This window comes from Odontesthes bonariensis, chromosome 8 (genome assembly GCF_027942865.1).
Source record: "Odontesthes bonariensis isolate fOdoBon6 chromosome 8, fOdoBon6.hap1, whole genome shotgun sequence".
Taxonomy (NCBI): domain Eukaryota; kingdom Metazoa; phylum Chordata; class Actinopteri; order Atheriniformes; family Atherinopsidae; genus Odontesthes; species Odontesthes bonariensis.
The window spans coordinates 27,375,989-27,500,032 of record NC_134513.1 but is presented as its reverse complement, the minus strand read 5'-3'; the positions used below and the strand labels follow the sequence as shown (position 1 = coordinate 27,500,032).

General features: G+C 41.7%; 1 protein-coding gene, 19 non-coding genes and 1 pseudogene across 20 annotated transcripts; 6 read left to right on the top strand and 15 right to left on the bottom strand.

Moving 5' to 3' along the window:
- Window positions 1–21,937: 21,937 nt before the first annotated feature.
- Window positions 21,938–22,011, top strand: trnan-guu (transfer RNA asparagine (anticodon GUU)). Its single transcript has one exon. It is a non-coding gene; the product is annotated as a tRNA-Asn (tRNA).
- Window positions 22,012–24,653: 2,642 nt separating this feature from the next.
- trnal-caa (transfer RNA leucine (anticodon CAA)) lies at window positions 24,654–24,764 on the top strand. The gene is made up of 2 exons: window positions 24,654–24,691; window positions 24,719–24,764. It is a non-coding gene; the product is annotated as a tRNA-Leu (tRNA).
- A 716-nt stretch (window positions 24,765–25,480) lies between these two features.
- trnak-cuu (transfer RNA lysine (anticodon CUU)) lies at window positions 25,481–25,553 on the top strand. The gene has a single exon. It is a non-coding gene; the product is annotated as a tRNA-Lys (tRNA).
- A 3,557-nt stretch (window positions 25,554–29,110) lies between these two features.
- Window positions 29,111–29,183, bottom strand: trnam-cau (transfer RNA methionine (anticodon CAU)). Its single transcript has one exon. It is a non-coding gene; the product is annotated as a tRNA-Met (tRNA).
- A 571-nt stretch (window positions 29,184–29,754) lies between these two features.
- On the bottom strand, window positions 29,755–29,827 carry trnam-cau (transfer RNA methionine (anticodon CAU)). Its single transcript has one exon. It is a non-coding gene; the product is annotated as a tRNA-Met (tRNA).
- Window positions 29,828–32,638: 2,811 nt separating this feature from the next.
- trnae-uuc (transfer RNA glutamic acid (anticodon UUC)) lies at window positions 32,639–32,710 on the bottom strand. The gene has a single exon. It is a non-coding gene; the product is annotated as a tRNA-Glu (tRNA).
- A 7,591-nt stretch (window positions 32,711–40,301) lies between these two features.
- LOC142385521 (uncharacterized) lies at window positions 40,302–56,554 on the bottom strand (annotated as a pseudogene).
- A 2,989-nt stretch (window positions 56,555–59,543) lies between these two features.
- Window positions 59,544–76,330, bottom strand: LOC142385702 (uncharacterized). The gene is made up of 5 exons (XM_075472423.1): window positions 76,325–76,330; window positions 76,094–76,222; window positions 64,548–64,910; window positions 63,375–63,707; window positions 59,544–60,647 (listed from the first exon to the last, which is right to left on the bottom strand). Exons 1-5 carry the CDS (start codon window positions 76,328–76,330, stop codon window positions 60,276–60,278), a joined length of 1,203 nt encoding a protein of 400 aa, XP_075328538.1. The 3' UTR covers window positions 59,544–60,275.
- Window positions 76,331–82,969: 6,639 nt separating this feature from the next.
- trnan-guu (transfer RNA asparagine (anticodon GUU)) lies at window positions 82,970–83,043 on the top strand. Its single transcript has one exon. It is a non-coding gene; the product is annotated as a tRNA-Asn (tRNA).
- A 2,641-nt stretch (window positions 83,044–85,684) lies between these two features.
- trnay-gua (transfer RNA tyrosine (anticodon GUA)) lies at window positions 85,685–85,773 on the bottom strand. Its single transcript is given in 2 exon segments — window positions 85,685–85,720; window positions 85,737–85,773. It is a non-coding gene; the product is annotated as a tRNA-Tyr (tRNA).
- A 716-nt stretch (window positions 85,774–86,489) lies between these two features.
- trnah-gug (transfer RNA histidin (anticodon GUG)) lies at window positions 86,490–86,561 on the bottom strand. The gene has a single exon. It is a non-coding gene; the product is annotated as a tRNA-His (tRNA).
- A 307-nt stretch (window positions 86,562–86,868) lies between these two features.
- Window positions 86,869–86,941, bottom strand: trnar-acg (transfer RNA arginine (anticodon ACG)). Its single transcript has one exon. It is a non-coding gene; the product is annotated as a tRNA-Arg (tRNA).
- A 114-nt stretch (window positions 86,942–87,055) lies between these two features.
- Window positions 87,056–87,144, bottom strand: trnay-gua (transfer RNA tyrosine (anticodon GUA)). The gene is given in 2 exon segments: window positions 87,056–87,091; window positions 87,108–87,144. It is a non-coding gene; the product is annotated as a tRNA-Tyr (tRNA).
- Window positions 87,145–88,632: 1,488 nt separating this feature from the next.
- Window positions 88,633–88,706, bottom strand: trnai-aau (transfer RNA isoleucine (anticodon AAU)). The gene has a single exon. It is a non-coding gene; the product is annotated as a tRNA-Ile (tRNA).
- A 5,817-nt stretch (window positions 88,707–94,523) lies between these two features.
- On the bottom strand, window positions 94,524–94,596 carry trnar-ucg (transfer RNA arginine (anticodon UCG)). The gene has a single exon. It is a non-coding gene; the product is annotated as a tRNA-Arg (tRNA).
- A 738-nt stretch (window positions 94,597–95,334) lies between these two features.
- On the bottom strand, window positions 95,335–95,408 carry trnai-aau (transfer RNA isoleucine (anticodon AAU)). Its single transcript has one exon. It is a non-coding gene; the product is annotated as a tRNA-Ile (tRNA).
- Window positions 95,409–96,207: 799 nt separating this feature from the next.
- trnas-gcu (transfer RNA serine (anticodon GCU)) lies at window positions 96,208–96,289 on the top strand. The gene has a single exon. It is a non-coding gene; the product is annotated as a tRNA-Ser (tRNA).
- Window positions 96,290–99,568: 3,279 nt separating this feature from the next.
- Window positions 99,569–99,641, bottom strand: trnar-ccu (transfer RNA arginine (anticodon CCU)). The gene has a single exon. It is a non-coding gene; the product is annotated as a tRNA-Arg (tRNA).
- A 10,394-nt stretch (window positions 99,642–110,035) lies between these two features.
- Window positions 110,036–110,108, top strand: trnam-cau (transfer RNA methionine (anticodon CAU)). The gene has a single exon. It is a non-coding gene; the product is annotated as a tRNA-Met (tRNA).
- A 4,234-nt stretch (window positions 110,109–114,342) lies between these two features.
- On the bottom strand, window positions 114,343–114,453 carry trnal-caa (transfer RNA leucine (anticodon CAA)). The gene is made up of 2 exons: window positions 114,416–114,453; window positions 114,343–114,388 (listed from the first exon to the last, which is right to left on the bottom strand). It is a non-coding gene; the product is annotated as a tRNA-Leu (tRNA).
- Window positions 114,454–117,072: 2,619 nt separating this feature from the next.
- Window positions 117,073–117,146, bottom strand: trnan-guu (transfer RNA asparagine (anticodon GUU)). The gene has a single exon. It is a non-coding gene; the product is annotated as a tRNA-Asn (tRNA).
- Between the last annotated feature and the right edge of the window lie 6,898 nt (window positions 117,147–124,044).

Sequence of the window (124,044 nt, the reverse complement as noted above, 5' to 3'; positions counted from 1 at the left end):
ATTTAAAAAGGACTTCTGGCATAATATTTTACTTTCAGATGACTCCACAAGCCAAACTAAAAATTCAGAGACAGCTGTACACAGTTTTAGCTTCAACAGTCACTGCTCCTCCATTTACAAACATCACAAGATGTTTCTCCCTGGTTCCCTTCCTTAGGAAGGCCTTGGACAGCCACCCTTCCATCGAAAAATAAATAAATTATTCAGAGCCAAGGAATTGGTTTCAGCAGCACACATTGTACAATACCACTGTTTTATTTAAAAAGAGGTTCAGGCTGGCAAGTTAGACAGCTTCATGACGCCGCCTTAGACGACAGCTTCTTCCGTCGGATTGGCGGCGGCAACCGCCACTGCTTCTGTCGGATTGGCGGCGGCTTCTTCCGTGGGACTGGCGGCGACAACCACCACTGCAGCTTCTTCCGTGGGATTGGCGGCAGCAGCTTCTGTCGGATTGGCGGCGGCGACCGCCACTGCTGCGGCAGCTTCTTCCGTGGGATTGGCGGCAGCAACCGCCACTGCAGCTTCTTCCGTGGGATTGGCTGCGGCAGCTTCTTCCGTGGGATTGGCGGCAGCAACCGCCACTGCAGCTTCTTCCGTGGGATTGGCAGCGGCAGCTTCTGTCGGATTGGCGGCGGCAGCTTCTTCCGTGGGATTGGCGGCGGCGACCGCCACTGCTGCGGCAGGTTCTGTCGGATTGGCGGCCGCCACTGCTGCGGCAGGTTCTGTCGGGGCGGCGGCAGCTTCTTCCGTGGGATTGGCAGCGGCAGCTTCTGTGGGATTGGCGGCGGCGGCCGCCACTGCTGCGGCAGGTTCTGTCGGGGCGGCGGCCGCCACTGCTGCGGCAGGTTCTGTCGGGGCGGCGGCCGCCACTGCTGCGGCAGGTTCTGTCGGGGCGGCGGCCGCCACTGCTGCGGCAGGTTCTGTCGGGGCGGCGGCCGCCACTGCTGCGGCAGGTTCTGTCGGGGCGGCGGCCGCCACTGCTGCGGCAGGTTCTGTCGGGGCGGCGGCCGCCACTGCTGCGGCAGGTTCTGTCGGGGCGGCGGCCGCCACTGCTGCGGCAGGTTCTGTCGGGGCGGCGGCCGCCACTGCTGCGGCAGGTTCTGTCGGGGCGGCGGCCGCCACTGCTGCGGCAGGTTCTGTCGGGGCGGCGGCCGCCACTGCTGCGGCAGGTTCTGTCGGGGCGGCGGCCGCCACTGCTGCGGCAGGTTCTGTCGGGGCGGCGGCCGCCACTGCTGCGGCAGGTTCTGTCGGGGCGGCGGCCGCCACTGCTGCGGCAGGTTCTGTCGGGGCGGCGGCCGCCACTGCTGCGGCAGGTTCTGTCGGGGCGGCGGCCGCCACTGCTGCGGCAGGTTCTGTCGGGGCGGCGGCCGCCACTGCTGCGGCAGGTTCTGTCGGATTGGCGTCGGCGACCGCCAGAGAAACATTCACTTCTCTTTTAGCCTTCAGATTTACTTGTGAGATGTCAGCTTGCTTATATTTCATGTTGCCAATGGATGCAGCAGCTTTAACTGCTTTGCTTTCCATTAAGACTGCAAAGAAGTTCAAAAGTGGATTAAGAAATATAGACAAGTTAGTCATAAACAGAAAATGCAAATACTTCAGACCTGCCCCAATATATGGCATTAAACTCAGTTTAGTTGCTTTCCTTGCAGTGTGACAAAGCTTTAAAGGGCTTTACCATATCCTGACACGTACTATACAACTATGCAGAAGTCAAGTAAACAGCAGCAGATTGAAACGGGTCACTGTTCAAACAGAAGTCTTCTGAAAACCATTTTCCAGTCAATGCTCAAACGCAGTTTATAAAGATTCACCATCCAAGGAAGACTCAAACTCTTTATGCATACCTTCTTTTGAGTTCTTCCCCAACATGGAATCCATTGGCTGGACAAGTTCAAGGGGTTTCCTTGAAGACAAGTCTATGACACAAAAGGCATTGAGTTACTATGAAAACCTACAGCTTTAAAACATTTTACAGCTGTCCTTACCGCTTTGCTTTTTCTGAACCTCATTGGCAGCTCCATGATTCATCCCAACTATTGGCCAACATGATCCTATGGGGAGAGCATATTTTGCACAAATGCTAATCGTGAGACAGAACAACAGACACAATCCAGTTTTAGGACTTAACACCAATAAGAGCAGACAAAATGCAAAACCTTTGGCCAGCCAAGCCGTCAGCACAGAAATCAGCAGGACTCCAACAGCTCCCATTGTTCCAGTCAGCAAACAACATCCCAACCCACCTGTGAGGTTTAAATCAGCTCCTCGTGGAGGTGACACAGCTGTTGCTCATCAGGTATAATTAGATTTAGAAGATTCAGGGCTCATTCAGATAATAGTGAATTAAAAATACCAAAAGTGGATTTAAATAGTAGTATTGAGGATTTTAATCTTTATATATGTAATGCTATTGTAGAAGTGGCTAGTCAAACTATAAGGATAAAAGGTGGGAAAAAGGAAAGGAAGTTGGTACCATGGTGGACAATAGAATGTACTGCAGCTATTGAAGAAACAAAATAAAGCCTTTAAAGTATTAAAAAGAAATCATAGCCCTCAGAATTTGAATGAATACAAAAAATTGCAAGCAAAGGTAAGAAGAACTGTTAAAAGTGATTAAAAGAATGAAAGGAATTAAAAGAGTGAATGGATGTCCAATATTAAATAATGGAGAAACAACAGCAGTGAAAAATAAAGATAAGGCAGAGATGTTGAGAAAAGTGTTTGTTAGAATTCATAGTTCTGAAAATATCAGTGTAGTAGGGCGAGAAAAGACAATTCTGGAAAATAAGGAGTTATTGGAGAAAATGGTCTAATCAAAAGATTTATTGAATATGTCATTTACAATAATGGAATTGAATAGGGCAGTTTAAAAATATAAATGATCAGCTCCAGGAAAGATCAGATTTGTTATGTAATGGTAAGTCATTTAAGTGAATTTTCTAAAAATATTTGATTAGAATTGAATTTGGGAGGAGGGAGAATTACCAAAAAGTTGGAAAGAAGCTGTGGTTATACCAATTAGAAAGCCAGGAAAAGATGAATCAAAACCAAAAATCAAAAATTATAGACCAAGAGCTTTAACATCCAATATATGTAAAATAATGGAGAGAATGATAAATGAAAGATTGTTATATTATATAGAAAGTAAAGGACTTATATCAAAGTATCAAAGTGGATTTAGGAGAGGGAGGAGTACAATGGATCCAGTAATATGTCTAGAGAATGAAATAAGAAAGGCTCAAGTAAATAAAGAGAGTGTTGTAGCAGTATATTTTTATATTGAAAGAGCGTATGATATGATTTGGAGAGAAGGGTTATTAGTTCAAATTAGAAGAATGGGTATAAATGGTTGTATGTTTAAATGGATTAAAAAAAATTTAGAAGGAAGAAAAATACAAGTGAGAATAGGGAAGGAATATTCTGAGAATTTTAACATAGAAAGCACAGTTAGTCCATTATTATTTTCTGTGATATGTTTAAGGCCTCTCACCAGAAGAGCACCTAAAAGATTTCTGAGGAGTGGGGACATAAATCCCGCCACATTTTACCTGGAAAGCAAGCCCTTTATAATTTGACCTAATTTGCCTTCCACATTTGGGTATATACTGAAGAGATTGTAATAACCCCAACCCTAAATTTGACTTGTCCTAAGTGCAATTGCTTTTGTTTCGCCCAATTTTAAATCAAACAACCTCAAACATCCCTACATGAAACCACATTTAGATAATGATTCTATTTTTGTGAAAGGGGGATGAATTCATACCCTCTGTACACATAGCCTAGCTTTACATTAACCTGTTTAATTAATGTTTGCAGATGACTAAGACAGGGAAACCTGATGCTTACTGGAGGGACATCTGTGTAAAATATGCCCAGGGCCAATACCACTTCTCTACTGGCAAACGTCCAGGGGCCAAGAAGTGGAAAAGGGCCCTGGAGAAAATTGATGCTTGTCCCCTGCAGAACCACACAAAGGATCTGTTCGGGGGATGCCTTCTGTGGTCCTGTGGGTTCCACAAGGTAGGTGAAATGATTTACTAAGTCCTGATAAGCCACTGCAGCATGTGGATTTATTTATTGAACAATATATATCTGCACAATTCTGGAGAAAACTGTGAGTGTAGGATTCTGAGTTGCATGTAGCACAGCCTTGTCAGCCAAGGAGGAGGAGGAAATAGTCCACCGCTACACAGCTCTCCATGCCATGGACAAGAAGCCTTCAAGGTACAAAATAGTAATTATTTTGTGCACCAGAATTAAACATACATTCCATGGGCTGAATGAAGAATATGGATGGCTCTTTCACCATTTAGCTACACCCAGAAGGCTAGGAAGAAAGCGCGGGCATCAGGAGGACCGTGGAGAGCACCGAGGAAGCCGAGTGGCTCTGCTCCTGGACAGCAGGCGGCAGAGAGGTGCTTTCTATCATTTTGGTTCAATGCAAATCATTGACTAAGAGACAGCACATGTTATTAAGTGTAAATTACTTTATTGCAATCCCTACTGACATTGTCACGTGGTTCTTCGTGGCTTTAAAACCTTGTTCACGGTCCAGATCATATCACACTTCTCTCCCACAGACTGTACATGACTCACGGCCAAGCAGCCCGGGACCCCGAAGTCCACAGGGTCAGTGAGTGTGTCTGCCTCAGACTAGTGATGTGTCGGTCGCGAACGATCCGGCTCTAAGAGCCGGCTCTTTGAAGTGAACGACAGGAACTGGCTCCACAATGGGAGCCGTTTTGGGATCCTATTTGGGAGCCGTTTTTTTTTTTCTTTCAGTATCTCGCTGTCTCGCTTGTGCTCTGCAACTGCCACAGAGCCGACAGTTTTGTCCCCACGTCGTTTTTTTTGTCCTTCATACCTCGCTGTCTCTCCCCCTCCCCCTCCCCCTCCCCCTCACTCTGCTCTGCTTCTGCCAGTGCTAGACGGAGAGTTTTTTTTCCTCGGTCTCCACTGCCCTCATGGAAGCGTGTGCTCCACACATCTGACTAATCACACGCAGCTTTCAATTAATAAGGTGACGGGGCTGCTTTTATACTTTTTCGTACTGTGGTGGGTATTTGTATTTAATACAGTGAGTTCTTCATCTCTAGTGGTTCAAAACTTGTGTTGTTCACATGTTTTTTATCCTTCATAGTTTTATACTTTAATTTAATAGCACTGAAAGTGATACTTGTATTATGGTGCCTTTTTGTTATGAAGCTGCTTTAATACTTTTTCGTACTGTGGTGAGAATTTGTAATACAGTGAGTTCTCCATTTCTAGGCCTAGTAGTTCAAAACTGGTGTTGTTCACATAGTCTTTTTTATCCTTCATAGTTTTATACTTTAATTTAATAGAACTGTATTTGATATTTGTATTGTGGCACCTTTTTTGTTATGAAGCTGCTTTGATACGTTTTTGTATTGTGGTGGGTGTTTGTATTTATAACTGTTTAATTTATTTTAAGTTATTTTTGTGGAAGTGGTGCTATTTTGTGATAATTTAATTGGTTCTAATAAAAAATGTATTTATAAAGCACTGTTATGCAGCATTTTTACTCATCATAAGTGCTTGACAATGTCAATAATGAAACAAAATGTTATAAAATTAGGTTTAAGCTATTAATAATTAATAATGTAAAAATATATATATGGGGAGCCGTTTGGGAGCCGAAAGAGCCGGCTCTCCACAGTAAGAAGAGCCATTAGAGCCGCATTTCGAAAAAGAGCCGAAAATCCCATCAGAAGTGTGTAGCAGAGTGGCGCAGCGGAAGCGTGCTGGCCCATAACCCAGAGGTCAATAGACCAAAACCATCCTCTGCTATGTATACATTTTCAAATCAAACTCGACATCTCTCATTAAAAAACCTGGAAAAGATGATGTAACACTCATAGCATCACAGTTGACACTTGACCAACTCTGAAAACCTTTCTACACACTCTTAATTAAAACTAGTTTTGTGTGCTCACGAGTGTTCTCCAAAGTACACTTTTCTGATATAAGTAAAAAATAAGAATTATTGTTGTCAAAAGACTGAAATCTTTCACTTTTGTTAAATGGATAAGAGGATCGTTTACCCCATTTCTTTAAGTTGTGTTTTTTATTTTGAATAGTCACGTGGATAAGGCACTGGCCTCCTAAAGCTGGGCATGCACTGTGCTATTTTTGGCCCGATGTAGACAAGACTTTCACTCGTGCGACTATTTTGGAGATCGGGCCAGGTTTTGGCTCAATCGTGCGTCTCGCATCGTGTAGTATACATGGGGTAACGACAAACGATTAACCTTCTAACCTCTAAACACATAGGAATAAAATGTTTACATGAGATTCAAGTGATTTAACAATAATAATTAATAGTTAATAATAATAATGATAATAATTTAATAATTTAAATACACTGTGTTAAGTGGCCAGATTTTTCTTTACCATTACTACAGCTCATATAGTGGAAAAATTTACCTTTTTGATTTCTGGTAGCAGTCCCCTCAGATTGGACATCTGCGTCTGAGTCGCTGGACTCCTCTTCAGCTGCAACAAAATGTTAAGTAAGAGGCTCTGCGCGCGTTGTCGTGCACCTCAGAAAAATCCTGACTACGCGACAGACGCACGCAGACCACCAACGGAAGTGCGCAGACAAAAGCGGCTGTGATTGGTCCTCGGTGTGCCTTTCCGGTTGTCTGTGTGGCTTCCTCCTTTGCATTTTCGCCAACTCCAATAAAAGAAGCTGTTCTTCTTCGATGTCGAGCAACTCCAGATCCATATCTTGCATACACTTTTTTTTTTTTTTGAAAGATAAACACTTCCGCCGGCGCCGCCGAAGTTCTCGTCACCGCCCACCGAAATTCTCGCGAGGGGAAACTGCTGTGCGTCCCCAGAAATTCCAGACTGAGGTTGCAGAACCATAACATGAAAAGTGGTTCGCGACCAGAGCAAAGCAACACGTCAAGACGATAGACGCAGAACTATAATCCGCCCTTAAGTCAACTTGGGGGCAGAGTCTGACTGTTACTGAAACCTGACTGGCTCTAAACAAAAGTTATAAGAAATAATAACGACTGTCTAGATATACCAATGCAGTAAAATGAAACAAATAAGAACAATCAGAAGGATAGAAATAAGAGGCTTCCTGCCTGGAAGAAAATATGCATACTCCTGTGAGGGGAAATCTGTATCTGAAGTGGCACACAAAACTAAAAAACTAAAAAAATTCTGAAGCGGCCCACAAAACTCTTCTTATGTCACACACTTGCATCCAAAACTTTTTTTTTTATGACATACCCTGAGACTGTACAGTCATGGTCAAAATTCTTGGCACACCTGATTTTCAAGTGTGTAATTCAGACGTTCTTTAGAAATAGATGTAAACATTTCCCAGTTTTGTGTAATCAGAATAGTCTACTTATAGGGCCAAGTTTGTTAAAATAAGGAAAAAAGTACCTGCATGAAATATACCTCCGAAACAATTACACACGCTGCTCATTAATATTTATTGGCTGAACTTTCTTTTCTTTTCTTTTTTTCTTCAATCATTTATCTTTGAATATAAAATACTGTTGGATGGAAACACTGATAATTCAGTACTAAAACGTGTTTAGTTGAAGGGGAAAACAGTCTGTGGAAAAAAGGTGAATATGATAAAATGCAATTGAAATATCAAATCAAATGACCTACATATACACAAACAATGTTACATAAAACTCTTTCAAGAGCTCATATTTGTGTTATTAATTGACCAAAGATGACTGTAAAGCTGTCATCAGGTATTCCATCATGTCAGTTTCATTTCTATTAATTTCTTGTTATGTCATTGGCTTATTCCATTCACTCTAAGGAAGCCAATGATGTGGACACAAAACTTTCCTCTACATTGAAGTAGTGAAGTCACTTGTATTTAACAGATCCTAATTTTAAGGCAGAATTGTGGAAGTGGCTTCTGAGAAGTGAGTGAACTGAGGAATGTTAATCTGTGCCAGGTTACCTGTGTCAGTCCTTGACTGTCAGCAGTGTGGGGGATGGTTTCACACAGTTGACGATGGTCGTTAGGCCTTTCCAGGTTGTGCGTCAGAGTTCAGCCAACATTACCCAAATAAGACTGACTGAGAGACAAAACTACTGTAGTGTGTTGGAAAATATATTTTGGAGTACAAGCAATAATCCACTTTTAAAAAAAAAGAATGGTCAAGTGTTTGATGATTTTTTTCTTAAGTTGTTTAATGCCCTGTGTATCTGGAGAGGGAAACCATATTTTGTCATAGGGCATTTACATGAGCTACCATTGTCCAAACAAAATTCTACACATAAAACTCTCTTTAAAACTCTGCTTCCTGTTTTGCTGGTTACAAGAGAGGCTGCAGGTAACTATCAAGGACAAGTCATTGGAGGTTGTAAGGATGCTCAAGTGCAGGAAAGTCATAATCATTTGCAAAGCCAGATTTAACCATTAGATGCATAAGTGGGGTCAAAAATGACCCCAAGGGTTGTTATTCTTCAAAATCTCTGAAATTAAAAGTTTTTACAATTCCATATTCCAGGTATTCCTCATAAAACATGTTTGTGACTTGAGGCCATTTGATTTATTTTAAATGTTTTTATACATTTTAAGAAATTGCAGTTTTTGTATCACTACCCCAGTTTTTCACAAGCGGGGTCAAAAATGACCCCAAGCCTTTCCTATAGAATCTCAAGGGTTTGCTTTGGGGACCTTTGATTCCTACCAACTGTGAAAGGAAGATGCAAGAGTTTCTATGCTCTCTTTGTTACGTGGGGTAGAGGTCAAAGAGGAAAGATAAAGAAAGCATAGAAATAATATCCTCAAGTTAAAAGTCAGGGTCTGCATGTAAAAAAGAAGACAACCTGAGAGCAAGCAAGGAAACAATATGGCATTCAGATAAACTGACGTGGCGTCAAAGAGGAAGGAAACAAGTCCTGCTGATATCTGACTGGATCAGTCAACTTGGGGGCAGAGTCTGACTGTTACTGAAACCTGACTGGCTCTAAACAAAAGTTATAAGAAATAATAACGACTGTCTAGATATAACAATGCAGTAAAATGAAACAAATAAGAACAATCAGAAGGATAGAAATAAGAGGCTTCCTGCCTGGAAGAAAATATGCATACTCCTGTGAGGGGAAATCTGTATCTGAAGTGGCACACAAAACTAAAAAACTAAAAGAATTCTGAAGCGGCCCACAAAACACTTCTTATGTCACAAACAACAGTGTTGTTTATAATATAAAAATAATATACTTAGTTCTTCATCATCACATCCAAATACATGTAACTGGTGATCAAAAACAACAACTACAATATCTACAAGTGTCCTGGTCATGAGGGAAGCAACGGGCCCTCCTGTACTGTACCTCATAAATAAAATTTTATGTACCTCTTTTGGCAGGTATGGGCAACAGGAAGGATTATCCAGTTTTTGATGTTCTTAGTAAATGTGTCTTGTAATCCCATATGAGGTGGGCCACAATAGTGGCACGACATGAAAATAAAATATTCATTCATTCATTCATACATTTTTTGTACCCATTTTAGAAAAGATCATCTAAGCCATTCTGCAAATTCACCCTAACATTAAGATCATTTCTTTTGATTTGATGAAATGCTAAAAAAAATTTAAAACAGGGTTTCAATCAAATTTACAATAAACCTTGTTGCTAATCTGTAATTCTAGGAATTATTTGTTGATTTGCATTGCATAAAAAAGGTCCACACTTCGTTTGAATGGAATGACAGGGGTCCACTGTTGGCTGGTACATAATGACACAAGTTCCCACTGAGACAGGATGGAGCGACATGCACACTCCAGCATCAGTGTATAAAGAAGACATTAGCAAAACTGGTAATTCTAATAAGCAGATATTCATCTAAACTTAATACAAACATTTGTTATAAAGTAGCACCGGTAATGTCATTATTGTAGATACAGTGTGTCAACCATCAAAAAGTTACTGACATCAAGGTATTGGCACAGCAATTTAACATGTGTAGGAAAATATAGGAGGAACAGAGGGTCATCAGTTTGTCTGAGATACAGATTATTCATCTGGAGGGTGAATTAAGATCACAAAGACCTATGTTAAACCACTGCAACACACATTTCTACAGTCCATTCATTTTTCACACTACTGGAGTTTTATACTCCAGACTGCATTGTTGTCATGAGAAAAAAACAAAAACTCAGAACTAAACTCACTAAACTCAGGGTTTGACATGGCCTGGAGCCACACAAATTTATTTTTGTATTAAATTTAAATTCTAAATCTATCTTTAAAATGATCAATTTAGTTAATTTCATCTTTATTCACCCATGCTGGAGTGTGTATGTCGCTCCATGCTATCTCAATGGGAACTTGTGTCATTATGTACCAGCCAACAGTGGACCCCTGTCATTCCATATAAACCAAGTGTGGACCTTTTTTCTGTAATGCAGAACAGTAGATAAAATGCATTCCTATACATATAGATTTAGGATGTAAGTACATTAAAATTGATTGTCCCACAGGGGTTCATATGGAATATTATGTGGCCACAGAGTAGCTTTTTGTCCTGCTGTCCCTGATAAAGTTACCTACAGCCTCTGTCAAAACCAGCACAATCTCTAAAGAGGGCTTTATATGTCAAATTTTGTTTTGAACTTTGTGCTCTAAAACAGAAAAGTTGATTTCCACTTGCATTGTACAGAATGACTCAAGTCCCCTCTTTGCTGGTATAGAGTGACACATTGGTGGTAATAGAATAGAAAACATGTAAATAGATGTATAAATTGACAGTAGTTCTCAAGGTCTAACAGAAAGGTATTACTTAGTGTTTGGTCATTTTTATCATTTGTATGTTTCTTTCTCTGTGTCTCTGCAGAGGAAAATAAACAAGTCGTACCAGTAGAAATGTAGATGGAGATTTTGTCATTGGGGGAAAGATGGAATAACATTTAATTCATGTTTTTTCTCTTTTCTTTTTTCTTTTTTTTTTTTTTTTTTTTTTTTTTTTTTTTTTTTTTTTTTGATCGCTTTAGTCACATCAAGATTTAAATGAGTGGGTGAACTGATAAGATGGAGCTTTAAATATCCTTTTATGCTAGATCTGACAAAGGCTGCAGGTCACTCCACCATTAAAATATCAGTGCATGACTCCTGGTGGTGACATGTAGGGAGAGGACGCACATGTGAAGGCTCCTGGTTAACCTTTCATTACCCACCCTTTTGAACGAACTATCTCCACGAATTTCGACACAATTTTTACTCGTTACGGTTAATTTAACTAATTGCTTAAAATGAGCACGTCTAAACACGGGAAATCGGCTAATCTTCAAACTCCGGCCACACGTGCAGCGGGTAAGCTAGCATCATTCGCAGCTAGCAATCCTCCGACATCAGCGGGAGCTCCTGATACACCCGAAAAACCTACAGCCGCGGTGGTGGCTATGGACCAATTGTCTGCTGAATTCGCTAAACAGAGAGCCTCTCTTAAGGAGGATGTTTCCACACTGATCCAGGACGCCATTAGGCCAATACAAGATTCACTGGATTCGTTGCAGACAACCATGACCTCATTCCAGAAGCGCCTCGTCGCCGTGGAGTCCGTGGCAGGTGACAACTTTGAACGGCTAACAGCGGCGGAGGCTACTATCAAGACCCTCCAGAGCCAGAACCAGACGCTGCTGGACCGGTGCGATGACCTCGAGAATCGCTCGCGGAGATCTAATCTCCGTATATTGAACATCCCCGAAGGCAGTGAAGATGGAAAGGACCACTTAAAATTTATGTCGGATGTTTTGATGGAAACGATGGGCCCCGATGTCTTTCCCACACCGCCTGAACTGGAGAGAGCGCACCGCACCCCGACCTCCCGAGTCGGCCAGAGATCATCCCCTCGCACGTTCCTGGTCTGCTTCTCCAGGTTTCAACAGAAAGAAGCTGCGCTGCGCTGGGCCAGGAACCACGAGCTCAAATACCAAGGTGCCACCATAAGGATCTATCAGGATGTCAGCGCAGCGCTCGCCAAAAAGAGAGCTGCGTTTAACGGCATCAAACAAGCCCTATATCAGAAGAATGTCAGATTCCGCATGCTCTACCCGGCTCGGCTACGAGTGATGTACGGGGACGACACGTTCACCTTCGACACGCCAGACGAAGCCCAGAAGTTTCTCAACCAGAGGCCCGACGAGGACTAGGACTACGTGCCGCGGTCAAGGCTGCACAGCCTGGCGATGATTAATCACCTGAGCTTGACACCTCGTCGGCATAAGATTTTAGCCTGGTGGCCCGCAGGTCTGAGGTATGGACACCCAGTGATGTTATTACCGGACTTATCCACATTATGTAGTACTGTATCTTAAATTCCTCCTTTATTCAAACCATGTTTGTTGCCTTTAAATAGGGAGGTTTTATATATGTTCCCTTATATCTGTACGCCCGCATTAACAGGTATTACGCTGCTCAGCTGTTTTGTTTTTGTTTGTTTATTTGTTTTTTTTTTCTCACCTTGCTGTTAAGAGGTTTTATTATGTTTTATCATAAGAACTGGGAGCCTCCATGTGTAGAAATGTTGAGAAAATGCTCTACCAGAAGTTTTTTGGAATAGTGTTTAGCCTGCAGCTTGCCTCAGAGAGAGTGACAGGTATAGGCTTAGTTTTAGTTCTTGATTTGTTTTTGTTCTTGGACAAGGTTAGGGGAAGGGACACCACCATATCTTTGCAATTTGTCTTTATTTACGTAAGAGGAGGATTGAACCAAATTGTGCACTCTAACATGATCACTGTTTTACTTTTTCATCTGTTGTTATTCAGTTCTCATTTCACTCTCTTTAGTTAATCATGGTGAATGGTACTGATTCAGGAATGGCTGCTATACGATTCATTAGTTGGAATGTGAAGGGGTTAAATGGACCTGTGAAAAGAGCCAGGATATTTAATCATCTAAAATACCTAAAATGTGATATCGCGTTTCTCCAGGAAACTCATCTGTTGGTTAAGGACCACGTCAGACTCAAAAAAGGATGGGTGGGGAATGTATTCCATTCCAACCTTAATTCAAAAACCTGCGGAACAGCCATATTGATGCATAAAAGAATCCAGTTCAATGCAACCACCATTATCTCGGATCCACAAGGAAGATTTGTGATGGTTTCAGGGCTACTCTACCACAAGCCCGTGGTTCTGGTTAATATCTATGCCCCAAATTGGGATGATGATAAGTTTATTGGCAAAATTATGTCACTAATCCCAGATCTGAATTCACAACAATTGATTTTCGGTGGAGACTTGAACTGCGTGATGAACCCAGCGCTTGATCGCTCCAATCCCAAGCATACAAATCTTTCGAAAAAAGCTAAATTATTATCGGTTCTTATGAACCAGATAGGAAGTATTGACCCTTGGCGTTTTTTGTTTCCGCATAGTAAATCCTTCTCTTTTTTTTCTAATGTACACCACTCATACAGTCGGATAGACTATTTTTTCATTGACCAGAATTTTCTCCCCTTTGTCAAAAAAGTTGAGTATGCATCTATTATAGAGTCAGATCACGCCCCTGTAGTTCTGGATCTTGCGTTCCCTCTATATCAACTAGAGCGTCCCTCTTGGAAATTAGACAGGAACCTCCTGGCCGATGAGAACTTCTGTGGAATTATATCACAAAAAATAGATGATTTTTTGAATTCCAACCAAAAAGAGGGCATCTCTCCTTCTCTCCTGTGGGAAACATTAAAAGTTGTAATCAGGGGTGAGATTATATCATACTCAGCTAGAATGAATAGAATGAAAAGAATTAAGCAGGAGGAGCTCATTAAAGCTACAGCTGCAGTGGATGCTCAGTACTCTGTTTGTCCCTCCCCTGAACTCTATAAAAGGAAGCTAGACCTCCAAACACAGTATAATTTGCTATCAACCGAGAAAACAGAACGGCTTCTATTAAAATCGCGAGGATACTTTTATGAGCATGGCGACAAAGCCGGGCGTTTATTATCACACCAACTTAAATGTCACTCAGCCTCTCAACAAATCCCACAAATTCGAAGGGATGATGGTGAACTAACTATTGACCCAGAAGAAATTAAAGAAACATTCGCCGCATTTTATTCAAAGTTGTATGCATCAGAAATGTCAAATGATCACTCGGACATGGAACATTTCTTCAATAACCTCCAGGGTCCTTCTATAACAGCAGATCATAGGACTGAGACTGAGCTTCCACTAAATCGCTTGGAAATCAGTAATGCAATAAAAACAATGCAAAATGGCAAGGCGCCAGGCCCTGATGGGTACCCCATAGAATTTTATAAAAAGTTCTCTGATAAACTATTACCGATTTTACTTGATATGTTTAATGACTCTTTGTCCAGAGGATTACTCCCACAGACATTGACTGAAGCATCAATTACGCTCCTGCTGAAGCCAGGTAAAGATAGCACAGAATGTGGCTCGTATCGTCCCATCTCCCTTCTAAACTGTGATGTGAAGATCTTGGCCAAAGCCCTTGCTCTACGCTTGGGAACCACAATGTGTGACGTGATATCCACTGACCAAACGGGCTTCATTGCTGGCCGCTACTCATTTACTAATGTCCGTCGGCTTCTAAATGTCATCTATTCTTCTGCGTCTGGTGCTTTACCTGAGGTGGTTATCGCGCTGGACGCAGAGAAGGCATTTGATAGGGTGGAATGGGGATACTTATTTGCTTGTTTGAAGAAATTTGGTTATGGCCCCAATTTTATTTCATGGATCAAACTCTTGTATACGTCACCCAAAGCCTCTGTAATCACGAATGGTAAACGCTCACAATACTTCCAACTGTCAAGGGGCACCCGCCAGGGCTGTCCAATCAGTCCTTTGCTATTCGCCTTGGCCATAGAGCCCTTGTCCATTACACTTAAAACTTTGCCAACAATTACTGGGATTCATAGGGGGGGGAGGGAGCACAGAGTGTCCCTTTACGCAGACGATTTATTAATGTATGTATCTGACCCTGTCTCATGTGCTCCACATATTATCCACGCGCTGAGGAGCTTTGGTGTTTTTTCCGGGTACAAATTGAACTTCAGTAAAAGTGAATGTTATCCTGTTAATGATCTGGCTCTTCAAATACAGGATGGTGCTCTACCGTTTAGAATGTCTAAAAATGGCTTTAAATATTTGGGCATTAACGTTACCAGGGGCATGCAAAATCTTTACCAAGAAAACTTTTGCTTACTATTGGAGAAGGTCCGATTAGACTTGAAGAGGTGGAGATCTCTTCATCTATCCTTAGCAGGGAAAGTGAACTGTGTTAAAATGAATGTGCTTCCCAAGTTTCTTTACTTATTCCAATGCATTCCACTCTATCTTCCTAAATCTTATTTTAAATCTATTGATAAGTCTTTACTTTCATTTATATGGGAAGGGAAGAGGCCTAGAATACGGTTAGAGCTATTACAGAGGCCTAAAAATCAAGGTGGTCTAGCTCTTCCGAATTTCTGTCATTATTATTGGGCCTCTAATGTACAAAAAATCATGTTTTGGCTCCATACTCCTGACGCAGACTGGTGTCTCCTTGAGGCTGCGTCCTGTACCTCCACCTCTCTTAGAGCCCTGATCACCTCCTGCCTTCCCCTCTCTGTTTCACAACACACTAATAATCCTATAGTCATAAACACCCTTAAAATATGGGTTCAACTTAGACGTCACTTTGGGTTCAAGCACCTTCTTCATCTAAGTCCCATCCACAATAATCACCTCTTCCCTCCAGCCAGGTTAGACTCTGAATTTAGTCTTTGGAAGAGACGAGGCATTTATAATTTTAAGGATATGTACATAGACTCTACTTTTGCAAGCTTTGATGATCTGATGCGTAAATTTGACCTTCCTCGGTCTAGCCTGTTTCGATATTTCCAAGTCCGCCACTTCATTCAACGTCACGATCCCGATTTTCCATGCATAACACCATCTTCTGGTCTAGATGATCTGTTGGAATCTCCCTTTAGCCCTAAAGGATTCATCTCAAGAATTAATGATTGTATAGCTTCCTTTAAAAAAATAACACTGGCAAAAATTAAAGCAGACTGGGTGGATGAGCTGGGGGAGGACTTCGGAGAGGAGGTGTGGGAGAGCGCCCTTTTAAGAGTGAACGATAGTTCTTCCTGTGCTAAACTAAACATCATACAGTTCAAGGTTCTACATCGTATCCACTACTCCAAGGCAAGACTGGCCAAAATATTTCCAAACACTGATGCAGGTTGTGACTGGTGTCGGAACACTCCTGCTGATTTAACGCACATGTTTTGGTCCTGTCCAGCCTTGGCAAACTATTGGTCTACTATTTTTAAAACGTTGTCAGAAGCACTGAATATTGACATTCAACCCAACGCAGCTATGGTCATATTTGGTATCACGGATAGAAGGTATGCATCATTAAAGAAATGTTATAAAAATATAATTGCTTTCACAACGTTGCTTGCACGTAGAAGAATATTATTGCACTGGAAGGCGAAAAATCCACCCAAAGTGTCCTTATGGTTTAGTGACCTAGCACAATTTATACAATTGGAAAAAATAAAATATGCTCTCAGAGGGTCCAGGGGCAAATTCTTTTCTGTTTGGGATCCGGTATTAAAGTATCTTGGTAAACTTAAAACTCTGCCCACTTGTTAAACACTTAGCGGCCACCAGGCATTTGTGTTGTGATTGTGATTAATTTCATATGGATCAGATCGTGTTTGGTGCACAGCTCTTATTGTAATATTGTATACATATGGATGTATGCATACTTTTTTTTTTTTTTTTTTTTTCTTCTCTCTCGACTGTGATTAGTTTTAATTATTATTATCTCCTTTTCTTATTCTTTTAAAATTAAATTGGAGTGGTGTCCAACATGTTCCGGGGGGGGGGGGGGGGGTGTTAGTCAATGTAAGTATATATATAAGTATAAAAATGAGCATTGTATGTGTACTTATATATTGTGTCCTTGAAGCTCAATAAAAAATATATTTCAAAAAAAAAAAAAAAAAAAAAATATCAGTGCATATGCCATTTAGACTGTCCATGTTGAGGAAACATTTTTGACAACAGTATCTGTGATCTGTAATTCATGTCAAAATAAAATAATTCAACTCTTAGATAGATTCCAGCTATGCAAGATTATATCCACCTACAGTGTGTTGTCTAGAGCATTTATCTTTTCCACAGTTTAGACTGCAGAAGGTCCCCTCTTGTACTGCTAAGAATGACAGAGGCAATGCAATCATGGATGAGTAAAGACATGAGCAACTTATCTTTATTAAGAAAGAAGAATTTATCTACATTTAAGTCTATATAAAGTAAATTGTGTTGCTAATTCTGCAGACCTTGATTATTGCATGCTGCCATGTTACTTCTGAATTGCATGCAAAGCATTATTTATTCTCAGATGTGGCCATAATTTTTTTTCTTAATATTTGTATTGCAGAGACTTGTTTAAATATTGATAATACTAAAATTAAACTATTCAATTTTGAAAGAAACTCAAGAAAGTCATTGTTGTAAACAAACTACTCATTAGGTGAAAGAATGGGCACAGACAGCTCCACTGCAGCATGTGGAGGTCCACTCTTTGATAGGTAGACATCGCTCAGTGATCCAAGTCCCCTCTTGGCAGTCCCTTTAAAACTAATTAAAAGTCATATTTTCAGTAACATTATGGTTAAACACCTTAAAAGAAAATTTTGTATTGCATTTTGGTTTTTTCAAAATGAGCAGAAACATAAGCCCACTCTTGGCAGGGTACAATGATAGACCCCTGTTCACACTGTTCGTGTGTATGTGTGTGTGTGTGTGTGTGTGTGTGTGTGTGTGTGTGTGTGTGTGTGTTGAATTCAAGATATATAGTTTGACGGTTGGAGTGGAGGAATGTTAACATGTCAACATGATCCGGCGTCAGACTTGCCCTTTTTTTGGTTACAATATGTCCAGCATCTGAAAAGAGACGGTCTGATGGAGTGGAGGTTGCAGGCACAGACAAGTAGGATTTGGCTAGAACTGCCAGGTTGGGGAACCTTCCTGCATTTTCCTTCCACCATTGAAGTGGGCTAGTATCCCTTGGAATGCAATTCTCCCCAAAATACAAAAGAACCTCATTTCTCACAGATTCACCCTCACCACTGTCCTCCTGGCCAATATCCTCAGTGCTGCCCTCCCCCTCAGAGTCCGAGCCAAGCAGAATGTCCAGCAAAGAGGTGTTCTTTTGCTGGGGACTGGCCGAGTGCTCCTGCTCTATCGTTTCCAGTTGTTGCTTGGCTCTTCTGATATAAATTATCAGAGCCTGAATTTGTACTTGTACCTTCAAAGCATCCTCGGGTGACAGGAACTTCATCCTACGAAAGCGGGGGTCAAGGGCAGCCGCAATGATGGCCACATTTTGTCCATTCTCTTTGAAAGCAGACTCAGACTCCCACCTTGCCTTCATCTCTTGGTCTGCAGCAATCTGAAAAGAGTTCACAGAAGCAGACTTGTATGTGGTTTTCTTTGTAGACTTATGGAGACCCTTCAGCAGTGGAGGTAAAACAGATATTGTGACATAGGACTCTCCACTGAGAAAAACAGTGGCCTGTTCGAAAGGCTTGAGGACCTGCTCCAGTTCCTCTAGTAAGATCCACTGATCATTCCTCAAATCCATGTATTGCTTCCCACGCTGTGTAACGTCTGGGTCAGAAAGTGTTGCGACCACCGGCCACCGTTGTTCCAAAAGGCGACTCACCATGTAGTATGAGCTGTTCCATCTTACAGACACATCCTGGAGCAGGGTATGCTCAGCTGTACCCCACTGTTTTTGTTTCTGTTTCAGCTTGCTGCTAGCCGGCTCACTTTTCTTGAAATGCTTCACAAGAGACCATGCAGCCCCGAGTGTCCTGTCGATCATGGGGTTGTTCTTCAAGGCATGATTTACCACCAACTGAAGCGTATGGCCGGCACAACGATGTGATGCTACCCCATGTTTCTCCTCTAGGATGCGAAGAGCTGCAACAACATTTGCTGCGTTATCATGTACAATCGCCAGTACATCATCTCAAAGGGAGAAATCAAATTTATCTGCCACCATCTCAACCCAAGAGGCAATATTTTCAGCAGTGTGGCGCTCCTCAAGCGGCATTGTAGTTAAGCTAAACGAGGTCAGCTCCTAATTTTCATTAATGAAATGACAGGTGACACCTAAATATGCCTCAGTGGCCAGACTGGTCCAAGCATCAGTTGTTAGGGATAGTTTGGAAATGCTTTTTTTTAGTTCACTTTTGACTTTGTCCATGGTAACCATATACTTCTTCTCCATTAAGTCAGTGAAGTGGCGCCTGGATGGAAGGGTGTATCCTGAGTGGAAAGTGTTTATCATTTCACGGAAGCCTTCACCTTCAACAATCGCAAGGGGCCTCATGTCCTTCACAATCATAGAGACGATCCTGTTTGTGTACACACTAGCCTCCTGGGGTGTACAAGGTGCCTGGTTCTTTTTATGAAAAAGGTCCGCCACACTGCTTTCCTTACTCCTGTAAACGCAAAAAACATAAAGTACATGAATATTCACAGCAGCAAATCAAAAATATAGCATCGTCCACATCAGTGCTGTTATTATGATACATTTAGCTAACAGTAGGCTATACTACAGCCATCTCAGAGGCTCAACTTAAAAAATGATTTATGTAATTTAAATTGTCAACTTGTAATGCGTGTTTACTACTTGGATCTGGTTGCTACTAGATCGTGGAATTTCGACAGTCAACAGGTAGACTAGAACTACATAATGGCAGAGTATAAAATCCACCGTCCGGTGTTAGCAAATAGATAACACAGAAGAAACATGTCGGGACTGGTAGCGCTAACAGCTTTAAAATAGGCAAACATGGGACCTGTTCTAGTCGTAATTAAAAGACGTAAATTTTACGCCGGGAATATAACTGGACAACAACTCAACAGTCTAACGTAGCGTTTATTCAGAGAGGATCTTGAAATTAACAGGACTTACGGTGTTTTGCTGCCATCCTGACGAGCTCCAGGGTGCTTTCGTTTTAAGTGTTCGTGCATCGCTGATGTACTGCTGTGGTACGCCAAATTAAATTTGCATAGTCTGCAAACAACCACATTGTTAGCAGCATTAAGGGTGAAAAATTCCCAGACTTTGGAAGACCGTGTGCGTGATTTTTTAGCTATATGCTCTTCAGTGCTCCAACTACTGCTTGCCGCCGCCATCGTTATGAATTCTTCTTCTTCCGTTTTAAACTAAGGCGTCTACACCGATTGGCGACTCTGGTGCATATTTGCTGCCACCACTGGACTGGAGTGAGAGTTCATCTAGTAGGTCGTTTGGAACGGGGACTTCAACCAAAACAAAATAAAAATTAGCGACGCATAAAACGCAAATTATTCATGTCGACGAATTTATGACGTCGAATAAGTCGAATACGTCGACTATTTGACCCAGCTCTAGTGCCAAAGCATGCTGAGCTGTTTGATGAGAGATATTACAATTGTATTGTAACTGGTAATCTTGCTGTATAGCACCTCCTACTTTTCGGTTCAAGTTTGACATAGATTTAGTCAGCAGTCAAATGTTCACTCAAGTCTCATCACGCAAAAATACAGAACTCTTGCATCTACCGCCATGAGGGGGCAGCTCGAAGCCACGCTTACTGCCAACAAAAGACAGGCAGAGTGTCTGTGGCGCAATCATTTAGCGTGTGTGGCTGTTAACCGAAGGGTTGGTGGTTCAAGCCCACCCAGCGACAATTTTTTATACCAACAAATCCACTGGCCAGCAACCAGTTGTATGTTTGGTAGCAAATCAAAAGATTCACGGGGTAACTTGTCCCACTGAACCCACAAGTTATCCTTTAAGTCATTTGGATGACATGCTTGCAAAATTCAAAAAGGCTGAGAGACCAAATGAGGGCAGTTGGGAAAAAATTGGACATTAAATCTCTTTCTTTAAAGCTGCAGTTGGCAGGTTTTCAAAATTAAGAGTCTAAAGTCGGAAAATTCGAACTGATACAACTTTCAAGGCCCTCCCCGAACCTCTAACAAGCTCCGAATCGCCCCCCAAACCCCTCCCCCTCTGTGGACGAGGTTGTGCACGATAGTTCACACCAGTGTGAGCGCACACAAGCTGTGTGCAGACTCACGCTCAGCAGCGTGTGCACAAGCTGTGATTGACAGGTAGGATTCCTCCACCCTAACTTGATTGGTTAAAAACAGTCGGGAGCGCTCGGTTTTTGCAAGCATGATTACAGGCTTCAGAGGGAGCTACAGATTTCGTTATTTTTCCTAAACAGACTATTTAATATTCTACTTCCAGAATCCGATGACAGTTCAAGCTAATATGACTAAAAAAAAGTTGCAGACCGCAGCTTTAACAAGTCAGAGCAGGAAGTTATTGACTACTTGTTGTGTGCTACTTTACTTGTTACCTACACAGCAGATATCAACCTTATGACAAACATAAATAAATCGAACACATACTCTAATGAAGGGATGAGAGGTGGTAATGATTGAGGCCACGCCCACAGACAACTACAGCAAGTCTCTGTGGCGCAATCGGCCAGCGCGTTCGGCTGTTAACCGAAAGGTTGGAGGTTCGAGCCCACCCAGGGAAGAGTTTGTGTACCAACAAATCTACCGGTCAGCAACCAGTTGTAGGTTTGGTAGCAAATCGATAGCTGTAATGGGTGACTTGTCCCACTGAACTCACAAGTTATCCTTTAAGTCATTTGGTTGACAAGAGTTAAGGTGCCAAAGCATGCTGAGCTGTTTGATGAGAGACATTACAATTGTATTGTAACTGGTAATCTTGCTGTATAGCACCTCCTACTTTTCGGTTCAAGTTTGACATAGATCAGCAGCAGTTCACTCGAGTCTCATCACGTAAAAATACAGAACGCTTGCATCTACTGCCATGAGGGGGCAGTCAAGTTCGAAGCCACACCCATTGCCAACAAAAGCCAGGCAGAGTCTCTGTGGCGCAATAGGTTAGCGCGTTCGGCTGTTAACCGAAAGGTTGGTGGTTCAAGCCCACCCAGGGACGTTCTGACTTATGCGTATTATGTGAGTTAAAGTAAACATTCTGCTGCCAAAACGCTCTCCTTACGCATTATACACGCTCCTTGGCAAAATATTTCTCCAAGGGTGACCTGTTAAGTGCATTGTAATTCATGACTCAACCTGGAGGCTCCTCTGTCTTTTGTCAAAATTGCACATGCAAAGTGAAAAAACAACCTTTTTGTCATATTGCCATGAAAGTCACACACAAACAAGAACAAATTCAAAAAGGCTGAGAGACCAAATGAGGGCACTTGGGAAAAAATTTGACATTAAATCTCTTTCTTTAACAAGTCAGACCAGGAAGTTATTGACTACTTGTTGTGTGCTACTTTACTTGTTACCTACACAGCAGATATCAACCTTATGAAAAACATAAAGAAATCGAACACATACTCTAATGAAGGGATGAGAGGTGGTAATGATCGAGGCCACGCCCACTGACAACTACAGCAAGTCTCTGTGGCGCAATCGGCCAGCGCGTTCGGCTGTTAACAGAAAGGTTTGTGGTTCAAGCCCACCCAGGGACGAGTGTGTATACCAACAAATCCACTGGTCAACAACCAAGGGGGTATTCCTCGAAAGTAGCTAAAGAAAGCCAGGCTATAGCCAGAAATTGTCGCTTGAACTAGCACCATCTCCCAATTAAGCCTCAAGTTGCTCCACAAAGACATTTCAGCTGCATCTCAGCGAGGCTAATCCAAGCGAGGCTTACACAGCCTGGCTAAGTGTGAGTGCACGAGGAATGTAAGAAGCCCTGATGAGTGGATGGTGGAAAAATGGAGATGGCAGAAAAGGAGAGCAAGACAACAGCTCTAATTTTTTCGGCAGCTGAATAAATAATGCTGATGGAGCTGTATGAGGATTTTAAAAGTGTCATCACCAGAAATGGTAATACAGCTGCGATCAAAAAAGCGAAGAAACGGCATGACTAACAACTGCAGACAGACTAAACGCCTAAGTTCTGAAAGTTTCAATTGTTAGACATTTATTTTACTGTACTCATGTATTTATGCTCTCCTCTTTGTGTTATAATGTGTTTACATAAAGCATGTTGAATTGTCTCTGTATGAGATGTACAGCACAAATATACTGGCCCTGCTCACTTTATTAATAACTCAATAATCGACACGCATCATCATACTTTGTGACTATATTGTCGTGAGTGTGTGACCCACATATTATTTTTTCACTGTTACATCTCAACAGGAGCTATCTTAACAGCCAAAAGCGTACCTGGCAGCAAGTGAAGGTAAAGTACAGGAAAATATTTCAGAGTGGTAAGTAGCCTTTGAAGAAATGTGTTTGTCCAATAAAGAGAGCAGCAAACTAGATATGGAAGAAACTGAAAATAAAAGAGATCAAGAAACTGGAGAGGGATGTTAGTATAAATTCAGATAAAGGAGAATTTCGTGTTGTGAACTGTATTTAATTCTGTTTTCTCTCCACAGCTTGAGAAACATGTAATAATAATTAAACAATTCAACACAACTTGAACTCAAACTTGTCATTATTGTACGATTCATGCAAAGTGTTAGAAATGTGTTTTTTACATTTATATTCACAGTGGGGTGCAATGAGCTAAACGTGTGGAAAGTTATAAATCATCTCTGTCCATTTAGCCTTCTTACACTTGCTCTGACTTAAACTGCTACTGTGTCAATGCTAAATTATGAAAAGAAGTTCTAACTCAAAAGTCACAACAATAAGGATCAAAGGAAATATGTGTCCCTGTACAGGTCCCTCACTGTGTCAGGAGAAACTGAGTCCTTTCAGGCACTAGAACCTGCAGGGACTCAGACTTCAGCCTGAAAAGTTGTCCACAAGACAAAATGTATAAAATATGAAGTATACTATTAATTTAAGATGGCTCTGTCAGAAGTCAGCTATGGTGCTTGAGAATTTTAAGCAATGAACCTGTATTTAATTTGGCCAAAGGTCATTTCTATCCGTGCCCTTGTTTTAGCATGTGCATGTGCATGTGCATGTGCATGTGCATGTGCATGTGCATGTGCATGTGCATGTGCATGTGCATGTGCATGTGCATGTGCATGTGCATGTGCATGTGCACATGCCCTTGTTCCTGGATCAGGATATGGCGTGAGGAGGTACGGCCAACAGATGTTTGATCCAGCACTTAAAGTCAAAGTTCAGCTCTGTTACCACCATCACAGCGTCCTCAGTGGTGCCTCTTTGAATGATCACAAACCTCCTGAAATGCACAATATGAATAAAAAACATTCAAACTTGTGCAAGAGCATTACTTTGACCTTTCTTTGGGCTCATGTCATTTCTGTATTCCCCGTTTGCTCAAGTATGATCATTCACTTTAAAACAAAAGAAGGAAAATCTGAATAACGACCCATGGCCTCTGGCCCTCTCTGGCTTTCATTACTCATCCAGTGACATCACTCCCTGGCCAATCAGTGGCCTGCAGTCTGTAGACGTCACATTTTCGGCTGGAGTCAACTCGAATCCCTGCCGTGTAGGTGCTAAAAATGTAGCTGCTACCAGCTGTTACTACCTCATGAAAAACCCTAAAACCCGAGTCGAATATAGTCAAGTGGAGTAGCGTTTTGCATTTTGGTTCACGTTTGTCATATTTTACACAGGCAGGGAAGTAATGGTGTCAAGATGGCTGAGCGGTCTAAGGCGCCAGACTCAAGGCTTCTTTCCTTCCTTGGGACAGTGACTTCTGGTCTCCAAAAGGAGGCGTGGGTTCAAATCCCACACCTGACACTAATTTATTGCTTAAATCTTACTTTCTTATTAGAAGACCGTGAAGAAAGCCATGTCAGGCCATGGTGAAAAAGGGAATTTATCTCTGAAGACGGGCCTTCAGTTCCTCCCATCAACATACACAATTCTGATGTGCGATGAGGCAGTTCTCCTGCTACATTAAGCTCTTTTCCACTCGTACTTACTCACAACCACCTCAATGTGGGTGGGGTCGTTATAGCAAGGAGGTCCAAAAGTCCTGTGATGTCACTTTTATTGGACAAAACATGACACAACAATTTAGGACATCAAGGTGAAGGTATACATGCTACTTGGTCTGTGTCTTTGCGTCTAGTAATCCACCTCGTTGATGATCACAGAATACATCAAATCCAACTGTTGCTGTTGCCGGGTTCTTGTTAAGGAGTGGCTTTCATGACTCATCCAGTGACATCACTCCCTGGCCAATCAGTTGCCTGCAGTCTGCAAATGTCACATTTTCGGCTGGACTCAACTCGACCCCGACCGAGTAGGTGCTAAAGATGTTCCACCTTGTGCCAGGTGGTATTACCTCTTGGAAAACCCTAACAGCTGAGTGGGATCCAGTCGAGTGGAGTAGGTAGAGGTTGAAAAGGGAGGAATGTGTTCCGATGTCATTCGAAATCTCTGAAAGTTGACTTTGGCTTGTTTTATCTCTTCTTTTTTTTTCGGAAGGCATGTTTTATAACATGTGAATAGCCCGGCTAGCTCAGTCGGTAGAGCATGAGACTCTTAATCTCAGGGTCGTGGGTTCGAGCCCCACGTTGGACGTCGCAGTTTTAATAATCAACAGAAGTTTGATCCAGCACTTAAAGTCAAAGTTCAGCCCTGTTACCACCATCACAGCGTCCTCAGTGGTGCCTCTTTGAATGATCACAAACCTCCTGAAATGCACAATATGAATAAAAAACATTCTTTCCCTGCCATTTGCTGCCTTTGTGTACCTCAAGTACTCTGGAAAAGATTTCCCTTCAGAATTGCTTTGACTCTGTAGTAGCCAATTTCCTGACAATACCAGTTATGTCACTGTCCATGAGCTTTACTGGCCACAACCCTGGATCATTTGAAAGTAGATCCTCACTTTCAGACTGGCAAATGTCCATTAACCCTGCCCCCTCCTGCTCTTGCTCCTTACTCTGTGCTGCGCTGTCATCTGCACTGCTGGCACTGGCCCTGTTGTCGTCACCATGGCCTGATGAGGGGCTTGGTTCTGTATCATGGATTCAAATGGAGTTTAGTTAAAGCATGCAGGTTAGTGATGCACGGACGTTAATGCATAGAAAAGTTAAATGCATGCAAGTTACAGTTATGCATGCAATCAAATTGACTCCATACTTAGCTGTAAAAGTGTAACCCTTAAAAGAAGGGAAACATCTTATTGTGAATCAATTTGAAAGTGACATGGTACTCTTTGCTACTTTCTCACCATCTTCACTGCTGGTCCTCCTCCTGTCCTCCTGCACTTCAGCAGTGGTGGTGTCACTGGCCGCTGCAACATTGTCTGATGTGGAGCCTGGCTCTGTATCAGTGATGAATGCAAGATAAGTTAATACAGGAAAAGGTTAAAGCATGCAGGTTTCAGTTATACATCCAAGTTAGATGTATATTAATATGTTAGCCTACCATTCGCTAACATCTAGTGTTTGAAAGCTCAAAGTCAGTGAGTGAACTTACCTTTCTTTGAGAAAAACTGAGTGATCAGTTGCCTGCCTCTACTGGCCCTCTCGTCTTTCTCCCGTCTTTCCTTCCGCTTCTGATAACCCGACTTCATTCTAGATTATTTCAGTCAGCTCACCGTCCATCATGTGTTTCAGACAGCCGCTCCATACACCTGCCTGCATTTCGGATGCGTTCAACTACAATTCGATCAGAACTGGACCGCACCATTTTGCAAGAGGGGGAGGGCCGAGTAAATGTCAATATGCCAAAGAACTAAAGAAAAGTTATTGAAATCGAAAACTGTGTTTGATTAGTTTATTTTCCATTAAAAATGTTGTAATTCATTAGAAAATTCTAAGAATGGGCAACAATATTAATATTATACTATCACTACCTCTTAGGGCCCCCCAGGCCGCTGGGCCCTTAGAAACGTTATCACCTTTCCCCGCCTGGCGGCGCCCCTGGTGATGCCCGCCTCCACCAGGCTGTGCACCTGCTCCACCTTCGCTAGAAATAAAACCACCGCACTGTTCATGCGGGCAGCGGACTTTACCGAACCGTGCCCGATAACCTGCCCCACGGCCAGCGCCACTTCCTCCACGCTGCACGGAGAGCCGGCACCGACTCTGATGCCGCGCTTCCGGGACAGCATGGAGAAGCCGCCAGACGCCATTGCGGCCGGGAAGCGCACCAAACAAATGCGAAAAATACCTCGAAATTAACCTCATAAGACTACACAAAGTACACAGAACTAACACAACTAATGAAACATTTAACAGAGAAAACAAGGATAGCGAATAAAGGGTAGAAAAACCACCTTTACACTTAGCCTTTCTCTCAGCTCTTCCGCTCACACTCCTCTCACCAGCAGAAGAAGAAGAAGAAGAAAAGGAGGAGTGAGGATGCGCAGTGGTGGAATAGGGGGAAGAGGCCGAGGAGCACGAAGACACCGTGCCGTCCCAGATGAAATTCGGGCGACAATTATAGATCATGTCATCATTCATAGCCACATAATTTTGCTTGTTTTCTTTGTTTGTGTTTATATTACAGTATATGTGTGCTATGTATATTTTTCTTTTCCTTCTACAATACTATACTGTATGGAAGTTACGTACTTCACAGTATTTGTGTGAATAAAAATGGTTGGTATGAGTGTATTGTGTGTGCTTTGAGGCTACTCTTACTGTGAAACTTTTTTCCTTCAGTTTTATACACTATTGTATTCTGTTAGGTAGTCCTATGCCATAGTGACAAAACATCTAAACAGTTTGACTTGTAGTGCTCACACAATGCGAAAAGGACAATGCATTTTGGGGCACTGACTATTTGAATGAGAAAGAAACTTCATTTTGACACATGGCTGAACTGTTTAGGGGGAGATATGAGCTTTTGCTAGTGAACCATGGTGTTTTGCTTAACCATTCAGTTTAGTTTTGCAAAAAGTACTAAAGAGTGTTTAAAACGTCCGGTCTGTTTCAAGAAATGAGCCTCGGCAACTGAGAAAGATCTTTGCAATTTGGGTGGCACTGACTCTTTTCATGGGAAAGAAATTAGGTCTGAAGCATGGGTGAACAGTTTTGGGAGAGATATGTGCTTTTGCAGGTTAGCTATGGTGTTGTGCTGAACTATAAGAGTGTTATGCCAAATGATCTTAGAGTTTTGAGAATGTAATTTCTGTTTCAAGAAATGAGCCAAACCAATAGAGAAAAACTGTAATAGGACGTTTGTTTGAATGGAGGGATATATAAGAAACAATATAACTTGATACTTACTGTAAGACTGTTTTTTTAAGTCGGCAGAGACAACGGCTCGATGAAAAATCCCTCTTCTGTAACGGCTAACTTTTATAATCCTCTAACCTAACGAAAACAAAATCTTAAATTTGTTTTTTTGTTGGTTTTGTTGGAGGAGGGGGAGCGGGAGGGGAAGGGAGGTTAACTCCAAGTTAGGGCTTCACCTTGATTGGCCGAGTTCCATTGTGAGCTCGGGCGTTGATAGGCTCGGTTCATTGTGAGTCGGTGCGACATTGGCTAAACCGTTCAATGTGAGAATGGAGAAGTGCGAAGCCTATTGGAGGGGAGATGCAGGCTAACGTGAGCGAGGTAGCGCCAACGAGGCTTAAAAATCATAAACATGCATGTATTGTCAGCCTAGGCTCACTTTCCCACACCCATTCATTGGTCCTGCAGACTTTGCTAAAGGTATGTGATAGCCACTTGCCCAGCTCACATGGATTGCATGGCAATCAAATAAGTGGATGGTAGGAAATAAGATATTCTAATCTGTAGCCCCCTGTGACACCTATGGGGGGCGAGAACGGCAAAACCGAAGAAAAATGTGTCTGACATGACAAGTTTAAGTAGATAATAAAGGAAGGAGAAACTGAAAGGCGACAAATATCTGATTGCAAGGCATCTCTAAAAGAGCGATGGTTCGAATCCCCATAACTTGGGTTTGACACAAGGCGAGAAAGATCTGATTGCAATGCTTTTAAAAAAGAGAGATGGTTCGAAACCCCATAACTTGTGTTTGACACCTTCCACACTTTGGAGTGACTGAGCTTCCGAGTGGGCTTTCTGCAGCTCCAACAGAGAGCAATCGGAGCCACCTGTGCCCAGCAAGTTTCCAGCTGTAACTGAGGTGAAGTGCTATAAACACATCAAAACACCTGCCCCGTGTGAGGGTCGAACTCACGACCTTCAGATAATGAGACTGACGCGCTGCCTACTGCGCCAACGAGGCCTGCAAATCATAAATATGCATGTATTGTCAGCCTAGGCTCACTTTCCCACACCCATTCATTGGTCCTGCAGACTTTGCTAAAATATGTGATGACATGGCTTGTTGAGCACGTAGCTACTTGTTCAAAAGACCTGTTGTCTGGACTAGAGGTTAAACAATCAACTCACAAGTTTCTTTATCTGGCTTTCATTCTCATTTTGAAAGTTTATGGAAAGTTGCAAAAGAGGTAGTCTCACGTGGGATAAACTTGACTGAATTGTCCCATGTCAGTCTATGTCAAGAGAAGGAGAGTCTGCAAAGGTGCTTTTGTCACACAGCGTATTCTATTATGTTAGCGTGATGAACTTCCTATCCTTTGTCATGGGTCTTGGCCAGGGTGCAACTTGCTTTTCTAAAAGAGAGATGGTTCGAATGCCCATAAGTTGCGTTTGACACTTTCCACACCTTGTAGTGAGTGAGCTTCCGAGTGGGCTTTCTGCAGCCCCAACAGAGAATAATCGGAGCCACTTGTGCCCAGCAAATTTCCAGCTGTAACTGAGGTGAAGTGCTATAAACACCACATCAAAAAGATTGCCCCGTGTGAGGGTCGAACTCACGACCTTCAGATTATGAGACTGACGCACTGCCTACTGCGCCAACGAGGCCTGCAAAATATAAATATGCATGTATTGTCAGCCTAGGCTCACTTTCACACACCCATTCATTGGTCCTGCAGACTTTGCTAAAGGTATGTGATGCCCACTTGCCCAGCTCACATGGATTGCATGGCAATCAAATAAGTGGATGGTAGGATATAAGATCTTCTAATCTGCAGCCCCCTGTGACATCTATGGGGGGCGAGAACGGCAAAACCGAAGAAAAATGTGTCTGACATGACAAGTTTAAGTAGATAATAAAGGAAGCAGAAACTGAAAGGCGACAAATATCTGATTGCAAGGCATCTCTAACGCTAGTCGTCCATTGTTCCGTCACGTCAACTTAACTCGCCGGATTGGATGCCTAGTGTCGCCGTGTTGCTACTACAGTGGGCGTGTATACGAAGTTGTAGATAGAACATACGGTAGAACGGCTCCGGGGTAAAGTAAATAACTTGTGATTTTAATCAACCGAAGTTTCGGAGTTTCGGGGGGAAATTAATGTGTATAAATCGTCAGCAATGGAACATTATTTCATATTGCACCATGGATGTGGATCTGCGAGCGAGGAGAGTTGCTATTGTGCTGCTGATGCGACACAGGAGATCTCCTTCTCGCTGCATCTCCTGTCCCTGCACCTTTTCTCTGATTTGAAAATGAAACATGAACAAGACATGTTGTGAAAACATGGCCATGGGTGTGATTTGGTTCTTTTGTTGAAATGAATGCCTATCACAATTATTGATAACGTTTAATCCACTACTCCACCTCTGCCCATGAAAGAATTTGATGCACTGGATTGAACCTCTATTCCTTGATGGTCATTACTTTACTGCAAAAGTGGAGATGCTCACAATTGCCTGATGTTTTAGGTGTGTTTATTCGCCTACAATCGTTTTAGCACAGCCATTCTGGCCACTGCTGCTGTTCATTTTGCCCGCAATAGCAATGACATGAGCAATACCCGAAATGTTCAGTGGTGAATAAACAAAGGGAAAAAAAATACATGATCTACTGTCATTGGGTAACGCACTACGTCTGCCGTGGCAAATTTGCATAAACTTCGAGCGAGCCCAACTTTTTGACGTGCCGCAGGTCCCCAGCTCGCTGTGTCAGAATCCCAGCATGCTTTGCGAGCACGGCGACAACGATCGGCCGGATTTCATTGAAAATTAACTGAATGCGTTGGATACGGCTTGCGTTGACGGAACAATGGACGACTAGCGTAAAAGAGCCATGGTATTAACCAGTACATCTTTTGATTTGCTACCCAACCTACAACCTATAGCTCTCCGGTAGATTTGTTGGTGCACACACTCGCCCCTGGGTGGGCTCGAACCACCAACCTTTCAGTTAACAGCCGAACCCGCTGGCCGATTGCGCCACAGAGACTTGCTGTAGCTGTCTGTGGGCGTGGCCTCGATCATTACCACCTCTCACCCCATCATCAGAGTGTGTGTTCGATTTCTTTATGTTTGTCATAAGGTTGATATCTGCTGAGTAGGTAACAAGTAAAGTAGCACACAACAAGTAGTCAATAACTTCCTGGTCTGACTTGTTAAAGAAAGAGGTTTGATGTCAATTTTTTCCCAGGTTCCCTCATTAGGTCCCTCAGGCTTTTTGAAATTTTTTTGTTTTGTGTGTGACTTTCATAGCAATATGACAAAAAGGTTCTTTTTTAACTTTGCTTGTGCAATTTTGACAAAAGACAGAGGAGCCTCCAGGTTGAGTCATGCATTACACTGCACTTAAAGGGGAACTCCGGGGCATTAGAAGCGCGTTTCCATTGCTAGAGGTTGTCAAATACTGATAGTAGGACACAGACAGGTGCAAATCTGCGCTCCCTGTGCGGATATTGCGCTGTTTGCGCAGCCTGTCATGCGAGGCTAATACGTGGTGGCTAAGGGGCAAGTGCTAACCCTTCCATGTAAAACAACAACTTGCACACTGCAGAAACGTCACACCACTTTATAAACGATCCGACAATAAAGTCACAAGCCTTACCATCAAAACCATATGCATGGTTCTCACATTACTGGTATGGGGACGTTACAAAACAACTTTATAAACAGCATGTCACTTACCTGTTGTTTGTATGCTCGCGCATGTGAAAGCCCAAAAGAGTCAATGGACGATACTCCCAAATACAAAGCAATTATCTTCTCTAGAAAAACTGCGTTCAAGTATTTAAAACATTACAACAATACATGCCCAGTAATATTGTTGTCACCCTTGGAGAAATATTTTGCCAAGGAGCGTGTATAATGCGTAAGGAAAGATTTTTTTATATTTATATTAATTATATATACATTTCTAAATTCGTTCATATTTATATACATTTTTTTTACCCAAAATTTCCCCCATGCCAGATCGCCAAATGCTCCAAGTCCGCGGACAAAAACATTTTGTCCGACAATAGACCATGAAATTTCTCTTTTTCCGTATCATTTGTGGATGCTCATGTCATTTAATGACAAATAGCATTTGTCTTTGCTGCTCAAAATGTTATTAAGCACCGTGTTACACATCAAAGTATCAGAAAAACTTGATCATTCTTTTAGTTTTTAAAAGCCACAATGGTCCTAGAGCTGCTGGAAAGAGTTAAGCGAGCCCTTCTCTAAAGAGAAGTAGTAAATCTGCTGGCTGTAAAGTGTTATTTCAAATCAAGTGGTGCGCATAGGATGACTCCTTACAAACCAACGTCCTATTGAATTTGTCACAGGGCTAGATTAAATTGACATTCTAGTCATGTCATTGGAAAACAAAAGCAGAAATGTCTTTGGTTTACGCTACTAACAGTGCCAAAACCTAGTTCCCTCATTCCCTGACCGGGAATCGAACCCGGGCCGCGGCAGTGAAAGCGCCTAATCCTAGCCACTAGACCATCAGGGACCCGAAAGCAGTGCACACGGTACAGGTTGCAAGACTGTGGTAAACTCTTCCTCACTGGCAAATTAATTGGCATAGTGCATTGTACTGAAGTTGTGAACATTTTAGCCTTAGATGAAAGCAATTGTGCGCATCTGGAGAATGAATCCAAGCAAGCATAAGTTTCACGCTTTAGACTTCTCTCTTATTTCAGGGAGAAATAGAAAGATTCCTGAGTAAGAGTGAGTGTGTCATAGCCCAGCAAGAAAAACAGTTGATAGATGACTAAATAAGGGTCTGTCAGGGCATTGGTGGTATAGTGGAGAGAATAGCTGCTTGCCAAGCAGTTGACCGGGGTTCGATTCCCAGCCAATGCATTCTCTGCTCCTTGTATAATTAGCTTTCAAATGTACCTTGCTACCTCTACCTCTGTTCAGACAATGGGTGGCTTGTAGGGAAAACACAGTCTCAAGCTAATGCACTCTAGCAACTCTTCAACCAAGGAAGCATTTTTTGTTATGACTCTTCAGTTAAAGTGATGGTCTGTTTTCTCATGTGCATTCTAAGTTCCTCCTCTACAAAGCAAGTGGGGAAGATTAGATTCCACAGCGCCGTACGACACAAAAAACGGGCCTCCCTCAAACTCAATCCAAGACGGACGGACGGATGTACGGCCAGCACCTGCCAGATCACCAAATGGTCCAAGTCCGTGGACAAAAACATTTTGTCCGACAATAGACCATGAAATTTCTCTTTTTCCGTATCATTCGTGGATGCCCATGTCATTTAATGACAAATGGCATTTCTCTTTGCTGCTCAAGATGTTATTAAGCACCGTGTTACACATCAAAGTATCAGAAAAACTTGATCATTCTTTTAGTTTTTAAAAGCCACAATGGTCCTAGAGCTGCTGGAAAGAGTTAAGCGAGCCCTTCTCTAAAGAGAAGTAGTAAATCTGCTGGCTGTGAAGCGTTATTTCAAATCAAGTGGTGCGCAAAGGATGACTCCTTACAAACCAACGTCCTATTGAATTTGTGACAGGGCTCGATTAAATTGACATTCTATTCATGTCATTGGAAAACAACAGCAGAAATGTCTTTGGTTTACGCTACACACAGTGCCAAAACCTGGTTCCCTCATTCCCTGACCGGGAATTGAACCCCCGCCGCGGCTGAGAGAGCGCCGAATCCTAGCCGCTAGACCATCAGGGACCCGAAAGCAGTGCACACGGTACAGGTTGCAAGACTGTGGTAAACTCATTCCTAACTGGCAAATTAATTGGCATAGTGCATTGTACTGAAGTTGTGAACATTTTAGCCTTAGATGAAAGCAATTGTGCGCATCTGGAAAATGAATCCAAGCAAGCACAAGTTTCACGCTTTAGACTTCTCTCTTATTTCAGGGAGAAATAGAAAGATTCCTGAGTAAGAGTGAGTGTGTCATAGCCCTGCAAGAAAAACAGTTGATAGATGACTAAATAAGGGTCTGTCAGGGCATCGGTGGTATAGTGGAGAGAATAGCTGCTTGCCAAGCTGGGTTCGATTCCCAGCCAATGCATACTCTTCCCCTTGTATAATTAGCTTTCAAATGTACGTTGCTACCTCTACCTCTGTTCAGACAATGGCTGGCTTGTAGGGAAAACACAGTCTAATGCACTCTAGCAACACTTCAACCAAGGAAGCATTTTTTGCTATGACTCTTCAGTTAAAGTGATGGTCTGTTTTCTCATGTGCATTCTAAGTTCCTCCTCTACAAAGCAAGTGGGGAAGATTAGATTCCACAGCGCCGTACGACACAAAAAACGGGCCTCCCTCAAACTCGATCCAAGACGGACGGACGGATGGACGGCCAGCACCTGCCAGATCACCAAATGGTCCAAGTCCGCAGACAAAAACATTTTGTCCGACAATAGACCATGAAATTTCTCTTTTTCCGTATCATTCGTGGATGCCCATGTCATTTAATGACAAATAGCATTTGTCTTTGCTGCTCAAAATGTTTTTAAGCACCGTGTTACATATCAATGTATCAGAAAAACTTGATCATTCTTTTAGTTTTTAAAAGCCACAATGGTCCTAGAGCTGCTGGAAAGAATTAAGCAAGCCCTTCTCTAAAGAGAAGTAGTAAATCTGCTGGCTGTAAAGTGTTATTTCAAATCAAGTGGTGCGCATAGGATGACTCCTTACAAACCAACGTCCTATTGAATTTGTGACAGGGCTCGATTAAATTGACATTCTTGTCATGTCATTGGAAAACAACAGAAGAAATGTCTTTGGTTTACGCTACTCACAGTGCCAAAACCTGGTTCCCTCATTCCCTGACCGGGAATCGAACCCGGGCCGCGGCGGTGAGAGCACCTAATCCTAGCCACTAGACCGTCAGGGACCCGAAAGCAGTGCACACGGTACAGGTTGCAAGACTGTGGTAAACTCATTCCTAACTGGCAAATTAATTGGCATAGTGCATTGTACTGAAGTTGTGAACATTTTAGCCTTAGATGAAAGCAATTGTGCGCATCTGGAGAATGAATCCAAGCAAGCACAAGTTTCACGCTTTAGACTTCTCTCTTATTTCAGGGAGAAATAGAAAGATTCCTGAGTAAGAGTGAGTGTGTCATAGCCCAGCAAGAAAAACAGTTGATAGATGACTAAATAAAGATCTGTCAGGGCATTGGTGGTATAGTGGAGAGAATAGCTGCTTGCCAAGCAGTTGACCGGGGTTCGATTCCCGGCCAATGCAGTCTCTGCTCCTTGAATAATCAGCTTTCAAATGTACCTTGCTATCTCTACCTCTGTTCAGACAATGGCTGGCTTGTAGGGAAAACACAGTCTAAAGCTAATGCACTCTAGCAACACTTCAACCAAGGAAGCATTTTTTGCTATGACTCTTCAGTTAAAGTGATGGTCTGTTTTCTCATGTGCATTCTAAGTTCCTCCTCTACGAAGCAAGTGGGGAAGATTAGATTCCACAGCGCCGTACGACACAAAAAACGGGCCTCCCTCAAACTCGATCCAAGATGGACGGACGGATGGACGGCCAGCACCTGCCAGATCACCAAATGGTCCAAGTCCGGGGACAAAAACATTTTGTCCGACAATAGACCATGAAATTTCTCTTTTTCCGTATCATTCGTGGATGCCCATGTCATTTAATGACAAATAGTATTTGTCTTTGCTGCTCAAAATGTTATTAAGCACCGTGTTACACATCAAAGTAGCAGAAAAACTTGATCATTCTTTTAGTTTTTAAAAGCCACAATGGTCCTAGAGCTGCTGGAAAGAGTTAAGCGAGCCCTTCTCTAAAGAGAAGTAGTAAATCTGCTGGCTGTAAAGTGTTATTTCACATCAAGTGGTGCGCATAGGATGACTCGTTACAAACCAACGTCCTATTGAATTTGTCACAGGGCTAGATTAAATTGACATTCTAGTCATGTCATTGGAAAACACAGCAGAAATGTCGTTGCTTTACGCTACTCACAGTGCCAAATCCTGGTTCCCTCATTTTTTTCAGTCCTGCATATAATTAATGTCATTATGTCGTTCATAACCCTGCAGGTTCGAATCCCGTCAGGAGCACTCTGAAATAAAGAAAATAATAGAGGAAGGTGTTGGAAAATCACTGTTTTATTGCAACTGCCACTTACATGGTTGTACCCACTGTCATATTCATGTTATGAGGGTCAAGAACCCTTTTGGGCTTCATTTATTGAGACGGTGCTTGATTTATTTTTTCATTTGTTCATTCCTATCTATACTTGTTTTTTTTCCCTTTTACAAAACCACTTGGCTCGTAGGAGTATCAACATGAAGGAGACCACACACAGTTGTGCAAATGAACCAGTACATGTTTATTTAAAGAATAAAAGACAAATCAGTAATGTGACAGTGTACTGTATATCACTAATGCAAAGATGTGGTGCAAGCAGCAACGCAGGGAGCACAGAGCTGGCCAGGTCACACCTCCTCCTGTAGGTTTAAAGATGAACACACAACAAACACAGGGAGAACAAAGCTGGCCAGGGGTCCGTTTCACGTAGCAGGTTCAACCAACTCTGAGTCTATTGCTGATCTCTGAGTTGATCTACTCTGAGAAAGAAAACCCTGAGTTTTCGGTTCCACATACGCTGATTTGAGTGAGGTTAATCAACTCTGAGTAAGTTCACCTTGAGTTTAGCGCGTGCACCACAACTTTAAAAAGCCAGCATCAATGGAGCCCCGATTTGACGAGTCACCTTGGCAACGGGGAAGAGGAGGGGCTACGTTTTTCACCAACCTCGAATTGGAAATCTTAATGCGCTCATACGGCGAGTTTCAATACGTTTTTAGAAATAAGTGCAACACCGCTGCAGCAGCAAAAGTGTAAGTTTAAATGTAGTCCTTTGCAATCACAATAATATTACAGGGAAACTGCTTGAATGGTAGCCCATTCATTTATTTCATTTAGGTGCAATCCCGCGGGGGAGAAGCGCACTTGGCAGCAGTTTAAGATGAAATATAAAAACATTGTTCAAACAGGTGAGACCTCGGCATGGAGGTACCTCATTTTGATCATGTTTTACACTGTAAAATAAATATTAAGTGGCTATTTGACTGTGCAGTTATTTTATTCCCAACATAATGCTGTTTTCACACACATAAACTATGTCTTCTCATCTATACCATCCATTCATCCATTATCTATACACCGCTGAATCCGTCATTCGGGTCGCGGGGGGGCTGGAGCCTATCCCAGCGGTCAATGGGCAAGAGGCGGGGTACACCCTGGACAGGCCGCCAGTCCATCACAGGGCCACATAGAGACAAACGAGACAAACAACCATACACACTCACAGTCACTTAGAAGGACAATTTAGTCACCATCTATATCATGTTCTGTTAAATAATTAATCCTATTTAAACTAACACAGACTTCTACTGAGCCAACAGAAAGAAGGCAGATGCCCGTAAAACGGGTGGTGCCCAGCACCGCCACCTCTAACGGAAGGCCAGTGGCTGAGGGAGTCCACCCCCAAGACACGAGTGTCTTTATAAAATATAATAGACCTATATATGTCTTTTTTAAGCCTATTCATACAAATATTTGTCTTTTATGTCTTTTCTTTCTTTTGTCCCAACACATTCTGATGGTCCCGCTCAAAAAGATAATTGTCTTTAAATGCAAAAATCTGTGCGCGGCCTGATAACCATCTCCGACGAATATTTATTTCTCTGTGCAGTAATGCTGCACCTTCATCCACGGGATCGTTGTCAAAAGGACATGTTCGTGAAAAAAGTTGCCTCCTACTGTGCCTAATGGACTTCTAGAAGTAGAAGAACTCGCTCTGCTGACTGAATGAATGAGGAAATCAAATGGCGTGTGTGGCTGAAAGAGGGCGGAGACAGAAAGAAACTCAAGGTTTCTTGAATAAAACCTGGTCCCGACCAGGTTAGGTTCAGAGAGTCTGTTACTCCGGTAACTGACCGAGAGGTTAAGTTACCTCTCTTTGTGAAACAGGCTAGAGCTACCCCTCTTTCTCGGGGTTGAGTTACCTCCCTCTGTGAAACGGAAAACTCAGGGTTTCAACTCATTTCAGGGTTAATAAACTCAGAGTTTTCACTAAACCTGCTACGTGAAACGGACCTCTGGTCACACCTCCTCCTGTAGGTTTAAAAATGAACACACAACAAACACAGGGAGAACAAAGCTGGACAGGTTATACCTCAACCTGTCACTTTAGAAATAGACAGTGTTATATTTTTCCATTCTACCTTTATCTTAAAGCTTTCTATGATTTTGCCGAAAATCCTGTGTGTTCTTTTATGAATGAGAGTCTGGGAGTGTGACATCCATTTCTGGCATCTAATAAGCGAATTTACCTAATAATATATTAGTGTCTTACAGTAAATATAGCATGCAGAGCTCTGTGTTTGATCATCTTGCCTTCACCAACAAAAAGGCTGTCAATTTGGAGGATCAGAACTGTACTACTCTTCCACAAAACAGGTGTTTATACTAACACAGTTTTCATATCTAATCAAAAGTCATTGTGCGTGCGCTCGTCCAGGCCCTCCATCTTGTCCTTGACTCTCCATAGCTCCCCCTCGCCTCGGCTTTGGTTCTCATATCAGCCACCTACAGAAAACATAAACTCACATATACCCACACACATAAAAAAGAAAAAGAGACAAAGAGCATATACAACACGCATCCTTCCAGTGATCTGAGACAGCGACACACTTTAACACACTTTAACACTGACATTCAAGTTTGTACAATCAGGGTCATATTAACAACACACAGGGTCATATTAACAACTCCTTCCCACCATCCACCTGTAGATATACAGTAGGTATCTATTATTCTTATGATCCCAAGACTGTGTTTCCTTTACCTAAAGGAAATAGTTACATCATTTGAATCAACACAGGGAACACAGAGCTGGGCAGGTCACACTCCTACCTGTAGGTTTAGAAATGGACAGACAATAAACAACACAGGGAGCACAGAGCTGGCCAGGTCACACTCCTACCTGTAGGTTTAGAAAATGGACAGACAATAAACAACACAGGGAACACAGAGCTGGGAGTAGGTTTAGAAAGAGAGAGACAACAAACAAACATAGCCCTTGTAACGTCACCGTGGGAATATATGACCAAGGACGATCCACACAACAATAACAACAAACGATGTCCGCCTTTTATACACTACTTTTACGACTAATATTTACAGCCAAAGGCAGACAAAATATGCTCATGTATACCAAAGCTACGGCAAGATCAAAGTACCACATGTATTAAAATCATCATCTACTGCACATAAATTGTCATTTCAATGCAGTTGTTTTAGGGCAGCCAAAGACACAGCTAGTGATGAACTTTAAGATAGCCTCTACATTACAGTCGTCTTTGATATAATAGTTTGACACACAACACGCCGAATGGAAACGGTACTTGCATGTACCGGACAGCTTTGTAAAGTTATACCATCATAAAACACACATTTTGACTTGTTGACGTTATTTACTTACCTCAGTAATTAATCAGATGATGAATGATGATGAACAGTGCTAGTGGCAGCAGCAGCCTGGCGACCCGGTTATCTATGGCCGTTTCTCAACTAATACTTTGTAATAAGAGATGTATAACAGACATACAACACATACATATATAACATTTGTAGAAATGAAATACTGTTATGACTAGCAATACCGTGTAACAAATTGGTCTGGTCTGCCTCTTTCTGGCTAGCAACTGCCGTACTCTATTCTGATTGGCTAACCAAACGAGTCTACCTGTAAATGCGCCAAAATATCCCCCAGAGGCCAAAGAGTGCAATGCATCCGTGGTGTAAGAACTCCCATTGAAAATGAATGGGAAAAGTTAAGAGAGTTAATCTTAACGCTCGATGATGTTGTTTTCATGAATCAGGCGTTTCTGAGTGATGAAGAGGTCTCACTCTGAGTTATTTTCACGATCCGAGGAACGGAAGCTTGTTGGAACCAGGTGGAACCGTCAATATAAAGACATCCTTCTACAAATACACGATCTTTGCTGCAAGACGGTGCCTTACGAGGGTCAAAAGTCACTCATTGAAAAGAGATATGGCAAAGAGGAGGAAAGAATGACATGAAATAATGTAAAATTTAAAATATTCATGAATATAAAAAGACAGTTATTCAAAGATTATGAAATAAAAAGAAAATTGAAAAATGGTGCCATCCAGTAAAAAACTTCTACTATCATTGTATGGATGTATTTACAGTAGATTTTTATCATTAATATTGTTTCTAAATGTCATGGTGAGACTGTTTGGACTTTTAAGACAAAAAGGTTTTTTCCAGCCAGCACACACGCCCATGATGCACAGCTGTGGGTATTTAAAGCAAAAACTATTTAATTAGTATACTATGACAAAATGAATAAGAAATAAAAACAGAAAACAAACTCTTTGCCACTATCCTGGTGAAGTTATTTCATGTTAAATCCTGTCAACTTCTTTAGGTTTCTGCTCCATCTCATCTGTGGACCTCTGCTCTGATCCATGCAGTCGAGTTTTTACCTGGTCCACCATCACAGTCTCACTGCAGCACCCCAAGACTTACGGGGACCTCATCAGACCAAAGAATACAAAGACCATCAAAGACAGCACTTCAAATGTAACCATGTGAGCTGAGAAACCTTCAGGTAACATTGTTGAACTACTGACACCTAGTGGTCAGAGCTGGAGATAGCAGTCATCTCACTGGAACTCCAAACTGCATCTGTATACATTGTGTAATACGAGCGTTCTGCTGGGAAGAAGTCAGAAATGCTTCTTCCTGCAGTAATAACACAATTTCTGTCCATCCAGCTTTGCTTCCACATACTAATAGAAACAGTTTTTAATCATTTTTTCTCACAGATTCTTGTTATTGTGGCACATTACAACTTTCAGAGGAAATGAATTCTGAACTGTGGCTTTTAAAGTTTGAAGTTTGGACCAGAAGAGGCTCTCTCTGTCCGTCAGACGCAGCGAGTGCGTTGCAGCCATTTCATGTTGGGAATTATTCCTGCTCTTGGTGATCCTGCTGATGTTTAGACAGAGCAGATGCTGAGACGAACACTGCAGCACACCGGTAACAGTGGAACAGTTCATATTCAGGGTGGGAGGGCTTATGAGCAGCGGACCGACTGGTGTCGCGGCCGAGCTGCTCCTCAGTGTGAACACGCTCATGAAGCGTGCGCTGACCTGCTGATGGGAAGCTTTTCTCACAGTGTCCACAGCTGAAGGATTTCTGTCTGCGCTGGATTGTTTGGTGTCTTCTGAGGTCCGCTACAGTGGTGAATGATGAGCCACCCTGTTGACAGCAGTTCTGTTCACCACTGGGACGGTGCACACAGGGCTCAGAACTGGGTCCATCTGAGCCGCTCTGCTTCTGAAACAACAAAGACACAAAGACAGGGAAGGTCAGGGTTTCCTGCTGCTTTTTACAATGAACACACCGGCTCTGAACTCAACCAATACCACCAAAGAAGAAGATAGAAATCTGCCAATGTTGTAGGAAACTGAAAGCTAGGAGTTTCATTTCAGTCTAATATCTGGAGGTTAAAACTAGAAGTTGGGAGCATTCAGTTAGAAAACAGATCACAGTTTGATGCCTGATGAAGTCAAATTCCTTCTTAGCACAAAGAACAAATACTTTCCACAATTTTTCTGAGGAAATGTCCTGATTTCTGCACTTTGGGCTGTGTTTACTTTACTGATTTAGCTAAATGAAAACAAACTGTGGTGCTTCTGCTCTGTTAGTGCCAATAATCTGGCATCGAAATCCTAAACCAAACCAAACAAGCAAACAGAGACCGTTTGAAGAGGTGTTTTAGTCGAGATCGAGATATGAAAGCAGCACGGTCCAAAGATGTCCAGGAATTTAGATACATCTCTAGGATGCGCTGGAATGCATCATCAGTGATCTTCCTGGGGTCACAGTTAGCTCCGACATGATCACCCGCTTGGTGGCGTCTGAGTGAAAAAGCAAGTCTGTCTGTCTTGTCTTGTCGGGGTGATGTGTTTAGGAACCTTTAACTGTTTTCCAAGGTCCACTTTCAGCTGCCAATCTAAAGCTGTGGACAGCCAACATGCATTTGTTTGCGGGCAGGATGGGGGCTTCTCTCCAGCCCTAAAAAAGGGGATGGGATTCTTCCTGGGGCGGTGTCTGCTTGAGAAAATAGCTAAGGTGACGGCTTCTGCAACTGCCTTCAACACCTGGGGCATTTGTTTGTGGGCAGGAATGGGGCAAACATACAGAACAGATTCTTGATTTTAAACGTCAGTCGGTTCTAAACCTAGGAGCTGTGTTGCTCATTAGAGGTCAGCATAGGCATCAGAACCACATATTATCTTGATTTGTGTCTGTACAGTTGCTGGATGTGGTCACTGAGTCCATTTGTAGTGCCATCAACAACAGGAAACTCTTCAAACCATCATCACACCAAATAACATTCATTAGAACAGGAGAACATCCCAGCTCCTGGCAGAATACTCAAGCACATGCGGGTGGACCTGGGGAAGCAGCTCAGATTTACTAAAGACATCAGAAAAGTCTTAGACTGGACGTTATGCTTTTTGCGAAAACATCGAAACAGGTGGTCCTGGAGGATGGGGTTTAACTTGAAAGACCCAAAACCCTGTATGACCAAAGGTACTATCACTGATGATGTATACAAGAGTATCAACAGATGCACGTTACAACCATGATAACCTTTGTTCGCCAGGGAATTCCAGCATTAGGATGGTTGATGACCATGAATAAACCAGGATCAACTGGAGGGAAAGCTGAAAGATGCATCCGGGTTGGAAGGGGCAGCAACTCAACCTGCAGCTTTTGTGTGGGAGGACGCAAACCTGAATTAAAAAATCCCAAAGAAACCTAACCCAAAGAGAGGCCAAGAGGAGATGAAATTGAGCACCCCGAAATACAGATAAGCAGGCAACAATCCATGCGATCACACAAATTACATCAAAACAACTTAATGTCTGTGGCAAGATCTCCAAACACTCCCAAAGCCTGAAATCCACCAGGCCGAGATTAAATTGCAGGGAAAGGTGACATGAGGAGCCGTGCCGGTAATCTCGCTAGAAAAGCAAGAACCCCCAAGCCCTGAAAGCTCAAGCAACAGGTGCTTTAAAACACCAGCCATGGTTAAAGGGGCTTCCATGTGGCAAAGGGAAGGAAGGGAACAAATTTGATGAGCTGGATGGTATTCTGGAAGCTACCAAGAAGGACATGGCAGACAGAAAACTCCAGGGAACGACAAACACGACTGTCAGCATTGCCACAAAAAGGTTTGGTTTGGTACAGGAGGGATCAAAAGACAGAATTCCAAGAACAAATCCTCCAGTTGAAACAAGAACTGCTTTTGAGGAAATAGCTCAAGTGGAAGGTGGAAAGATGAGAAATCCGAACTACAAGGCATCCTGAGGAATAAACTCCTGACCCTCCAACGAGCAGGCTGTCATAAGAACCGGACAATGGAAAAAATAAAAACAAATCGGGCTGCTTTTGGATTTACCAAACAGATGCTATGTCAGTGACATGGGGGACACATCGCCTCACCAGAATAGGGGATGGACAACGATCTCAACACCACCTACAGAAACTAAACTAGGGAGAAAGACCTCATCCTGATCAGTCCACCTGCACCAACCACAGACTTTAATATCAAAGGAGTTAACTGAAAGGAAATCCAATCAGTGGTCAAGACTGTTAGAACAAGCTCAATGCCAGAACCCTATGGACTGCTATACCAGATGTACAAGAGGTGTTCTAAACCATAAGTGCATCTGTGGAAGATCCTGAGGAAAGGTGGTCCTTCAGTGGGTAGTCAGGCAGAGACCATGTCAACCAAGACCTGGAGGGATAACCAGAAGCAACAAAAATTCTGGCCTTCAAAGAAAATTTAAAGCCTGGATATACCAACATGACATCTTACTCAAGAAATTGTGCTCACTGCTGGTATGACTTTCCACTGTGGATTAACTAAAGAGTGGTACGAGTATCGCCTTATACGGCAACAAAAGCAAGCTGATGCTCCACCTCAGCAGTCAGGTGGGAGCTGGTCCATCAAAGAAGAGATCAATATAAGCAGAAAAAAGGAGGCGCTCCAGTACAAGAAGTCCAGCGATCACAAAGTTTAACAACCTTCCATATAAGTGAGGCCCAGGAGAAAGGGGAGGGCACAGAAGCCAGTGGGCCATTCAGAGTCAAGACTGTAGCCTCACTCGGACAGAATCGTTCTAAGAACGGTCCACCTTGAATTTCATTCTTTGAACTGCCCTTCCCCAGGGGAACCGAGGTGGGATGTGGTCCAGAATATACAGGAGCTGGGGTTAACTCCTGGACCCGTTTGCTCTGTGACCCGACCTTGGATAAGTGGATGAAAATGGGTAGATGGTTTGGATTGGCTATTTATGCTCCCTAACAAATTAATTAGTGGTTTTTCAAACTACACAGCTGTTTGGTCACGACATGTTAAATTCTCTCTACACAGTATCTGATAATGCTCTTCCTTTCACATTTAAACATGACCTTACTTATACTGTTCATTCCCTTTGGTTTTGATTTCATCGAACATTTAAATGGCATTGAACACTTCTGACATGGCTGTTTAAGGAGAAACAACTCACTGAATATGTTAGGATTAAAAAACTCCTACATCGCTGTCCTTCTCCAATGGGAGCCTCTTGCCTACTTGCTCAGTTAAATCCTAAACTCATCAGGAGATGGGAAAATAAGTGTTTGATGTACATACCTCACAGTGATTCTTCTTGGATCGTCTCTTTCTGCCGTGGCTTTGTTGGTGAAAGCCACGTGGAGTCGTTACATTTTCATCGCACTGGGAATCACTGCATGCTTGTGGTCCATTGCAGACAAGCTGATGTTTTTTTAAGGCAGAGAAGTAACCAAAGGACTTCCCACACTGTCCACAACCAAAAGGTTTAACTCCACTGTGGATGCGTTGATGTGTGATTAAGGTATTTTTATGAGAAAAACCTTTCCCACACTGTCCACAAATGAAAGGTTTAACTCCACTGTGGATACGTTGATGTGTTATTAAGGCACTTTTATGAGTAAAAGCCTTCCTACATTGTCCACAACTGAAAGGTTTAACTCTATTGTGGATACGTTGATGTGATGTTAAGGCTCTTTTCTGAGTAAAAGCCTTCCCACACTGCCCACAACTGAAAGGTTTAACTCCACTGTGGATACGTTGATGTGATATTAAGGCACTTTTATTAGTAAAAGCCTTCCCACACTCTCCACAAATGAAAGGTTTAACTCCACTGTGGATACGTTGATGTGTTATTAAGTAACTTTTGTGAGACAAACCTTTCCCACACTGTCCACAACTGAAAGGTTTAACTCCACTGTGGATACGTCTATGTGTTATTAAGTCACTTTTATGAGAAAAAGCCTTCCCACACTGTTCACAACTGAAAGGTTTAAATCCACTGTGGATACGTTGATGTGTTATTAAGGCACTTTTATCAGTAAAAGCCTTCCCACACTGTCCACAACTGAAAGGTTTAACTCCACTGTGGATACGTTGATGTCTTAATAAGGCACTTTTCTGAGTAAAAGCCTTCCCACACTGTCCACAACTGAAAGGTTTGACTCCACTGTGGATACGTTAATGTGTTATTAAGGCACTTTTATGAGTAAAAGCCTTCCCACACTGTCCACAACTGAAAGGTTTGACTCCACTGTGGATATGTTGATGTGATATTAAGGCTCTTTTCTGAGTAAAAGCCTTCCCACACTGCCCACAACTGAAAGGTTTAACTTCACTGTGGATACGTTGATGTCTTATTAAATTACTTTTCAGAGTAAAAGCCTTCCCACACTGTCCACAATTGAAAGGTTTAACTCCACTGTGAATACGTTGATGTGTTATTAAGTCACTTTTACGAGTAAAAGCCTTCCCACACTGTCCACAACTGAAAGGTTTAACTCCACTGTGAATTCGTTGATGTGTTATTAAGGCACTTTCATTAGTAAAAGCCTTCCCACACTGTCCACAACTGAAAGGTTTAAATCCACTGTGGATACGTTGATGTCTTATTAAGGCTTTTTTATTAGTAAAAGCCTTCCCACACTGTCCACAACTGAAAGGTTTGACTCCACTGTGGATACGTTGATGTGTTATTAAGGCACTTTTATCAGTAAAAGCCTTCCCACACTGCCCACAAATGAAAGGTTTAACTCCACTGTGGATATGTTGATGTGATATCAAGGCACTTTTCCGAGCAAAAGCCTTCCCACACTGTCCACAACTGAAAGGTTTAACTCCACTGTGGATATGTTGATGTCTTATTAAAGTACTTTTATGAGAAAAACCTTTCCCACACTGTCCACAAATGAAAAGTTTAACTCCACTGTGGATACGTTGATGTCTTATTAAGGCACTTTTCTGAGTAAAAGCCTTCCCACACTGTCCACAACTGAAAGGTTTAACTCCACTGTGGATACGTTGATGTCTTATAAAGTCACTTTTATGATTAAAAGCCTTCCCACACTGGTCACAGCTGTATGGTTTATCTCTGTTTGCTGTTGTTGACAGATCTTCATCATTATCCTGAAGGGAATTAGGTTCCACTGTGTTTGGGCTTTTAAACTCCTGAAGAGACAAAAAAAAAAAAAACATGAAGAACAAAGTGTATATTTATTTAGCATCTCAATAACATGAGCCAACTCCTTCTCACTGCTATTAGAAAGAAACACCTCTGTAATAACAGATCTATGACACAATATGACTGAAATTGACCAGACAAACATGGAAATATCCTGAGTTCATATACCTTTGGTAATATCTTTATATAGATTATTAACTGATCCCGTAACAGAGTCAAACTGAATACTGAATGAATTTGTAGTTACACAGTGGGATACTGCACATATCTCCATTCAGATCTGCCATAAGGAGGACTCTGATGGACACTACAACACTAAGGCAGGTAAACAATCTGTTAAATATTGATAACTGAAGATCATCCGATCAGAAACAGGGATATCAGAGCATCATGGGTTCATCCTCAACTCCGAAACCTAAACATTCTCCCTCTTCAGAGGTCTGTAGCACTAACACAGGTGACCGATATGTAATCGACCAGAATACATTTTTGGGAACTATATCATAATGAAACCGTCTCACCTCTTCTGAAGAAGCCATTTTCCATCTGTAGTGGTTGAGTTGAGAAAACAAATGTCTACCAATGTTCCTCCTTCGTCATCTGTTAATCCCACCGAGCACCTGTAGCATCAGATATTCATTAGCCCCCATCATTGTTTCATGTTCATCAGCCAAAACAGTATGTTTGACAAAGACAGTCTGGGAGAGGACCTTTAAGTTCAAGATCCTTTGGGACAGATAAGATAAAGTGAAAAAGCACACTCTCCTTATTTTAAGGATAAAGTACATAAATCCATTACATTCCACTCAGTGGAGGTCAGGTTGTGGAGGGAACATGTCCAGTTGGGACCTCATATATTATCAAATGACCAGTCCACTCCCTTTATTGAGCTGTTAGCGTTCCCCTGATGGACACGCAGTTCTCCATATAACACTGGTGTTAAGATCTACTGGTGAAACTAGAGTATCTGAGAAAGATGTTTCATAGGCGTCGTTTTTGGGGATCAAAGGTCAAAGAAGCAGCAAAGAAACAAAGTTAGTCCTTAGAATCATAAAAGTCCTGTTTCTGAACCGTAACAACACAACAATCTCATGTCAAATTAACTCTAACCTGAAAAAAGTTATACATTAAACTATGACAAATTCTTATTTGGACAATTATTAACTGATATTTCAGATTCATCAGTTCTCTGTTCAGAAGAAGGAGACGGAGGATGTACTCATCCTGCCCCCCCCCCCCCTTTCCTGCCGCGGCTTGAAAAGGCAAACCGGATGGACCAACTGGAAAACAGGCTCACGGCTGACGGTTGTGTCATGTAAAATACTTTGTGCAATTATTTGTAAATAATTTATGTCGTTAGGAATTTGCTGTTGTTTCATTTACTCGAAGCGGCTTTGAGTATTAAACGCTATATTAAACCGATCTATTATTATGGGTGCCAATGCCGAAGGCATTAGACACACATATTACTCCTGTGCTGGACTATTACTTTTCCGTTTCCGTCATGAATTTCGGTTAGCTACTAGTCTAGCAGCAAGCTCAACGAGTGTCAAAATGGCCTTTTTTAGAGGCCTTATAACTCAGCCATAAACCATAACAAAGACCTCATTCAAAGTTTATATGTGACAGGAGACTCTTGGTTTTAACTGAACCAAAGGGTTTCAAATTCAGGTGAAAAATTATTTAAAAACTGCCGTCTCTTGGGGCGCTGACGGTTCAAGAATTATTCGGATACAATTTTTTACTTTGCAACAGTGACCGTTTGTTCGAGGCTGAAGTCAAAATTATAGTCATTTTTAAGAAGCCATAGTGTGTGCACATATGTCAGTTTGCTCTCTGTCTAACATAGACAGCTGGTTCCATCTCCGTAGCAACGCATTAGGAGCCTGCTCTGTTCTAAGACTGCTTATGAGAGCAGAGCCAAGATGGATGCCCTGTTATAACAGCTTCATGTTATAAATCTGATATGCGTTTCTCCTTTAAACTGATAGTGAGGGGAAGTTTGAAAATACCCACAATGCAATGGGAAAATGCATTGAAAAGCACTTACCGAGGCCATTTTGAAAATGCCATAAAAGCTCTGTTTTAAACAGGACCTTGATAAAAATGACATAACTGTCTTCATCATACCTGTCTTAGAAATTTTGGGCCTCAATCGATATAAAAGCACTTTTTTGGCACAAAAATACCAAAAACTGCCCTATTTTGGAGGCCTCATAACTCAGCCATATGACATCAGAGAGACCTCATTCAAAGTGTATATGTGACAGGAGACTCTCAACTTTAACTGAACTAAAGGGTTTGTTGATAGGGCGGGCAGTAGATCGGCACCCATATAAATTTCTTCAGAAATTCTCTAGTTATTATTATTGTTGCATCTTGAAAGGTAACGATAATTCCCAAGTGTGTCCATTGAAGCACACTATTTCATAACAAACAACAAACAAACAAAGGGTAACACAATACACTTAAAAGTCCTATAACAATATTCTAAGTACTATATCAGACTATAATGGTGAGAACACATCTATTGAAATATCAACTTCTGCAGGCTCATCAGCTATTATGTAAATAATCTTTCTCTTTGGCCCCTTTTGGCCGGTAAGGTTCTAAGCAGCAGCATCATTGCTGACAGTGCTACAGTGGTATTGTTTTCTTCTCCACTTTCCTCCTTGTAGAGTAGTTAGTGGTAACCTTCTTGTAGCAGCGACACCTCTGTGACGAGAAAACTGCAACTACTGGCGCATCGACTCGCGCCACTATAAATGGCCGGAACGAAACCGTGACGTCATCAACACTACTCACGCGAGCCATCGCAGCAACCATGCTGAAAGCTTTACGCTGTGTTAGCTGTGTTAGCTGCATTAGCTGCGTTAGCTGCCATCAACAGCTGGACATCTGCTGTGTGATTTAATGCAGAAACTGTTAAAATTAGCTTTGTTATTAGACATTATGAATTCACATTCTGTATTTTACTAAATAATCTATGTTCCTAGTTTGTACTTTTCCACTGCTCATATAAACACAATGTATGTCCAAGACTTCAAGGTGACATAGTGGGACTAAATAACTGGGTTAGATGAAGAGTCTGGGAAAGCAGATGCACGCTTAAAGCGGGCGCTTACTCTACCTGCTTTCTGCTTGCTTTGCTTATTTTATTGATTTTATCGTGCTTTTTCCCCTTTTTTTTCCCATATGAGCCTATCTGCGATAGCTTCTGGACACTTATAAATCTCTGGGATTAAAGTTTTTTTAACAGAAACAGCAATATTTTTTATAGTCCTTTATCTTCAGCGCTCCGTGTGCGTGGCCTACACACAGCTGAAGCCTGATTTACAGTGTCCGGGAACCTAGCACTCAGCTAAAGCTAAATAGCCTGGAAAGGTGCTAAGCGCTAGGCTAACTAGCAGCAAGATGCCTCCCTTCTCCACAGATGACTACTAGAGCCTCCTGCAGAAGATTGCAGTACTGGAGACAAAAATCCATCGCTTAGAAGTAAATGTGGAGGTAAATGGACTGTGTGGAAATGAAACAACCTTGCCATTGATTCAGAATAGTGGAGACGAGCAAGCTAACACACAGCTAAGAAGCACAGATAACGCGACCAAGAAAGTAGACTCTGTGCACTATAATAAATCATCCAATAATAATCCTCCCTGGAACCGTCTCGGTGCAAAACCAAAAAGTAAATCATGTCTCCTGGAAGTGGGAGGACGTATCACAGGCAGGGCACAGCGAGCTGAAATATGTGAAACCTACTGGCCTTCACTTCCCACTAGGGCTGAACGATATATCGTTATCGTATCTATATCGAGATATGAACATTCAAGAAAGTAATTTCGAAAAAGCAATGATATAAACAATATATTTCCCCCGCGCTCGCCCTGCTTATACAGCTCCGGCAGTCACCATAAACATTACTTTTAAGATTGCGCTTGAACGCACCCCACCGCCAGCCAACCACAAAGCTTATTTCACACTTGCTGTGGATCGACAGCTGAAGCCAACCAATGACAAACATAGGAGGGTGGGAGTGAGGGAGAAGTAGACTGAGACGCACACAGCCACACACATTCACGGGGAATGGGAGGGTTTCACTTGACGTCACTTCCGTATTTTTCTAAGCGCGCAAACCCAGGTGGTGGGCAACCTGAGCTGGAGCCCATTGAAAACACTGTGTTTTGTCTGCCACTTTTTGCCCAAAATACCTCAGTTTTGTGCCGTTTTTGGATGTTGCAATCGGTCTAACCGAGAGAAGGGAAAGGGTTACTATCGAGTACCTAAGGTAATCGCCCATAGAGGTGGGAAATGGAAAAAACTCACAGAACAACGCCGCAAAAAGTGGATAGCTAACCTACGTTTACAGACTGGAGGGGCTGAATCTGCAAATGCTCGTGTCTGCGGTGACCACTTCGTCAAAGGTATGTGCGAAATCTAACTGTTTAGTAGTAGTGCAGTAAAGTATTATGTTGTTAAATGCCAATCAACAGTAATGTAATACGGGCTACGTTTGGGCTTTGTTTTGAAGGCTGCCCCAGCGCGTTGTTGGCTACGGAGTCAGTGGACTGGGCTCCGACGGTCAAGCTGGGTTACCAAAACACAGAGCTAAGGCACCGCCATCGGTGTTTCATGCGATCTCTGACAGTGGTTGATCTAAACAAAACAAATTTGTCACAATCTTCACGTTTCAGTAGTATCCACGAAGTGCTTAAGTGCTAACAGGGCACATTAGCTCCCAAATGAAATCAAAACGAAAGAAAAGTGACATGAGCGCAGGAGATAATTCGGCCGGTGGCAGTGCAGAATCTAATTTTGTGCCAAAACATAAATCATCCTCCATTATTTGGAGGTATTTTGGATTTAGAAAGGATGATGTTGACCAGAGCGAGGTGTTGTGCAGGTCGTGCTTGGCGAAAATTGCGACAAAGCAAGGGAACACAACCAACTTGTTTCACCACTTGAAAAAACACCACTGTGTGCTGCACGATGAGTGTATGACATTGAAAGAAACATCGGGGACCTCTACGTCATCCCTTAAGAGGCCCAAGCAAACTATGCTTGATGGCAGTGAGTTCTAATCAATAAAACTGCACTCTTTTGTTTTATGATGTTTTTATTTTTCTGAAAAATGCTTGGTTTTCACCGAACCCGTAGTCATATCGTATCGTATCGATATCGAGATATCTGGCATGAATATCGAGATATGAAATTTTGTCCATATCGTTCAGCCCTACTTCCCACCACACAGAGGAGCTCTTCTACCCCTGCACATGGGAGGAAACAGGACTGGACATCCGTGAATGGGAAGGTTAACAACAAACCTCCAAAACAACCGAGTGTGAACTTGCAGAACAGATTTGCTCCACTATCGAAGGACTCTGGATCTCTATTGGATGACCATCCATCCCAAAGCAGCAAGGCAAGGACTGAAAACCTGTCAGAAAGTAAAAGGCCACAGGGAAAGCTAAAGGCTGGACCTGAAACTCTGATTGTGGGTGACTCTGCCGTAAATGATGTACAAAGGATGTGCGGTAAGAACACTGAGGTCCTCTGCTTTCCCAGGGATATGGTCAATGATATGAAGGAGAGAATTCCTGAAATTGCAGATGAATATCCATCTGTGACAAACATCGTTCTGCATACAAGGTCAAACGATGTGTCCCAGCAACAATCTGAGGTTGTGAAACGGGACTTTGTTGGATTATTAAACGCAGTGAGCTCGCTGAATGCAGCTGTACTCATCAGTGGACCTGTACCACCCGTCAGAGGAGGAGAGCAAAGATTCTGCAGGGTGTTGGCTCTGAATAAATGGCTTTTATCAGCATGTGCTGACCACTTAGTGCATTTTATTAATCATTTTAACATTTTTTAGGAACGCAGGCATCTTTTTAAGGCAAATGGATTTAATTTGAACAAGTCAGGGGTGAAACTGTTCACCTCCAACTTATTTTACTTCCTACGTCATCCATCTGTGCTCGGTGCCAAGACTGAGATAAACCAGGAGTTATCTCATAGAGAGGAACAAACAAAGCCCAGCAGAAACCCTGAGGAGGAACTCCATCTGCCCCCACCAGATAAACTGAAACTTGGTTAGAGCAAAATAACAGTGCTGCTGTTCTCATTGAGTCGACCCCTCCTGGTTACAGCTTTATCAGCAAGGCCAGAGTGAGCAGGAGAGGAGGAGGGGGGGCGGTCTCATTTAATGAATCATTTCAATGGAAGCAGTTATCTCCTGGAAGTTTTCAGTCCTTTGAATATGTGGCTGTACAGCTGAAGGCCTCATCTGTCTGATCATTCCTGTGTTTTCTTTCAGAGTACGATTTCACTGCACACAAATGTCTCAGCAGCAGTGATCTCTAAACGGTGTAGAACTGAAAACAGCAGTGAGATCTTTAACCGGGTCTTCTCTTTAACACCTGCCCTGTCCGGGGCTTCAGTCAATGAGCTCGTCAGTAGCTTCGCTGCTAAAATGTTAAATGTTATGGATGCTATTGCTCCCATTAAGGTGAAGGTTATCTCTGGAAGGAAGAAGTCTCCATGGCCAAATTCCACACTGGTGAAAAATGGGAAAAGAGAGTGTCGGAAAGCTGAGCGCAGATGGAGAAAAACAAATCTCCAGCTTCATTATAATATCTATAAAGAGAAACTTCACTCTTATAATTTACAACTGAGGAATGCAAGAAAGTCCTACTTCTCTGACATCATCACCAAAAACAGTGCTAATGCTCGGGCCTTATTGGCTACAGCTGACAGGCTAACAAACCCTCCTGTTTTAGTGGCAACTGAACTTCATTCCACCATGGCCTGCAGTGACTTTGCCAAATTCTTCACAGACAAAATCCAAAATGTTAGACAAGCAGTTGGTCCATCAGCAGCAGGTTCAGCATATGTACCGTCTCCACCGAAAACCCGTTTAAACACCGTGACACAGTTCCAAGCCATTAACAGCAAAGACCTGGAGGACATCTTACGCCAGCTGAACTCCTCCTCTTGCTGCTTAGTCATCAATTAGACATCAATTTTGAGATTTTGGGCCAGTCTACTCCTTAGACATGTGTTCTTTCAACCTGCTATAAAGAAAACGTTGAAAACATTAATTAAAATGTTTATTTTATTAGATTTTGTTTACTTGCTATAGCATGTTTCGCCCGAATTTACCAAAAAGTTAGCATTCCTACGCGCCATGCCGAGCCTCGTCTATTTACTGAAGTCTGTCATAGCCGGAAAGCTCCTGCACAATGATATGTCACCCAAATAATGGCACTTCCTTTCTATCAGTAACCAATCAGGAATGTCTAAAGGCAGATTTATAGCTAATGACCAAATCTCATTGCCTACTGCTAGTTTCTGCTAACGGGATTCGCTCAGACGCATCACGTGGTGGACTCTGACGCTCTGAAAATGCCCCATAACACCGCAACTTTCAAAGAAAAAAAAGCAACAATTGTGCTTTGCAAGATGCAATAAAAGAAAATCTATCAGATCAGCTGATGAACCATCTGGGAGCAGCACAGCTGACCGTAAACTGTCGTTAGGAAACCGAGTTGATGACAGCGGCTGCTCATACATGTCGCTCTTTTATTGTATTGTATTGAGCTTGTATTCTTTATTAATACGATTATTTTATTGTATATTAGTATTACTAAGGGCCTGAGCATTTATTCCGTTTTTGAGCAATTGTTTCTAATACAAATGTATTGAATTCCCCTATTTAATTATTTAAATGCCGTTTTCTCAAAATCAGTATTTTGTATTTTTCCAGTATCTCAGACTATGGAGCACCTACTAACACCAAACTTTCCAGTTATACACTTAGCAGTATTCTGAAGATATCTAAAGAAGGATTTGTTGATAAATCATTCCTGGCCAGATTTATGTGACATTATAATAAAAAAAATACGGCGAAAATCAATGTTTTTTAGGCTATGGAGAGTAGATTTTGATTTCCTAGTAAATGAAAGCAGATATTCTGAAATCCCTCTGTAATTTTCTTTTCATTCTGTGTGTAAACAAAATGAAAAAAGAATTTTGCACCAGCTTTATCATATCTTCAGATCTAGCTTCTGGAAATATATGCAAATTTAATGAGATAATGCCTAATTTGCATAATTAAACATACAAATTTATTTTTCATTTCTTCTTTTTTTCATACTTGTATAAATAATCAACTGAGGAAGTTTCATGGTGATATCTATTAATTTAAAATATTATCCTATTCACCTGTAGTGTCTCACCTTAAGTTGTTAATAAACCAGGTTTTGCTTTTGAGTCCGTGTCCAACCCACCACCTCTACAGACTCTGAGTGATCATTGGCCGGCACTTTAACAGCACCAGAGCTACATAGAGTTATTTAGTAGGTGAGTTTACAATGATAATGGAAGTTTAGTTTTGTACTAGAGCAATTATTATTCATTCATCTATTTATTTTAACATGCATATGATTGGGAGAGATACCAAAGTGCATAAATAATCTGAAAACAGCTTTTCAATGCAAGAATCACAGTGAAGAGATAAGAAGCAATAAAATGTCCAATAAAATAAATCCAGATGTTAAAAAAAGAAAACACGATGTCTAAGACGAGACATTCATACAAGTTGTTGCTGAAATAAGCTTTAACTGCTCTCTTAAAGAGCTAAAGTCAAACACACAAGCAGAGCGGTCAGAATATTTCCTCCTTTGATTGAAAAGCTGTTGGAACAAAAACAAATGTTCTACAAAGTGAGACTTTGTGATTTCCACCTGAAGCAGGACTGAGATCAGACAGTCAGACCATGTGACATGTGTTAAACTATCAGGATTTAACAGCAAGGCCAGACAGTCAGATGTCAGACAGTTTGTTAGCATCTTAAAGCAGTAAAGGTTAGCCTTTATCCTTTTAGAGATCAGATTAACACCACTTTAAACATTTAGCTGCTCTAAATATTTCTCCTCTGCCTCTTTTCACCAATTCTGAGTTAATAGTTATCATCAATATTTAGAATTGATCTCATTAAGCCATTGTATTATTGAACTAAATCATTGAACTGTTTAACTGCAGCAGATCTATGAAACAGTGAATATGCTCTGTGAACAAAGCAGCAAAGTGCTTTATAGAGAGCTTTAAATGAGTTTGATTTTTAGGAGATGAACAAAAAGACAGCTGCAGGGAGACTGAGTCATAACAAGATAAGTCAAGGTTTGTTTTTAAGGCGCATTTAAAAACAGCCACAGTGAGCAGAGCGCCGTACGAGTGGAACAATATATCACCAGGAGAAGCAGCTTCTAACCCTGCAGATAAACTCTTATAGAGCAGAAACAGCAGAACATTGGATAGAAGGAGGGAAACAGAAATAAAATGCTGTTTGCAGCTAAAGAGATGCCACTCCACCAGATTAACAAACACTTTGGCTATATTAACCTCATTAAACACTTGTACTCGGAGACCTCCATCTTTATCAGAAACATGCCGATAATGGAAGGCTAACACAGCGCATTTATTGGCTTTGGCGGTGCTTTTAACACTGCTTCGTGTGGACCGTGTCGCTCCAAACAGGAAGACTGAACCGGAGCCGAACCGTCCTAACGATGAAGATGGAAAACTTACCTGCGGCGCTGCTTCAAAGCTCCATAAAAACCAAGAAGACAAAAGTCTCTGGTGGTCTTCTGCTCTTTAGACGTTTAGGCGTTCAACCCCCGCTGGCTCCTTTAAGCACAGAGCCAGTAAATGGAGGACGATACACATGAATCACACAGCGCAGATGGAGCAGCGCGCCAGCATTTAGTGACAACAGCTGCAGACACAACAACCACAGCGGAAGTGATGCACGGTTACTACAGCAACCACAAACAATACTGGCGTCACCCCTTTTTTTATATGATAAAGAACCCCGCCCCCCCAACAACACAGCAAAAACACCAGGGAACATCAGGCACCACAACAGAGCAGCAAGGCAAGACAATTCAATTCAATTAATTTTTATTTATATAGCGCCAAAAAGTCAAATTCAAGCCAATGTCAATGTGACATGTTTAAATAAATAAAAAATAAGAAAAAGAAAGAAAGGAATGCGGAAGTCACAGAGCCGCAGAGAGTTCCAAATGTTGTGATGACATATGAACATTTTTGCCTCAAATATAATCTGATCATCAATCGAAACTTGTTTGTATCCATAATAAAAGCCATCCCTAAACCTACTTTACATTTAATTCAAGGGATTGTTTCCAACTCCACTCACATCACTCCTAATGTTCCACTTCTTCTTGTTGGAAATTGTCATTTTAAGACTATTAAGATTCCTTATAAAAACAATTAGAAAGATATTTGATGACATCACGCACCCTTTATTGTCATTTCGTAACTCCATTAAACAAAGTTTCTCCAAAGAAGACATATATTCATTGCGTTTTAAATATTTAAAATTCCCCATTAATCCCAAAGCAAAAGAAATTCACTTTAAATTCCTAAATGGTGTATATCCATCCGGAGAGCTACTGAGACGGAGATTTGGTTGTGAATCGGATGGATGTGTGTTTTGTGGAGAGGATGAAACTTCTGATCACTTGTTTTTTCATTGTATGTTTTCAACATTCTGGATTGATGTACATGACTGGCTGCACACGGGGATCCGTCTCCAACCCTTCTCCCTAAAAGACATTATTTATGGTGTTATGATGGTTAATAGTGAATGGGACTTTCTGCTCAATAACATATTATTATTCGGAAAATATTTCATACATAAATGTAAATATATAAGATGATGTAAGCCGTGTATTTTGTAGATGATTCAATAAAAAAGTTCAAAATGTAACCGAGGGTCGTCTTGACTTTATTTACTGAAGAAAACAAAAGAACCACACGTGGCGTTCAACTCTGGCTGTGTTCGAAACCGCCTACTACATACTACATACTTGAAAACGGCATACTCATCTATCTGACAGTATGCAGAGCGTTTACACACAGTGCACTTCACTCCTGCCCGAGCCGAAATCAGCTGGCCTGAAAAGCTGATTTCGCTTAAGCTATAAACTCTGTAAATATATAACTTTAGCAACATTTGAAACATTTTCAGGCGAGAAAGTATTCATTTAGACCCCCAAGGTGTTGAAAATCTCACAAAATACCGGCTATGTACAATTTTGTTACCACGAATTCGGCGCTACTAAAGCTGGCCGCAGTGAGCAACGCACTTCCGGTTTCGCCGTTTTGACTGCTCTCGTCCCGTTAACGGAATTTGACCGTTCAAATGGCGATGGGCGACGTCACGTTACGTTGCATCTTGGGTAGTTTGAGTGTGACAAGTAACCTCATGATGAATACTCAACATTTTGGCGAATCTAGTATGCATCTAGTGTACATCCGGGAACTTAAAAAAGTATGACTAGTAGGAATAGTAGGAGAAGTAGGCGGTTTCGAACACAGCCATTGGCTGGCTCCTTTAACCTTTAATCCTCACCTTCACTTCCAGGTCAACCACAGAACCACTTCCTGTCTGGCTTATAAAATAAAGGTCTTAACATTAATACAGGATGTTACGTTTCCCTGTTCAAAAATGCTACTATCCAGGGCTCATAAAAATACTTTATGAAGAGTCTGATACTTACCAACTGTGCAAAGGAGTTTTAGGAAACGATAAGAAATATGTAGTGACTGATAACCACCAGCTGTGTCGGGGGTCTCGGGCTAAATTAGGACATTTTGAGAACAACACACTCCCCAGTTAGTGTGTCCAGAGGAGGCTCAATAGATACGCACACTCCGTATCCGGGCTTTGTGCCTGTTGATGGGAAACATGCAACATCTTCAAGGTCACCAAAACAGGCAGATTCTACTTAATGAAAAGCCCCCCCACAGTAAGTCAGAGATTCTGGGAGATTTGGGATGAAGGATCCTCTCCAGATTGATGCATCATTCTGTCATTCTGATACGGACTTGGTTGACAATAAAAGTTTCTGAGTTCCACCCAGTCTGAAACATCATTATTTAGAAATAAGGGATTCCAAATCTTCTGCTGTTTAACTTTGGGTCCCTTCAGATTCCTCTGAGAGTTCCCCACGCCTCGGTGTCAGCGCCGCCAGCTGGCTAACGAGCTAAATGACAGGTTTCCAGCTCACTGACAGCTGTAAATGTTGATATCGGTTGCTGTCGGTGTTCAAACTGTTTGATAGTTACCTTGATGTGATACAACTCAACGACCAAGAGCTGCGCAGTGATAAATGTTGTTAAATATCCGTTAAAGACTCCGTGTCTGCATCCAGCTCGATGATGTTGTTTTCATGAATCAGGCGTTTCTGAGTGATGAAGAGGTCTCACTCTGAGTTATTTTCACGACCCGAGGAACGGAAGCTTGTTGGAACCAGATGGAACCGTCAATATAAAGACATCCTTCTGTAAATACACGATCTTTGCTGCAAGACGGTGCCTTACGAGGGTCAAAAGTCACTCATTGAAAAGAGATATGGAGAAGAGGAGGAAAGAATGACATGAAATAATGTAAAATTTAGAATATTTATGAATATAAAAAGACATTTATTCAAAGATTATGAAATAAAAAGAAAATTGAAAAGAAAAGAATAAAATGTAATATATTGAAATAAAATTTCTGAAAATAAAAGACAACCTGATGCAGGGATAGAACAAAGAAATCAAAATTATGACGAGAAAAAGGAATAAAATGAAAACAAATCAAAGGGAAATAAACAGAAATGTATTCAAATGAAGACGATCTGACAACAAAATATTAAAATGCATCAACTTAAAAATCATAGAATAGTCAGACTAAATAAAGATAAATACAAATAAAAAGGACAAAAATGGTGCCATACAGTAAAAAACTTCTACTATCATTGTATGGATGTATTTACAGTAGATGTTATCATTAATATTGTTTCTAAATGTCATGGTGAGACTGTTTAGACTTTTAATACGAAAAGGTTTTTTTCCAAAAAATTTTAATTAGTATACTATGACAAATTGAACAAGAAATAAAAGCAGAAAACAAACTCTTTGCCACTATCCTGGTGAACTTACTTCATGTTAAATCCTGTCAACTTCAACTTCAACTTCAACGAAAATAAAAGACAACCTGATGCTGAGAAACCTTCAGGTAACATTGTTGAACTACTGACACCTAGTGGTCAGAGCTGGAGATAGCAGTCATCTCACTGGAACTCCAAACTGCATCTGTATACATTGTGTAATACGAGCGTTCTGCTGGGAAGAAGTCAGAAATGCTTCTTCCTGCAGTAATAAAACCATTTCTGTTCATCCAGCTTTGCTTCCAGATACTAATAGAAACAGTTTTTAATCTTTTTTTCTCACAGATTCTTGTTATTGTGGCACATTACAACTTTCAGAGGAAATTAATTCCAAACTGTGGCTTTTAAAGTTTGAAGTTTGGACCAGAAGAGGCTCTCTCTGTCCGTTCAGACGCAACGAGTGCGTTGCAGCCATTTCATGTTGGGAATTATTCCTGCTCTTGGTGATCCTGCTGATGTTTAGACAGAGCAGATGCTGAGACGAACACTGCAGCACACCGGTAACAGTGGAACAGTTTATATTCAGGGCGGGAGGGCTTCTGAGCAGCGGACCGACTGGTGTCGCAGCCGAGCTGCTCCTCAGTGTGAACACGCTCATGAAGCGTGCGCTGACCTGCTGATGGGAAGCTTTTCTCACAGTGTCCACAGCTGAAGGATTTCTGTCTGCGCTGGATTGTTTGGTGTCTTCTGAGGTCCGCTGCAGTGGTGAATGATGAGCCACCCTGCTGACAGCAGTCCTGTTCACCACTGGGACGGTGCCCACAGGACTCAGAACTGGCTCCATCTGAGCCGCTCTGCTTCTGAAACAACAAAGACACAAAGACAGGGAAGGTCAGGGTTTCCTGCTGCTTTTTACAATGAACACACCGGCTCTGAACTCAACCAATACCACCAAAGAAGAAGATAGAAATCTGCCAATGTTGTAGGAAACTGAAAGCTAGGAGTTTAATTTCAGTCTAATATCTGGAGGTTAAAACTAGAAGTTGGGAGCATTCAGTTAGAAAACAGATCACAGTTTGATGCCTGATGAAGTCAAATTCCTTCTTAGCACAAAGAACAAATACTTTCCACAATTCTTCTGAGGAAATGTCCTGATTTCTGCACTTTGGGCTGTGTTTACTTTACTGATTTAGCTAAATGAAAACAAACTGTGGTGCTTCTGCTCTGTTAGTGCCAATAATCTGGCATCGAAATCCTAAACCAAACCAAACAAGCAAACAGAGACCGCATGAAGAGGTATTTTAGTCGAGATCGAGAAATGAAAGCAGCACGGTCCAAAGATGTCCAGGAATTTAGATACATCTCTAGGATGCACTGGGATGCATCATCAGTGATCTTCCTGGGGTCATAGTTAGCTCCGACATGATCACCCGCTTGGTGGCGTCTGAGTGAATAAGCCAGTCTGTCTGTCTTATCTCGTCTGGGTGATGTGTTTAGGGACCTTTAACTGTTTTCCAAGGTCCACTTTCAGCTGCCAATCTGAGGCTGAGGACAGCCAACATGCATTTGTTTGCGGGCAGGATGGGGGCTTCTCTCCCGCCCTAAGAAAGGGGATGGGATTCTTCCTGGGGCGGTGTCTGCTAGAGAGAATAGCTGAGGTGACTGCTTCTGCAACTGCCTTCAACACCTGGGCCATTTGTTTGTGGGCGGGAATGGGGCAAACATACAGAACAGATTCTTGATTTTAGACGTCAGTCAGTTCTAAACCTAGGAGCTGTGTTGCTCATTAGAGGTCAGCATAGGCATCAGAACCGCATATTATCTTGATTTGTGTCTGTACAGTTGCTGGATGTGGTCATTGAGTCCATTTGAAGTGCCATCAACAACAGGAAACTCTTCAAACCATCATCACACCAGATAACATTCATTAGAACAGGAGAACATCCCAGCTCCTGGCAGAATACTCAAGCAGATGCAGGTGGACCTGGGGAAGCAGCTCAGATTTACTAAAGACATCAGAAAAGTCTTAGACTGGACGTTATGCTTTTTGCAAAAACATCGAAACAGGTGGACCTGGAGGATGGGGTTTAACTTGAAAGACCCAAAACCCTGTATGACCCAAGGTACTATCACTGATGATGTATACAAGAGTATCAACAGATGCACGTTACAACCATGATAACCTTTCTTCGCCAGGGAATTCCAGCATTAGGGTGGTTGAACACCATGAATAAACCAGGATCAACTGGAGGGAAAGCTGAAAGATGCATCCGGGTCGGAAGGGGCAGCAACTCAACCTGCAGCTTTTGTGTGGGAGGACGCAAACCTGCATTAAAAACTCCCAAAGAAACATAACCCAAAGAGAGGCCACTCGGGCTGGGCGGTATACCGTTAAAAAACCGTGATCTCGGTTCACACCTACACACGGTTCACTTTTTGACGAGAGAAGGTTTTTTTTTTTTTTTCATCATGAGCCTGATCACACTTCATACTACGTGCGTGAGCTTCATACTTCGTGTCCCACTTCACTTCAACTCTGCTCCTGTAAAGTCCACTGTTGTTGCTTTTCCACTATGGGTGTCAACACAATGTAAGATGTTTTTTGAACTAATAAAAATAATTGCCGTTAATTGCTATAATGAGGCTGGTGAGAGTATAGGCAGACAAGTAATACATTGCTACATGTTTTAACTGATTTAGGAGCGAAATACATAGCCATATGACACAAACAACCGTGACAAAATACCTTCTACGTTGCATTTGGCCTTTAATTCAATGAAAACATTCACCCAATATCAATTAAATCCGTTTGTTTTACGTGGCACTTCAGCCCGTTTGGTTTCTGTTGCACTTTTAATTCGCTAGTTAGCTCAACACACGGACCTAGTAATAAGTGTTGCCAGATGTAGAACGAGAACTAAGCGGCTGCTGTCCTTAAAACAAGCCCAAAACAGCTACATAATGTAGCACTACCACAGCCCTTTAGCCCTTCTTCCTTGAAAACTGTGGCAGTACTGGGACTGAACAACATGTCTGCCCTCTTGTGGAGAGGAGTATTACAGTGTAAGTGTTGGCCCCAATAGAATAGATTATTTCAGGCTTATTTTACGCAATGCTGCATCTTCTCTTAATGTTGAGACTTTGTTGGATAGAGGGTTAAGGGAAATATAAACTATAAATTATAAAATATATTATTGAAATGAAAAAGTGATTAAAATAGAAATAGAGATTAATTTAAATTCAGGATTTTATCTCATTTTTAAATTTAATTTCAGTCTTTTCTTCAGAAACATTGAGAGAACCGCCCAGCCCTAGAGGCCACACAGTATCTGATAATGCTCTTCCTTTCACAATTAAACATGACCTTACTTATACGGTTGATTCCCTTTGGTTCTGATTTCACCGAACATTTAAATGACATTGAAAACTTGTGACATGGCTGTTTAAAGAGAAACAACTCACTGAATATGTAAGGATTAAAAAACTCCAACATCGCTGTCCTTCTCCAATGGGAGCCTCTTGCCTACTTGCTCAGTTAAATCCTAAACCCATCAGGAGATGGGAAAATAAGTGTTTGATGTACATACCTCACAGTGATTCTTCTTGGATCGTCTCTTTCTGCCGTGGCTTTGTTGGTGACTCTGAAAGCCACGTGGAGTCGTTAAATTTTCATCACACTGGGAATCACTGCATGCTTGTGCTCCATTGCAGACAAGCTGATGTTTTTTGAAGGAAGAGAAGTAACCAAAGGACTTCCCACACTGTCCACAACCAAAAGGTTTAACTCCACTATGGATACGTTGATGTGACATTAAATGACTTCTCCGATTAAAAGCCTTCCCACACTGTCCACAACTGAAAGGTTTAACTCCACTGTGGATACGTTGATGTGTTACTAAGTCATTTTTCTGATTAAAAGCCTTCCCACACTGGTCACAACTGAAAGGTTTAAATCCACTGTGGACACGTCTATGTGTTATTAAGGTACTTTTATCAGTAAAAGCCTTCCCGCACTGTCCACAACTGAAAGGTTTAACTCCACTGTGGATATGTTGATGTTTTGTTAAGGTGCTTTTACAAGTAAAAGCCTTCCCACACTGTCCACAACTGAAAGGTTTAACTCCACTGTGGTTACGTTGATGTTTTGTTAAGTTACTTTTATCAGTAAAAGCCTTCCCACACTGTCCACAACTGAAAGGTTTAACTCCACTGTGGATATGTTGATGTAATATTAAGGTACTTTTATGAGTGAAAGCCTTCCCACACTGTCCACAACTGAAAGGTTTAACTCCACTGTGGATATGTTGATGAGTTGTTAAGGTGCTTTTACGAGTGAAAGCCCTCCCACACTGTCCACAAATAAAAGGTTTAACTCCACTGTGGATACTTTGATGTTTTGTTAAGGTGCTTTTATGAGTGAAAGCCTTCCCACACTGTCCACAACTGAAAGGTTTAACTCCACTGTGGATACTTTGATGTTTTGTTAAGGTGTTTTTATGAGTGAAAGCCTTCCCACACTGTCCACAACTGAAAGGTTTAACTCCACTGTGGCTATGTTGATGTTTTGTTAAGGCACTTTTATCAGTAAAAGCCTTCCCACACTGTCCACAAATGAAAGGTTTAACTCCACTGTGGATATGTTCATGTGATATTAAGGCACTTTTACAAGTGAAAGCCTTCCCACACTGTCCACAAATAAAAGGTTTAACTCCACTGTGGATACGTTGATGTTTTGTTAAGCGACTTTTATCAGTAAAAGCCTTCCCACACTGTCCACAACTGAAAGGTTTAACTCCACTGTGGATACGTTGATGTTCTGTTAAGTTACTTTTATCAGTAAATGCCTTCCCACACTGTCCACAACTGAAAGGTTTAACTCCACTGTGGATACGTTGATGTCTTATTAAGGCACTTTTATTTGTGAAAGCCTTCCCACACTGTCCACAAATGAAAGGTTTAACTCCACTGTGGATGCGTTGATGTGTTATTAAGGAACTTTTCTGAGTAAAAGACGTCCCACACTGTCCACAACTGAGTGGTTTCTCTCTGTTTGCTGTTGTTGACTGAGCTTCATCATTATCCTGAAGGGAATTAGGTTCCACTGTGTTTGACCTTTTAAACTCCTAGAGAGACAAAAAAAAAAGATCATGAAGAACAAAGTTTATATGTATTTAGCATCTCAATAACATGAGCTAACTCCTTCTCACTGATATTCAATAGATACACCTCTGTAATTACAGATCTATGACACAAAATGACTGAACTTGACCAGACAAACATGGAAATATCCTGAGTTCATATATCTTTGGTAATATCTTTATATAGATTAGTAACTGATCCTTAGAGAAAAACTGAATACTGAATGAATTTGTAGTAACACAGTGGGATACTGCACATATCTCCATTTAGATCTGCCATCAGGAGGACTCTGATGGACACTACAACACTGAGGCAGGTAAACAACCTGTTAAATATTGATAATTGAAGATCATCCGATCAGAAACAGGGATATCAGAGCATCATGGGTTCATCCTCAACTCCAAAACCTAAACATTCTCCCTCTTCAGAGGTCCGTAGCACTAACACAGGTGACCGATATGTAATCGGCCAGAATACATTTTTGGGAACTATATCATAATGAAACCGTCTCACCTCTTCTGAAGAAGCCATTTTCCATCTGTAGTGGTTGAGTTGAGAAAACAAAATGTCTGTCAACGTTCCTCCTTGGTCATCTGTTAATCCCACCGAGCACCTGTAGCATCAGATATTCATTAGCCCCCATCCTTGTTTCATGTTTATCAGCCAAAACAGTATGTTTGACAAAGACAGTCTGGGAGAGGACCTTTAAGTTCAAGATCCTTTGGGACAGATAAGATGAAGTGAAAAAGCACACTCTCCTTATTTTAAGGATAAAGTACATAAATCCATTACATTCCACTCAGTGGAGGTCAGGTTGTGGAGGGAACATGTCCAGTTGGGACCTCATATATTATCAAATGACCAGTCCACTCCCTTTATTGAGCTGTTAGCGTTCCCCTGATGGACACGCAGTTCTCCATATAACACTGGTGTTAAGATCTACTGGTGAAACTAGAGTATCTGAGAAAGATGTTTCATAGGCGTTGTTGGCGTTGTTGGGGATCAAAGGTCAAAGAAGCAGCAAATAAACCAAGTTAGTCCTTAGAATTATAAAAGTCCTCTTTCTGAACCGTAACAACACAACAATCGTGTCAAATTAACTTTAGCCTGAAAACGTTACACATTAAACTATGACAAAGTCTTATTTTGACAATTATTAGCTGATATTTCAGATTCATTAGTTCTCTGTTCAGAAGAAGGAGACGGAGGATGTGCTCATCCTGCCCCCCCCCCCTTCCTGCCTGGGGTTGTTCAATAGGAGGGTTTCACTTGACGTCACTTCCGTATTTTTCTAAGCGCGCAAACCCAGGTGGTGGGCAACCTGAGCTGGAGCCCATTGAAAACACTGTGTTTTGTCTGCCACTTTTTGCCCAAAATACCTAAGTTTTGTGCCGTTTTTGGATGTAGCAATCGGTCTAACCGAGAGAAGGGAAAGGGTTACTATCGGTTACCTAAGGTAATCGCCCATAGAGGTGAGAAATGGAAAAAAAACTCACAGAACAACGCCGCAAAAAGTGGACAGTTAACCTACGTTTACAGACTGGAGGAGCTGAATATGGAAATGCTCGTGTCTGCGGTGACCACTTCGTCAAAGGTATGTGCGAAATCTAACTGTTTTGTAGTAGTTCAGTAAAGTATTATGTTGTTAAATGCCAATCAACAGTAATGTAATACGGGCTACGTTTGGGCTTTGTTTTGAAGGCCACAGCGCGTTGTTAGCTACTGAGTCAGTGGACTGGGCTCCGACGGTCAAGCTGGGTTACCCAAACACAGAGCTAAGACACCGTCATTGGTGTTTCATGCGATCTCTGAGAGTGGTTGATCTAAACAAAACAAATTTGTCACATCGTCACAATCTTCACATTTCAGTAGTATCCACGAAGTGCTTAAGTGCTAACAGCGCACATTAGCTCCCAAGTTCTTGACAACAGAATCGCTCGCTCTCTCTCTGCCTTGTGCATTAGGCTAACAAAGACACAATGTCAGCATTTGGATATTTGGATCTCGGCATTTTATCAAAACATGAAAGCCAACATTCACAGCTCGGCATTCAACATGTTAAGTTCTGCTTTACTGCCCAGCCCTGCACTACACACTGCATTTTCCATTGGGATAATGCACCGTAAACAACACAGAAAACAAACTTACCCTGGCGAACACCAAAACACAATCATTCTGTAGACGTTTTACTCCGAGTTTGCTGATCCATCCGCTGTGGTAATAGTTGTATGCTTCCAAACTTTTGTGAGCCTTCATCTGTTGCTTGGTAGCTCGTCATGTCCACAGCCTCTATTTTCGGCAAATCGTTCCGGTTTTGAGAAAATTCGGACATTTTCATTAAGTATGTGTCACGCCCAATGTATTTCTCAACTAACGCAAAATACCTTTCCCTATGTGCCGGCTACAAACCACTACAATATTCACTCATCTCCATATTCTCCATGTTGTTGCTATGCTGTAGTCAAGCTTCCTGCCCACCAGCTGAATTTCGCGCGCTCCCGTGATGACGTAACTGAAACCCTCCTATGGCTTCTTCACCATGACAACAGCTGAGCAAACAGCAAGTGACTGTTTTAAAAAACAGAGCATCTGTATCAGTTTGAACCAGTCAGACCCTGAAGAAGAAAGAGATCCTGCAGAGGTTCCACCGTCAGAGCTTCAACAGGTCGCTCATTTCCGCCTGGCGCAGGGCTTGAAAAGCCGGCGCGGCGTCGTGCACCAGTCGAAATTTGTAACTTGGTGCACGCTAAGAACGACAAACCGGATGGACCAATTGGAAAACAGGCTCACGGCTGACGCTTTTGTCATGTAAAATACTTTGTATTCTCTACACTAAACGAGCGCCAAATTGGCCAATTTTAGAGGCTTTATAACTGAACCATAAAGCATCACACAGACCTCATTCAAAGTTTATATATGACAGGAGACTCTCGGCTTTAACTAAACCCAAGGGTTTGTTGATACATTATACAGCTTTGACCCAACGGCAGTTTACGTTTTAGGTAGACTACATCTTAGCTGCCGGATCTGGACAAATTTGACTTCAAAACGTAGGCATTTTTGTCCTCTTTCACCCAAAGTCACCCTCATTGGCTCTGCCACACATTTTTCTTACAAATTGCCTCTGAGCCCAGAGGTCACCTCTCCATTTCCATTATAAAGGCCATTATAAATTATTTTAAAACTGCCATAGAAAACGAGCCACCAAATGAAAATTACAACGCTGGCTTCTGCCGTCTCTTGGGGCGCTGCCGCTGACGGTTCAAGAATTATTCGGATACGACTTTTACTTTTCTAACGGCCGTTTGTTCGAGACAGTAGGCTACAGTCAAAATTATAGTCCAATTTTAAGAAGCCATAGTGTGTGCACATATGTCAGTTTGCTCTCTGTTTAACACAGCTGGTTCCGTCTCCGTAGCAACGCATTAGGATCCTGCTCTGTTCTAATGCTGCGTGTACACCAAGGCGACTGGTAGCGGAGGTAGCTGGAGAAGCTTCGCTTTTGTTCGCTCGTGACGTCACATTTAGAAGGAAGAGAAGAAAGAGAGGGCAGGGACACAAATAAACGTATTATTATTTACAATTTGTTATACAAGATATACATCACGTTACAAATTATGTAAAACTACATTAGGTACACCTGAGAAGAGCAGGAATAGCTTTGTTATTATCCCGATATGCAAATGTTGTGGGGTTGTACAATATCTGGTGGGCAGACACCGTGTCGGATTAATTTTTGAGTAGCCACGGTTAAAGGACGTAGGAACTAGGAACCAAAATTTACACGTGTGTTTCTGTGAACGCCGCGGATTGTCGGACCGCTACAATCTATGGATTGTCATTGGTTTTCGCCGAACCGCGTCATAGCTCATTACTATAATATTAGCTTGAGTTTAATCGCTGGAATTTGCTGTGGTCGCCCAGTTTGCTCACCCTCCATAGAGAAATAATTATTTCCGGCGCTCAGTTAGCGTAGGTCGCTCTTGGTGTACACAAGGCATAAGACTGCTTATGAGAGCAGAGCTAAGATGGATGCCCTGTTATAACAGCTTAATGTTATAAATCTTATCTGCGTTTCTCCTTTAAACTGATAGTGAGGGGAAGTCTGAAAATACCCACAATGCAATGAGAAAATGCATTGAAAAGTACTTACCGAGAATATTTTGAAAATTCCATAAAAGCTGTATTTTAAACAGGACCTTGATAAAAATGATATAACTGTCTTCATCATACCTGTCTTAGGAATTTTGGGCCTCAATCGATTGAAAAGCACTTAAAGGAGGCCTCATAACTCAGCCATACGACGTCACAGAGACCTCATTCAAAGTTTATATGTGACAGGAGAATCAACTTTAACTGAACTAAAGGGTTTGTTGATAGGGCGGGCATTAGATTGGCACCCATAAAAATTTATTCAGAAATGTTCTAGTTATTATTATTGTTGCATCCTGAAAGGTAACGATAATTCCCAAGTGTGTCCATTGAAGCACACTATTTCATAACAAACAAACAAAGGGTTACACTTAAAAGTCCTATAACTATATTCTAAGTACTATATCAGACTAGAATGGTGAGAACACACCTATTGAAATGTCAACTTCTGCAGGCTCATCAGCTATTATGTAAATAATCTTTCTCTTTGGCCGCTGTGGAGGGGGCGTGGTGCATCAGCTGCAGGAGAGAGGTGTGGAAGGGGCTCAGGGAAGCAGCATCAGGTGAGTGATTAGTGCACCAGAAACCAATTGTCTAATCACTCTCCCCTTTTAAAAACAGTAGCGAGCTGGGCCTGGGAGGAGAGGAAGGAGACACGAGGAACGCATGTGGAGTCGAACACAGGAGCTGGGAGACTCCACATGAGAAGTGTGATTGTCAAAATAAAAATACTTGAAACTGCCAAGAAAGGCTCACTGGATTTACTAGCTGAACGAACCCACAGTGGCACAGAACTGCCACAGCCACCTTTTGGCCGGTAAGGTTCTAAGCAGAAGCATCATTGATGACAGTGCTACAGGGGCATCGTTTTCTTCTCCACTTTCCTCCTTGTAGAGTAGTTAGCGGTAACCTTTTCGTAGCAGCGACACCTCTGTGACGGAGAAAACTGAAACTACTGGCGCATCGACTCGCGCCACTATAAATGAAACCAGAGTGGTGTAAAAAGAGAGTGGCGACACTCCCATAGACTTCTATTGAAAGAAAGGAATATGGAAGTCAGGTGGGTCACAGAGACACCAGAGTTCCAAATAAGAGACGCAGTTCTGTTAACCTCAATTGCTCGTCAAGAACAATTACTGCTAAGTTAATGAAATAACAGCATTTTAAACGTTTTTTTTTACATTTTTAAGCATTAGCTATCAGAAGTATACTCTTAGACATCGTTATTTTTACTTTTGGATTGCATGAAATGACGATGCTGATGTGAAAAATGGAATGGATTTAAAGACCTAACTGAAATGGTAACGGAGGCTAACGTGAGGTAATTAACGTGATCATTTCACTAAAGTCTGTTAACTTTTTATTGTCAGGTGACATTATGTAAAGTTGTTTTGGTTGTTAGGTTTTCAAACATTACCAAAATACTATATACGCCTATCGTAATAACACATTTAATCTTTTTTGTCATTGTGAGGCATTAGCTGACTGGTCTTTAATTAATTAAGTAAGTTTTTTTCAGCATGACTTTGCAATTGTGATAATTAATTTATGAATTTCTCTGTTGTTATTTTCAGGGAGGTCACCAGATGTGGTGGTCGCCGCTGCCATGCTGCCATGCTGCCATGGATGAAGCCTCATTAGGACTACAGCACATTTCTACAACGTCTAAACCCTTAGATTTAATCAAATACAGTTCACTGTTGCAGATTAATCTACCCAACAGTATAAATAACAGAAAAATAACTTCTTTATTAAGGCTTGTTTTACATTTTATAATAAAATGTTTGGTCTAAATCTGTAGTTTGTTTGTTTTTTGCACAACTGACACATTTATTTTGTCATCAATATGGTTTTAACCAGACAAATTATGTTTGTTTCATATGTATTCAGTCTACAAAATGATGTCTTCTACAGAAAAGAAGAATTGATCCCAACTCATCAGTCAAAGCATCTACAGCTACATATTTCCCTCCAAGTCATTTAAAGCTTCTTTAAAATAATTTATTCAGCTCAGCTTTGCCATTCAGCTCATTTTCCATCTGACACCAGAGAGAACAGACAGACTGAATGACATCTTCTACAGATGGGCTGTTTGGGACAACAGGAGTAGATCCTGGGAACAGACAGTAACATCAGGCTCTGTTGAAGGATGTAGATCTGAAGGTAAGCTGGACCTCTGGCATGATGAAGTATAAAGGAGGACAAGGTAGCTGCCCCCTGCTAGCATGCAGATGTACCCTATACGATTTAAAACGGTGATAAATGAGTCTCTGCGGCTCCAAAAAAGAAAAACGTTGATAAAATACATCGTCAGTGAAGTGATCAATGCACATTATTTGTCAATATTTATGGAAAACTGCGTCGTAAATGTTAAAGACAACAGTGACGTCATCAACACCGCTCACGCAGCCACCATGCTGGAAGCTTTACGCGGTTCGGTAAAGTTAGAAAGATATCGGCAGATTCGGACTTCCGGGATCAATAACTCAGAAGTGAGACATTGTTAAAACACAAAACACGCATATTTTCAACCGTAGTAAGACAGACAAAGAGCTCCAAGCTAATTTTGATCAGAACGAGCCATCCTCTGCGCCACAGCAATAACATTAGTGTTATTACAAAATATACTAATTAGTATCACTACACACTTCACTGGTCTCCTACAACTCTTGGTTCGAAAGAAATTCAGTTTTCATAACTTCTGGGATTTTTTATTAGAAATATTAATCAATAATTAATCTTGGTTTAATAAAAGGTCATGTACTTTTCTGAATTTTAGAATGAATTAACTCACAGACAATGAGAGGCTTACTGTGCATAAAGTTATCAACTGCAGTTTGGAAGTTTTACATAAATGAAGCTTATTGTTTTTTAAGAATGTATATGGTTTACTGATGCTACCTTTTCATATTACAGTACCTTCATGCCCTTTCAAACTACATTTTTGTGGTTGATCCTCTGCACGGGTCAAATGAAGTTGAGGACTCCAGAATGGCTGGCTACAGATTTGGGTAATTTAATTAAATAAATGATGGGAAGTTAATAGGTTACATACACATTCTGTATAGCCATGGAGTAAGCACAAAGGTAAAGCAAAAATGTATCTTACTTTCAACCTGTAGACAATATTTCCAGATGTGCAGGAACAGACTGGGAAAGGAGGACTGGGATAACATCAAGTGGCAGCCTGGCAAGATAAGCCACACCTTCCAGAAAGATGCCACCAGCTGTGGGATCTTTGTCATGCAGGTGATTCTTCTGTTTTCTTTAGGATAAAAAACATGTAGTGCTACTATGTAAGATGATCATACACAGTACATATGTTGTTTTGCCACCTCTACAGATGGCCAAGATGACAGTGACCCAGTTTCCAAACATCCCAGAAAGGTTTCATATTGATTCATCAAAAAAATATCTTGAAAAACTAAGAAGAGACATGGCAGAAGAAATTCTGAAAGGATCAGGTATTGCTCAAAATATTACATGAATATGTCAAACAGTTCCTATAAACAGTAATAAAGGCCTGTATTTTCTTTTTTCCAGTTTGAAAGGATGAGTTCTGTTTCTTCTGTGGGAATGAGGACCTTCCCAAGACTGCCGTTGATGTTGTCTGGGTGAGATTTAGAGATCAAATCATCTGAATAGTGGATAATCAATAGATAATCTGGGGTTAAGAACCAGACACAACATTAAACGATTCAAATATTATACACTCTTTAGGGATTATGTAGAGGTAACATTTTAATATATGTTTAATATATTTGTCCCTGTAGATTGAGTGTGGAACTTGATGGTTTCACACACAGTGCTTTGGAATGACAGCAGCAACGCCACCAAACAAAGACACTCCTTGGTATTGTGTACCGTGCAACCCTAAATAAAGATGCTATAGACCCATGAAGCGTGTAGTGAGTTTGGTGACACTGCACTGTATCCTAGTGAAGTTATTGATTAATATTCCTAATAAAAATTCCAAGAAATTATGAAAAAAAAAAAATTCAAACCAAGAGTTGTTAGTGAGTCCGTGAACACATCAGAATTGTTTTGAAATCGATATGTAGAAAAAAAGTGAGTTATTACAAAATAAAAGCCATAAATAAGACAATCATATACAGTGATTACTTATGCCTTTTTTTAAAAAAATCAAAAAGGTTTTCCTTGATAATAAAGGGTGTGGGAACTACACAACGAGTTCATGAACACACCAGAAGTGGTTTGGTGTTGATATCTTTAAAAACAAGAGAGCTATTACAAAATAAATGTCTAAAATGGAATTAATTATGCTCACTGAGTACATGTTCCACCTAAAATGATTTTTCTGGAAACTAAAAGGCTGTGAAAGCTTTATAGTGAGTTCACAAACACATCAGAAGTGGTTTGGTGTTCATTGGTTGAATTTCCAGTAGGGCTGACGGCAAATAATCGATTGGTCGTTGGTCGACCAAAAAAATTACCAGTCGACCAAATTCCATTGGTTGATTGGTCGCAGGAAAAAAAAAAGCTGCGTCTCGTCAAAGGGCTCCCGGGACTTTTAATTTGAAGGGCTTGACAAAGGAAGACGTCAAACAAATCAAAACGGTAATTTCGTGTCACAAGGACAGAACAATCAGTTAGCGCGTAACCCGTCCTGGGGTAACGTCCCAGGAGTTCGTTGCGCAGGGCACACTTTGCAGCGGTGCATCAATGCGGCTCTTAAAAAAGATCCCATTTGCCGTGTCATAGCAGCTGCCAGACGTCTTGTTGGACATTTTAAGAAAAGTGCCAAGGCTACAGCGGCTCTCACTGAAAAACAAATACAACAGAACGTTGTTGAACACAAACTCATCCAGGATGTCTCCACGAGATGGAACTCCACTGCATGTTGGAGCGCCTTCTGGAACAGAGGTGGCCGGTCAGCGCTGTACTTCCGACCCCGTTACCACACACAGATCACGGCCGCGCTGTCATCCTCGCGCAGCAACAGGTTTATTTATTTTATTTTGGTGACGTCTTTTCATGTTTATGAGCATGGGCAGCGTGGCAGAGAGATGCATTAACATCTTGTGAAAGCAACTCGGTAAGTGTGACCATCGGCTTCAGCACCGACACTATGTCGCGGTCAGAATGTTCAAAGTCCGCCTGTCTTTCTGATTATTTTTTGTGACACATTCAGAATGTCAAAATCTGAAATAATTTGCCCGTGTAAAGAGAGGGCAGACTTGAAGCACCCGGCTTGTGCGCTTGTAAAATTCTGCTTGTCAGCCAATGGTCACTAACGTCGGGTTTTTTCTCACTCTCCGACTGAGAGAAGAACTGAGCAGTCAATTAATTTTTGTGTAGGCTATAGGCCTAGTGTTTAGACGAACCAGGACACATTTTGGTAAATGCGCATAGATGCGGCAGCCGGGCATTAAAGGCAAATGTTGTTGTTTAAAAAAAAAAAAAAAAAAAAAAAAAAAAAAAAAAAAAAATCACATTTTTTTTCAAATGTTTTTTTTTTTTTTTTTTGGGGGGGGGGGGGGGGGGGGTGTCGATTAGTCGATTAATCGGAGTAAATGACGACCACTGGTCGACCAACAAAATCCTTGGTCGTGGACAGCCCTAATTTCCAGTGAGTTATTCAATTTTTTTTTTTTTTTTTTTTTTTTTTTTAAAGGCGTTGCACTTTTGCGACGGTCCCTAAGCGCTCCGGCTGCCGTAGTTCACTTAGAAGTACATTCGGCACGGTTACTCTGACCTTTCGCCAGACTCGCTTATTTTGGTGAGCTGATAAAGCCTGTGGAATGTTAGTCTTAGTTTTCTGTACAAAATAATACCATCCTGAGGCTAATTGGTGCGGTTTTGTGACGCTATTCCAGTTACACGCCAGGAAATAGGCGAATGTGGAATATAAAGCAGCTTCATGTGCACAGCGGAACTCGTAGTAATGCATGTGTACCGGTAATTACTGCCTTTAAACAATTTAGATATATTAACCTCATTAAACACTTGTACTCGGAGACCTCCATCTTTATCAGAAACATGCCGATAATGGAAGGTTAACACAGCGCATTTTTTGGCTTTGGCGGTGTTTTTAAACACTGCTTCGTGTGGACAGTGTCAGTCCAAACAGGAAGACTGAACCGGAGCCGAACCGTCCTAACGATGAAGATGGAAAACTTACCTGCGTTGCTGCTTCAGAGCTCCATAAAAACCAAGAAGACAAAAGTCTCCGGTGATCTGCTTTTTAGACCAGAGGGGTGTAAACAAAGAGCATCGACCCCCCCACAGACTTCTAAAGAAAGGAAGGAATGCGGAAGTCACGTGGCTCACGGAGCCGACTTCATCAGTGACCAGCTGAGGGGACCAGGCCGTCTCCATGGTTACCAAATGATGCACGAGAGGTGCCGTTATAGTTTCGTCGAGATAACGAGATAAATAACTCGTTATCTCGCGAAAAGGAAATGCTTGTCACACCAGCGGGATTTGCTTTGTGCATTTTCACAAACGCTCCACATTCCATGTTTGATTCACAGGCTGCTTTATACACACTCCGTATCCGGGCTTTGTGCCTGTTGATGGGAAACATGCAACATCTTCAAGGTCACCAAAATAGGCAGAATCTATGGAGTAAGACCGCTGCCGAAAAGATGTATCCATGATTCTAACCATTCGTGCTCGTAATGATAAAGTTGGACACAAAATTCTGCTGTCTTACACATGAGTCTGAGAAATTGTTCGGGTTAGGAATGTTTTTTTATGTGAGTATGAATCTAAAAGCTGTGAGTGCAAAGTCTTGTGAATACCACTCTAATTTCTACGACTACGAATTCTCCACTGTGAACACGAATTCAGGTTTGTGGGTACGACTAGAAAAGTGTTGAAATGACATCACATAGCTCACAGGGGAAAGTAATCCAACCATGATTGCTCCAACCGCGCATGCTTTCTTTTTTATGGATACAAAGAAGTTTCGATTGATGATCGGATTAGATGGTCAATCAATCAGATTGATGAAGGTGCACTTCTACACCTCCATCATCGAGTCCATCCTCACCTCATCCATCACCATCTGGTACGCTGCGGCCACCGCCAAGGACAAGGGCTGCAGCGTATCATCCACTCTGCGGAGAGGCGGATCGGCTGCAATCTGCCATCTCTCCAGGACCTGCACGCCTCCAGGACGCTGAGGCGGGCATTTTATGACATTTTATGACACCAGCACAGGTCACCAGTCCATCACAGGGCCACACAGAGACAAACAAGACAAACAACCATGCATACTCACACTCATCTTAGGCTCAATTTACAATCACCAGTTAACCTAACTTGCATGTTTTAGTTGGATTGGAGGAAGCTGGAGTAGCTGGAGAGAACCCAAGCTTCCATTGTGCAGGGAGAACACGCACAGCTAACTGTGTGACATAAATTTCAAATTACTAAGGTATGCTTACAAAAATTTAGATTAGATTCATACAACCACACTGTGATCCTACAATAGATGAATGACTGGTCCAGTGTAGTTGTTGAAATAATTTATAATAAAATGTCATAGGCGTGCATCAGATTGTAGCCGACCCCTCCCACCCCGGACACAAACTGTTCGAAGCACTCTCCATACGGTGGCCGGGACCCACCATTGCTGCAAATAAAAGTAACGCTGCAAACAAAAACAAACTCTACTGCAAATAAAAGTAACGCTGCAAACAAAAACAAACACTACTGCAAATAAAAGAAACGCAGCGGCAAAGAAAAGAAACGCTGACGCTGCAAATAAAAGAGACGCTGCAAATAAAAGAGGCTGCAAATAAAAAAAGCCACAACAGAAGTGGATAATCGGGGACTGCTTTTGCCGATTCACCTGTGTGAGGTGAAGTAACTTAGAAGAAGAAACGAGGAATAATCACTGGGAAACGAATGAGAAACTAAGTGAAAATGTTAGTGTTTAATGTTGCTACGTGTGCTTTTAATGTGTTATTTGGTTAGGCTTTGTAGCCCCAGGTTTAAAATTGAACTGGAGGATGCTAGTGTGTTGTTAGCTTCGGCTAACACGGAGAGACCGCTAACGAGAGGAGAATCGAGTTCGGTAACTTTACTCGAATATGCAGCAAAACACAGATATTATGTAGGCTACCACCACAAGCTCTCACTCTAGAGCAGTGTCTACCCCAGACAAAAACAACTAACAACCATGGATGTATTATATGGTAACAACAGGTACTGACAGCCCGGAACGAAAAAACCTGTATTTCAGCCATGCAGTGTTTTTAAATATGAAACCTGATTTAATATTTCTTTACTCTGAATTTTCTTGGACAGCTATCGTAGAGGATGAGTATTATTTGGCAGGGAAGATGATTGCTGTCTCCATTGTACATGGCGGACCAGGTCCCAATTTTCTCTCACAGGATCTTGTCAGCTACATTTCAGGGCAGAGCAGTTTCAAGGCATCTGTAGGAGACATTACAGATGAGGAGATAGGGAAAGTCCTACAAGAGCTATGAGGATACTTGATAGAAGGGTGTGAAACTCTAGAATAAGAGTGAAGAGAGATTTTTGTCCACTTAAACCATTCTTTCTAATTATCCTTCTGGCATAACCATTTTTTTTATAATTACTTATATTCATATTTGAAATGTGTGGTACTCTATTATCTCTTCTTCTAGATTCAGAATGCACCCTCATTGGAAATCCTTCAGGACTTGATGGTACAGTACAGCGCCATGTTGCAGACTGCTGGATGCTTCAGGCATGTTAGGTCATGTGAAGAAAAAAAAACAGATTGTAGAGGAGTACCTGAAGTGGTACATCATCCCCAGGATCAGCACTGCAATCGAGAGGAAGGTTTCCGTATTTTATTGTTGTCACTGAAATAATTATGAAAAAATGTGTTGCTGTTGTCCCATTTTCTTGCTTACTTCTACACGATACGCATGCAACTTCACATGAATATTTTAATTGCATTTTAGATTCAAGGCTGGACTTGAAAGTCTGCCGTTTCTGACAGCTCTGCAGCAGCATCCAACGGTCTTAAGCCCTGCTCTCTGCCATGCCGATGTGAAGCTGTCTGCTGCAGAGATGGAAAAACTGTTCCAGCCTGAACTTAGTCAACAAGGAAGCAACAGGAGGGCTCAGGAAGAGAAAGCTATGACTTACTGGGAAAACTATCTTCTCCATTGTGAAGGTTACTCAATTTGCTCGTCTGATTTTATACACACAAATTATGAAAAGATTGATGTAGATAGTATTTACTGTCAATTGATTTCAATGCTCTCTACTTTTAGAAGATGCCAGCTCTGTGACCTCGGAGGAGGTGTTAATGTTCGCTGCAGGTGTGCAGTGTGTGCCTCCTGCTGGCATGAGTCCTCTGCCACGTCTTCAATTCCTATGTTCTACAACATCAACATTCCCAATGGCGAATACCTGTGCCAACATTTTAAAGCTTCCTCTTTTGGACACTTATAGTGCCTTCAAAGCCAACATGGACTTTGGCATCAAGAATTCCACCGGCTTTGGGTGGTTTTAGACCCAGAAATTTACTTGTGGTAAAAGTTAATGGTGCCACACAGTCTCACTCACTAGTGTAGTTTTAATGCAGTGAGTAAGAGAGATGTGAGCGTTTCTATTTTTCATGGCAGATTTGTGATATTTGTTATATTTTTTATGGCAGTTATGTCATATATTACGTTGCATATTCAAATGTAAGTTGCACTGCAACATTTTTTTTTTTAAATATTTTTGTTTTGTATTGCAAATACATGGTATACAACACCACTCATTTTTTATTGTATTATTATTTGATATCAGGAACGTGCTTGCAGCTTAAGCTTGCTTCTATAACAAAAAATGCCAAACTTCAGACTGTTCTTTTTTTTTTCAAAGATTTCTTTTCAGGCATGGACAACTTTATTAGAGACAGGAAATGACATGAGAGAGAGGAAAATGACATATGGCAAATACTACACATAAAAAGGTTTGTTTTGGTGTTGTTACAGCACAAATATGTCCCTAAAGGTTTTACAGACCAGCCATGTTTTTCAGGGTGATGTAGTTCTCTACAGCTGATTCCCACTGCAAAGGAGCTCTTAGACCACTCTGTCGTTGCAGTTCTCCAAAGAGAGTTTCACGCTCATCCCCACTAGGAGTTGCTGGCACTAGTGTGATGCTGGTAATGTGGTTCAGGGTTTGGGCAGATGCTGGGAAACCGAAATTGCTCCCATCAAACCTAGGAACAAGAACAGAAAATTGTTCACTGTAGTTTTCCTGTTATGTTTTAGCATCATGGTCATTCCAATTATCTCCAGAGTTTCTTACAGGACAAGGATGCAGAGACCCAAAGACAAGCTATGATCTTGGGTTCAACTAAGTGTCAAATATTAGAAAAAGCACTACACATGAGGGTAGCCTGCATAATATCTGTGTTTTGCTGCATATTCGAGTAAAGTTACCGAACTCGATTCTCCTCTCGTTAGCGGTCTCTCCGTGTTAGTCGAAGCTAACAACACACTAGCATCCTCCAGTTCAATTTTAAACCTGGGGCTACAAAGCCTAACCAAATAACACATTAAAAGCACATGTAGCGACATTAAACACTAACATTTTCACTTACTTTCTCATTCGTTTCCCAGTGATTACTCCTCGTTTCTTCTTCTAAATTTCTTCTCCTCACACAGGTGAATCGGCAAAAGCAGTCCCCGATTATCCACTTCTGTTGTGGCTCTTTTTACTTGCAGCCTCTCTTTTATTTGCAGTAGAGTTTGTTTTTGTTTGCAGCTTTACTTTTATTTGCAGCAATGGCGGGTCCCGGCCACCGTAGGAAAACAGTGATTTGCGTGTTTCTCAAAACAATTCCCTTCTCAACTACGCTATTTACTTTATCAATAGAGTCCAAAAACCAAACTACCGCATTATTCATTCTAGATGCTGCCTTCACGCTTTCACATCCAACAACTTCTCCAACAGCCAAACCACACTCCTCAACCGAAAAATCCACGCCGACTGGCTCCGAAAGCCTTCAGAACCATAACTTCTTCCGACCATCGCACCCAGCTAAAAAGCTAGGTGCTGCCGAAAAAGACACTAAAGAAACACCAGTGAAAACCAGTCAAACTATGTTAAAGTGCGAAAAACAAAGAGAAACACCGCTGTAAAGAGTGAAGTTCAAACCTTTAGCAATCCTCACATTCGTTCTCCTGTCCACACATGCAGCAGACGCTCATGCATGCGCACGCGAAAGAAAGAAAGAAAGAAAGAGAGAGAGAAAGAGAAAAGAAAAAAAAGAGAGAGAAAAGAAAAAAAGAGAGAGAGAGCAATAATTTATGTCACTACTGTGAATATCATATCTATTTATGGTCAGACTATGTGCATACAATGTGTAATTAACACAAGTGTAGTGCAATATGGCCAATAACTCAACCATAGTGCTATAACTTATTTTAATTAACTCTCTTTACTTTGTACATCTTGTATAGCCTATATTCTTTTTTTACACTTTGTTTTAGATTATTCTATATTAATTATATTTTAATGATATATTAATTATTCTATATTATACTGTATTTTGGATTTATAGAGATCCTATGTGTGTGTTTGGAGCCACTGGATAAATAAAGTTCAGTCATGGGGCAAATAAACGGGAAACATTTACGTTTTTATTCAAAAAAATAAATATGGACTTCGTCTGTAGTGTGATAATTAGCTTACTACCTTGATGTTTATAATAACCTAAACGTTTCAGAATTAAGCAAGTTATGTCTTGAATGTTTCACCATCAACACAATGTTGTCGGCGAGAGAGCTGCCTGTGGTAAGATGGCGGCCATCTGCGGACGTTCGACTCCGTTGACCAGCAACGCGGATGAGACATCAAGCCATTCTATACATATCTATGGCTGAGAGGCTGCTGCAGCTTAATAACTTCTAATCAGTCCAGCAGGGGGCAGTAATGCTCCTCACACAGCTGGAAGTCATGAGTGGAAATGGTCTCTGAGTTAATAACAGATGTGGAGCAACAACTGGAGGAAAAAGAGAAATAAATCCAATATAAAGGAAACAAAGGAAGAGAAAGAAACTCTTTATCTGTATTATAAAACAGATGTGGAGCAACAACTGGAGGAAAAAGAGAAATAAATCAAATATAAAGGAAACAAAGGAGGAGAAAGAAACTCTTTATCTGGATTATAAAACAGATGTGGAGCAACAACTGGAGGAAACAGAAAGGGAAATAGAAGCAGCGAATGAATGATTAAAAGAGCTCGAGCAACAACTGCGGCAGACAAAAGAGGAAAAAGAAAAGGACAACTTAGACTGCAAGAAAAAGATTCTGGAGGGCCGTGGAGGAGCACGTGGGCCTGCTCGGGGAAGGGATCTGGAGGCGCACGCTGGTGCTTTTGACGTGGGGGGAAACTTTAGGAGAGAGTGCTGAGCAGCACATCCTGAGGAACGGGGAGCTGATGGCGCTCATCCAGAGGTGTGGGGGCAGGTACCACGTGCTGACCAGCAAAAGAAACAACGCCATGACCGAAGGCTTGTTTGAGAAGATGGAGGACATAGCTGCTCTGAAGAGCAGGATGTCGGTGTAGAGACTGAATTCAACATGTAAAAACTGTGCATTTCCTTTGTTTATGTGAATATATTTGAGTAAATGAGGCAGATGTCGTCATTTCTTCAACACATATCAGAGTTTATCTTGTTTTTCCTCTTCTTTGGGCGTCATGTGTAAAACAGGAAGGGCACTGAGTAGTAAACCGGTGCAAAATACACAAACTTTAAAGTATTTAAAGTACTAATAAAAAAGTGTAATATCTACAGATACTTGAGAATCATGCTCATGTCACACTTTGAGCTTTTTTTTCATTAAAACTCTTTTAATCTTTGCAATATTACAACTTATTTGGAATTGATTAAAAAAAAGATTTTAAGTTAAAGTTATTTATTTAAAATGTTGTTGAATATATTTTTGTACATTTAAAAACTGTATTTTCATAATCATATCTTCGTAACAGTGCACCGAAAGCTTATTTTTTAAATATATCCTAAAGTTTTTGCATATTCATATTGGATTTTAACGTAATTTTAAGGGCATTTTTTACACTTTAGCACGTAAACTAATAACAAAGTAAAGTGATAAGTTGCATTTAATACTCATTTTTATTAATATAAATGTGCAAAAAGTGTGATTGAGCGTATTATTGATAAGATAGCATATTAATGGTATGTAGTCTAAATTTTTAGCATCTATATAAAGCAAAGTCAGTATATTTAATTTTACTGCTTCATCCTGTAAATGTTTATATACACATGTACTGAGGAGTACTTTAAGTTTTTCCACTTCAGCACAAAAATGTACAATAAAAACACTTCAAATTCACATTTTCTACAGTTTAATTACAAATAAAACATACTCAGCATAAAACTGGTTGTTCCAAAATAGTACAGTTAACTTATCATTACCATTAAAGCAATACAATGTAACTCCTCAAAAAGCCCATTATGGAGCTCCCCCTACAGGCTTGGAGGTAATGTACGGTTACACTGTCGTAAATACAACACCCTTTCGCTTTCACGTTTCACGTTTCACGTTTGTTGACGAACCGGCGAGGAGTCAGAAGGTGCAAGCTATGCTGAGCGAGAAGGTAAGAGTAATCAAATGTACCTGGGAGCGTGAGAGGGTTCTATTTGTTTTTGCGGTAGGTGTGCCAGAAAGCAGGTCGAAGTACTTCCGCTCAGCTCCCGGGCCGGTCCAGCAAAGTTACATAGCGCAGTTTTTCCAACTCAGACCCCCGAAGGGCATAGGAGACAGGCCAATCGTAATATTAAAACTCACTCTAGCCGCACAATTTTTTTCAAGCTGTTATTTTAAGGTAGAAATGTTACCGCCATGAGGGGGCAGTCAAGCTAGAAGCCACGCCCACTGCCAACAACAGCCAGGCAGAGTCTCTGTGGCGCAATTGGTTAGCGCGTTCGGCTGTTAACCGAAAGGTTGGTGGTTCAAGCCCACCCAGGGACGTTCTGACTTATGCGTATTACAGGAGTTAACGCAAACATTCTGTCGCCAAAACGTTCTCCTTACACATTATACACGCTCCTTGGCAAAATATTTCTCCAAGGGTGATCTGTTAAGTGCAGTGTAATGCATGACTCAACCTTGAGGCTCCTCTGTCTTTTGTCAAATTGCACAAGCAAAGTGAAAAAACAACCTTTTTGTCATGTTGCTATGAAAGTCATACACAAACAAGAAAAAATTCAAAAAGGCTGAGAGACCAAATGAGGGCACTTGGGAAAAAAAATTGACATTAAATCTCTTTCTTTAACAAGTCAGAGCAGGAAGTTATTGACTACTTGTTGTGTGCTACTTTACTTGTTACCTACACAGCAGTTATCAAACTTATGACAAACATAAAGAAATCGAACACACACTCTAATGAAGGGGTGAGAGGTGGTAATGATCGAGTTAAAGTTTGACATAGATCAGCAGCAGTTCACTCGAGTCCCATCACGCAAAAATACAGAACGCTTGCATCTACCGCAATGAGGGGGCAGTCAAGCTCGAAGCCACGCCCACTGCCAGCAAAAGCCAGGCAGAGACTCTGTGGCGCAATAGGTTAGCGCGTTCGGCTGTTAACCGAAAGGTTGGTGGTTCAAGCCCACCCAGGGATGTTCTGACTTATGCGTATTACGTGAGTTAAAGCAAACATTCTGCCGGCAAAACGCTCTCCTTACGTATTATACACGCTCCTTGGCAAAATATTTCTCCAAGGGTGACCTGTTAAGTGCAGTGTAATGCATAACTCAACCTGGAGGCTCCTCTGTCTTTTGTCAAAATTGCACAAGCAAAGTGAAAAAAGAACCTTTTCCTCATGTTGCTATGAAAGTCACACACAAACAAGAAAAAATTCAAAAAGGCTGAGAGACCAAATGACGGCACTTGGGAAAAAATTTGACATTAAATCTCTTTCTTTAACAAGTCAGAGCAGGAAGTTATTGACTACTTGTTGTGTGCTACTTTGCTTGTTACCTACACAGCAGATATCAACCTTATGACAAACATAAAGAAATCGAACACACACTCTAATGAAGGGATGAGAGGTGGTAATGATCGAGGCCGTAATGATCGAGGCCACGCCCACAGACAACTACAGCAAGTCTCTGTGGCGCAATCAGCCAGTTAATCTTGCTGTATAGCACCTCCTACTTTTCGGTTCAAGTTTGACAGATCAGCAGCAGTTCACTCAAGTCTCATCACGCAAAAATACAGAACGCTTGCATCTACCACCATGAGGGGGCAGTCAAGCTCGAAGCCACGCCCACTGCCAACAAAAGCCAGGCAGAGTCTCTGTGGCGCAACCTCGCTGAGGTTAGTCTGCATCTCCCCTCCAATAGGCTTCGCCCTTCTCCATTCTCACATTGAACGGTTTAGCCAATGTCGCACCGACTCACAATGAACCGAGCCTATCAGCGCCCGAGCTCACAATGGAACTCGGCCAATCAGCTAAATAGCTAAAAATAATATACCAAAGATTAAATAAAATAGTGTTATTATGATGTCACGTTCTGTGACCAAACTATAATGACACATTTACCTTAACTTTATAGCATAGTAGTAACCTTTTAATTTAAAATGTCAATAGATAGATAGATAGATAGATAGATAGATAGATAGATAGATAGATAGATAGATAGATAGATAGATAGATAGATAGATAGATAAGTAATTGACTGTAATTATTGTTGGTATAGAAATATTATTGATATTGATTTTTTTTTATGCTTTCATGTCATACCAATTGTTAACTGTATAAAATGCATAAATACTTTATTATGTTTGATTCTCCTCATTTCTAATGTTATATTCAGATGAGCTCCAAGCCAAAGAGCCATAAAGGTATGGGAGATGAAGAGTGGATGGCAAGGCTTAGGGCATTTGCCAGCAATGGGGTTTGGCCTTCAAACGCCGGAAATAGACCAGCCCCGAGGCAGAAGAAATGGCATGATCTCTATCAGAAGGTAAAGCCACTACAAAAAAAGAAGAGACATGAGTAATTGTCATTAATGAGATGATGCTGTAATGTTTCAGATAGACAAATAAACCTTCCTAGCCGTTTTTTTTCTTCCTGTTTCCCTTCCCTTCCCTTCCCTTCCCTTCCCTTCCCTTCCCTTCAATGACTATTGTTCCCCTCCTGGCTAGCTTGGCACGCTGGTTTTACTCTCTCACTTCTCTCACTTCTCCCACTGCTATAGAACAGGATCGCTTTAAATTTTCTACTCCCTGGGCAACCCCCCGACCGAAATTGCCAAATGAATGGATGGATAGACCTGACAAAAAAAGAACCAAACAAAATGGCTGGACTTTTGCGCTGGACAATGTGAGGGTATATTGAGGATCAACATCTGTGTTGGACGATGTGGAGACTTTCCCAGATAGATGCCAGATATGTTTTTGTAACGACTAAATGCATGATAGAAGCTGAGGCTGATTTGATCTGAAACGCATCTGAAACTGATGGTTTGTCATCACTTTTTGTGTTTATTTAACTGATAAACAGGCCCAAGCCCCTGGCTCCCTTCCATAACTCATTTGGTACAGCAGAGAACTGCAGGTGTCCCATGATCCCATACAAAAGAGCCTCTGTATACAAAAGCTTGGCACATCCTTCGAGCCGGAGTTGAACCAGCGACCTAAGGATAACTGTTGTTGGGCACCTACAGTCCTCCGCTCTACCAACTGAGCTATCGAAGGGAGCAAAGCCAACATCCTTTTCATGAATCCTGTATGAATGCATGTAACCAGGCTTAAGATGCGTATCATGGGACACCTGCAGTTCTCTGCTGTACCAAATGAGTTATGGAAGGGAGCAAGGGGCTTGGGCCTGTTTATCAGTTAAATAAACACAAAAAGTGATGAGAAACCATCAGTTTCAGATGCGTTTCAGATCAAATCAGCCTCAGTTTCTATCATGCATTTAGTCCTTACAAAAACATATCTGGCATCTATCTGGGAAAGTCTCCACATCGTCCAACACAGATGTTGATGCTCAATATACCCTCACATTGTCCAGCGCAAAAGTCCAGCCTTTTTGTTTTGGTTCTTTTTTGTCAGTTCTATCCATCCATTCTTTTGGCACATGATTTTCATCTTCTGTTGTTAGGATGTTTATACTTTGGGTGTGGCGGTGTGTGAAAACCCTCCCTTTAGAAGAGCTAAAAAACACAGAACATATGCGGCCTTGGCGACTCATTAAAAAGGCACTATTTCTCATTGGGGCCTGTTTGATACTTTGACCCCTTTTATGCTCTTTAAATGGGCAGACCTTCTGCATTTGTGCTGTTTGATTCTTTCAGACCTTTGATACGGGACAGAGGCCTGTAGACAAAATAATTTTTTTAAAAGTTTAAGAAATCTAAGTTGAAAGTGGGATCTTTTTTCAGCCATGCAAACAAATTCGGTCTGGGGGTTGCCATGACCCGGATTCGAACCGGGGTTGCTGCGACCACAACGCAGAGTACTAACCACTATACGATCACGGCCGGCTGTGGGTTGTTGTCGTGTGTGGCTTTGATGTGATCCCAAACAACTTCGTATCCCAAGGATAGCTCTGCGGCATGTGGCTGGCGGGCATGTTTTTTTTTTGTGTTTGGAGCAAAATCATTGACAGCAGAGATAAAGAGGAAGACGAGCTTTCCTTAAGGTGTGGGGTCAGCCACATGTGTTGCAAGACGACACACTGTGAGGTATCTTTGGGGCGTAAGTGAGCTGGGATACCCAGGGAGTAGAAGGTTTAAAGCGATCCTGTTCTAAAGCAGTGGGAGAAGTGAGAGACTAAAACCAGCGTGCCGAGCTAGCCAGGAGTTGAACCTAGAATCTTCTAATCCGTAGTCAGACGCGTTATCCATTGCGCCACTAGCCCTTAGCAACTTAGATAAAGAGTGGAACAGTCTTTCGTAAAACAGCATATTCCAAAAGCTTTGAAAGGATTAACGGAGTTGGCCAAAAGAGCCTCTGTATACAAAAGCTTGGCACATCCTTCGAGCCGGAATTGAACCAGCGACCTAAGGATAACTGTTGTTGGGCACCTACAGTCCTCCGCTCTACCAACTGAGCTATCGAAGGGAGCAAAGCCAACATCCTTTTCATGAATCCTGTATGAATGCATGTAACCAGGCTTAAGATGCGTATCATGGGACACCTGCAGTTCTCTGCTGTACCAAATGAGTTATGGAAGGGAGCCAGGGGCTTGGGCCTGTTTATCAGTTAAATAAACACAAAAAGTGATGACAAACCATCAGTTTCAGATGCGTTTCAGATCAAATCAGCCTCAGTTTCTATCATGCATTTAGTCCTTACAAAAACATATCTGGCATCTATCTGGGAAAGTCTCCACATCGTCCAACACAGATGTTGATGCTCAATATACCCTCACATTGTCCAGCGCAAAAGTCCAGCCTTTTTGTTTTGGTTCTTTTTTGTCAGGTCTATCCATCCATTCTTTTGGCACATGATTTTCATCTTCTGTTGTTAGGATGTTTATACTTTGGGTGTGGCGGTGTGTGAAAACCCTCCCTTTAGAAGAGCTAAAAAACACAGAACATATGCGGCCTTGGCGACTCATTAAAAAGGCACTATTTCTCATTGGGGCCTGTTTGATACTTTGACCCTTTTTATGCTCTTTAAATGGGCAGACCTTCTGCATTTGTGCTGTTTGATTCTTTCAGACCTTTGATACGGGACAGAGGCTTGTAGACAAAATAATTTTTTGAAAAGTTTAAGAAATCTAAGTTGAAAGTGGGATCTTTTTTCAGCCATGCAAACAAATTCAGTCTGGGGGTTGCCATGACACGGATTCAAACCGGTGTTGCTGCGACCACAACGCAGAGTACTAACCACTATACTATCACGGCCGGCTGTGGGTTGTTGTCGTGTGTGGCTTTGATGTGATCCGAAACACCTTCGCATCCCAAGGATAGCATATGTAGCTCTGCGGCATGTGGCTGGCAGGCATGTTTTTTTTTTGTGTTTGGAGCAAAATCATTGACAGCAGAGATAAAGAGGAAGACGAGCTTTCCTTACGGTGTGGGGTCAGCCACATGTGTTGCAAGACGACACACTGTGAGGTATCTTTGGGGCGTAAGTGAGCTGGGATACCCAGGGAGTAGAAGGTTTAAAGCGATCCTGTTCTATAGCAGTGGGAGAAGTGAGAGACTAAAACCAGCGTGCCGAGGTAGCCAGGAGTTGAACCTAGAATCTTCTGATCCGTAGTCAGACGCGTTATCCATTGCACCACTAGCCCTTAGCAAGTTCGATAGAGAGTGGAACAGTCTTTCGTAAAACAGCATATTCCAAAAGCTTTGAAAGGATTGACGGCGTTGGCCAAAAGAGCCTCTGTATACAAAAGTTTGGCACATCCTTCGAGCTGGAATTGAACCAGCGACCTAAGGATAACTGTTGATGTGCACCTACAGTCCTCCGCTCTACCAACTGCTCACATTGCTTCCCCTGTGATCCGTTCCAGGACAAGCAGCATCAAATATATTGATATATCTTTAAAAGTCATGTGTTATGGAAGGGCACCTACACATGTGTTGTTGTTGCTGATATTCGTGGCCAGTATGGGGATTGAACCCATGACCTTGGCGTTATTAGCACCACGCTCTGACCAGCTGAGCTAACCAGCCTGATTTTGAGTTGCCCTATGACAAATTTTTGCGAGAATAAGTGCTCTCAGTGTTTTCTCTGTTACCTATTTAAGTCACACAAACATTCTATACAGCTTGCCTTTGGTATTGGGGATTTGGATGTTATCAGCAGGTGAGTTGAAAGACTTTTAGTTCTTCAAAAAGTTGCTTTCAAAGCAATTATTTTATCATTTGTTATATGCTACAATGACTCGACGTGATAGAACTTACTCATTCAAGTCTCTCATCTTTTTGTATAACTTGAGTGTAGGCAGTATGGGGAAGCCAAGATCATTGCGCAACATCAGCTTAACTTTGGATTTTTTTACCAGTAACAGACTGGTAAAAGCCTCCAACTTTATTGGCATGCCATTTAGAGGATTTCTGACACGGAGTACAACTAGCAAAGTACTTACCAGCTTTCACCATGTGTTTATTTTTTTTAGTACTCAGTACAGTGCTCTCGATTTCTGTACATATGTGACAACATACAACTAAACAAGACAACCACGAAGGGACACGAACCCTCAATCTTCTGATCCTAAGGCAGACGCCTTGTCCGTTACGCCACATGGTCTCACATGCGTCATCTGGCCGGTACAGGGGTGGTCTGCTGCCAAGTGTGAAACAGCCAGGAATAAAATTGTGCCTCCAAGTCTGAGGCTCTGATCCTCAGTTGGAAAAGGGTCGAGGGCCCTCTTCTTGCTTAGAACCAGTTGCTGCCTCAAGTGGAAGAGTTTAGGGATCAGACCATTTTGACCACGACTGGAGGAGCTTGTTCTACCAGTCGATCTTCCTTCCAACGCTCACCTCTGGTCACTCCTTATGAGTGGTGACTAAATGAATGAGATTGCGAATGCATAAGGGCTGAAATCATCTTCCACTCTGTGGTGATTAGGCTCACCCTCTTGGATCAGGGTGATAAGCGTAGTCATCTGGAATAGACTGGTAAAATCCTCCGACTTTAATGGCATGCCATTCAGAGGATTTCTGACATGCACTGTAAAAAAAAAAATCCTAAAAAAAAATGGTAATTTTCCCGCAGCTGGGGCGCCAAAAAAATACCGTGAAATAACAGAAAATTACTTTCTCATAAAAACACGGTTATTTTCCATAATTAAAATACAGTTTATAGTTGTAATTTTAACAAGATTTTGCCTTATCTTCAGGTTGTTTTTAATATTTAATTAGAAACATTTTCACATTTTAAAACAATTAAATTACCTAGAAAAATGGTAAATAAACGTTGCATTACGAATAATAATGCTTAAATTTACGGAAATGTGCTGTTATTAATTGGTTTTAATGACGTTATTTTATGGGAAGAGGTTGTATAATAATTTATATTTGATGTAATATAACAGTATATGACAAAATAATGTGATTCATCTTTCAAAACATGTAAAAACCTGTTGAAAAACTAGTTATTTGGTTTACAATTGCAAGAATTTACTGTTAATTTTAGATAACAAATGTATATTTAATTATTTCACTTTGTTTTTAACATTTAATTACAAACATTTCACTTTTAAAACAATGAAATTACCCATGAAGATGGTAAATTAACATTGCAATATGCCTATATTATTTGATATTAGACGTAATATAACAGTATACAACATAGTTTGATTAATCTTTAAAAACATGTCAAAGAAAAGAAACTACATAATGGGTGTATTGCAACAATTTACTGTTTATTGTAATTTTTTTTGTTTTACATTGATTTCCTGAATATTCAAAGTACTTTCAACTCAAAGAACTATACTCACCTAATAACACCAGAATTATTTTAAACTTCACTGGAAATTATTCCATACTTATCCAAGGCACCCATAACTTGGTCAAGTAACCATACATCCACAACATCGATTAGAAACTTTGTCAAACTTCACTGGAAATTAAACTACACTCTATCCAAAGCATCCATATCCTCACTGGATATTAATCCATAACAGTCTGTAATTTGGACAAAGTATCCATAACTTATGAGCACTTCTTATTCCCTTCACTTGTAGTCTGCAATTTTGGTGATCAGTGTGAGAACCTTTGGACTAACTGCAAGGGTTTTTTTGGTGGCGTTCCGCTCCACTTTTGATCCCTTGTCAGGATTTATCTTGATGAGGTACCTGTCAAATGAAAAAAAAAATAGCTTTAGTAACTGTGGACTGTACTGTAATTTAATGTTTTCTTACTTTTGCAATAAGGTTACACAACAGTGTAGATAGAGTTTGCTTGTGATAGAGTGTTTGGACATACAGGGAACTGTGGAACAGTGACATAATGAAAAGATTAAAATGTGAGTACTGTGTATGTGTATGAATGTTTAAAGGTGGTCAGAGGGGCCGTTTGGCGCGAAATGGCAGCCATGCTCCCCTCAGTCTATCCCAGGGCAGCTGTGGCTACAAACTTAGCTTACCACCACTGGTGAGAATGTGTATGAATGAATAATGATTTCTGTAAAGCGCAATATAAATCCAAGTGATTATCATTATTAGTAGTAGTATTGCAAATACTATTTCAGGGAGAAGAACATAACTTTGGTCAAGTGCTTGTCTGTCCCAAATGCTGGCTCAAGTGGGCCTTGAGTTGCCAAAGTTTGGGAACCTTGTACTAATCATTTCAGCACTTGAGCAGTGGTCAGTTTTACAGTATGTGCATTATACATCTTATTTTGATATATTAAATTGACTTGTGCTGTCTTACCTCTGTAAGAACTCCAAAGTTGATGCTTGGGCTGATGGGTAAGATATGTTCATACAGTAGTACGAACCAAACATCAGAGCAAGAGCGTCACTGAAGATTCTGATATGGCCTTCACAATGGTCTGGTCCACAGACAGCATAAAATTCTCCGCTGCCAAAGTCGAGTTTCCGGTTGTGTACAAGGACGAGAGAAAATGGAAACATTTTTGTGACAAACTGAGCTAAAAGTAACTTCAACAACAACTGAATCAATTTTTGTTACAACTGAGTCCAGTACAACAATAACAATCAAAGTAATAGTAGTAATAGTTTTCTGGTTTTAATATATTGTGGTTTAGAAAGACAAATATTCATACCACACATAACAATACATGGTGTACTTGGAAGGCTCATCAGCCGACCCTTCATCTGCCTGGCTTTCAGCAGCAGAAGACTGAGACTCACTAGGAACTGAAGGAGGACAGTATGCACCAGAGACATGCAGAGCTGTGGAGTTTTTGTGCTTCCTAGATAGGTGGGCTGTGAAAGATGATGTCACTGAAAAAGTTTTACCACAGTCTTTAAATGGGCGATTCACTACCTCTCTTCTTGAAATGTGAGATTTTAGGTGACAGAGAAGGTCTTTAAGGTTGAGCAACTGTTTCTGACAACGTGGAAGTTGACAAAGAAAGGGATCCTGCAAAGTTTGACACTGTGACACGTTAGAAGACCGCCAATGATGGCAGTAAACATGAAATTGAAAAGCATTGTAATTTCTGGACTGAAATTTACAACTTTCCATACAACACGCATACTGATAATGTGGCTCATTTTTATGAAGCCCTTGATGCATCACTAACCCCTTTAGGGTATTCACTGTAGCACCACAAATACGACAGGTGTAATCTTTTGACATCCTTAACTGCAGTGCAGTACTCACCTTTTCAGTTTACTCCACAAAATCAATTCACAACACTTACCTGCATAGCGAAAGAAGAAAAAATAAAAAATTTATGAAACATGAAATTTGCAAAAATCTAAATAAATGCCATTGGTTGTGAAGTAGTTGACCTAAACTGTGTTAGCAAATCTCCCCACAATAAACTAAAAGATGATTGTTAGCTTATTCTTCACATATTTTTCAGTATTGTTTTGAATTCCATGTTGACCAGTGACTAGTGTTTAAAAATTTAAATTTGAAAAACCTTGAAAACGGCAGAGTAGCTCACTCCTGCTATTTTTTGAGGCAAGAGGAAGATCAAAATATTTGTTTTAAGAAAGAGTAACTGGTTGAAATAAATCATTACCAAATCTCAGTATCATTTATAAAATATTTGTTCTCTCTTCTTTGGAAGAAAATACACTTAAAATGGCTCACTAGCGACACCTGCAAATGGAGAAGGAGCAGTCTGCGTGAAAAGAAAGGAGCAAGTGGAGGCTAGAGGACAGGGACTTCTGACAAAGCATTTTTTTCATGCTAATCTATGATTTAGTGCCAAAGGAACCAATCAATAACCAGAATACAAGATTGACATTAGTTTTGTGCAATTCCCAAATTTCACTTTCACATGTATACAACTGTATTGACCCTTTGCTAAGCCCCACCCCCCTTATTTACTGTTAGTATGTCTGTAAAGCTTTCATTCCCAACCATGCATTTTTTTTGCCCACAGTGTATTATTGACAATGGAAAAAATTAAAAACCAAATTTTGACACATTACATAAACTTAAGCTTCCTATCCTAGTCAAAAATCATGCCATTTCAAGTCATACAGTGAAAGTTATGGCCAAAAAACTCGTGAAAATGTAGAAGAGGGTTAATAATCGATTATTGTTCATTATTGCAGCTTTAAACAAATGTTGTTCCTCTTTGTCTCCGCCTGTGTCAGTTAGTTCACAAAAGCAAACGTAATGACTCACTAACGTTAGTGGCTGGTCTGGCTGACTACTAAATGCAGCTTACACTGCCAGACAACAGGTGAAGACGTCAAGGGCCATGCTTTTGTCATCATAGTTAGCTAACATTTCAATTGACGACATGCTAGCGGATTCGGTGCCTTTTGCTGAGTAAAGTCAGAGGCATGGTGGTAAATAAAGCTAATGCTACTCAGCTTCAGTTTGATACTTGCCTTCTGCCTTCGTCCTTCCTCCTGCTTGGACATTAGCTGCTGTTCGCTCAAAGTTTATGTCGACCAAACGGGAACAGCCGCGCGGTGGTTGTTGAACTTGTTAACCGTCCGTCACGTCAAAGTCAGATGTTCAGTGTCCCTGTAACAGCCAATGGCATGTCTTCTTCTTCTTCTGGGAACCGCGCATTTCAGTACTCCAATGAATTGTCGCGTTGTTGTCATCACATTGTTCAGGTTCAGGTCCCAGTCTGTGCCGGGCATGTGAGACGTTTTTTTTTTTTAATTTTTTAGTGTGTGTTTATGCAATGTATTATAAGTATTATAAGTTCTAAGATAATATAATACATCCATGGTTTGTGCAGGGAGACGTTGCAGCAGTAGAATGTCTCCTGATTCAGACATGCTGAAGTACTTTCAAAATAAATGTTAATACTGTATAATGTTGTTAAATGTTACCATCTAGGAAATTACAGTAATTGTAGTTATTTTCAATGAAAAAATTAGTCAATTAACAAAGAAATTATAGTGAAATTACAAATTAAATAGTTATTTTACTATTAATTTCTCAGTAATTTTAAATGATTTTTAAACTTTTTTTTAGAGTTTTAAAGTTGAATTTTACAGTTTATTTAATTAAATAACAGACAAATATTTGTGAAATCACGCTACATTTGTGAACATAATTTAACAATAAATATATGTATTTCTAATTTTTTGTGTAACAGAACAGAAATATTGTGTGTTTTCACAGTTACAGTGATTTCCTGTTATTTTACATTTGTCATGTAAAATCACAGTCTCTTTTTGTAAATTAAATGGTATTTTAAAAATACAGAAAAAATCTGTCAAATAAACAGTAAAAGTCTGTTTTATTACATTTTTTTTTTACAGTGTGGAATACAACTAGCAAAGTACTTAGCAGCTTTCACCATGTGTTTATTTGGTTAGTACTTAGTACAGTGCTCTTGATTTCTGTACAGTAATGACAGCATACAACTAAACAAGACAACCACGAAGGGACTCGAACCCTCAATCTTCTGATCCGAAGTCAGACGCCTTGTCCGTTAGGCCACATGGTCTCACCTGAGTCATCTGGCTGGTACAGGAATGGTCTGCTGCCAAGTCTGACACAGCCAGGAATAAAATTGTGCCTCCAAGTCTGAGGCTCTGATCCTCAGTTGGAAAAGGGTTGAGGGCCCTCTTCTTGCTTAGAACCAGTTGCTGCCTCAAGTGGAAGAGTTTAGGGATCAGACCATTTTGACCACGACTGGAGGATCTCGTTCTACCAGTCGATCTTCCTTCCAACGCTCACCTCTGGTCACTCCTTATGAGTGGTGACAAAATGAATGAGATTGCGAATGCATTAGGGCTGAAATCATCTTCCACTCTGTGGTGATTAGGCTCACCCTCTTGGATCAGGGTGATAAGCGTAGTCATCTGGAATACGCTGAGAATACAGTCTCTGCCGCTCTTCTTTGAATGAAGCCAGATCAGGCAGTATGGGCATCTGGTCAGAATATCATGTAGATTCCCCCCAGGGGAGATATTTTGGATCAGTTGCACGGTGAGGAGGCCTGAGGGAAGGTCCAGGACTCACAAGAAATAATACATTGCTGGTCTTGCATTGGTATTTCTGTGTGTCCACCTGAGAAGAGGTGTAGATTATGTCCTGTGAGAATCGGGGCTAGGGATGTCTGCTCACATTGCTTCCCCTGGGATCCGTTCCAGGACAAGCAGCATCAACTATATTGATATATCTTTAAAAGTCATGTGTTTTGGAAGGGCGCCTACACATGTGCTGTTGTTAATGATATTCATGGCCAGTATGGGGACTGAACCCATGACCTTGGCGTTATTAGCACCACGCTCTGACCAGCTGAGCTAACCGGCCTGATCTTGAGTTGCACATTTGTGCGAGAATAAGTGCTCTCAGTGTTTTCTCTGTTACCTATTTAAGTCACACAAACATTCTATACAGCTTGCCTTTGGTATTGCGGATTTGGATGTTATCAGCAGGGGAGTTGAAAGACTTTTAGTTCTTCAAAAAATGCTTTGAATGCAATTATTTTATCATTTGTTATATGCTACAATGACTCGACGTGATAGAACTTACTCATTCAAGTCTCTCATCTTTTTGTACTGCTTGAGTGTAGGCAGTATGGGGAAGCCAAGATCATTGCGCAACATCAGCTTAACTTTGGATTTTTATTTTTACCAGTAACAGACTGGTAAAATCGTCCGACTTTAATGGCATGCCATTCAGAGGATTTCTGACATGGAGTATAACTAGCAAAGTACTTAGCAGCTTTTACATTTGTCACTTAGCAGACCACGACTGGAGGATCTCGTTCTATCAGTCGATCTTCCTTCCAACACTCACCTCTGGTAACTCCTTATGAGTGGTGACTAAATGAATGGATTTGGGTATATACTGAAGAGATTGTAATAACCCCAACCGTAAATTTGACTTGTCCTAAGTGTAATTGCTTTTGTTTCGCCCAATTTTAAATCAAACATCCCTACATGAAACCACATTTAGATAATAATGATTCAATTTTTGTGAAAGAGGGATGAATTCATACCCTCTGCACGCAAGGCCAGTGTATCTAATGAGGCTTCAATTTGGGATCGAAATTATACCAGCTGTAGTTTAAGATGGAAATTTTTATGGTCAAACTTACAAGCGAGAGGACGAGGTGGCCGAGCGGTTAAGGCGATGAACTGCTAATCCATTGTGCTTTGCACGCATGGGGTCGAATCCCATTTTCGTTGGCTTTGAATTTTAAGTTGTTAGTTTGTTAATATTTCTGATTCGACTTTTTACAAGCAGGCTTTTCAAACAATGCTTTTGTCGCAATATTTTTATTTGCTTACACTAAGTTCATTTGGGCGATTGAATCTATAGTGAAGAATTTTGAGTCTGACTTCAGGCTAATGTGAAAGAGCTGTCTTTCTTTCAGTTTACACCCACGTTTGCCACATCCAGCTGTTAATCATTTCCTCCAGAGAGCAAAAGAACAAAGGAAAGATGACTGGAGAACGCAGGCGTGGATCCCACTACTTCTCACATGCAAAGCGAGCACTCTACCATTTGAGCTAATTCCCCTTTATTTTGCTACATTCTCATTTTTTTTTAATGAGAGATGTTGAGTTTGATTTGAAAATTTTTACAAAGTAGAGGATGGTTTCAGTCCATCGACCTTCGGGTTATGGGCCCAGCACGCTTCCGCTGCGCCACTCTGCTACACACCTCAGATGGGACTCGAACCCACAATCCCTGGCTTAGGAGGCCAGTGCCTTATCCACGTGACTGTTCAAAATAAAAACACAACTTAAAGAAATCGGGTAAACGATCCTCTAATCCATTTAACAAAAGTGAAAGATTTCAGTCTTTTGACACAATAATTCTTTTTTTTTACTTATATCAGAAAAGTGGACATTGGAGGACACTCATGTGCACACCAAACGAGTTTGAATTAAGAGTGTGTAGAAAGGGTTTCAGAGTTGGTCAAGTGTCAATTTTGATGTTGCTGAATGTTACATCATCTTTTGCAGTTTTTTTTTTAGTGATAGATGTTGAGTTTGATTTGAAAATGTATACATAGCAGAGGATGGCTTCGGTTCATCGACCTCTGGGTTATGGGCCCAGCACGCTTCCGCTGCGCCACTCTGCCACACACCTCAATGGGACTCAAACCCACAATCCCTGGCTTAGGAGGCCAGTGCCTTATCCACGTGACTATTCAAAATAAAAAACATAAAAAGAAATCAGGTAAACGATCCTCTAATCCATTTCACAAAAGTGAAAGATTTCAGTCTTTTGACACAATAATTCTTTTTTCTTACTTATATCAGAAAAGTGGACATTGGAGGACACTCATGTGCACAGCAAACCAGTTTGAGTTAAGAGCGTGTAGAAAGGGTTTCAGAGTTGGTCAAGTGTCAATTGTGATGATAATGAATGTTAAATCATCTTTAACAGGTTTTTTTAATGAGAGATGTTGAGTTTGATTTGAAAATTTATACATTGCAGAGGATGGCTTCGGTCCATCAACTTCTGGGTTATGGGCCCAGCACGCTCCTGCTGTGCCACTCTGCTACACATTTCAGATGGGACTCATAACCACAATCCCTGGCTTAGGAGGCCAGTGCCTTATACACGTGACTATTCAAAATAAAAAACACAACTTAAAGAAATCGGGTAAACAATCCTCTAATCCATTTAACAAAAGAGAAAGATTTCAGTCTTTTGACACAATAATTCTTTTTTTCTTACTTATTTCAGAAAAGTGGACATTGGAGGACACTCGTGCACACCAAATGAGTTTGAATTAGGAGTGTGTAGAAAGGGTTTCTTTGTTGGTCAAGTGTCAATTGTGATGCTATGAATGTCACATAATGTTTTCCAGGTTCTTTTTTAGTGAGAGATGATGAGTTTGATTTGAAAATGTACACATAGCGGAGGACAGTTTCAGTCCATCGACCTCTGGGCTATGGGCTCAGCACGCTTCTGCTGCGCCACTCTGCTGCAAACCTCAGATGGGACTCGAACCCACAATCCCTGGCTTCGGAGGCCAGTGCCTTATCCACGTGACTGTTCAAAATAAAAAACACAACTTAAAGAAATCGGGTAGACGATCCTCTAATCCATTTAACAAAAGTGAAAGATTTCAGTCTTTTGACACAATAATTCTTTTTTCTTACTTATATCAGAAAAGTGGACATTGGAGGACACTCGTGAATACCAAACGAGTTTGAATTTGGAGTGTGTAGAAAGGGTTTTAGAGTTGGTCAACTGTCAACTGTGATGTTGCTGAATGTTACATCATCTTTAACACGTTTTTTTTTTATTGAGAGATGTTGAGTTTGATTTGAAAATTTTTACATCGCAGAGGATGGCTTCTGTCCATTGACCTCTGGGTTATGGGCCAAGCATGCTTCCGCTGCACCACTCTGCTATACACCTCAGATGGGACTCGAACCCACAATCCCTGGCTTATCCATTAGGCCACTGAGGCACTTCTGCTGCGCCACTCTGCCGCATGTGCACACCAAACGTGTTTGAATTAGGAGTATGTAGAAAGGGTTTTAGAGTTGGTCAACTGTCAACTGTGATGTTGCTGAATGTTACATCATCTATAACAGATTTTTTTGGGTTATGGGCCCAGCACGCTTCCGCTGCGCCACTCTGCTACACACCTCAGAAGGGACTCGAACCCACAATCCCTGGCTTAGGAGGCCAGTGCCTTATCCACGTGACTGTTCAAAATAAAAAACACAACTTAAAGAAATCGGGTAAACGATCTTCTAATCCATTTAACAAAAATGAAAGATTTCAGTCTTTTGACACAATAATTCTTTTTTCTGACTTATATCAGAAAAGTGGACATTGGAGGACACTCATGTGCACACCAAACGAGTTCAAATTAAGAGTGTGTAGAAAGGGTTTTAGAGTTGGTCAAGTGTCAATTGTGATGTTGCTGAACGTTACATCATCTTTTGCAGGTTTTTTTTAGTGATAGATGTTGAGTTTGATTTGAAAATGTATACATAGCAGAGCATGGCTTCAGTCCATTGACCTCTGGGTTATGGGCCCAACACGCTTCCGCTGCGCCACTCTGCTACACACCTCAGATGGGACTCGAACCCACAATCCCTTGCTTAGGAGGCCAGTGCCTTATCCACTTGACTATTCAAAATAAAAAGCATAAAAAGAAATCAGGTAGACGATCCTCTAATCCATTTCACAAAAGCGAAAGATTTCAGTCTTTTGACACAATAATTTTTTTTTCTTACTTATATCAGAAAAGTGGACATTGAAGGACACTCGTGCACACCAAACGAGTTTGAATTAGGAGTGTGTAGAAAGGGTTTTAGAGTTGGTCAACTGTCAACTGTGATGTTGCTGAATGTTACATCATCTTTAACAGGTTTTTTTTATTGAGAGATGTTGAGTTTGACTTGAAAATTTTTACATAGCAGAGGATGGTTTCTGTCCATGTAACTCTGCGTTATGGACCCAGCACGCTTCTGCTGCGCCACTCTGCTGCACACCTCTGATGGGACTCGAACCCACAATCCCTGGCTTAGGAGGCCAGTGCCTTATCCATTAGGCCACTGAGGCACTTCTGCTGTGCCGCTCTGCTGCACACCTCAGATGGGACTCGAACCCACAATACCTGGCTTAGGAGGCCAGTGCCTTATCCACGTGACTATTCAAAATAAAAAACACAACTTAAAGGAATTATCCGGAGTAAAATGCACTTCAGGATAATTTACGGGAAGTTGGGAGTACATACGTTGAGTTGACATCAAAATCATTTAAAGGATAAGACCGTTTTTTTTACATTGGGCCCTTGATTTCACATTATAATATGATGTTCTACTCACCCCTGCTTGTTGTTGGTCATTTGGAGCTGTTCCGAAGATATTCGCGAGGCGTCTGGCTGCTCTCTTGAGATATTCGGCCATGAAACGGTTTCCTATGGGCAAGCTCATACAGGCACAAACTATGCTGTTTATAATTTATTAATTACTCTACACTAGCACTGAAAACGTGGAGGTGCGTCGCTTACTTAAAAAAATCCGGGTTACTAATTTTGAATTTTAGCCGAATGAATAAATAGGCAGCAGGTCTGTGGGCTGTCTGTGGCAGTAGCACGACGATTACGTCAGTAACACCCACTTTACGACGAAAAAAACAAAATTACAATAACCAAGATTTTTTTAAGTAAGCGACGCACCTCCACGTTATCAGTGCTAGTGTAGAGTAATTAATAAATTATAAACAGCATAGTTTGTGCCTGTATAAGCTTGCCCATAGGAAACCGTTTCATGGCCGAATATCTCAAGAGAGCAGCCAGACGCCTCGCGAATATCTTCGGAACAGCTATAAATGTTCAACAACAAGCAGGGGTGAGTAGAACATCATGTTATAATGTGAAATCAAGGGCCCAATGTCAAAAAACCGGTCTTATCCTTTAATTCTGATGTGTTTTGAGAATTTTGATTTGACCGTTTTCAGCCAAAAGTCGTTAGCCTGGAGGAGAGTGGGGCATATGGTATCGCCGTTACAAAACGCTATTTTTACACCTCTTCTACAGCTCCAAACAACATAACACTTACGTGGTAGTGAGTAGAGGGTCCCTAAAGCCAAACAGAAGTGTCCCGAGGTCTTCATGTGGTCGGATAGAGAGTCCAGAATGAATTTAATCGAGCCAGCATCTTTCCGGAAATGCTCCTGTTCCAGCGGGCATCTTCAGCGTAAAGTCCGTATAGTAGAGAGCCGCATGTGGAGCAACACACTCTGGAAATTCCACGCCCATAGACAGGTACAGCAGATGTTGAGTTTTATTTGAAATTGTATACATAACAGAGGATGGTTTCGGTCCATCGACCTCTGGGTTATGGGCCCAGCACGCTTCCGCTGCGCCACTCTGCTACACACCTCAGATGGGACTCGAACCCACAATCCCTGGCTTAGGAGGCCAGTGCCTTATCCACGTGACTATTCAAAATAAAAAAACACAGCTTAAAGAAATCGGGTAAACGATCCTCTAATCCATTTAACAAAAGTGAAAGATTTCAGTCTTTTGACACAATAATTCTTTTTTCTTACTTATATCAGAAAAGTGGACATTGGAGGACACTGGTGCACACCAAATGAGTTCAAATTTATAGTGTGTAGAAAGGGTTTCAGAGTTGGTCAAGTGTCAATTGTGATGTTGATAAATGTTACATCATCTTTTCCAGGTTTTTTTCATGAGAGATGTTGATTTGAAAATTTATACGTAGCAGAGGATGGTTTCGGTCCATCGACCTCTGGGTTATGGGCCCAGCACGCTTCCGCTGCCCCACTCTGCTACACACCTCAGACGGGACTCGAACCCACAATCCCTGGCTTAGGAGGCCAGTGCCTTATCCACGTGACTATTCAAAATAAAAAACACAGCTTAAAGAAATCGGGTAAACGATCCTCTAATCCATTTAACAAAAGTGAAAGATTTCAGTCTTTTGACACAATAATTCTTTTTTCTTACTTATATCAGAAAAGTGGACATTGGAGGACACTCATGTGCACACCAAACGAGTTTGAATTAAGAGTGTGTAGAAAGGCTTTCAGAGTTGGTCAACTGTCAATTGTGATGTTGCTGAATGTTACATCATCTTTTCCAGGTTTTTTTAATGAGAGATGTTGATTTGAAAATTTATACATAGCAGAGGATGGTTTCGGTCCATCGACCTCTGGGTTATGGGCCCAGCACGCTTCCGCTGCGCCACTCTGCTGTACACCTTTGATGGGACTTGAACCCACAATCCCTTGCTTAGGAGGCCAGTGCCTAAATCCACGTGACTATTCAAAATAAAAAACATTAAAAGGAATCAGGTCAACGATCCACTAATCCATTTCACAAAAGTGAAAGATTTCAGTCTTTTGACACAATTACTGTTTTTTCTTACTTATATCAGAAAAGTGGACATTGGAGGACACTCATGTACACACCAAACGAGTTCAAATTTAGAGTGTGTAGAAAGGGTTTCAGAGTTGGTCAAGTGTCAATTGTGATGTTGATAAATGTTACATCATCTTTTCCAGGTTTTTTTAATGAGAGATGTTGATTTGAAAAGTTATACATAGCAGAGGATGGTTTCGGTCCATCGATCTCTGGGTTATGGGCCCAGCACGCTTCCACTGCGCCACTCTGCTATACACCTCAGATCGGACTCGAACCCACAATCCCTGGCTTAGGAGGCCAGTGCCTTATCCACGTGACTATTCAAAATAAAAAACACAACTTTAAGGAATCGGGTAAACGATCCTCTAATCCATTTAACAAAAGTGAAAGATTTCAGTCTTTTGACACAATAATTCTTTTTTCTTACTTATATCAGAAAAGTGGACATTAGAGGACACTCATATGCACACCAAACGAGTTTGAATTAAGAGTGTGTAGAAAGGGTTTCAGAGTTGGTCAAATGGCAACTGTGATTTTGCTGAATGTTACATCATCTTTTCCAGGGGCCTCATGTACAAAGACTTGCGTGGATTTCCTACTGAAACTTGGCGTACGCTCAAACCCAAATGACCCCCAACGTCGGATGTACAAATCTGTGCGCACGCATCATTGTGTTCTAGAATGCGCTGCTGAGGGTGGCAGCATGTTGGAGTAGCTCTGTACCTCACATTGAGATTTTTCTTTTTCTCTAAATTTCATTCCTGTTATTTCTTGGAAGAAATTGCATTTTTTGGACAACTGTTCCTTCCTGCCTTGGATGCTGTGCAGCTGGATTAATTTTTCCCAATACTTTTGTATATTTTACTCTTTTGTCATGATGCATCACCATAGCAACAAGGTGGTTTACAACAGGGAGCAGCTGAATAACATTGGAAAAGCAGAAATAATTCGACAACTGAAGCCAGAAATCCCACTGGAATTGAAAAGGAGGCGTCGTGGATGCAGAGCAGGAGCAAAGAGGAGAGAAAGAAAGAAGAAGTTCAAACCATCTCTGCCATCCTGCATCATGGGAAATGTAAGATCGTTAGCTAACTAGTTGGATGAACTTTTAGCCTTGATAAGGACTCAGCAAGAATATCGGGAATGTAGCATTATGTGTTTTACTGAGACATGGCTACAGGATCATATACCCGACTCCAGCGTCTCTCTGCCGGGCTTCCTGACTGTACGAGCAGATCGAGATATAAAGACTAGCAGGAAAAGGAAAGGGGGTGGATTGGCAGTGCTTGTCAACAACAGATGGTGTCACCCAGGACATGTTACTGTGAAGAGTCGTCTCTGCAGTCCTGACATTGAACTATTGGCAGTAAGTTTTCGTCCATATTATTTGCCAAGAGAGTTCACCAGTGTTGTTTTGGTGGCTGTTTATATTCCACCCTCAGCTGTTGCCGACACTGCATGTGATGTCATCAGTTCCGTTGTTGCTAAGATACAGACTCAACACCCCAATTCTTTTGTGGCAATATCTGGTGATTTTAATCATGCCTCACTCTCTGCTACACTGCCAACTTTTCAACAGTTTGTCAGCTGCTCTACCAGAGAAAACAAGACATTGGATTTGTTTTACACAAATGTCAAGGATTCATACATTTCCAAATCAAGACCTCCCCTGGGAAAATCAGATCACAACCTTGTTTTTCTCTGTTCAGCATATAAACCCCTTGTTCAAAGACTACCTGTCACAAAAAAGACTGTTAGAAAATGGTCAGAGGAAGCTGAAGAAGCCTTACAGGGTTGTTTTGATGCAACCGATTGGATTTCTCTTTGTAAGCCACATGGAGAGGACATTAATGCCATGACTGAGTGTGTGACTGACTATATTAACTTCTGTGTGGACAACACCATCCCCACCAGAACAGTGAGATGCTTCCCTAATAACAAACCCTGGATCACCAGTGAGCTAAAGGAACTATTGAACAAGAAAAAAAGAGCCTTTAGGGAGCGAGACAGGGAGTTACTGAGGAGTATACAGAAGCAGCTCAAAGTCAAGATCAGAGAGAGCAAGGAGGTGTATAGAAAGAAACTTGAGAGTAAACTGCAGAGGAACAATATCAGAGATGTGTGGTCAGGAATGAAGAAGATCACAGGCCTCAAGCAGAGGGAGGATCGGATGGATGGAAGTCTGGACACAGCAAATGAGCTGAACACATTCTTCAACAGGTTCAGTTCAGGAACAAGCTCACCATCCTCTCCTCCTGTTCCCAGCCAAAGAGACATCCCACCCTCCTCTGACCCACAGCTTTCCTGTAACATCTCCACCTCCACCTCAGTCATGGATTCTTCTGCTTCCACTAGTTTGTCTTCAACCCAATCAGGAGATGCTGCTGTCCCCTTTGCCTCCCCCTCCCACTTTTCTGTTTCTAGAAGTCAGGTGAAGAGGCAGTTGGAGAGACTGAACCGGAACAAGGCTGCAGGTCCAGATGGTGTCAACCCCCGAGTCCTGAAGGCCTGTGCAGAGCAGCTCTGTGGGATTCTGCAACACCTTTTCAACCTTAGCTTGACCCAAGAGAAGGTACCACTGTTGTGGAAGACATCCTGTCTGGTTCCGGTACCAAAGAAAACTCACCCCTCAGACATCAATGATTACAGACCTGTTGCACTGACATCCCACATCATGAAGGTCCTGGAGAGACTCCTGCTGACTCACCTGTGTAAGCAAACCAGCACATATCAGGACCCCCTGCAGTTTGCTTATCGCCATGGAGTTGGAGTTGAAGACGCTATCATACACCTGCTTCAACAAACCCACTGTCATCTGGACAAAGCAGGCAGCACTGTGAGGATCATGTTCTTTGATTTCTCCAGTGCATTTAACACAATCCAGCCTGATCTGCTTAGTCTGAAACTCCAGAAGACTCAGGTGGAGGCCTCAACAATCACCTGGATTAATGACTACCTGACAAACAGACCACAGTTTGTCAGACTGAAGAAATGTGTGTCTAACCAGGTGATCAGCAGCACAGGAGCACCACATGGGACTGTACTCTCACCATTCCTTTTCACTCTGTACACTTCAGACTTCCAGTACAAGTCAGACTCCTGTCATCTACAGAAATATTCAGATGACTCTGCAGTTGTCGGGTGTATCAGAGATGGACAAGAAGCTGAGTACAGAGAGCTGGTGGACCGCTTTGTGGCATGGTGTGGGAACAATCATCTCATCTTGAATGTTAACAAAACAAAGGAGATGATTGTAGATTTCAGGAGAAACAGGGTCAGATCAAACCCTGTTTCCATCATGGGAGAAGAAGTGGAGGTGGTTGAGGAATATAAATACCTTGGTGTTCATGTGGACAACAGACTGGACTGGAGACACAACAGTGAAGCCATCTACAAGAAAGGACAGAGCAGACTGTACTTCTTGAGGAAGCTAAGGTCCTTCAAGGTTTGCAACAAGATGTTGCAGATCTTCTACAAGTCTGTTGTTGAGAGCGTCATTTCCTCTTGCGTCATCTGTTGGGGCAGCAGCATCAGAATCAGGGACCTAAAAAGACTCAACAACCTGATAAGGAAGGCTGGTTCTGTTCTGGGGACGACTGTGGAACCTCTGGAGACAATAATGCAAAGAAGGATTTTGCATAAAATCAAGAGAATTATGGACAACCCTGAACATCCTCTCCATGAGACTGTTATTGGAAAACAGAGTCTCTTCAGTCAAAGGCTTCTTCAGTTTGGATGCAAAACGGACCGCTACAGGAAATCTTTCCTGCCCACAGCCATCAGCTACTATAATAACTCTTTGATTTAATTGAGCTACATCAACATTTAATTTCCCTCTGGGATAAATAAAGTATTTTTGAATTTGAATTTGAATTTGAATCAATCCAAGCATATATCGTTTGTACATCCCAATCAACGTGGAATCGAGCGCACATGTCGGAGCAGCCGACTCCTCCCTGTCCACGCCCCTACTTAAATTCACAAATCATATTTAAATGAGCCCTGCACCTGCAATTCCCCTCTGTGTACGGTCAGAAAATAAAGAAAAAAGACTGAATAAGACGGGAAAAAAGAAAAACTTCACGGAAAGCGATATGTCGGTGCTACTTTCTGAAGTGGAGGCCCAAAAAAATTTGTTCTTTGACACGCTGTCCTCCGGCATAAGCAGCAAACTAAGAGGAGTGGGTGGGAGAGCCTGAGACTGTCAATGCTGTCAATGCTGTGGGGTCTGAGAAGCCTCACAGGCAGACCAGAGGTGAAGAAGAAGTGGTCCAACATTAAGGTGGATGTGAAGCGGAGACTGGCTGCCCACCGCCGCAGTGTGGCCAAAACAGGCAGGTGGGGGGGGGTGACCGACTCTGTTTGAACAGAGAGTCGGGGCAACTATGGGTGACACTGCTCTCTCATGGGGTGGTGGCAGCTCATGTGGGTGACTCTGATTACCCCCAAGGTAAATACCCATGTTTTTGTGTAACTCACAACAACGTGTTCATACAGTAACGTGCAGAAGTGCGCCGGGGAAAAGGTGAGGCTGATTGAGACATTTCACACTTTACGCACGGGGTTATTAATATATGCCCACAGAGACGATCAGGGGCTTGTTAGAAAGATCTTAAACTGAAGTTTAACCAGCAAAAAACAGCAAGAAACTAACTTTAACCACCGACTAATATATATAATATAATAATGTTGCTGTGTGTTGTGTCCAATTACATGTCACTAATGCTGTTCTCATTCCAGTTTGATTTATTCTCCCGTGTGAGGCACATGTCCAAATACGGACCTACCTGCTGAAGTGGGCGTGGCCCAATTGGGATTCCCCAGATAAAGAAGTCGTGGACGTGCAGCGCGGTAGCGCGCACACATCAGAAATTTGTTTTTTGCCATTGTTCCCGAAGCCATTCCCCGCGCATTTTGAAATTGTGAAGTTTAATAATAAATAAAACTAAGAAGATAAGAAAAAGACTCTTCTCCTGGAAAACTTATTTTGCACTCTACAAATAAGAGAGAAGTCTAAAGTGTGAAACTTGTGCTTGCTTGGATTCATTCTCCAGATGCGCACAATTGCTTTCATCTAAGGCTAAAATGTTCACAACTTCAGTACAATGCACTATGCCAATTAATTTGCCAGTTAGGAATGAGTTTACCACAGTCTTGCAACCTGTACCGCGTGCACTGCTTTTGGGTCCCTGATGGTCTAGTGGCTAGGATTAGGCGCTCTCACCGCCGCGGCCCGGGTTCGATTCCTGGTCAGAGAATGAGGGAACCAAGTTTTGGCACTGTTAGTAGCGTAAACCTAAGACACTTCTGCTGTTGTTTTCCAATGACATGACTAGAATGTCAATTTAATCGAGCCCTGTCACAAATTCAATAGGACGTTGGTTTTTAACGAGTCATCCTATGCGCACCACTTGATTTGAAATAACACTTTACAGCCAGCTGATTTACTACTTCTCTTTAGAGAAGGGCTCGCTTAACTCTTTCCAGCAGCTCTAGGACCGTTGTGGCTTTTAAAAACTAAAAGAATGATCAAGTTTTTCTGATACTTTGATGTGTAACACGGTGCTTAATAACATTTTGAGCAGCAAAGAGAAATGCCATTTGTCATTAAATGACATGGGCATCCACGAATGGTACGGAAAAAGAGAAATTTCCTGGTCTATTGTCGGACAAAATGTTTTTGTCCGCGGACTTGGAGCATTTGGCGATCTGGGATGGGGGAAATTTTGGGTAAAAAAATGTATATAAATATGAACGAATTTATAAATGTATATATAATTAATATAAATATAAAAAAATCTTTCCTTATGCATTATACACGCTCCTTGGCAAAATATTTTTCCAAGGGTGACAACAACATTACTGGGCATGTATTGTTGTAATGTCTTAAATACTTGAACGCAGTTTTTGTAGAGAAGATAATTGCTTTGTATTTGGGAGTATCGTCCATTGACTCTTTTGGGCTTTCACATGCGCGAGCATACAAACAACAGGTAAGTGACATGCTGTTTATAAAGTTGTTTTGTAACGTCCCCATGCCAGTAATGTGAGAACCATGCATATGGTTTTGATGGTAAGGCTTGTGACTTTATTGTCGGATGGTTTATAAAGTGGTGTGACGTTTCTGCAGTGTGCAAATTGTTGTTTTATGTGGAAGGGTTATCACTTACCCCTTAGCCACCACGTATTAGCCTCGCATGACAGGCTGCGCAAACAGCGCAATCTCCGCACAGGGAGCGCAGATTTGCACCAGTGTGTGTCCTACTATCAGTATTTGACAACCTCTAGCAATGGGATTGCGCTTCAAATGCCCCGGAGTTCCCCTTTAAGTGCAGTGTAATGCATGACTCAACTTGGAGGCTCCTCTGTCTTTTGTCAAAATTGCACAAGCAAAGTTAAAAAAGAACCTTTCTGTCATATTGCTATGAAAGTCACACACAAAACAAAAAAATTCAAAAAGCCTGAGAGACCTAATGAGGGAACCTGGGAAAAAATTTAACATCAAACCTCTTTCTTTAACAAGTCAGACCAGGAAGTTATTGACTACTTGTTGTGTGCTACTTTACTTGTTACCTACTCAGCAGATATCAACCTTATGACAAACATAAAGAAATCTAACACACACTCTGATGATGGGGTGAGAGGTGGTAATGATCGAGACCACGCCCACAGACAGTTACAGCAAGTCTCTGTGGCGCAATTGGCCAGCGGGTTCGGCTGTTAACCGAAAGGTTGGTGGTTCGAGCCCACCCAGGGGCGAGTGTGTGCTCCAACAAATCTACCGGATGACCTATAGGTTGGGTAGCAAATCAAAAGACGTACTGGGTAATACCATCGCTCTTTTACGCTAGTCGTCCATTGTTCCGTCAAAGCAAGCCGTATCCAACGTATTCAGTTAATTTTCAATGAAATCCGGCCGATCGTTGTCGTCGTGCTCGCAAAGCATGCTGGGATTCTGACACGGCGAGCTGGAGACCTGCGGCACGTCAAAAAATTGGGCTCACTCGAGGTTTATGCAAATTTGCCACGGCAGACGTAGTGCGTTACCCAATGACAGTAGATCATGTATTTTTTTTCCCTTTGTTTATTCACCACTGAACATTTCGGGTATTGCTCATGTCATTGCTATTGCGGGCAAAATGAACAGCAGCAGTGGCCAGAATGGCTGTGCTAAAACGATTGTAGGCGAATAAACACACCTAAAACATCAGGCAATTGTGAGCATCTCCACTTTTGCAGTAAAGTAATGACCATCAAGGAATAGAGGTTCAATCCAGTGCATCAAATTCTTTCATTGGCAGAGGTGGAGTAGTGGATTCAACGTTACCAATAATTGTGATAGGCATTCATTTCAACAAAAGAACCAAATCACACCCATGGCCATGTTTTCACAACATGTCTTGTTCATGTTTCATTTTCAAATCAGAGAAAAGGTGCAGGGACAGGTGATGCAGCGAGAAGGAGATCTCCTGTGTCGCATCAGCAGCACAATAGCAGCTCTCCTCACTAGCAGATCCACATCCATGGTGCAATATGAAATAATGTTCCATTGCTGATGATTTATACACATTAATTTCCCTCCGAAACTCCGAAACTTTGGTTGATTAAAATCACAAGTTATTTACTTTCCCCCGGAGCCGTTCTACCGTATGTTCTATCTACAACTCCGTATACACGCCCACTGTAGTAGCAACACGGCGACACTAGGCATCCAATCCGGCGAGTTAAGTTGACGTGACGGAACAATGGACGACTAGCGTTAGAGATGCCTTGCAATCAGATATTTGTCGTCTTTCAGTTTCTCCTTCCTTTATTATCTACTTAAACTTGTCATGTCAGACACATTTTTCTTCGGTTTTGCCGTTCTCGCCCCCCATAGATGTCACAGGGGGCTACAGATTAGAAGATCTTATTTCCAACCATCCACTTATTTGATTGCCATGCAATCCATGTGAGCTGGGCAAGTGGGCATCACATACCTTTAGCAAAGTCTGCAGGGCCAATGAATGGGTGTGGGAAAGTGAGCCTAGTCTGACAATACATGCATATTTATGTTTTGCAGGCCTCGTTGGCGCAGTAGGCAGCGTGTCATTCTCATAATCTGAAGGTCGTGAGTTCGACCCTCACACGGGGCAGTTGTTTTGATGTGGTGTTTATAGCACTTCACCTCAGTTACAGCTGGAAACTTGCTGGGCACAGGTGGCTCCGATTATTCTCTGTTGGAGCTGCAGAAAGCCCACTCGGAAGCTCACTCACTACAAAGTGTGGAAAGTGTCAAACGCAACTTATGGGCATTCGAACCATCTCTCTTTTTGAAAAGCAAGTTGCACCCTGGCCAAGACCCATGACAAAGGATAGGAAGTTCATCACGCTGACATAATAGAATACGCTGTATGACAAAAGCACCTTTGCAGACTCTGCTCCTCTTGACATAGACTGACATGGGACAATTCAGTCAAGTTTATCCCACGTGAAACTACCTCTTTTACAACTTTCCATAAACTTTCAAAATGAGAATGAAAGCCAGATAAAGAAACTTGTGAGTTGATTGTTTAACCTCTAGTCCAGACAACAGGTCTTTTGAACAAGTAGCTACGTGCTCAACAGGCCATGTCATCACATATTTTAGTAAAGTCTGCAGGACCAATGAATGGGTGTGGGAAAGTGAGCCTAGGATGACAATACATGCACATTTCTGTTTTGCAGGCCTCGTTGGTGCAGTAGGCAGCGCGTCAGTCTCATAGTTTGAAGGTCGTGAGGTCGACCCTCACACGGGGCAGGTGTTTTGATGTGTTTAAAGCACTTCACCTAAGTTACAGCTGGAAACTTGGCTCCGATTGCTCTCTGTTGGAGCTGCAGAAAGCCCACTCGGAAGCTCAGTCACTCCAAAGTGTGGAAGGTGTCAAACACAACTTATGGGGTTTCGAACCATCTCTTTTTTTTAAAAGCATTGGAATCAGATCTTTGTCGCCTTGTGTCAAACCCGAGTTATGGGGATTCAAACCATCGCTCTTTTAGAGATGCCTTGCAATCAGATATTTGTCGTCTTTCAGTTTCTGCTTCCTTTATTATCTACTTAAACTTGTCATGTCAGACACATTTTTCTTCGGTTTTGCCGTTCTCGCCCCCCATAGGTGTCACAGGGGGCTGCAGATTAGAAGATTTTATTTCCTACCATCCACTTATTTGATTGCCATGCAATCCATGTGAGCTGGGCAAGTGGCTATCACATACCTTTAGCAAAGTCTGCAGGACCAATGAATGGGTGTGGGAAAGTGAGCCTAGGCTGACAATACATGCACGTTTATGATTTTTAAGCCTCGTTGGCGCTACCTCGCTCACGTTAGTCTAAATCTCACCTCCAATAGGCTTCGCACTTCTCCATTCTCACATTGAACGGTTTAGCCAATGTCGCACCGACTCGCAATGAACCGAGCCTATCAACGCCCGAGCTCACAATGGAACTCGGCCAATCACGGTGAAGCCCTAACTTGGAGTTAACCTCCCTTCCATCCCGCTCCCGCTCCCCCTCCTCTAACAAAACCAACAAAAAAACAAATTAAAGATTTTGTTTTCGTTTGGTTAGAGGATTATAAAAGTTAGCCATTACAGAAGAGGGATTTTTCATCGAGCCGTTGTCTCTGCCGACTTAAAAAAACAATCTTACAGTAAGTATCAAGTTATATTGTTTCTTATATATCCTTCCATTCAAACAAACATCCTATTACAGTTTTTCTCTATTGGTTTGGCTCATTTCTTGAAACAGAAATTACATTCTCAAAACTCTAACATCATTTGGCATAACACTCTTATAGTTCAGCACAACACCATAGCTAACCTGCAAAAGCACATATCTCTCCCAAAACTGTTCACCCATGCTTCAGACCTGATTCCTTTCCCATGAAAAGAGTCAGTGCCACCCAAATTGCAAAGATCTTTCTCAGTTGCCTAGGCTCATTTCTTGAAACAGACCGGACGTTTTCAACACTCTTTAGTACTTTTTGCTAAACTAAACTGAATGGTTCAGCAAAACACCATGGTTCACCAGCAAAAGCTCATATCTCCCCCTAAACAGTTCAGCCATGTGTCAAAATGAAGTTTCTTTCTCATTCAAATAGTCAGTGCACCCAAAATGCATTGTCCTTTTGGCATTGTGTGAGCACTACAAGTCAAAATGTTTAGATGTTTTGTCACTATGGCATAGGACTACCTAACAGAATACAATAGTGTATAAAACTGAAGGAAAAACGTTTCACAGTAAGAGTAGCCTCAAAGCACACACAATACACTCATACCAACCATTTTTATTCACACAAATACTGTGAAGTACGTAACTTCCATACAGTATAGTACTGTAGAAGGAAAAGAAAAATATACATAGCACACATATACTGTAATATAAACACAAACAAAAAACAAGCTAAATTATGTGGCTATGAATGATGACATGATCTATAATTATGGCCCGAATTTCATCTGGGACAGCACGGTGTCTTCGTGCTCCTCGGCCTCTTCCCCCTATTCCACCACTGCGCATCCTCACTCCTCCTTTTCTTCTTCTTCTGCTGGTGAGAGGAGTGTGAGTGGAAGAGCTGAGAGAAAGGCTAAGTGTATCAGAGTCGGTGCCGGCTCTCCGTGCAGCGTGGAGGAAGTGGCGCTGGCCGTGGGGCAGGTGATCGGGCACGGTTCGGTAAAGTCCGCTGCCCGCATGAACAGTGCGGTGGTTTTATTTTTAGCGAAGGTGGAGCAGGTGCACAGCCTGGTGGAGGCGGGCATCACCAGGGGCGCCACCAGGCGGGGAAAGGTGATAACGTTTCTAAGGGCCCAGCGCAGCCTGGGGGGCCCTCGGAGGTAGTGATAATATAATATTAATATTATTGCCCATTCTTAGAATTTTCTAATGAATTACAACATTTTTAATGGAAAATAAACTAATTAAACACAGTTTTCGATTTCAATAACTTTTCTTTAGTTCTTTGGCATATTGACATTTACTCGGCCCTCCCCCTCTTGCAAAATGGTGCGGTCCAGTTCTGATCGAATTGTAGTTGAACGCATCCGAAATGCAGGCAGGTGTACGGAGCGGCTGTCTGAAACACATGATGGACGGTGAGCTGACTGAAATAATCTAGAATGAAGTCGGGTTATCAGAAGCGGAAGGAAAGACGGGAGAAAGACGAGAGGGCCAGTAGAGGCAGGCAACTGGTCACTCAGTTTTTCTCAAAGAAAGGTAAGTTCACTCACTGACTTTGAGCTTTCAAACACTAGATGTTAGCAAATGGTAGGCTAACATATTAATATACATCTAACTTGGATGTATAACTGAAACCTGCATGCTTTAACCTTTTCCTGTATTAACTTATCTTGCATTCATCACTGAGACAGAGCCAGGCTCCACATCAGGCAATGTTGCAGCGGCCAGTGACACCACCACTGCTGAAGTGCAGCAGGACAGGAGGAGGACCAGCAGAGAAGATGGTGAGAAAGTAGCAAAGAGTACCATGTCACTTTAAAAATGATTCACAATAAGATGTTTCCCTTCTTTTAAGGGTTACACTTTTACAGCTAAGTATGGAGTCAATTTGATTGCATGCATAACTGTAACTTGCATGCATTTAACTTTTCTATGCATTAACGTCCATGCATCACTAACCTGCATGCTTTAACTAAACTCCATTTGAATCCATGATACAGAACCAAGCCCCTCATCAGGCCATGGTGACGACAACAGGGCCAGTGCCAGCAGTGCAGATGACAGCGCAGCACAGAGTAAGGAGCAAGAGCAGGAGGGGGCAGGGTTAATGGACATTTGCCAGTCTGAAGGTGAGGATCTACTTTCAAATGATCCAGGGTTGTGGCCAGTAAAGCTCATGGACAGTGACATAACTGGTATTGTCAGGAAATTGGCTAATACAGAGTCAAAGCAATTCTGAAGGGAAATCTTTTCCAGAGTACTTGAGGTACACAAAGGCAGCAAATGGCAGGGAAAGAATGTTTTTTATTCATATTGTGCATTTCAGGTTTGTGATCATTCAAAGAGGCACCACTGAGAACGCTGTGATGGTGGTAACAGAGCTGAACTTTGACTTTAAGTGCTGGATCAAACATCTGTTGATTATTAAAACTGCTGCGACTTTTGGACCTCCTTGCTATAACGACCCCACCCACATTGAGGTGGTTGTGAGTAAGTACGAGTGGAAAAGAGCTTAATGTAGCAGGAGAACTGCCTCATCGCACATCAGAATTGTGTATGTTAATGGGAGGAACTAAAGGCCCGTCTTCAGAGATAAATTCCCTTTTTCACCATGGCCTGACATGGCTTTCTTCACGGTCTTCTAATAAGAAAGTGAGATTTAAGCAATAAATTAGTGTCAGGTGTGGGATTTGAACCCATGCCTCCTTTTGGAGACCAGAAGTCCCTGTCCTAAGGAAGGAATGAAGCCTTGAGTCTGGCGCCTTAGACCGCTCGGCCATCCTGACACCATTACTTCCCTGACCGTGTAAAATATGAGAAACGTGAACCAAAATGCAAAACGCTACTCCACTTGACTAAATTCGACTCGGGTTTTAGGGTTTTTCATGAGGTAGTAGCAGCTGGTAGCAGCTACATTTTTAGCACCTACACGGCAGGGATTCGAGTTGAGTCCAGCCGAAAATGTGACGTCTACAGACTGCAGGCCACTGATTGGCCAGGGAGTGATGTCACTGGATGAGTAATGAAAGCAAGAGAGGGCCAGAGGCCATGGGTTGTTATTCAGATTTTCCTTCTTTTGTTTTAAAGTGAATGATCATACTTGAGCAAACGGGGAATACAGAAATGACATGAGCCCAAAGAAAGGTAAATGTAATGCTCCTGCACAAGTTTGAATGTTTTTTACTCATATTGTGGATTTCAGGAGGTTTGTGATCATTCAAAGAGGCACCACTGAGGACGCTGTGATGGTGGTAACAGAGCTGAACTTTGACTTTAAAGGATAAGACCGGTTTTTTGACATTGGGCCCTTGATTTCACATTATAACATGATGTTCTACTCACCCCTGCTTGTTGTTGAACATTTGGAGCTGTTTCGAAGATATTCGAGAGGCGTCTGGCTGCTCTCTTGAGATATTCGGCCATGAAACGTGGAGGTGCGTCGCTTACTTAAAAAAATCCGGGTTACTGTAATTTTGATTTTTTTTGTCGTAAAGTGGGTGTTACTGACGTCCTCCTCGTGCTACTGCCACAGACAGCCCACAGACCTGCTGCCTATTTATTCATTCGGCTAAAATTCAAAATTAGTAACCCGGATTTTTTTAAGTAAGCGACGCACCTCCACGTTATCAGTGCTAGTGTAGAGTAATTAATAAATTATTAACAGCATAGTTTGTGCCTGTATAAGCTTGCCCATAGGAAACCGTTTCATGGCCGAATATCTCAAGAGAGCAGCCAGACGCCTCTCGAATATCTTCGGAACAGCTCCAAATGTTCAACAACAAGCAGGGGTGAGTAGAACATCATGTTATAATGTGAAATCAAGGGCCCAATGTCAAAAAACCGGTCTTATCCTTTAAGTGCTGGATCAAACATCTGTTGGCTGTACCTCCTCACGCCATATCCTGATCCAGGAACAAGGGCATGTGCACATGCACATGCACATGCACATGCACATGCTAAAACAAGGGCACGGATAGAAATGACCTTTGGCCAAATTAAATACAAGTTCATTGCTTAAAATTCTCAAGCACCATAGCTGACTTCTGACAGAGCCATCTTAAATTTTATAGTATACTTCATATTTTATACATTTTGTGTTGTGGACAACTTTTCAGGCTCAAGTCTTTTCTTCATTGAGTTCCAGTGCCTGAAAGGACTCAGTTTCTCCTGACACAGTGAGGGACCTATACAGGGACACATATTTCCTTTGATCCTTATTGTTGTGACCTTTGACTTAGAACTTCTTTTCATAATTTAGCATTGACACAGTAGCAGTTTAAGTCAGAGCAAGTGTAAGAAGGCTAAATGGACAGAGATGATTTATAACTTTCCACACGTTTAGCTCATTGCACCCCACTGTGAATATAAATGTAAAAAACACATTTCTAACACTTTGCATGAAGCATACAATAATGACAAGTTTGAGTTCAAGTTGTGTTGAATTGTTTAATTATTATTACATGTTTCTCAAGCTGTGGAGAGAAAACAGAATTAAATACAGTTCACAACACGAAATTCTCCTTTATCTGAATTTATACTAACATCCCTCTCCAGTTTCATAATCTCGAGCTTGATCTTTTTTATTTTCAGTATCTTCCATATATAGTTTGCTGCTCTCTTTATTGGACAAACACATTTCTTCAAAGGCTACTTACCACTCTGAAATATTTTCCTGTGCTTTACCTTCACCTGCTGCCAGGTACGCTTTTGGCTGTTAAGATTGCTCCTGTTGAGATGTAACAGTGAAAAAATAATATGTGGGTCACACACTCACGATAATATAGTCACAAAGTATGATGATGCGTGTCGATTATTGAGTTATTAATAAAGTGAGCAGGGCCAGTATATTTGTGGTGTACATCACATACAGAGACAATTCAGCATGCTTTATGTAAACACATTATAACACGAAGAGGAGAGCATAAATACATGAGTACAGTAAAATAAATGTCTAACAATTGAAACTTTCAGAACTTAGGCGTTTAGTCTGTCTGCAGTTGTTAGTCATGCCGTTTCTTCGCTTTTTTGATCGCAGCTGTATTATCATTTCTGGTGATGACACTTTTAAAATCCTCATACAGTTCCATCAGCATTATTTATTCAGCTGCCGAAAAAATTAGAGCTGTTGTCTTGCTCTCCTTTTCTGCCATCTCCATTTTTCCACCATCCACTTGTCAGGGCTTCTTACGTTCCTCGTGCACTCACACTTAGGCAGGCTATGTAAGCCTCGCTTGGATTAGCCTCGCTGAGATGCAGCTGAAATGTCTTTGTGGAGTAACTTGAGGCTTAATTGGGAGATGGTGCTAGTTCAAGCGACGATTTCTGGCTATAGCCTGGCTTACTTTAGCTACTTTCGAGGAATACCCCCCTGGTTGTTGACCAGTGGATTTGTTGGTATACACACTCGTCCCTGGGTGGGCTTGAACCACCAACCTTTCGGTTAACAGCCGAACGCGCTAACCAATTGCGCCACAGAGACTCTGCCTGGCTTTTGTTGGCAGTGGGTGTGGCTTCGAGCTTGACTGCCCCCTCATGGCGGTAGATGCAAGTGTTCTGTATTTTTACGTGATGAGACTCGAGTGAACTGCTGCTGATCTATGTCAAACTTGAACCAAAAAGTAGGAGGTGCTATACAGCAAGATTACCAGTTACAATACAATTGTAATGTCTCTCATCAAAAAGCTCAGAATGCTTTGGCACCTTAACTCTTGTCAACCAAATGACTTAAAGGATAATTTGTGGGTTCAGAGGGACAAGTTAACCATTACAGCTATCAATTTGCTACCAAACCTACAACTGGTTGCTGACTGGTAGATTTGTTGGTACACACACTCATCCCTGGGTGGGCTCAAACCACCAACCTTTCGTTTAACAGCCGAACGCGCTAACCTATTGCGCCACAGAGACTCTGCCTGGCTTTTGTTGGCAGTGGGCGTGGCTTCGAGCTTGACTGCCCCCTCATGGCAGTAGATGCAAGCGTTCTGAATTTTTGCGTGATGAGACTTGAGTGAAATGCTGCTGATCTATGTCAAACTTGAACCGAAAAGTAGGAGGTGCTATACAGCAAGATTACCAGTTACAATACAATTGTAATGTCTCTCATCAAAAAGCTCAGCATGCTTTGGCACCTTAACTCTTGTCAACCAAATGACTTAAAGGATAACTTGTGTGTTCAGTGGGACAAGTCACCCATTACAGCTATCGCTTTGCTACCAAACCTACAACTAGTTGCTGACCGGTAGATTTGTTGGTACACACACACTCTTCCCTGGATGGGTTCGAACCACCAACCTTTCGGTTAACAGCCGAACGCACTGGCCTATTGCGCCACAGAGACTTGCTGTAGCTGTCTGTGGGCGTGGCATCGATCACTACCACCTCTCATCCCTTCATTAGAGTATGTGTTCGATTTATTTATGTTTCGGTTAACAGCCACACACGCTGAACGATTGCGCCACAGACACTCTGCCTGTCTTTTGTTGGCAGTGAGCGTGGCTTCGAGCTGCCCCCTCATGGCGGTAGATGCAAGAGTTCTGTTTTTTTGCGTGATGAGACTTGAGTGAACATTTGACTGCTGACTAAATCTATGTCAAACTTGAACCGAAAAGTAGGAGGTGCTATACAGCAAGATTACCAGTTACAATACAATTGTAATATCTCTCATCAAACAGCTCAGCATGCTTTGGCACTAGAGCTGGGTCAAATAGTCGACGTATTCGACTTTTTCGACGTCATAAATTCGTCGACAGGAATAATTTGCGTTTTATGCGTCGCTAATTTTTTTTTTTTTTTTGGTTGAAGTCCCTGTTTCAAACGACCTACTAGATGAACCCTCACTCCAGTCCAGCGGTGGCAGCAAATATGCACCAGAGTCGCCAATCGGTGTAGACGCCTTAGTTTAAAACGGAAGAAGAAGAATTCATAACGATGGCGGCGGCAAGCAGTAGTTGGAGCACTGAAGAGCATATAGCTAAAAAATCACGCACACGGTCTTCCAAAGTCTGGGAATTTTTCACCCTTAATGCTGCTAACAATGTGGTTGTTTACAGACTATGCAAATTTAATTTGGCGTACCACAGCAGTACATCAGCGATGCACGAACACTTAAAACGAAAGCACCCTGGAGCTCGTCAGGATGGCAGCAAAACACCGTAAGTCCTGTTAATTTCAAGATCCTCTCTGAATAAATGCTTCGTTAGACTGTTGAGTTGTTGTCTAGTTATATTCCCGGCGTAAAATTTACGTCTTTTAATTACGACTAGAACAGGTCCCATGTTTGCCTAATTTAAAGCTGTTAGCGCTACCAGTCCCGACATGTTTCTTCTGTGTTATCTATTTGCTAACACCGGACGGTGGATTTTATACTCTGCCATTATGTAGTTCTAGTCTACCTGTTGACTGTCGAAATTCCATGATCTAGTAGCAACCAGATCCAAGTAGTAAACACGCATTACAAGTTGACAATTTAAATTACATAAATAATTTTTTAAGTTGAGCCTCTGAGATGGCTGTAGTATAGCCTACTGTTAGCTAAATGTATCATAATAACAGCAATGATGTGGACGATGCTATATTTTTGATTTGCTGCTGTGAATATTCATGTACTTTATGTTTTTTGCCTTTACAGGAGTGAGGAAAGCAGCGTGGCGGACCTTTTTCATGAAAAGAACCAGGCACCTTGCACACCCCAGGAGGCTAGTGTGTACACAAACAGGATCGTCTCTATGATTGTGAAGCACATGAGGCCCCTTGCGATTGTTGAAGGTGAAGGCTTCCGTGAAATGATAAAAACTTTCCACTCAGGATACACCCTTCCATCCAGGCGCCACTTCACTGACTTAATAGAGAAGAAGTATATGGTTACCATGGACAAAGTGAAAAGTGAACTAAAAAAAAGCATTTCCAAACAGTCTGGCCACTGAGGCATATTTAGGTGTCACCTGTCATTTCATTAATGAAAATTAGGAGCTGACCTCGTTTAGCTTAACTACAATGCCGCTTGAGGAGCGCCACACTGCTGAAAATATTGCCTCTTGGGTTGAGATGGTGGTAGATAAATTTGATTTCTCCCTTCGAGATGATGTACTGGCGATTGTACATGATAACGCAGCAAATGTTGTTGCAGCTCTTCGCATCCTAGAGGAGAAACATGGGGTAGCATCACATTGTTGCCATACGCTTCAGTTGGTGGTAAATCATGCCTTGAAGAACAACCCCATGATCGACAGGACACTCGGGGCTGCATGGTCTCTTGTGAAGCATTTCAAGAAAAGTGAGCCGGCTAGCAGCAAGCTGAAACAGAAACAAAAACAGTGGGGTACAGCTGAGCATACCCTGCTCCAGGATGTGTCTGTAAGGTGGAACAGCTCATGCTACATGGTAAGTCGCCCTTTGGAACAACGGTGGCCGGTGGTCGCAACACTTTCTGACCCAGACGTTACACAGCGTGGGAAGCAATACATGGATTTGAAGAATGATCAGTGGATCTTACTAGAGGAACTGGAGCAGGTCCTCAAGCCTTTCGAACAGGCCACTGTTTTTCTCAGTGGAGAGTCCTATGTCACAATATCTGTTTTACCTCCACTGCTGAAGGGTCTCCATAAGTCTACAAAGAAAACCACATACAAGTCTGCTTCTGTGAACTCTTTTCAGATTGCTGCAGACCAAGAGATGAAGGCAAGGTGGGAGTCTGAGTCTGCTTTCAAAGAGAATGGACAAAATGTGGCCATCATTGCTGCTGCCCTTGACCCCCGCTTTCGTAGGATGAAGTTCCTGTCACCCGAGGATGCTTTGAAGGTACAAGTACAAATTCAAGCTCTGATAATTTATATCAAAAGAGCCAAGCAACAACTGGAAACGATTGAGCAGGAGCACTCGGCCAGTCCCCAGCAAAATAAAACCTCTTTGCTGGACATTCTGCTTGGCTCTGCGTAGTGTGACAGGATGAGGTCAATCGCCGCGTGCAACTGCTTCAACTGTGCGAGAGCCTCACGAGCGGCGACCAGGATTTCAAACAAGTTTGATTTTCATCCGAACGATTGGGAGGTGGTCGGGAGGGCTTAATTGTTTGTTGTTACCCCATGTATACCACACGATGCAAGACGCACGATTGAGCCATGATCTGGACCGTGAACAAGGTTGTAAAGCCACGAAGAACCAAGTGACAATGTCAGCAGGGATTGCAATAAAGTAATTTACACTTAATAACATGTGCTGTCTCTTAATCAATGATTTGCATTGAACCAAAATGATAGAAAGCACCTCTCTGCCGCCTGCTGTCCAGGAGCAGAGCCACTCGGCTTCCTCGGTGCTCTCCACGGTCCTCCTGATGCCCGCGCTTTCTTCCTAGCCTTATGGGTGTAGCTAAATGGTGAAATGGCATGGACAAGAAGCCTTTTTAAAATGTAACCACATTTACTTCAGTTAAATATTATGTTTTAGAGTAAGGTGTTACAGAAAGTGTTATTGAGCTCTGTGACGAGGGGTCCGGGTTCAGCGTCACCCATCACAGCACTCAGAGGATCACCAGCCCCTATCGTAGCTGACTGGCCCACAATGTCAGGCGTGCTGATGGTGTCATCTGGCTCCTCCTCCTCCTCCAGCACCTGCGAGGGGACTTCAGGGACCTGCGATGGAGCCAGGAGGTCACCTCTGTTGGTCTGGGCCAATAAATATTCCACACCTATGCGCTCGCCTGTAACCAGTATCAACACAAAGATGAAGAAAGGACATGCATACACATCCATCTCCTCCATGAGTAGCACAATCATCCCACAACAGAAATGCCTGCCCTCTGAGTAGCAGGTAGCCTAAGGAAGAGAGGAGGAGGGGACGTAATACTCTGGTCAATCAGTGTTGCTTAGTTTGTCGTGTCACCATGTTTCCTCTCCCAGCCTCTATGTCTCCTCTCCCTGTCTCTGTGTCTCCTCTCCCTGTCTCTGTGTCTCCTCTCCCTGTCTCTGTGTCTCTGTGTCTCCTCTCCCAGCCTCTATGTCTCCTCTCCCTGTCTCTGTGTCTCCTCTCCCTGTCTCTGTCTCCTCTCTCTGTCTCTGTGTCTCCTCTCCCTGCCTCTGTGTCTCCTCTCTCTGTCTCTTTTACAAAAAGAGGGCCATGCTACATGCAACTCAGAATCCTACACTCACAGTTTTCTCCAGAATTGTGCAGATATATATTGTTCTATAAATAAATCCACATGCTGCAGTGGCTTATCAGGACTTAGTAAATCATGTCACCTACCTTGTGGAACCCACAGGAGCACAGAAGGCTAATTCCCCCGAACAGATCCTTTGTGTGGTTCTGCAGGGGACAAGCATCAATTTTCTCCAGGGCCCTTTTCCACTTCTTGGCCCCTGGACGTTTGCCAGTAGAGAAGTGGTATTGTCCCTGGGCATATTTTACACAGATGTCCCTCCAGTAAGCATCAGGTTTCCCTGTCTTAGTCATCTGCAAACATTAATAAAACAGGTTAATGTAAAGCTAGGCTATGTGTACAGAGGGTATGAATTCATCCCCCTTTCACAAAAATAGAATCATTATTATCTAAATGTGGTTTAATGTAGGGATGTTTGAGGTTGTTTGATTTAAAATTGGGCGAAACAAAAGCAATTGCACTGAGGACAAGTCAAATTTAGGGTTGGGGTTATTACAATCTCTTCAGAATATACCAAAATGTGGAAGGCAAATTAGGTCAAATTATAAAGGGCTTGCTTTTGTAGGTAAAATGTGGCGGGATTTATGTCTGGTTACTCCTCAGAAATCTTTTAGGTGCTCTTCTGGTGAGAGGCCTTAAACATATCACAGAAAATAATAATGGACTTACTATGCTTTCTATGTTAAAATTCTCAGAATATTCTTTCCCTATTCTCACTTGCATTTTTCTTCCTTCTAAATTTTTTTTAATCCATTTAAACATACAACCATTTATACCCATTCTTCTAATTTGAACTAATAACCCTTCTCTCCACATCATATCATACGCTCCTTCAATATAAAAGAATACTGCTACAACACTCTCTTTATTTACTTGAGCCTTTCTTATTTCATTCTCTAGACATATTACTGGATCCATTGTACTCCTCCCTCTCCTAAATTCACTTTGATACTTCGATATAAGTCCTTTACTTTCTATATAATATAACAATCTTTCATTTATCATTCTCTCCATTATTTTACATATATTGGATGTTAAAGCTCTTGGTCTATAATTTTAGATTTTTGGTTTTGATTCATCTTTTCCTGGCTTTCTAATTGGTATAACCACAGCTTCTTTCCAACTTGTTGGTAATTCTCCCTCCTCCCAAATTCTATTATACAATTCCAATCAAATATTTTTAGAAAATTCACTTAAATGACTTACCATTACATAACAAATCTGATCTTTCCTGGAGCTGATCATTTATATTTTTAAACTGCTCTATTCAATTCCATTATTGTAAATGACATATTCAATAAATCATTCGACTCGACCATTTTCTCCAATAACTCCTTATTTTCCAGAATTGTCTTTTCTCGCCCTACTACACTGATATTTTCAGAACTATGAATTCTAACAAACACTTTTCTCAACATCTCTGCCTTATCTTTATTTTTCACTGCTGTTGTTTCTCCATTATTTAATATTGGATATCCATTCACTCTTTTAATTCCTTTACTTCTTTTAATCACTTTTAACAATTCCTCTTACCTTTGCTTGCAATTTTTTGTATTCATTCAAATTCTGAGGGCTATGATTTCTTTTTAATACTTTAAAGGCTTTATTTTGTTTCTTCAATAGCTGCAGTACATTCTATTGTCCACCATGGTACCAACTTCCTTTCCTTTTTCCCACCTTTTATCCTTATAGTTCGACTAGCCACTTCTACAATAGCATTACATATATAAAGATTAAAATCCTCAATACTACTATTTAAATCCACTTTTGGTATTTTTAATTCACTATTATCTGCATGAGCCCTGAATCTTCTAAATCTAATTATACCTGATGAGCAACAGCTGTGTCACCTCCACGAGGAGCTGATTTAAACCTCACAGGTGGGTTGGGATGTTGTTTGCTGACTGGAACAATGGGAGCTGTTGGAGTCCTGCTGATTTCTGTGCTGACGGCTTGGCTGGCCAAAGGTTTTTGCATTTTGTCTGCTCTTTTTGGTGTTAAGTCCTAAAACTGGATTGTGTCTGTTGTTCTGTCTCACGATTAGCATTTGTGCAAAAATATGCTCTCTCCATAGGATCATGTTGGCCAATAGTTGGGATGAATCATGGAGCTGCTAATGAGGTTCAGAAAAAGCAAAGCGGTAAGGAAAGCTGTAAGAAATGTTTTAAAGCTGTAGGTTTTCATAGTGACTCAATGCCTTTTGTGTCATAGACTTGTCTTCAAGGAA

Excerpts from the sequence above, each read along its gene's own strand:
- LOC142385702 (XM_075472423.1), bottom strand. Across the intron at positions 64,911-76,093 it reads ACCAGATGGTGATGGATGAG|GAGTTTAAAAGGTCAAACAC; the intron begins GTGAGGATGGAC and ends TTGTCTCTCTAG. Across the intron at positions 63,708-64,547 it reads GTTGTGGACAGTGTGGGAAG|GCTTTTAATCAGAAAAATGA; the intron begins GCTTTTACTGAT and ends CAGTGTGGGAAG.